This window comes from Schistocerca americana, chromosome 1 (assembly GCF_021461395.2).
Source record: "Schistocerca americana isolate TAMUIC-IGC-003095 chromosome 1, iqSchAmer2.1, whole genome shotgun sequence".
NCBI classification, from domain to species: domain Eukaryota; kingdom Metazoa; phylum Arthropoda; class Insecta; order Orthoptera; family Acrididae; genus Schistocerca; species Schistocerca americana.
This window is the reverse complement of record NC_060119.1, coordinates 419,000,164-419,144,342: the sequence shown is the minus strand read 5'-3', so window position 1 is coordinate 419,144,342 and position 144,179 is coordinate 419,000,164. Positions and strand designations below refer to the sequence as shown.

General features: G+C 42.4%; 1 protein-coding gene across 1 annotated transcript; it reads right to left on the bottom strand.

The window, feature by feature from the left end:
- Nucleotides 1-41,381: 41,381 nt before the first annotated feature.
- On the bottom strand, nt 41,382-132,617 carry LOC124623303 (CLIP domain-containing serine protease 2-like). The gene is made up of 6 exons (XM_047149027.1): nt 132,525-132,617; nt 111,258-111,380; nt 101,939-102,041; nt 84,677-84,882; nt 67,401-67,499; nt 41,382-41,907 (listed from the first exon to the last, which is right to left on the bottom strand). The coding sequence occupies exons 1-6, from the start codon at nt 132,598-132,600 to the stop codon at nt 41,594-41,596; spliced, it is 921 nt and encodes a 306-aa protein (XP_047004983.1). The 5' UTR covers nt 132,601-132,617; the 3' UTR covers nt 41,382-41,593.
- Between the last annotated feature and the right edge of the window lie 11,562 nt (nt 132,618-144,179).

Genomic DNA, 144,179 nt, shown 5'->3' with positions numbered 1-144,179 from the left:
CTGCGTGCCAGTGTTCCTGTCCCATGGACATTTGCAGAACGTTTACATTTCTTTTGGCGGTTTGCTCGCTAACAAGGCCTACAATGCGCTGTCGGCGACTTTTCGGCGCTAGGCCGTGTACCTGGACGTCTGGCGCCAAAGCTAATGTGTTTTGCACAATGCGACCACTGCATGCAGCCGTCTGGAAACGTCTCTTCATGTCTCCCTAAAAAAAAAGCACTTTGTCGCCCCACCAACGCCGTGCTCTTACTGCAGTCGTCTCAGTCAGCACCCTGTTCCTTTGAACGCAGGTAAAGCCTACCATATTTCTTTCCCTAGAGTACACAAACAAGACCATAAAATGCTGTCCACCATTTCATCACAATGTATGAAGTCAAATCACCATAGTCGTATTCCCTATACCAAATGAGAAGTGAGAGTGCCCTTAATCTCTCACCTCCACCTCAGGGTCAAGTACTCATTCAAATCAGCAACAAATATGCAAAGTTTGGAAACTGTTTTTTAGTCAGTGAAAGGACACATAAAGGATCTGTTTGGGAATTATGACCAATCAAACTTTGAACTCTACTTTAGATTTACAATAAAAAAACAAAATGCCCCATGTAATTACAGTCTGATCAAGGGCTTGCAAGTTTGAGGCACAGCAGAGTGTGTGAATGATCTGATATAAAAATGGATAACATCAGTCAACACTAAATTAAATTTATGAGAGCTTATACCTAACCACAATGAAATAACATTAAATTTAACGATGTGATGCCAACTCGAACACTGAGTTCGATTTTTGGATATTTTCACTTTTTATAGGTTTAGAGAAAATAGTTAATATTAACAAATTGCATATATTATAGGTATAAACTCCAAATAAAAGTATTGACTGTTTGGGGACCGAAGACAGAAATTAATAGGTTGAACCGTTTTTATGTTGTGCTGCACAGAGTTTTGAAAAATCGTTTCTCGAGAAAAACCCGTTTGAAGTTTAGGGAAAATTTTTATATGTATTATTACTTCAATATGCATAAAAACAATATGTTGATATATATTTTTGATGTCCTTAAACACAAATCTGGAATTAGATGTTCAAAATCCAAAATGGTTAATCGAATATAGCGGACCAAATATTATATTTTGACCAATTTTGACCAAAATTTGATTAAAAATGTTTTGTTACCCACGTTTACTCTGCAATTCCCGTACCATATATGGACCCTTCCTCTAACTCAAATTGTTATCTTTCAAAAATACAATAAAAATAGAATTTTCGACAATTTGAACGAGAACCTGCCCTTAAACCCCATCGAACATGTACTGGATGCGTCGAGGGGAAGTACCGCAGCACGTCCACGTGCACGAATGGCCATCCAGCAGCTGCCAGCCTCGCTGGTGGAGGAGTGGAACGCCCCACCACAACAACTCCTTACCAACCGGCACACGGCACAGTAATCATTGCTGTCTATGGCCATAACCCACCCTATTAAGAACCGTGTCACGCCCTTTGTAATGTCTAAGTGATCCTCATGAATCATGATGACTTTTAGTATAATTATTGTCTTGGAACAAAAGTGTCATTTCTGTATGTCTCATTGCGCATTCGTTTCAGGTATTTCAGTGTGATACTGTAGCAGTGGTTTCTATATATGATCCTAGTTTCATATTGCTATGTTACTTGGCAGTAGCACATAATGAGAAAGTTATTTTCCGTCCTTATGTTTGTGGACCAGTGTGTGTCGAAGAGAATCTTGGACATCAACGATGAAAGACAATAAAAGAATACATGCGGTCGAAATGGATATTTTAATGAAATTTAAATGATGTACCCTCAGAGATAAAATAGAAAACAGTGTTGTCAAGGATGAACTGAATATACATTGCGGAAATGAAAAACAAGCAGGGTCAGGATGCCTGAAATGGGAAAACATATCAACTTAATTGGAGAAGACAGATTTGTTAAACAAGTAATCGATTCAAAACCATTAGGTAAGGGACATGTAAGACGACGAAGAAACAGATGATTTAATTTGAGATGGAACACGTTGTAAGCCTATTTCATGAAGTGAACAAGAGGAAGAAGACTAATAAGAACTGATAAGAAATAAGACAAAAATGAGGAATCTGTAGAAAGCAAGGCGAATCGAATACTTATATTTGTTGGAAAGGCTCTAGAAAGTGCAGTGCATTTGTAAAGGAAATCACATACAAGAAGTTAGTCTAATGTTCTACGTTCCAAGTTTAGAGTCATTTTGAAGTAGGCATGGTAGCAGACAGAGCACGAATTTAGAGACATGGTGATAGGATCGTAACGAGTTGGTATAGGCCATACTAAAATGTAACAGACATTCTCAGGGAACTTAAATGGCAATTTTTGGAGGAAAGGCAAAACTGTTATAACGAATCTCTGTTGTCTTAATTTGGAGAACCGTAATTCCAGGATGGCCATGCTACATTCCTTCAGACACTATCGTAATTCTCGTGCAGGAATCCGATTAAGAGAGATTCAAAGCATACAGGGGGATGTAGACAGTCTCCTTGCACTCACTCACTACACCAATGGAACAGGACATGTAGTAGCGAATACTGTGTGTTGAGTACGTGAAGTAGATGGGATACGAGAGACTGAATAGGACGACCATTGGACAGTGATACCATTTCCGCCCTGTTCTTGTCCTGTTACGACGGCTGATGGTGGCTAGTACACAGTGACATTCAGTGCATGGCTGGAAGAAGGTTTGCGTAAGCCTCACTGGAAATATAACGACCACACCACTCAGACAGCTGTGTCCCGGACAACAGAACAGTATAAATTCAACACAGTAGTGAACTCTGTCTATAATAGAAAGCCCTATGTTTGGGCGATGAATATAGCGAGGTGGCACCTAAGTCTACAGCATTAGTGTCTTACACAGTCAGAATAGTCGATAAAGATATAGGGGATCCAGAATTAGAACTAGAATTTAAAATAGCTTTGGAAGACTTAAAGCCATTAAGGCAAAGGGGTAAATAGCATACCTTCGGAATTTCTAAAATAATGGGGAAGAGACAACAAAACGACTTTTCACCTTAGTATGTAGAATATATGAGGCTTTCTCACTTTCGGAAAACATCATCCACATAATTCCAAATATGCAAGCATGACAAGTGCGAGAATTTACGCACAATTAGATTATCAGCTCATGCGTTCAAGTTACTGAAAAGAATAATACACAGAAGAACGGAAAACAAATTAGGGAATATGTTACATGACAATAGGTATGATTTTAGGAAAAGTTAAGGCACCACAGAGGCAATTCTAAACATGCTCTTGATAACGGAAGGAAGACTAAAGAAAAATGAAGTTACGTTCATAGGATCTATCAACCTGTAAAAAGTGTTCGACAATGTCAGATAGTGGAAGAAGTATTGGGACAAGGGGGGCATCAGGTCACTCTACGTTGTTGCCACATGTATCCAAGATAGCGGCGATGACGTCATCCAAGATGGCGGCCGTGACGTCATTCAAGACGGCGCAAAATTTGAATTTTGGCAGGAAAGTGCCACGCCGCCCCCCTCCCTCAGAAAAATGACACCAAATTCAAATTCCAACAGGATAATTCACCACACCTAGTTATATGTACTAAGCAAAGAAAATCACTGGAAGATAGCGCACTTGGCCTACCTCCACTAACCTAAGTAACCCAACCTCCACTTCCTCCTATGAACTGGCACCCAGTTTGAATTTTTGCGGTAAACAAAGGTCACTTGAGGTTTCGCTATCAACCTGAGAAAACTGCATGAAGATAGGTCACTTGTACTAACCTAAGTCATCCAACTGCCACCTCCTTCTACAAACTGGCGCCAAGTTTGAATTCCAACAGGATAATGCATCACATTGCTGTTACCTCTACTGAGCAAAGAAAATCGCGGGAAAATAGCTCACTTGGCCTACCTTCACTAACCTAAGTTATCCGACCGCCACCTCTTCCTACGAACTGACACGAACTTTTAATTTTGATAGTAAATAAAATTCAGTTCCCATATATCCACTAAGCTAAGAAAATGGCGCGAAAGAAAAGGTACTAACCTCAGTTGCCAGACCGCCACCTCCACCTAAGGATCAGTGGGAAAAGAACTTGGACATAAGTCTTTATTTAAACAATTCCATGCAGATGTGTTCACCACAAGGTCAGGACTCCAACTCACTTAGTACACATCGCCCCACCAGAGGGCACTCTCGTCTGTGATGTATTCCAATATGGTGACACTCGGTGTATTCACCAAGACCTCCAGACTCCAACTGACTCAGTATACATCACCATCACCAGATGACACTCTCATCTGTGACATAATCCAAGATAGCGACACCCAGTGGATTCACCAAAAGCTCCAGACTCCAACTGACTTAGTACACATCGCCACCAACAGAGGGCGCTGTCGTGAAATCAGGTGATGACGCAAGTACCGTTATTCAAGATGGCTGCATACAATGTGTTCACCACTAGGCCTAGTATATATTGACACCACCAAAGTGCGCTACTGTGGACATGCAATGAATTTTCGCGAATCTCACGCCTACCTGGACTTGGAAGGCTGGCTCTGAGCACTATGGGACTCAACTTCTGAGGTCATCAGTCCCCTAGAACTTAGAACTAGTTAAACCTAACTAACCTAAGGACAGCACACACATTCATGCCCGAGGCAGGATTTGAACCTGCGACCGCAGCAGTCTCGCGGTTCCAGACTGCAGCGCCTAGAACCGCACGGCCACTTCGGCCGGTGGACTTGGAAGGAAATAGTTAAACTCTCTATCACGGTCCTCAACCGACCGCTATGTCCCCTTACCACCCCATGTTTGTGGTCTAATGTGTACTATTGTGTACTAACATGCACTAACCTGTACTAATGTGCACAACACTTGACATCATCCAAGATGGTGGGGTGAAATGGCAAAATATCTGCTCTGAACACAAGTCTTTATTTTGCAGGCAGTGTCTTCACCACGAGATTTAGTGTCCATCTGACCTAGTACACATTACTGCCACCAGAGGGTACTGTCATCCTTCTATGACCTAATCCCAGATGGTGGTCTGTAGGACCGAAAATGGTGCGAAAATGACTCAGGCTGCGCTGGGCTGCTGGGGAGAGTCAGGAAGGAGTGCACTCTATTTATTTTCGAACATTTTATTTACCTATTGAATATATTTATCACAGTGACACAAAACACATGCTTGGGGTCACGTCACACAGCCCACAGACCTGTAAACTACTCCTAAATAACACTCTCCAGACACAGAAACAACTCCTAATTTACCGAAATAAATTAAGCGCAGGCATTCAGACTCCTCCTAAATAATGCATCATAGTGATGTGTAGACACACTTAGTACCCATAAACTGTCAAAATAACGCATAGCACAGCCTACAGACCTGCTCACAAAATAATGCAACAGACACGTAACCAACATAAGCAGACACTGCCCCCTGTCCACTAGAGCGCATAGGAGGCTATCGACAGCTCCGCCAAGTAATACGGCCGAAAGCTGTCAAACCACACACAGCTGCCCACAGGCATGACACGGATACATCCCTTTTCCTACTTGACACTAGAGAAATTCCTATCAAAATACGTGTTCACCTAGACGCCAATGATGATGCGATCGGATGGGAGCAAACACTTACATACAGAGTGCAGACCCCTCAAGCTGTGCCACGCCCGCATGCGGTCGACGCGGCCGACACAGATGAAAATTGCGTCTATACAGTTTCCCTTTACCGAAGTCACAGAACTCCAAGGCGCAGTCCCCATACTCAAGACACCTTAAGGCCAGCATTGTCTTCACTCAACCTCTCGGGAATTGTATAGTTACCCAGAAATAGTTAACGCTCGCTTTCTAGACGTCTCATCTTGTATGCATGGGAATTCCTACTCTAACGGAACCTGTTTACGAAAACAACATCGAATGCACTCATCCCAGCGCTCCTAACGTCTTACCCTTCCAGATTTCAACATACGCAAACGTTCCCTCCGCTATGTAGAGACTCCTATATCCCAGCACAAACGATGTCAATGAACTGAGCATTCTAATTGGCTCTTATCGAATTTACACGCCGAATAACTTATGCCACCGGTATCGAAGCACCATCCACCTAGTCTTTCTGGGGCTTTCAGCGGTTATTTTACACAGATCGCTAAATTGCATTGACAGTTAAACCCGCAAAATTGTCTCCACATTATCAAATACATACAAGTTTCGCAAGAATATTGCATGCCAGGAAGATATTTACCACTGTAACTACAATGAAATATTACGATTGCTGCTAAAGTCTGACATGAATCAATGTACAGGTAATGTCTCCTCTTGGCGACTGTGCTTCAGTATCTATATTACATATAATTTTCCATGTAAAAACTCTTTCTCATACGCTCGTTGTTATCGATGTGCTGAATCTATGCATCCCTCACGATAAAACACACAGTCATCCTCTCTAGTCATGCCATAACATAAACCATAGTAACTTTACAATGCAATATATACACATTTTATATGATGTAAGCCACACTACTTTACAATACAAACTTGGCGTTAGTTTTTAGGAGGAGTTGGCAGTCGGATGACTTAGGTTAGTACAAGTGACCTAACTTCACGCATTTTTATTAGGTTGGTAGCGAAACCACAAGTGACCTTTGTTTACCGCAAAAATTCAAATTTGGCGCCAGTTCGTACGAGGAAGTGGCGGTCAGGTGACTTAGGTTAGTGGAGGTAGCTCCGAAAGCACATGGAAGTTAGCGAAGAGGAGGAAGAGTGAATACCATTGAGAAGAGTACTCAGGAAGCGCAAAGCAGTCAGACAAATGTTCTTACATTGTGAAGAAGAACGTGCGTATAACATTTCAATAACAAAACAGTTGTTTAACGACGCGGAGTAATACCAGCTCCCATTGCCTTATAAGCCAGACGTATTAGAAATTAATAAACTGCCCGAGGACAACATGACACCATTGGTAGGTGCCGGCGCTTACACCAAAGCTGAGGGATTCACTGTGAGGAGCGGATACACTGATTACTTCAACGGACCGAATTTTAATCGTCGGTCGCTATACTATTCACAATAACAGCAAATCCATCATAATTGTGGTTAAAGACTCCGTACAAATGTATTTGGTAATGTATTACATTAAATGTAATCGAAGACATTTCTTCTTACACGTTTCATTCAATTTTCTTCCAATTTCTGCCCAAAGTAATTCCTTTTGAATTTAGTTTTTCAACCATGTTCCACAAAATGTGCTGTTCAGATGCCATCTCGATGAGCTGCTCATCCTCTGAGGCAGACTTTTCTGGTGAATGTTTCAATAATTAGATCGGAAGAATTACCTGCTCTCTTGCTGTCCGTGCCCACAAAACAAATACCGTACTGCATCTGTCGCCCAGTATTCGCTGCTCCTCAGTTCGACTTCCCCCAAACAAGCAAATCGGTGCGACGTGCGGGACAGACTCCTCCCGATGCACGCAAGCGTTTTCCGCAGTTGGAGCCCACAGCGGCCCTGCGTTGCCCGCACCTTCGGAAAACGGTGTGGCGAGTGGTGAGCGCGGCCTTGCACGCGTTTTACGCAGCTCGTTGCGAGAAATTCCCGCAGCTAGAAAAAACGTAGCTTTAGCGTCAGAGAGGCAAAGAGCACAGGGGCTCTTCACCTGGTGACAGGCGACAGATATCTTGCTGCTTGCGAGGCAGCCTGTGTTACGAGATGATGAGTTCCGGTGGCGTCCATCTGCACCATCCGCTGTCTATGCGTCAACATAAACAATAATGGTGACAATAACGGGCGGCATCTGAGGCGTAGCGCCGTATAACGATCCTGCCTTGGAGGCGGGTAAGTGGGAGATGTGTCTCAGAGCTGGATAGTGACAGATGGTGACGCGAGACTGGACGCGCACGTAGTTTATGTATCAGCCGATAGAGGACAATATCGGATAGGGGGACTGTGATTTTAGTTTCGATTGTGCTCACTAGGGTGCACTAAAGTAATAGAATGTTTTTCATAAACTGTTCTATTTTCATAAAGTATTATTATGACTTTTTGTGTATGTAAAATGTCATAAATGTGTTTTAGCAGTATGAATGATGCGTGAGTGTGGTTTAAGGTTAATATGAAGATAATTGTTTATCGAGTTGTGTAGTAGGCAAAATTTCGAAGTATGGATATGGACAAAGGGGATTTTTGTAGAATAGATTTGTAAAGTAAGTTTATGGCAAAGGGAAAGTTAATTCGGGTATAAATAACAATAGTAAATAACTTTATGCATAAGCAAAACTTCAACAAATTACCAGAACGAGAATTTCACTCTGCAGCGGAATGTGCGCTGATATGAAACTTCCTGGCAGATTAAAACTGTGTGCCCGACCGAGACTCGAACTCGGGACCTTTGCCTTTCGCGGGCAAGTGCTCTACCACCTGAGCTACCGAAGCACGACACAGCTTTACTTCTGCCAGTACCTCGTCTCCTACCTTCCAAACTTTACGGAAGCTCTCCTGCGAACCTAGCAGAACTAGCACTCCTGAAAGAAAGGATACTGCGGAGACATGGCTTAGCCACAGCGTGGGGGATGTTTCCAGAATGAGATGTTTCACTCTGCAGCGGAGTGTGCGCTGATATGAAACTTCCTGGCAGATTAAAACTGTGTGCCCGACCGAGACTCGAACTCGGGACCTTTGCCTTACGCGGGCAAGTGGTCTACCAAATCTCATTCTGGAAACATCCCCCAGGCTGTGGCTAAGCCATGTCTCCGCAGTATCCTTTCTTTCAGGAGTGCTAGTTCTGCTAGGTTCGCAGGAGAGCTTCTGTAAAGTTTGGAAGGTAGGAGACGAGGTACTGGCAGAAGTAAAGCTGTGAGTACCGGGCGTGAGTCGTGCTTCGGTAGCTCAGATGATAGAGCACTTGCCCGCGAAAAGCAAAGGTCCCGAGTTCGAGTCTCGGTCGGGCACATAGTTTTAATCTGCCAGGAAGTTTCAACAAATTAGATAATTACGTCGGTAGAAAGTGCAGTCGTAAGGTTTACTTTTTTGCGATTGGTTAATGATGAAAAGCGCGGCCTGACGCGGGACAGTGTTGTTTTGCTATTGGCTGTTGAGTAAAGTGACCAATGGTAAAGCAGTATTCTTCGCGCGCCTTTCTCTGCTGGTAGAGAAGACTTAGAGTATTCTAGAGAGGAGTCGGAGCCTAGCCATGAAACAGTTCGGACGTGTGTAGTAGTAGTTCCGATGGAAATGATAAGTTGCCGGATCTAGCAGTGTTTCATACATCAAAAGTGTGGTAAAGTAACAGCATAATTATTCCGATGGGCGTGTAAAAATTTCGGAAATTTTAAGTGAATTTTGTGACGAAAGAAGACATATATGCCGCGTGGCGTATTGATCAGGTCGGTGGCTAAAAACTGTGACTGCATTTGGTACGGACAGACTTTAAATTGGCGAGCATTATCAATCAAAAATAATCAGTATTTTTGTAGCTATTACGTTTTCGGGAAATGCAACACCATAAACTTGCTAACGTGAGTGAAAGGGATTATGAGTGACTGTGTTAAGACTAGCACGGGCTTGGCAGTGATACTTGTTCACCTAAGTTTCAGAATATACTAAATGAGGGCAAAATCTCCAACCTTTCATTTGTGTGAAAACTTTCTCCCGAAACGTAGATTAGTGACTTAAATTGCAGCCTGGTTCACGTCGAAGTACAGTAGGTTTCACTCGGCTTTCCTACTGATGATCTGCTCAGACAATGTTCACAGGTAGGTGCAGGTCCGTCGTAAAGGGACGGAAAGAACCGCGCAGCCGCACATCAGCTGTTTAAGGCGAGACGAAGTTAGCGGTTTTCCAGTAGTGCGGTAAATTCATACAGACTCACCCATGACGAGGCGGACAGGCATAGCTGGCTCTTTAATTTCATTTCTCCTCCGATACAAGAACGGTTTATTGCGTTCCTTATATTTGAAATTTAACATCAAGTATGAGATGCATTCACGAAAAGAAAGACACACCACAAAAGTATTATGAATTGTCCGAATGGAACGGAAGTCGCTAAATGTCAAGATATACAAGAACAGACTGCAGAAAAATTGGATGATTTATTCTGGACATAGAGCTTCACAAACCGAGCAAGTCAACATCGCATTGGTTACCTATGGCCCTTACGCAAACAGTTATTCGGCTTGGCAGTGATTGATAGAGTTGTCGGTTGTCCTCCTGGGGGATATGCTGCCAAATTCTGTGCAACTGGCGAGTTAGATCGTCAAAATCCCAAGCTGGTTGGAGGGCCCTGCCCATAATGCTACAAGCTGTCTGAATTGTGAAGAAATCTAGCGACCTTGCCGACAGAGGTAGGGCTGGAAATTACTTAGACAAGCAGTAGAAACTCTTGCTTTGTTTGGGCGGGCATTATTTTGCTGAAATGTAAATCCTAGATGGCTTGCCCTGAAGGACAACAAAACGGATCGTAGAACATCATCGACGTACCGCTGTGCTCTAAGGCCGCTGTGGATGACAATCAAAAGGGTCCTGCAATGAAAAGGTATGGCAACCCAGATCATCACTCTTGTCGGGCCGTATGAAGAACAACAGTTACATTGGTATCCCATTGTTGTTCAGAGCGTCTCCAGACACGTCTTCCCTAGTTATCTGGACACAGTTCAGGACGGGACTCATCAATGAAGACAGTTCCACTCCATCAATGGGAATACAGGCCGAAGACGTTTCTGGAGGCGCCCCAATAGTGCTGAGATATCAGACTGACTTCCGTTCATCATACTGCCCGACAACCAAGAGTGACGGCCTAGGATGCTATTTCTCTTCTATAACAACACCCTTTTTGTTGTCATCGATGGCATCATTACAGCACAGCGGTACGTTAACGATATTCTACGGTTACGCTCCGTTTCGTTGCCCTTCATGACAAATCATCCTGGGCTTACATTTCAAACGTAATCGCTGCTCGTATGTGGCGTGAGTTTCTGCTGCTTGTCCTCGTTCTTGCCAAACCCTATGTCGGTGAGCAATGTCGCTGGATCTCTTGCCAATTGAGAACGTCTGAGCATTATGGCAAGGGCCCTCTAACCAGCTCGGGATTTTGACAACCTAGTTAAAATGAAATGATCGTATGGCATTGTTGGCCGGAAGGCCCCATTCGGGAGAGCTCGGGATCCGTATTGCAAGTCCTTTTTAGCTGACGCCACTCAGGCGACTTGCAAGTCAATGATGATGAAGGACACACAATACCCAGTCCCCTGCCGGGAATCGAACCCGTGGCCCCTGCGTGGTAGGCGGTAACGCTACCGCTACGCTACGGAGGCGGACGACAACCTAGTGTGGAAATTAGACAGAAGTTGTCGTGATATGCCTCAGCAGGACATCCAACAACTCTGGCACAATCAGTGCGAAGCTGAATAATTTCTTGCATAAGGGGCAGAAATGGACCAATGCGTTACTGACTTGCTCGATCTTTGAAGCTCTTTCTCCTGAATGCAAATTTTCTGTAACTGTAATCATTTGTTTGTCTGTACATGTAAATCATATCCGCCGATTTTCATCCCGTTTGGATAATTCCTTCACGTCGGTTGTTTTTTTGTATTAGATGTTTATGTGAGAAGTAGGGATATTGTGTAGTGAGGGTGTTAATTGTCATAATTTCGACCAAAATAGTTTTATTCACGTCAAATAATCTATTGTTAACTAGGAGCCAAACCAGATTAGGGAGAGAATTAGCAAGTAATAATAAGTCAAGAATCATGGAGGCAGATCACGGTAGGGACGGGATTATAGGGGAATGAGAGCAGGTGATGCTTCCCAAAGAGGAATCAGCTCATAGAGATAGAGAATTTGGAACAGCTCTAGCATATAATGTATAATTAGATGGCATGAGATGATATGTTAATGAAATAGAGAATATGTTAGCATCGAAACACGTAGACACGATCATGACGATTTGAAATTATGAATTAGAGGGTAAAGTTGGAATGAATACTACTCTTCTGAGAAGCGCTCAGTTGAATTCTCCCACACATATCTGAGTACACCAAAGGGTGCGAACATTGGTATTCTTGAATTTCTGAAAAGATTGGATGAGGAAGCAAAAGAGCAGCACCGACTAACGGGATAGAACACTATGAAAATTAGGTAAGAAATGAAAGAGACAATGGAGGAAACAGGACAGGCAAAAAATAAACATGTCAGGACATTTGAAATTAGTAATATGAGTAAATGAAATGTCAATAAAATTAGAACAGATACCGATATTGAAGCTCAACCTCAGCACAGTATAAGATCGCCAAGAGGAGCATGAGAAACGTATCAAAAGCACGTTGAAGTGCATTAACGTTATACAGAAGATTTTCTATTTGCCAGAAGAGATAGAAAATTATCTATTTGAAGCTATGAAACAATTAAAGGTTAGCGACTATGAAGAGCAGGAAGTAAGAAGGGTACACGTGGGATCAGATGTAACAAATCTGGTGTCAGTTGCAGAATCCAAGAGATACAGGCTGCGCTTCCTTTCAAAGATAAACATGAGAAATAAAATAACTGACCATGGAAGAAGAGTGAGCACTTGGGTAAAGATCAGGGAGGCTTCAGTGGAAAGATAGTGCAAGTGTTGGTTTGGCAAGAAGACCGAAATGATGCACACAGTAGTGTACTATTCAGTAGAAGTTACGATCGAAAGACTAGTGACAATAATTTACAAGATAGTTACAATTAACGATGTTTTCTTAACTTATAAGGCATCAAAAAAAAAAAAAAAAAAGAAGAGGCTCACCAGCAGAAGATACTTCAAGCATGTGAGAGGAAGAATCGTTTGATTTCACACATTTTCTCTCTGTCCACGTGTGTCAAGTGTTCAGGAATAATGTTAATAACTCACATCCCAGCATGTGGATTGCTCAGTTTGGCCATTCATTACTGCCTATGTGACTATTCAAGCATAAGCTCGAATTTCTATGTGCTTGTGTGGAAGGCGTAACCATGGCGAGAATGAGATCCACACCATTGAGATAGCAAACCATTGGTCAAAATCAGTGCAGGAGAGGACTGGAATGAACAAGTAAGGAGTAGACCACAAACGGAGATTATTGAAACAGAACCTTCCAATCTGAGGGATAATAACAATGTAGACAACTTGTCATCACAATGATCAGAAACATACATGGGAGTGGCTGTAGTAGGATCTGTGAATGATATTGGAACCACCTAAATAAATCTAATAAGGTATGGAGACATGTTGTTGTTGTTGTTGTGGTCTTCAGTCCTGAGACTGGTTTGATGCAGCTCTCCATGCTACTCTATCCTGTGCAAGCTTTTTCATCTCCCAGTACCTACTGCAACCTACATCCTTCTGAATCTGCTTAGTGTATTCATCTCTTGGTTTCCCTCTACGATTTTTACCCTCCACGCTGCCCTCCAATACTAAATTGGTGATCCCTTGATGCCTCAGAACATGTCCTACCAACCGATCCCTTCTTCTGGTCAAGTTGTGCCACAAACTTCTCTTCTCCCCAATCCTATTCAATACTTCCTCATTAGTTATGTGATCTACCCATCTAATCTTCAGCATTCTTCTGTAGCACCACATTTCGAAAGCTTCTATTCTCTTCTTGTGCAAACTATTTATCGTCCATGTTTCACTTCCATACATGGCTACACTCCATACGAATACTTTCAGAAATGACTTTCTGACACTTAAATCAATACTGGATGTTAACAAATTTCTCTTCTTCAGAAACGCTTTCCTTGCCATTGCCACCCTACGTTTTATATCCTCTCTACTTCGACCTTCATCAGTTATTTTGCTCCCCAAATAGCAAAACTCCTTTACTACTTTAAGTGTCTCATTTCCTAATCTAATTCCCTCAGCATCACCAGACTTTATTCAACTACATTCCATTATCCTTGTTTTGCTTTTGTTGATGTTCATCTTATATCCTCCTTTCAAGACACTGTCCATTCCATTCAACTGCTCTTCCAAGTCCTTTGCTGTCTCTGACAGAATTACGATGTCATCGGCGAACCTCAAAGTTTTTATTTCTTCTCCATGAATTTTAATACCTACTCCGAATTTTTCTTTTGTTTCCTTTACTGCTTGCTCAATATACAGATTGAACAACATCGGAGAGAGGCTACAAACCTGTCTTACTCCCTTCCCAACCACTGCTTCCCTTTCATGTCCCTCGACTCTTATAAGTGCCATCTGGTTTCTGTACAAATTGTGAATAGCCTTTCGCTCCCTGTATTTTACCCTTGCCACCTTTAGAATTTGAAAGAGAGTATTCCAGTCAACATTGTCAAAAGCTTTCTCTAAGTCTACAAATGCTAGAAACGGAGGTTTGCCTTTCCTTAATCTTTCTTCTAAGATAAGTCGTAAGGTCAGTATTGCCTCACGTGTTCCAGTGTTTCTACGGAATCCAAACTGATCTTCCCCGAGGTTGGCTTCTACTAGTTTTTCCATTCGTCTGTAAAGAATTCGTGTTAGTATTTTGCAGCTGTGACTTATTAAACTGATAGTTCGGTAATTTTCACATCTGTCAACACCTGCTTTCTTTGGGATTGGAATTATTATATTCTTCTTGAAGTCTGAGGGTATTTCGCCTGTTTCATACATCTTGCTCACCAGATGGTAGTGTTTAGTCAGGACTGGCTCTCCCACGGCCGTCAGTAGTTCCAATGGAATATTGTCTACTCCGGGGGCCTTGTTTCCACTCAGGTCTTTCAGTGCTCTGTCAAACTCTTCACGCAGTATCATATCTCCCATTTCATCTTCATCTACATCCTCTTCCATTTCCATAATATTGTCCTCAAGTACATCGCCCTTGTATGGACCCTCTATATACTCCTTCCACCTTTCTGCTTTCCCTTCTTTGCTTAGAACTGGGTTTCCATCTGAGCTCTTGATATTCATACAAGTCGTTCTCTTTTCTCCAAAGGTCTCTTTAATTTTCCTGTAGGCGGTATCTATCTTACCCCTAGTGAGATAGGCCTCTACATCCTTACATTTGTCCTTTAGCCATGCCTGCTTAGCCATTTTGCACTTCCTGTCGATCTCATTTTTGAGACGTTTGTATTCCTTTTTGCCTGCTTCACTTACTGCATTTTTATATTTTCTCCTTTCATCAATTAAATTCAATATTTCTTCTGTTACCCAAGGATTTCTACTAGCCCTCGTCTTTTTACCTACTTGATCCTCTGCTGCCTTCACTACTTCATCCCTCAAAGCAACCCATTCTTCTTCTACTGTATTTATTTCCCCCATTCCTGTCAATTGCTCCCTTATGCTCTCCCTGAGTCTCTGTACAACCTCTGGTTCTTTTAGTTTATCCAGGTCCCATCTCCTTAAATTCCTACCTTTTTGCAGTTTCTTCAGTTTTAATCTACAGGTCATAACCAATAGATTGTGGTCAGAGTCCACATCTGCCCCTGGAAATGTCTTACAATTTAAAACCTGGTTCCTAAATCTCTGTCTTAGCATTATATAATCTGTCTGATACCTTTTAGTATCTCCCGGGTTCTTCCATGTATACAACCTTCTTTCATGATTCTTAAACCAAGTGTTAGTTATGATTATGTTGTACTCTGTGCAAAATTCTACCAGGCGGCTTCCTCTTTCATTTCTTAGCCCCAATCCATATTCACCTACTATGTTTCCTTCTCTCCCTTTTCCTACACTCGAATTCCAGTCACCCATGACTGTCAAATTTTCGTCTCCCTTCACAATCTGAATAATTTCTTTTGTTTCATCATACATTTCTTCAATTTCTTCGTCATCTGCAGAGCTAGTTGGCATATAAACTTGTACTACTGTAGTAGGTGTGGGCTTCGTATCTATCTTGGCCACAATAATGCGTTCACTATGCTGTTTGTAGTAGCTTACCCGCATTCCTATTTTCCTATTCATTATGAAACCTACTCCTGCATTACCCCTATTTGATTTTGTGTTTATAACCCTGTAGTCAGTGACCAGAAGTCTTGTTCCTCCTGCCACCGAACTTCACTAATTCCCACTATATCTAACTTCAACCTATCCATTTCCCTTTTTAAATTTTCTAACCTACCTGCCCGATTAAGGGATCTGACATTCCACGCTCCGATCCGTAGAACGCCAGTTTTCTTTCTCCTGATAACGACATCCTCTTGAGTAGTCCCCGCCCGGAGATCCGAATGGGGGACTATTTTACCTCCGGAATATTTTACCCAAGAGGACGCCATCATCATGTAATCATACTGCTGCATGGAGACATAGCAGAAGTATTATCAGAAGAGTAATTCACAACGTAGGATCTGCACACCATAATAACAGTAATAGGAGGAGAGATACAGTTAAAAGGGATCGTGGACACCAGGGGTCGGTCGGTTTCTGGGATCTCAGTCATAACATTTGGGATTAGCATTGGCAACAGTCGTTGGTTATTATTACCCTTGAAAACGACGATAATTAAGGTATCCATAGTGAGAAAGAGCACTGAGATGAATCAGTAGGATTGGGTGGAATGCATATGTAAAGGACTATTACTAGAATTGCATTTTCTAGTCATACCAAAGGTCACTATCAATTTAATTATTGGTACAGACTTCCTAAATGGATGCCAGACAGTTCTTGACTGTGGACATGGCGAAGTTTTATAGAAAGAAACAAATGTGCACATTCAGTTCAAAGATCAGGCTGTTCATGTGCAGATACGAACAAGCTGCTTAGAAAATGATGGGTGACATAGACTGGGGGGAACTGCGTGTGGCAACCAAACAAGACAACCAATGACAGAACAGTTTTCAGTGAGATTTGAAACTGAACAAAATATTCAGGAGAAGGTGTACGCACTCAGCAAATCCTGCAAGAGAGAGGAATTGGCTGCGATACTGGAGGATAATGTGCAAGTATTTTTGTCAAAACCCACCATGATTAATAGTTTTCGGTATAAGTCTGAAGTAAATAAACATAGAAAATTTTTCGTGACATTTTATGTAATTCCTTGGTCACACAAATATAAGGTATTCTAGAAAATTACATAGATGCTTGATGATCAGGTGTGTCATACTATAACAGTCCCTTGCAAGTGGTGAAAAAGGATGATAACACAATTTGTTTAGTCTTCGATTCTTGACGATTCAATAGAATCATTTTATCAGAAATTGACAGGCCGCAAAAATTAGAAAATCTACTGCAGATTTTTTGATTGATTTGCGGTCGAGTTATGGCAAACTGAGTAAGAGCCATCAAGCTGACAGTATGCAACTTTCCTCGTCCTTGGTAGCGTTCATTCAAGAACCAGACAGCATTCACAACGAGTTATTACGACAACGTGTTATGAGCTATATCGATGATCTTCTTGTAGCAAAAATCTCTTGGGAGGAAAACAACAGAGTTCTTACAAAATCATGGCACCTCTATAAACATCAAGAAATGTTGTTTTGGGTTCACATAGGTAAAATTCTTAGGACACAATATCATGAGAGAGGGAATCTCACCCAACCCAGATGAGATCCAGGCAATAACTCAACACCTGAAACCCAAAACGAGGAAACAACGAGATTATGACCTGGGCTGGTAAACGTTTACAAGTGCTTCGTAAACGTGGAGACGTTGTTGAAGCCTCGTCTGTGTGAGTTAACAGGTAATAAGACATCATGAACATGGCATGCAGAAGTTGAGCGTGAATTTTGGGCATTAAAGAGAGCCCTAGCAATTGCCCCGATGTTACCATATCCCGATCTGTAGAAGGATTTTTGCATGGGAGCAGATAGTGCCAAGATTAGACCAAGATAAGGATATTTCAGGAATACAAGAAAGTTGGAAATTGGATAAAGACGACCATAGCATTTGTAAGTAGGGTTCTCCAGAAATGTAAAAATAATTGCTCTGTGACAGAGTTTGAAGCGTTCGAACTGGTATGAGGCTTCCTGAAATTTCGTTATTTCTTGTTTGGACGAAGAACCAAAATTTATATCAGTCATAAGGCCTTGCAATTTCTGTTAGCTACAAAATTAATGTGTGGACTACTTGATAGATAGGTTTCCTGATTACAACAGTTTAACTTCATGATTACTCAAGTGCCAGGGATGACCAAGATTATCGAGGATGTGCTGACACGTTGCAGTGTTTCTCCTCGTCTTGTCTTCTCGGTGACTCTGTGGCAGCTGGTAAAGTTCTGTCGCGGCTGCGGTGACGGCCAGACCCCAAGGACTCTGAGCGCTGGGAAGTGCACTAGACAAACAACGCAACGTATTGCTCCTTAGACATCCTCCCACACGTTTGTTGGCTGACATGGATAGTTTCTAGGTCCTGCTCACGCTATAAAGCCAATTAATGGTCGCCAGCCTCGCTTGCATCCGCGACACAGGGTTAAAACTGTAGATTTCGGTATACCACTAGTCAATGCCCTGACGCCGTCTGACTACCTTCAAAAGCTCCCCAGTCCGACCAATAGATTGGACAACAAACACCAGAACCACACCATTGTCAACCAGTTTCTCCCATCTCTTCTGTAAACAATGCAGGAACACAGTCTAAAGTCAACGAGGGTAAGGACGTAAACGAGAACTTCCCACTTAAAATTTCTATTGGAACACAATTCAATTTATTCTTTTTCTGATAAACCTCGCCAAGCCCGATTCATTCGTTACACAGCCCTTCCAGCTATCCAGCTGCTCCACACTCTGTTAAGCGACCTCTTACTTAATAGTCTTTGTATGCTCGCTAACATGAACACTCACATTGAAAATCAGCAACAGATTAAGACATCTCCCGTGCGCATGAAAGAGAATGCATTTCCGACCACTTTCTGAAGCTTCCATACACAAAAACCTTACTGGCCCCTGACCACAAACTTCCGAAATACGCCTCCACACCACCTCCACCCCGGAATGATCACACTTTTCTCTGACGCCCTACCAGCGCTACCGACCAACTCGATTTCGAAGCATTATTTACATCTATTACTTAATGACTCTGCATGTGGTATTCAAGAAGTCAGGTTCTTTTGTGATACAGCAGAAACATTGTATCTTTTCACATGCAGACGTTTTGGTAAATTAGCATCCAGAGCAGAGAGCAGACACTACAGTTGGTCATTTTCTTCTAATAGTCATCATAATACTGTAAAGTACTGCTGCCAGCTGACGCTTTCAGGTTTCCCAAAGGGTACCAGGAAATGCCAGAGATTCTGTGGGAAACACATTATCCTTTGAAGACCACTTAGTTGGGCCAGGCCTCCACTCATTAGCTGGATTACTGGAACCCAACCCTTTATCTTCTGACTGGAGAATACCCGCAGTTCCCTAGTCATTCGGAAACTGTCGCAGTCGCTCAAAGTAGCGCTCAGCACTCGCCGACAATAGCAGACCTTGAATGATTCATTCATTACCTAACACTCTATTTTTCGGTGACGGATGACATTACTACTAACTGAGATAACGAAAAACAACTGAAAAATTCACGTACCATGGAGGATAAACTGGCCAGCTGGATGTTGCTTACAAAGGCCACGTCTACGCTTCTCAGCTGTTGTTCGTGAACAGTTCTATGCTTACAAAGCAGAGTTTCTAGTAAATGATCTCATTCAAAAATGAAAGAAAGGCAAGAAATTTGAATGTATAAGAAATAAACAAAATACCAAATCAAACCTTACGTAGTTGACCTCTACCATCTCTTGCTTCGGTTATGCGGTCCTTACTCATAATCTCCTATCTATTCTATATACAACATTGGAACAAAGTTTAAAGTCAATGAGGGAAAGGACATACACAATAACGTTTCTGCTGGAGCACATCAATGTATTCTCCATGGACAAGTCCACTTCATTCATTACACAACGCTTCCAGCTAACCAGTTGCTTCACACTTTGTTAGGCAACCTCTTCCTTAACATGCAATTACAATTAATTCAATACCATTAGCTGCTGACGGGCGTTGGTACACATCAACAGGGACAGTTGAAAATGTGTGCCCCAACCGGGACTAGAACCCGGGATCTCCTGCTTACATGGCAGACGCTCTATTCATCTGAGCCACCGAGGGCACAGTGGATACTGCGACTGCAGGGATTTATCGCCGGCACTATCCCTGTGAGACCCACATTCTCAACTTCACACACTACATTCGTAGTGCCCCTGCCATTACACCCATTACTCGCGGCAGACAATCCACCGAGTCCCGTAAGAGTTCAGGCAAATCGTGTGCATCCGCACTGAAGGAGGTCATCAGCCGGTTAGACTTTAACGTTATGAAGGTGGCATCTGTTCTTCCGGACATGTCCGAAAGAACAGATGCCATCTTCATATCTTTCTTAACAGTCCGTGCATGTCACTAATATGGACAACCACTTCAAAAATCACCAATAGATTAAGGCATTTGTCATGAGCGAGAAAGGGAATGCACTTATGAACACTTCCTGAACCTTCCATACTCGAAAACAACCTACTGGCCCCTGACTCCACCTCCACCGCAGAGGGCCCAACTTTTCTCCCGTACACTACCTGGACCACTGATCGACTCCTCGATTTCGAAGCTGTTCATAGCTCCTCGACATTCTTTTCAGGTACAGATATTTCAGCTTTCAGAAGAGAGAGCAGGTACTGCGATTGGCCATTTCTTGCTAACGCTTATCATACTACTGTAAAGTGCTGCTGACTGCCAACACTTTCAGAAGTTTGTTCCTTAAAGGATACTAGGAAACACCAGCAGTTCTGTGGGAAACACACTCTCCTTAAAAGATCATCTTGTTGGGCTAGCTCACCGCACATTAGCCAGGTTAGTGGAACCCGCGTCTTTAACTTCCGGTTGGAGAATTGCCGCAGTTCCCTGGTTAAGCGGAAACCGGCGCCATTGCTCACGATAGCACCCAGCACTCACCGACAGTCTTAGCCTGTCAATGATCTGTTACAACGCTTGCTAGTTGATTTAGTGGAAGAATTGGATGGAGACTTAGAAAAGAACCATTTCAGCATGTTTTACTTCAGAAATGTGGCCTTTGAAAATAATTCACTACAATGATGAAGGAAATTGTCAAGGAACAAAAGGAGGATCCGGCGCTTATCAATATAAAGAACAGATGGAAGAACAAGAGCTAGATTGCTGTCAGGCAGTACTGACTGCTAAGAAACGGGATACTGTTTCGCTGTTGAAACTTGGACGATTGACTCTGGTTGCTAGTATACCTCAGGACCTCATAAACAACGTCATTTGCTACACTTGAGTTACACACATTTCGGTCCGAAGCAGTGTTGTTTGAAGTTGAAGACGATTTGACTGTGTATTTGCCATCCTGTTAACACCGACATCACAATAGAAAGGGGGAGCATTCTTCTTCCTGGACATTATCAGACTGGGTGCATAGGAGTGCTGTTAGTAGGCAATTCTCTAAATTTCAGCGTCTTTGTCGTCAACCCTTGATATCGGGAATTGATAGTTATCGACGGACTGTGATAAGTCTTACGAGTCATCTGGATGATGTCACGGTTACAGTATTGGAGAAAGGTTTAAACTTTGCACCCAAGTCTAGAAGTGTTCCCGTTATGGAATTCTTTTCTTCTGTTGAGCAAGCAGTGTCTCGTCTTCCGGAAGAGATCAGACAGGAGGTTTCTCACCTTTTGCGTCGGACTCGGCTTTCACAGAGTAACATTTCCTCGGCTGAACGGGCAACTATTCGGTCTATCAGAGAGGACCCCGAATTATTAATTTAATTAGCAGACAAAGGCAACGCTACCGTTTTAATCTTCAATGCTGATTATGTGAATAATATGTACGATTTACTTAAGGATCCGTCGTATCGTATATTACAGAAGGATCTCACGGATCGCATAAAACGAACAATGATTTCACTTCTGAGGACACTTGGTCCTGGTGCGGCCGTCCCACTGTCAAAGATCCATAAGGATGGCGTCTCATTATGCCGAGTCATTAGCTGTTTGGGTGCGCCAAATTGGCAAACTATTTAGCGTCGATTATCAGCCCTCATGTGGGTAAATGTGAACACCATATTTCCAATTCCATGCATTTTATTCAGCGTTCAAAGTCACGTCGTCTTACTCCCTCTGATTTACTTGTCAGCTTCAACGTGGTGTCTCTTTTTATTCGGTCCCTCTTGAAGAGTCATTGATTTCAATCAATGGAAAACCAGATATGAAAATGACGTCTACGTACGTTTTATTCAATGGCAAATATTCTGAACAGACTGGTGGAGTGGCTATGAGGAGTCCATTATTGCCCATAGTCGCTAATCTTTTTATGGAGAACTTTGGGGATGTGGCCCTAAAAACATCATTTTTGAAGCCTACATGTTTTTGATGTATGTTGACGATATCTTTCTTGTTTGGTCACATGGAATAGATTCTCTGCATCGGTTATTGGACCATTTTAATTGTCTTCATCCTAAAATCAACTTTATGATGGAAATTGAAAAGGGAGGAAATTACCCTTTTTAGATGTACTGGTTTATAAAAAAGATGACGGAACTCTTGGACGCAGAGTTTATAGGAAATCGACACACACTGATAGGTATTTACATGGTTCCAGCTGTTGTCCACCATTTCAATATACAGGAGCTGAAAATTTACTACGAGAGCTGCAACATCATAAGGACGTGTTTGACCATAACAGCTATACAAACAGACAAATTCGACGTGCTTTTGAGTTTCGACTAATACCTAAACCAGCCGAAGACACTTTTAGTTCTGTGGGCGGCCTTCCATATGCTAGGAATGTGTCTGCCAAGATAGGTAGGATTTTGAAGCAATGTGAAGTCAGATGTACCTGTATATTCCGGCTGCTAGCTAAGATTAGAACACTTCTTGGCTCTGTTAAGGACGCTTTAGGTTTGAGGAAGCCTGACGTTTACAAAATACCATGCGAGTGTAGTAAATGTACATTGGCCAGACTATTCATACTGTCACTGACAAATGTGTTGAACATCATCGCCATACACGGTTATTACAACCTGACAGATCTGCGGTGGCTGAGCACTGTCTTACAGAGGGACATAGGATGCTGTACAATCAGACACACATGGCTGCAAACGTCTTGCCTTACTGGGATTTCGTTTTAAAAGAATCTGTCGAAATCAGACGGACAGGTAATACAGTTATCCCTGATCATGAATACCCACTAAGCAAAATTTGGAATCCTATTTTATCCAATATGAAGAAACAACGGTATCTGAATCGCCCAGCTATGAGTAATAATCTTTAATTATATATCGTTATTTGAAAGTACTCACCACTGGAGGCACTGCAACTGATTTTGCGCCAGGGGTCACCAGCAACGATTCAGCACTTGAACATTTTACCTCAACACATGCGCTTTCGTATTTCCGTCGTTCACAGTTTGAATCAGTTACCAGAGAGAGCACCTTAGCTTTTCTCGCCTGATTATGGTGCCCAGGTGGACGACGGAAATGTTTTGTTCAGATGACAGTTTGATCCACCTGAAGACTCGACAAGCATTTGATCTTGAAGATTTGCCACTTTTGTAACACGGAGAGGAGAACATGCAATGTTTTGTTCATCTGTAAGCCATGTCAAAAAGTCGACTGCTCCATCAAAACAAACCAGGCACCATTGTACCCTACAGCACCAAAAAGATTACATCAAATCGCAGTAACAGATCTTCTAAGCCACTTTCCAGGACAAAAAGTTGTTTTTGCTAGTCATGGTCGAGTTCACATTCCAGTTTGTGATACTGAACCTGCTATGGTGCTCAATAGTGAAGACAGTAACTAAGGCACTAGGAAAGGATTTCCTGACGCAAGTTAGACATAGAGATAGCTTTATCTCTGATAATTCTGTTCAGATTGCATCAGTGTGTGCTGAAACTGAAGAGACACTAGATTAAGCCCATCTATATTTCAACTTACCATCCATCATCAAATCCTGTGGAGAGAAAAAATGAGGGAACTAGGTAGCTTTTGTAGACTATACTCTGCAAAACAAGATTCAGTGAGTGACATCTTTTTATAGGTTTTCAGAACATGATCAATGATCTCCCATATTGCTCCCACCGATTATGAACTGAGAAATCGACAGCAATGGGTAGGGCATTGGTAGATTTTCTGTTGTGGACAAGATGGCGACATGAAGAGGTGGCAAATCTGGCATTAAAGAATTTCCAGCTGACCACAAGGAATGTGCCAATAAGAAAGCCACAATATAAAGTTTTTGTGTTGGGCAGATGGTCCTTGTAAAGTCCCACAGGCTCTCAAACAAACAGAAGGTGTTGTATCACAAATTCTGTTTGGTTTATAATAGATCGCTGCAAATTGAGTGGGTTCACACTTGAATCTGGTTGAACTATAGACCAACAAGTCGAGAAAATTGTATGGTGTACATCATGTGAGAAATATAAAATCTTCCTCAAATAGGAATAGTGTAGCGATGGTGGGACAATGTACATAATTTCTTTCTGAACATGTAATACTAGTTTAATGTGTGGAGTGTTACCATCTCGCAAAAAGTTTTTGTGATTGTCTAGAGTAATTGTGTATGAATATCGATTTCAAGTTGTGTAATTGCAGTTCCAACAAGTGATCACTAGCAATGTTGTTTCCTGTAAATAGATGTCTTGTGTCATGGAGTATCAGGTCGTGTGAAGAGCATTCTCCATAGACATTTGTGTAAAGGGAATTAATAGAAGCAGTAGTGAAATAAATGAAGGAAGTGTGAGATAGTTGTGACGAATTGAGTGTCGAAGGGAAAAGATGATATAAGGGATTTCAGAGGAGAAGTAGTGACTAATTGCGGTGATGTGAGAGTTAAAGGGAAAGTAGGTTGCACAGCCATGATCAAGTTATGTGAAATGTTGGATTGCTCTTTCTGAGTTCGAGATAAAAGTAGTACAGGGTATCCAAATTTTCTAGATTGTTTAGCTGTCGTTAGCTGAAGGAAAGAGTTGTAGAGACGTAATACGTGTTTATGTCCTTCCCAAAGGAGGAACAGGACCACTATGTAAAGAGAGGGTTTAGACTTTATTAGGAAGAGAGAGAGTAGGAGTATTGAAGATATTAACCAATGTCAGAAGTAAGTATGGGCTCATGTCATGAGGTCCAGAGACGGTTTGGGATATATATGCTGCCTTATGTGGTTTTGATAGGAAACTAGGAATTGAGATTCTGTATTATGCACAATTAGACAGAAGACAAACAACAGTCAATGAAGAAATATTGTTAGTGATGAGAGACAGATTTGAGTAGAAGGTCATCTGAGAATAATTGTTTGAGAGTTTTCAAGCATATCGAGATATGTGCTTCCTGTAACAGTGTTCTCGGCAAAGAAAAATGGACCGTACGTCATTTACCGCGAAACTGCACAAAACACATTAAATTTTGGAGAGTCCCTCTCATGTTGTACAACTTTATGTGCTTGTTCTGTAACCCATATTCTCACATTATGACGGTTCACATTTCCATTTAAATGGAATCTTGCCTCGTCACTAAACATTAAACGTGGAAGAAGACTGTTATCCTCCATCTTGCGAAGAACGAAATTACAGAACTCCACACATTGCTGTTTGTCACCTTGACGAAGAGGTTGCAGTAGCTGAATTTTGTATGATTTCATGTGTAAACGTCGGCGCAACATACGCCAAACGGACATCGGGGGCATATTGAACTGTCGAGTGGCACGGCGAACGGATTACTGCGGATTTCTTGTGAAACTATGGCGGATGCGTTCGACTTCTGTGTCAGGCACTCGGGGACGGCCCGGTGATTTGCTTTACACAAACAACCTGATCTCAGAATTGTTCATGCCATCGTCTAATACTCTGTGCTATAGGAGGATCCACACCATACCTAGTTACGGAAGTCACGCTGAACAATTATTACTGACCCGCACTGCGCACAACGTAGAACACAAAACGCTATCTGTCGTCCCGACACCATTTTACCAGAACTGAAGTGGGCACACACTGCTGCTACCTAACGGGAACCATGTAAACTCGAGAGTTTGCTCTTTCCAACAGTACGTTGTTTACGCACATACCTCAAGTAACATAACAGTTACGATTTTGTAAAATCGGATGATTCATTTTGATACATCCTATATAATGGAAAGATAATGTAATATTAGCAGGAAAAGGAGTAAGTAACTCAGGAGTGGTATTAATGTACAATTACTTTTTCTATTAGCTCTTGGTCCATGTGTCTATGTAGAAAGAAAATGTGCAGTTGTAATTATTTGGAAAGCTATTGTTTACAGACTTGATATGCGTGATATGCAACATGTCAGTAAAAGTGAGAGGCCAATATTGATGACGATGATCGGTGATACCACGATACATGGAAGATGTATGTCCAGGAAGAGAGATAGGGAGAGATGTATAAAGGATGAAAGAATGGAAAGGCTGCCCAGTAGTTGAATGTCGTCACAGAATGGGTGATGGTTTCTCTTTCTTGGTGATACTGCTTAACAATTTTGTCATTGGCATAACAAATATGGTACCATCGTTATTGAGGGCATATATATAAACTAGTTGACTACATGAATGGAGAAGAAATAAAGCATGCTTTAACTGATCATTAAACAATCTCATAAACTGCTTAACAATGAATATTGTGACAGTCAAGCTCATTATTTGACTATGTTGTAATGAAATGGGGAGTAGTTTTTCAGTCAGTAAATACACTGACAGAATAAAAAGTCACAACAGAAAGATGGAGTCGTGCGTTATAGACGAAAGTTGGTAGACGTGTTTCCACTCCTTAAAGACGACGTCTACTCAGATTTCGCGTCTGTCGCGTGAGAGTGGTTCCAGTAGCGCCACTCTGAGAACGCACATCAGGTTTGCCCTAAATACACCCTGTAACGCTCGTGAGCGTTGGTTATCTTTGAGACTGAACGTGATGAGTTGATATTAGTGAAGAATGGCTTAAAGACGCTGTTATCAATACGTCAATGAGTTTGAACGAGGTCGAGTAATAGGGCTACAAGAAGCTGGATATTCCTTCCGTGATATTGCTGCAGCCACTGTACATAACTGCTGGCAGCAGTGGTCACGAGGATGTGTGGTTGCTAGAGGACCAGACTGCGGACGGCCATGTGCCGCCACAGAGAGGGCTCTGCTGCATCGTCCTGCATCTGCAGCAGCAATTTGAGCAGCGGTTAGCACCACAGCGACGCAACAAACTGTTACAAATCGTTTCCTCCAAGGACAGCTGTCAGCCAGATGGGCTCTAGAATGCCTGACCCGAAACCATCGCTATTTATAACTTCAGTGGTGTCAAGTGACAGCTTCTTGGAGATGTTGTGGAGGTCTGTTGTGTTTTATGGTGAAAACTGTTTCTACCTCAGTGACAGTGATGGCTGCGTCTTGATTAGCCAGTTGAGGGCCTGCATCCAACGTGCCTGCGTGCTAGACATGTTGTTGTTGTGGTCTTCAGTCCTGAGACTGGTTTGACGCAGCTCTCCATGCTACCCTATCCTGTGCAAGCTCCTTCATCTCCCAGTACTTGCTGCAACCCACATCCTTCTGAATCTGCTCTTGGTCTCCGTCTACGATTTTTACCCTTCACGCTGCCCTCCAATGCTAAATTTGTGATCCCTTGATGCCTCAGAACATGTCCTACTAACCGGTCCCTTCCTTTTGTCACGTTGTGCCACATACTCCTCTTCTCCCCAATTCTATTCAATACTTCATCATTAGTTATGTGATCTACCCATCTAATCTTCAGCATTCTTCTGTAGCACCACATTTCGAAAGCTTCTATTCTCTTCTTGTTCAAACTATTTATCGTCCATGTTTCACTTCCATACATGGCTACACTCCATACAAATACTTTCAGAAACGACTTCCTGACACTTAAATCTATACTCGATGTTAACAAATTTCTCTTCTTCAGAAACGCTTTCCTTGCCATTGCCAGTATACATTTTATATCTTCTCTACTTCGACCATTATCAGTTATTTTTCTCCCCAAATAGCAAAACTCCTTTACTACTTTAAGTGCCTCATTTCCTAATCTAATTCCCTCAGCATCACCCGACTTCATTCGACTACATTCCATTGTCCTCGTTTTGCTTTTGTTGATGTTCATTCCTCCTTTCAAGACACTGTCCATTCCGTTCAACTGCTCTCCCAAGTCCTTTGCTGTCTCTGATAGAATTACAATGTCATCGGCGAACCTCAAAGTTTTTATTTCATCTCCATGGATTTTAATACCTAATCCGAATTTTTCTTTTGTTTCCTTTTCTGCTTGCTCAATATACAGTTTGAATAACATCGGGAAGAGGCTACAATCCTGTCTCACTCCCTTCCCAGCCACTGGTTCCCTTTCATACCCCTCGACTCTTATAACTGCCATCTGGTTTCTGTACAAATTGTAAATAGCCTTTCGCTCCCTGTATTTTACCCCTGCCACCTTCAGAATTTGAAAGAGAGTATTCCAGTCAACATTGTCAAAAGCTTTCTCTAAATCTACAAATGCTAGAAACGTAGGTTTGCCTTTCCTTAATCTTTCTTCTAAGATAAGTCGTAAGGTCAGTATTGCCTCACGTGTTTCAATATTTCTACGGAATTCAAACTGATCTTCCCCGAGGTCGGCTTCTACTAATTTTTCCATTCGTCTGTAAAGAATTCGAGTTAGTATTTTGCAGCTTTGACTTATTAAACTGATAGTTCTATAATTTTCACATCTGTCAACACCTGCTTTCTTTGGGATTGGAATTATTATATTCTTCTTGAAGTCTGAGGGTATTTCGCCTGTTTCATACATCTTGCTCACCAGCTGGTAGACTTTTGTCAGGACTGGCTCTCCCAAGGCCATCAGTAGTTGTAATGGAATGTTGTCTACTCCCGGGGCCTTGTTTCGACTCAGGTCTTTCAGTGCTCTGTCAAACTCTTCACGCAGTATCATATCTCCCATTTCATCTTCATCTACATCCTCTTCCATTTCCATAATATTGTCCTCAAGTACATCGTCCTTGTATAGACCCTCTATATACTCCTTCCACCTTTCTGCTTTCCCTTCTTTGCTTAGAACTGGGTTTCCATCTGAGCTCTTGATATTCATACAAGTGGTTCTCTTTTCTCCAAAGGTCTCTCTAATTTTCCTGTAGGCAGTATCTATATTACCCCTAGTGAGATAAGCCTCTACATCCTTACATTTGTCCTCTAGCCATCCCTGCTTAGCCATTTTGCACTTCCTGTCGATCTCATTTTTGAGACGTCTGTATTCCTTTTTGCCTGCTTCATTTACTGCATTTTTATATTTTCTCCTTTCGTCAATTAAATTCAATATTTCTTCTGTTACCCAAGGAGTTCTACTAGCTCTCGTCTTTTTACCTACTTGATCCTCTGCTGCCTTCACTACTTCAACGCTCAGAGCTACCCATTCTTCTTCTACTGTATTTCTTTCTCCCATTCCTGCCAATTGTTCCCTTATGCTCTGAAACTCTGTACAACCTCTGGTTCTTTCAGTTTATCCACGTCCCATCTCTTTAAATTCCCACCTTTTAGCAGTTTCTTCAGTTTTAATCTACAGTTCATAACCAATAGATTGTGGTCAGAGTCCACATCTGCCCCTGGAAATGTCTTAGAATTTAAAACCTGGTTCCTAAATCTCTGTCTTACCATTATATAATCTATCTGATACCTTCTAGTATCTAGACATACTGGACCTGCATCTGGTGTTATGGACTTGGGTGCGATTTCGTATGACCGCAGGAGCACTCTCGTTGTTATTCCATGCACTCTCACTGCAAATTTGTACGTCCGTTTGGTGATTAGATCTGTTGTGCTGCCATTCACGAACAGCAATCCAGGGTTTATTTTCGAACAGGATAACGGTCCCCTATATACTGCTGGTGTAGCCCAAGATGTTGCAGAGCCGGGGGGCATGTTTCCATTATAAGATTTTCACTCTGCAGCTGAGTGTGCGCTGATATGACACGTGCTGGCAGATTAAAACTGTGTGCTGGACTGAGACTCGAACTCGGGGCCTTTGCCTTCGCGGGCAAGTGCTCTACCAACTAAGCTACCCAAGCACGAATCTGCCAGGAAGTTTCATATCAGCGCCCACTCCGCTGCAGAGTGAAAATCTCATTCTGGAAACATCCCCCAGGCTGTGGCTAAGCCATGTCTCCGCAATATCCTTTCTTTCTGGAGTGCTAGTTCTGCACGGTTCGCAGGAGAGCTTCTGTAAAGTCTGGAAGGTAGGAGACCAAGTACTGGCAGAAGTAAATCTGTGAGGAAGGGGCGTGATTCGTGTTTGGGTAGCTCAGTTGGTAGAGTACTTGCCCGCGAAAGGCAAAGGTCTCGAGTTCGAGTTTCGGTCCTGCACACAGTTTTAATCTGCCAGGAAGTTTCACATCAGCGCACACTCCGCTGCAGAGTGAAAATCTCATTGTAGAATGTTGACATATTGCCCTGGCCTGCTCAATCACCAGATATGTCTACAGTCGACCACATACTTAACATCAATGGACGACAACGGCAGTGTCAGTCACAAAACAGCATTAACTCTCCCTGTACTGACTGACCAAGTGCAACAGGCATAGCACTCCGTCTCACAAACTGACACCCGGCACCTGTACAACACAATGCATGCACATTTGATAGCTTGCATTCAACCCTCTAGTGGTTACACATGTTGTTGATATATCAGAAATTCACATTTGCAATGGCTTGTCTCGCACTTACATCAACCTGTTATCTTGCAAAGTTGATCACTTAAATGTTACCTGGACAAATGTATTCCCAAAATTCATTACTTCACATTAATTATTTTTTGGTGCTGCAATTTTTTTCCGTCAGTGTTTGTAAGTAAAATAGAGGAATTAAGTGATTTATATTTAATGATAGTCACTGTAAATTTTAATCATTCAGACTGATAGTTTGTGAACAACAGATAAGTTGAATATTATAATTAAATGAGCGATTAACAAGCCCTATAGATTCAGCTTCATTATGAGAGACCGATCAAGCAAATGACGGTGTAATAGTAAAATAAAATGAAAATTTTCATGTTATGTAAATACCGTATCAATCAAAAATTAAGATAAAATTGTAACTTGTGGAATCTGAGAATTATGCAGACAATCGCACATGAGCGCTGCGAACACTGGTCGAATGGCAGCTGATGAAAGAACACAGCCATGCGACGACGCAGCCTTCCAGTGAGGCCAGCTGTTAGCGGGGTGCAGCCAGGCCCAGAGGACGCAAGACGGGAGAGAAGAGAGACAGGAGAACGCCGGTCGCGCGGCTGCAACTTCTGCTGTCACGCCAAGGGTGGGAGAGCCGCCTCGGCGCCAGGTAGTCTGAAGTGACGACTGGATCTCCTCATAGCCCGCCAGGGTCGACCCATTCCTCAGCCACATTGGGTGTTTCAAGAGGAATAGGAGGCATAACACCTATGTTGTTGACACTTGTAAACACATGTTCCGAGACACAGTGATGAATGTCTTGCATTTGATATCCACAACAGTAGAGAAGAGAAAATTAAATACAGCTCTGTACACACTGATAGAGTGTGCAATCCAGAATTACAGATTTTACACATCCTTTCTTTCATTTTCTGGTGATAATGGTGTTGGGCAGACTGTCATGCTCAGTAGTACTGTCAGAAAGCAATTCTTCCATGTTCCTTATTTATCCCTATTCGAGAGAAATTCTTCATACTACCAGCCATGCACAAGCAGTGTCGACGTCACTCCTAATTCAATCGACACCCATTGTTACAGGGTGTATACGACCCGGGACAACCGGGATATCCGGGAAAACCCCGGGAATTTTTTCATCCGGGAGAAAACCGGGAAAACCCGGGATATTTGTAGAATTCCGGGAATTTTTCATTGTTTTAGTTTTCAGTTACATTTTTGTAATTTTGGCTGGTAAGAACCGATACTCTAACAAAGGATATTACTGTATCCCGCTACTGCAGAATAATACTTCAACAATAAAACATAAACGAGAAAAAAAAACAAGAATAACTTAAATTGCAAAGGAAATGCTCCATATACAATAACGACACAGTGTTCACGCAAGCGTCTGGTAATTGAAAATGTGTCAAAGGCTTTAGGAAGACTATGCAGTGCTTCATAACAACAAATTGCCTACAATGAGCTTGAAGTCGCAACTGTTTACATTCGGCTAGTTTTAGCAGTTATGCGCGGGCTCATGCGCATGCGCAGTTGAGTCGCGTTTGAATAGTAGATTCTCCCGCTTCTGGCTTCAGGAATGTGACTGTTGGCTGTGCAAGAAGTCGCAGCAAGCAGCTAGATGCTACCGGGAAAAGGGGGCACCAAATTCATATTATTGAGGAAAAAAACTAGTTTCTCAAAGCGCCTATCATCCAGCGCACGTTTGTCTATCGATTATTCATACGACTTTGAAACGCTCCCCTGTTGGTTTTTGAACATTTTTGAACACATTTTAAGTTGATTTCTGAATGAATCGTAAGTTGACTTTTGAATGCATGCATAGTGTACGTAATGTCTCTGTCAGGAGATTCCTCGTCGCATCTAGAAATAAACTTTCAGCAGACAAATGGGGACGGGGCTATACGAGCTGAGGGAGTGAAGCCGAACGTCTGATTATGTGGTTGATTGGGTTTGCGAATGATCAGCATTGCTATATTACTAGCGAAATCCAGAGATTCAGACTACCAGAATGGAAATAAACGACTGACAGGAATAAGAGGTGAGAAAGATCACGTATTATCTTCTCGGTGTAACCAAGAAAATGAAATTTTTACAGAAAATTTTTGGCCAGATCGCTACACCAGTAAGGACCAGCAGTACAATCCCCGGCTAGCAGCTGCGTAAGTTCTATTCTGGAAGTAACGCGGAAAACGTGTTGTTCGAACACGTAATGGGGTCTAACCGGAAATTTAACGCGGGATAACTAAACCTGTGATTCTGGCTGGGTTAGTGAAGTTAATCGGTGAACAAATTTTGACAGTGGCAGTAATAGCTACAGAATTGGTGATGACAATATTGTTTGTTAGAACGAAGAAGGAGAAGAAACGGGGACATCACACCAATTATGGAAGAATAAGACGTTTCCAAATTTATATCAAAATTTCGTAATAATACTTTTCGATCTCATGCTTGAGAAGCTGGTGCGTATGAATGAAATGTGAAACTATTTCCTAACGTAAAGCTTTTTGCTTGTAGTAAGCCTAATAGGCATTTGATATTGGTACTTCGTGGATTATATTCTGTCGTGTTGTAAAAATGGCCTTTGTGCCAAAACAGTCTCGTTTATTTGGTGTGTTACAAAATTGCTGCCATATTAGAAAGGCCTATTTTGTTTTGCCTAGCAGACAGTGAAAAAATAGACGTAATCAGATCGAGAAACCAAACCAGTCTTGGGTATAATTTGGATTAACAGCTTTTTCAGTATCAGATAACGACATTTCGATTTTTCATGTAGCAAACGTTTGACGAACTTTGATGAGGTAATAGATTCTTTCGCAGAAAGGAAAGCACGCCATGTGTAGCAAGATTAGAGAGAAAAAAAGTGCTACGAGCTGAGGTTTGAAGAAATGTGTAATTTCTTGCTTATCTCTTGTCAGTATTGGTTTTATATATCCTATATTTAATTTTATGTCACACAAAACAGCAAGTTATTAACTAATAGGCAATAAAGAGTTCAGATTTTCTGAAGAGTTCTTGTTCTCTCGATTACAAATAATCCCATCCGCTATTAATTGCGAGATTTTTTTTAAGAGGGAAAGGCTGTCAAACCGGCCAACTGGGAGCAGGAGAGGCGCCACAGGACATTTCAGTTTCCACTCTCCTGAATATAGTTTGGATGTGCGGTAGAAAAATTCTTTATGAAGAGGCGTGGCACTGCACTTTCGCACACTTAAGACCAAATTATATGTCTTACATTTCCTCGAATACATATGTTTTATGTTTCAGACTTTTCAGAAAGATGTGCGCTACAAGATGAACATATTTTGAAAATTCGATTTTTTTTTAATTATTGACCGAGTTCGCAAATGTCGTAATCCGGGGATGATGCGCAGAGCAATTAGAGTTATAGTGGGTAGTCTCCACGTTCGAATGGCTCTGAGCACTATGGGACTCAACTGCTGAGGTCATTAGTCCCCTAGAACTTAGAACTAGTGAAACCTAACTAACCTAAGGACATCACAAACATCCATGCCCGAGGCAGGATTCGAACCTGCGACCGTAGCGGTCTTGCGGTTCCAGACTGCAGCGCCTTTAACCGCACGGCCACTTCGGCCGGCAGTCTCCACATGACTCGTGTTTACATTTAGTGATTTTGCCGTTTCCCTTTCGTTTACCCTCACGTCAAATGAAAACAAAACGGATATCTGTGGCCGGGAGCTATCAAGTTAATTAAAACACATTCACATAATTACGGAAAGCTGAAATATGTTATTAGTTTCAGATTTTATTTTATTTCCACTTTTCTGACAGTCAAGCATTAATCGCCTTGTGGAATAATGAAGTTATTTTTGTCTGTTTTCGAAAGAAATTTGACTTTTGTTAACATTTTTCGCAGAGGCAGTCAATCTATTTGAAACGAAATGTTTAATTCCATAATACTGGCTAGTTTCAACTGTTCGCTACATTGCAAGTGCACGTTTTCATTTTCTACCACGTATGGCATTATGCCATAATAAAGAACCAAACATGATATAATACAGTACTGGTGCTCCCAAGAAAATTTAAATCCCGAAAACCACACTGAAAAGCTTAATATCAGGGCGAGGTCTACTTTAAATGTGCACATTTTAATATGGATCACGAAATTCCGATGCTCTTGTGGTATCCTCTGATGCCTTGTTTATTTTATGACATAATGTATGATCTTTCAATGTTTTACACGTACGTTCATACGGGCTTCCCACGTCATGATAGCGGTGTCGCCTGTTATCTGCGCTCTCTGGCAACTGCTGAAACGAACCTACTTCTAACAGGTCGCAGGAAAATATTGCGAATAGTGGTTCGAAAAGCGTTACTTACAAAGTAAATATCCTTTTACGTAAGTTGTACTATGTGCAAGAATGTACCATGAATTTATTAAATCACAGATCGTTTGACTCTCATTTAAAAATCAACTCTTCGATGACGAGCCATTTAGAAGAATTTTGAACCCTGAAGATCAGACATTTATGTCATTATTAAAAATTTTACTGGCACATTTGTGTGATATATCTTATAGTGTAACACACGCCAAAAAGATCAACAGTATATGCGAAAGCTTAGCTTCTCTTGCAGCTTGAGACCAATATTATATGTGAAAGCTTTGCTTTTCTTGTAGCAACACTATGTATATTAATTTAAACTATTAACTTTCCCTGTTTGTGTGTTCATGCTACTTAACTGTGATGTTGCTGTTCGCTGACTACATCACGTGTCCTATGCTCTGAATACCCGCTGTCATCGGCTGGCGAGATCACGTGACATGAGCTACGAACGGCTTACAAAAGCGCCTCGAAATCTCGATTTCAGTGATTCGGAAAGTAACATGCGGTGTTTGGTGGAATTCCCATGTATACTTTCGTAATACGAAGATACGCAGCGTACATACTGCTGCACATCAAAGATATTTCCAAAACGTGTCTTTTCCCCTGAGTTTCGTTTTCTAAAGTGCCGGGAAATTGTACGCCCGTGTATAAAACCATAACCATTCAAAGGATTGGTAAGGGAAAATATACTGTCACACGGGAGAAAGTGTATTTTTAAGCGGGAAATCCGGGAATTTTTTTTTCCCTGTCCACGTATACACCCTGTGTCATCAATACTATGTCTGGTAACACTACTCTATTAACAGTTCTTTATTGTTGTATCCTGTTGAGCAGCCTTTGCCTCTCCTGTTGTCAAGGCAATCAAGGAATATAACTTGATGTGCCAACTTCTGTATCAGCAGTGTTACACCATGTAGAGCGAATACAGATGAACATTGTCTCTGTTCCTGAGTAACAAAGAAATCCATAGGGTATACAGACAGGTTGGAAGAAGAAGCTTGAATCTTGTCATTGCCCTGACACTTGCCAACATATCCCATTGAAATACGCCAATGACAACGTTGTCTGGCCAACTCTTTTATGAGGAGGGTCGTTCAATGAAAGAACGTACTAATGAGCTAATGTAATGCTTATGCACGCAAATGCCACCAATCAATGAACACAGGCATCTTCCCTTGAACTGAATTACGTTTTTCCAGATACTCATGTGACACTGTCTATGTACTTCCCTAGTGTGCCAAACTTGAACATGACAAAAGTTCTCGAATGTGATTAGGTTTATTTCCTTTTCCCTTCTTTTCCTAATAGACACTGTCGTGTCAGATACTTTTCTGGATCTCTGGCTATGCTACACAGGAAACTGACATATTGTCTTCAATTATTGTTGTTAAATCTTTGTATGTATCTATGTAATTGTACCATTTTAGAATCACCCTCAAGTAAGCTGCAGTCCTCCAGTAACAATAATTTTTACCTTTTTCCGGCGTAGCATGTAATACGATTTATGTATCTGTATGCTCTTGTTTTTTCTTTAAACAACTGATAGTACATCAGAGACACTCTTACATGCGTACACTAACAATTTTATGTATAGAAATAGGTTTCCTTACATAATGCTAGCTAACTCCCATGATACTGCATTTTGTTATTATATGTAGTTTTCATGATTATTTAATAATGAAATTGACCTTCAATTACGTCTTGAGGAGTCACCTCATTATCCGTTGGCTGACTCGTTTTCTTTCCCTTTTGTAAAGTACCAACATTTGCTTTTCTTTTATTGTTTGAGTATAGAGTATTGTTTTTGCATAATTCACTATAGTTGCTAAAAGTAAAATGTCCTTGTATTTTATATTAGGGTTCAATATATGTACTTAATCAAGGGACTATACATATGCATGTCTTCTGAACATCATATATATTGAGTAGGAGGGAATTTTATATTTGTTATTGACAAATGGAATGAATTACTAAATCAAGGGGGCCGACAACAACGTGAGTGGATGAGATAGCTTAACTGATATTGCAAAACTTTTGAGTTCAGAATGAACTAGTTTTTGCAAGCTGGGCATATTCAAAGAAGAAGTGCTTTACCATTATCATAGCAACATTTTAATAAAAGCCTTAAGCGACATTATCGGCGAAAAGAATGAATCAAATTGTGTGGCAATCATATGTGTGCTGCTATAGTTTGCCAAAGTAACCCTGTTTCCATATCTTAACTGGTCATATTTCAACTTATGGTCAGGTACCCTATCCGCCAAACAAAATAAAAAATGGATGAAAGAGAGAGCAAAATTTGACTGTTTGCATCACGCCTTACTCATTAGTGTAATACTACCCACCCTCTTCTCTATGTTCTAACTGGTTCTTTGTACAAGTAATGGTAGATTTTTCGCCTGTGTCAGCAGAGGTTTTAGGAAGCCAGTAGTTCGGTAGAGCAAGGATCTCGAGCTGAGTTCAAGGCCAAGCGCCATTATGATGCCTACAGCCAACTTTTTCCGCGTGGTCTAAGAAACAGGAGACAATATGAGAGTCCAGCAGACTACTAAGAAATGATGACTCACGAAGACTTATGCTAGTAAAAAAATAGGTGCTTTTATCACCTGTGGACTTCCGTCGAAGTGCTTTTTTGCACTACTGGGTGAAAATGTCACAAGAAACAGCCACCAAGGCCTGGTGCGATACAAGACTTTTTCTCCGCCTGCAGGAAAGAAAGAAACGTAATAGTTGATTTGAAAGAAAATAAGGTGAAAAGCCGGAAAATTGAAGAATGACTTTTGTGCAATTTTTGGTGGGAGAAAAAACAGCAATATAATACTCACGCCATTGGTGGGAGATTTTTTTAGATGCGAACTCAGTGCAAGGCAGACATGGGAGAAAGGTTAGTGAACTTACATTTTCTTCCTCATCTTCAGACTGGACGCTTAGCAACAGAAAGCGCAAACACCCTTGACTTGGCAGAAAATGGTACTTGCACGTATACTTCTCGTTCCTTGTGAGGCAGCTTGACTCAGCGGATGAGTTCTGGTAGTATGAATCTGCGCTATCCGCTGACTACTCGTCGTCACACAACAATTGTGGCGAGAATGTCTGGCGGCTTTAGCTGGTTTGGACGGAACAAAGCAAGTGGCTTTCTGGTACGTCAGTAAATCCATACAGGCTATCCATGACCGGGTGGACAGGCATAACGGCAGTCTTTTCAGTTTCGCAGGATCACTGTTATACACCTGCAGCTGCGTGTGCTAAATTAATATATTAGGAAACTAATTACTACAGACCTCATACCTTGTCCGATAACTTTGTCAAACCTATCAGTGTTTATTGAAACTTACTTTCATTTTTCAGTTAGGTGTTCTTTTTCATGTGTTTGACTAATTTCGAGTCAAATGGCTCTGAAAACTATGGGACTTAACATCTGAGGTCATCAGTCCCCTAGACTTAAAACTACTTAAACCTAACTAACCTAAGGACATCACACACATCCATGCCGGAGGCAGGATTCGAACCTAGACCGAAGCGGTCGCGCTGTTCCGGACTGTGGCGCCTAGAACCGCTCGGCCACTCCGTAAGTTCTGACGTTGGTCATCTTTGGTTGTGTCGTCGCTAAAGTTGTTTACAGTGTGAAATCAGTCTTTCTGCAGATGCAATTCTGTGGTTCTTGTTCACAAACCGATGCTTTAAATTTCCTTGCACAGCACTCTCTCGCTGCATTTTCGCCTCAAAAACGACGGTGTGTGCACCTGTCGAAATTTCGGCTGTTGTTGAGGACGTGACCCGGCTGTATTCTCCTAAGTTATTCGACCATTTAATACGCCAATAGGAACCCAAGAGAATAAGTGTCTGCGAGCAAATCCAATCTAACCGCTCAGTTTCTAGGGTCCACGGAAGCCAAACGCATATCTTGTCTTCCGCCTTCCAGACGCTATGTGATTCCCTCGTGTCCTCTGAAGTTAAAACTTGCACGTGTAGAAAATTTCGTTTGCAGTCGAAATTGTGGACGCCAACAACAGTGAGTTTACAGTATTTGATGAACATGAGGAAAAAAACAGTTTTCAGAACTGGTTCAGAAAAGTGGATTACACTGAGGTGACAAAAGTCATGGGATAGCGAGATGCACATGTACCTGGCGGTAGTATCGCGTACATAAAATATAAAAGGGTAGTGAATTGGCGGAGCTGTCATTTGTACTCAGGTGACACATGTGAAAAGGTTTCTGACGTGATTATAGCCGCGTGACGGCAATTAACACACTTTGAAAGCGGAATGGTAGTTGGAGCTACACGCATTTCCGGAAATCGTTAGCGAATTCAACATTACGAGATCTGCAGTGTCAAGAGTGTGCCGAGAATACGAAATATCAGGCATTACCTGCCACCACGGCAACGCAGTGGCAGACAGCCTTCACTTAATGACCGAGAGCAGCAGCGTTGTCGCAGGTTTGTCAGTGCAAATAGACAAGCAACGGTGAGTGAAATAACCGCAGAAATCAATGTGGGACGTAAGACGAACGTATCCTTTAGGACAGTGCGGCAAAATGTGGTACGGAAGGGCTATGGGAGCAGCTGATCGTGGCGAGTGCCTTTGCTAACAGCACGACATAGCCTGCGGCGCCTCCGTTGAGCCAACACCGACTCAAAGGAAGGCCTCGGCGCTTGTTGGTGACGTCACGTCAGCTAGGCACGGCGAACGCCAGGTCTGTTGCAGGCATACTCATAATGGTGGTGTCTCCCTCTCTGACACAGGAAAATGTGAGGCTATTGGCGGTAGTTGACCAACACAGAGTGTTCTGAGAGGTTTCTGCAATCAATTAATTGTGCAATTCATTACACTTCTTAACAAATAGTATACTCCTGAACTTAAATTTCCACCTGTTTTAAGGACTGACATACAAAAACAACTTCATGGTCCAGCAGCAACAGAATTCGTGCTTCTTTACCTTATTTGTAAATCTGAGGAAGTTACGTTTGTACTGGGTTGTTTTTACAAAAACTGTGAACATATTGGTGCTCTTCTTTAGGTATCTTGGTTGACTATGGGGTGAGGAGCACTGAATGTTAATGAAATATCTCGCGATTGTACACGTTGGGGGAGGGGGTGGGGGACAGAAGAAGTGGCAAAAGAGAGATACTTGTTTTATAAAATAAATTTTTTTTATCTTATTAAGTTCCTCCTTTCAGTGTCAAGAGGGGACTATTTATCTTTTCTAATGTGCATGTTTAAAAAAGTTTAAGCTCAGCAGTATTTTTGATGTAAGAAGCTATTTTGCTTCCTGTTTAGAATTCCTTTCGTTGGAAACGACTGTAATCTAATGACTGGCAACAGTTGGACATTTACACATGTAAATTAGTTCACATTTACAGTGACGATGTCAAACGAAAATAAATAAATAAATAAATAAAAGAAACGAGTTCATTGTAAGGGGGTTGGGGTAAGTTTCGATAGCGAAATGGATCAAGTAAATATAGTTTCTTGAAAGTAAAATTTCCGAAGCTTGCAATGGGGCAAAGCATTTTCTCATATTGATCTACGTTTGTTTCGACAGGATTCAGTAATACAGAACTATGATCTTCATTTGTAGCTTTACGATAGTAAGAAAATCTTTCATCTAAATAAAACTGCAGAGTCCAAAACAATACCAAACAGTTTGTCCAAAAATAAGAGATTTATAGTGATAAGCACGCCAGGGCGTTTCTGCCTGCAACAGACCTGGCGTTCGCCGTGCCTAGCTGACGTGACGTCACCAACAAGCGCCGAGGCCTTCCTTTGAGTGGGTGTCGGTTGAGCTCGTGACCATTTAGTTTGGACCCTAGACGAATGGAAAACAGCGGCCTAATCAGATTAGTCTCGGTTTCAGTTGGTAAGAGCTGATGGTAGGGTTCGACTGAGACACAGACCCCACGAAGCAATGGACCCAAGTAGTCAACATGGTAGTTTGCAAGCTGGTGGTTGTTTCTTAACGGTCTGGGCTGTTTTTACATTGAATGGACTGGGTATCCTGGTCCAGCTGAACCGAACGTTGGCTGGAAGTGATTATGTTCGCTACTGGTACACCATTTGTAGCCTTTCATGAACTTCATGTTCCCAAACGACAATGGAATTTTTATGAATGACATTGCGCTATGTCACCGGTCCACAATTGTTCGTCACTGACTTGAAGAACATTCTGGACAGTTCGAGCGAATAATCTGGGCACTCACTGAACGTTTATGGGAGATAATAGAGAGGTCAGTTTGAGCACAAAATGCTGCACAAGCAACAGTTTCGTAATTATGGACGAGTATAGAGACAGCAGGGCTCACGTTTCCTGCAAGGGACTTCGAACGACTTGTTGAGCTGCTGCTCTAGACCGGGAAAATGGTGGTCGGGCACGATATTTGGAGGCATCCCATATGTTTTGTCACCTTAGTGTAAGTTTTGTGGAGGTACTTTGAGAAAATACAACGATAAAAGTGTCTTATTTTATATAATTTTTCAAATCTTAAAATGTACGTCGTGATCCTCACACGTAATGTAAGATGAGGTAGTCGAGAAGATAGCATTGCACAGCTGGCAAGGTTCCGCCAGATGAGTCGGAGTGCTACGTAACAAAAGGAAGAGACTTTTTCGCAAAAAGTAGGTGTGCGAATGTGGGCAGGTGGTGGCAGTGGGAACATCGGCTTCAGAGTCGCATGTTGCGGAGTAGCCAGGAGCGGTAGGCGTCGACGCGCGTGTAGACGCCGGGCCAGCCCGGCTTGCCGCAGGGGTCGGGCCCGTAGCTGGCGACGGCGACGGCCACGGTGACGGCGTCGGCCGGCCGAGTGCCCATCAGCGGGCCGCCCGAGTCGCCGCGGCACGAGTCGCGCTGCTCGCCGCCCGCGCACACCTGCAGCCGCGGGTCCACGCGCAGCGACGCCTCGCCGCCGAACTTGGCCGCGCACGCGCCGCCCTCCACCACCGGCACCATCGCCTGCAGCACCACCGGGCTCCAGTTCTCTGAGGCAGACGACGCACCCACACTCACACTGATGCTACTCGTAACATCGAAACGTAAAAAAAAATTGTTTATTCTTTGTCCAAATTCACACCATTCATCTTATCTCTCTCTCTGTCACTCTCTCTTTCAAAAGCTGCGACATTGTAGCGAATAAAACAGTGACCCGTTGAAAGGTGGCTACACTGAGCCACAGCGCCAGAGATTGCGCCAAAGAGTTTTATTCCGCCGCCTCCACTGGCAGTTCTTGTCGAGAAGTCGTGGTGGAGAGTGCTTGTCGAGATGTAGCAGTAGTCAGTGCTTGTTGAGAATTAGTAGTGAGTCGGTGTTGAGATGTTGTAGTAGGGAGTGCTTGTTCCATGTTTTATGCAGTTGTTTGATGGGCTAGACAGCAGATATTGTTCGAATGGAGATATTGTAATGATCAGAGTGCTTTTCGTCAATATATATGAAGGTAAAAAAATTCCCTTTTCTTTTTATTATTTCAATGTCTTAAATAATGCGTCATTACAGGTTCAGTCAACAAAGCATCTGGCTTGTGTTCTTGTATTAGAGTGTAATTCTGGTTTTCTTGCGCAATTATAGTATTTCTATTTTTTTAATTACTTCAGTATAAATGGTATTTAAAATTTCTTGTCTTATTGAAGAAGAACCATGCCAGATGTGTACGTTGAATCACACTTCCACACACAGAACAGCTACACTTGTGTTTTGTTGTTTCCTAGGTTTTATAGTTGCTGGGGACTTAATTAATTAATTGTGTTAACGGAAATTTTCTTTCATTCTTTGTTGTTATTCTATGCAGTTAGATTGCGTACTAAAACTAGTCAGGGCCAACCGTTTACGACGCAGCGTAACCGAACAGACAGCTACGAAAACTAAAAATTATTTTCATTTATTTAATTAAGCCCCCATGCACGTGGCGACCCTGCCAGGATCGTCCCTTGGAATTATTCTGATTGTAAAAATAGCAGACAGTAGTATTGTTGTAGTAATTTGTAGTTTAGTAATTGTAGTCTATATTGCATGTGTAGATTTGGTAATTGTCATTCTTCTAATGCTATTTTTTTTGCAGAATTTAATTTTTGTTGTCTTGTCTACGGGTTTGACAAATTAGTGCAATTATTTCAATTGTTCGTTAATCGTGTTTGAGGGAAACATTTCGTGTGAATGGTATTGTTGGAGATAAAGAGTCATTGTGTGTAATTTTCGTACAGTGACGAGTTTTGTATGTTTTGTAAATGATTACGCGATCGATGAAAAAGGCAAAAATGATGAATAGTCAGAATAACGAAATTGTTGACATGGCGAACTCGCCAACACAGGAGAACAGGATGATGATTAATGAAGTGGAAAACAATTTAATAAGTCGGGAAAATAGTCCAGAAACAGTTCAAAATTTTTCACAATCGAAAAATTTTCAGAATACGAGATTAACGACAGAAGATATGGAGCAGTTGATGGGTGCTATATTAAATTTGGGATCTGAATTAAAAACACGGTTAGACTCACAAATAGGAACAATGGAAACACAGTTAGAGACACTGGGATCACAGTTACGATCTGAAATTAAAATTGATATGGAAGCAATGTCAACACGATTAAGCTCACGAACAGGGACATGTTTCAAAAACATGAAAGATGAATCAAAGAAAGAAATTAGAGAAGAAGTACAACCGATTTTGAATGCTCACAATAATAGATTAATTTCAATAGAAATCAGACAAAAGGAACAGGATAGAGAACAGGAAGAAAGAGATCGCGTGATAGTACAAAAATTTTCAGAGTTAAATTTACAACGTGCACACGATAAGGAAGAAATATTTGAGAGAATCGAGGAATCCGTACCAAATGACAGAATAAATAACCTAACACAACAATATGAACAGTTAATTACTAAATGTGTTAATACTGAAACCCGAGTCGCTAACTTACGGAAGACGTAAATAAACAGAAAGAAAAAATAGGTGACTTATCGGAAAGAGTTGAGGAGATTTCAGATAAATTGACAAGTCTTAGTTTAAATGGGGACAGAGATTCAGATGATACAGCACCACTGACATTTGCAGAAACCGAAGAGTACCAGAACATAAATAAGCATGTTGAAAATCAGGGAAAATTTAATGAACGCGTCAAAAGGGAATTTGAGGCATTACGAAAGCAAGTCAAACAAATTGAAGGCGAAATCGTAGGAAAAGACAGCAGAAGAAATTTAGAATCACAGATAGCAGAGGGCTTTGAAGAAAATAATTTGTTTCATTTACGGGATGCAATAAGAGAGCGCCAGGCGCGTGAACTTGACAATAATCGACATTCAGACTGGAACGGTCGCGGTAGGTCTTTGTCGCCACGAGGAGAAAACTTTGACTATAAACACTTCTTAACTGTTCGGAAATTTAAGATCTTTCGCAATTCTAAGAACGACATACATCCATGTTCATGGTTAGATCAATTTATGTACGCACTTCCACGAAACTGGCCACTAAGTCACAAACTGGAAATTATGTGCAGCTATTAAAGTCCTCAGGGGATTCACTACACTAAGTGAATATGTGCTGTAGCGTGCATAGGGCCCAGAGCTGTAGTGGTGCTATTTCCCTTTTAGTTTTCTGCACCGCTGCCTACTCTTTTACTATTCTTTGCATCTGTCAAAACAACTCTTCGACTATCAATCTATCTAGAGAGTCGGTAAAAAGTAACCGGATATGACGATTTTACCCAAAAGAGATTTCGGACATTACCGTTTGGACTTACTGTACCTTCAGCAGCATTCATTCGTAGTTTAAACGAAATTTTACCTGTTTATCTTCGTGACAATATTACTTCATATGTTGACGATATTCTTATTGCGAAACGTTCTTGGAGTGAGAACAATAAAATTTTGGATTCATTATTACGTATCTTTGCAAGAGTTGGCCTTACTGTGAACTTGGAAAAATCTGAATTTGGTCGTCTTAGGTGAAATTTCTTGGTCACATTATTTCTACAGAAGGTATTCTTCCTGATCCGGAGAAACTAGACGCTATTCGTAATTATGCTGTTCCTACTACAAAACGTGATGTTCGTAGTTTCCTTGGTGTCTGTAATTTTCTTAGACGCCGTGTTAGATTGGACAATTTGGCCACACCTCGTTTTTGCGAACTATCTGGAAAGTTCTTTTTAAACGAAAATCGGTTGACAACTCTTTTTGGTTAGTTTGTATTCCTGATGAGTGGATCAACAAATTGATGTGGTACACACATTTCAGTTATGCACACTTTGGTCCCAGAAAATGCTTTCACAAATTACGAGAAAATTGTTACTTCAGTAATATGGAAAAACGTATTCGATCTGTTCTTGCGAAATGCAAATTATGTCAAAAGGCTAAGCCGCCAACTATTTCTCACAGAGCACCGTTGTTTCCTATCATTCCAGCGAAATTAAAGGAGATGGCTGCAGTCGATTTGTTCAGTCCAGTGGTTCGTTCTACTAATGGTTTTGCATACATTTTCGTAGCAGTGGAATTGACATCAAAATATGTGTGTTTTACACCTTTACGCAAAGCAACAGCTCGTTCAGTATCTAATGCTTTCATCAAACATTTTCTTAAAGAAGTGGGTCATGTTGATAACGTTATATCAGATAATGGATCACAGTTTCGCTCTAGAATTTGGCTTCGTACTCTAGGGCGTCGTAAGATTAAACCAATTTTCATTTCACTTTTTCACCCTCAATCTAACGCTTCAGAGAGATGGATGAAGGAAATCAATAAATTGTGTCGACTTTATTGCCATCAGAATCACAGAACTTGGGATCAGTATCTTCATATTTTTCAAAACATTCTGAATGAACTTCCTAATGACTCAACTTCTTTACCGCCTATACTGATATTAAAAAACAAAGCACCGACAAATCGCATTTCTGAAATCGTTCCTTTTCCGCCTACAAGGATACTGCGGCATTCTGAAGTTGTGAACCTGGCTCTGCAAAATATTGCATCTGCGGCTGCTAGAAGAGAGAAATCAGCTAAGCGTCCTGGTCGTTTAAAAACTTTTTCAGTTGGCCAAAAGGTGTTAATTAAGTCTCATCGTTTGTCTCACAAAGGAAAGGGCTTACGTCGCAAATTTTTTCTGCTTTATAACGGTCCATATAGAATTCGCAAAATTATTCATGATAACACTGTCGAAGTAGAAACTCTTAAACTCGGCGCTCTAAGGGCATACATCACATATCGAACGTCAAAATTTTTGTGGAATGACATACTTTAGAGAAACTAACAGCTACACGTAAACATGCAGAGAATACAAGGATACCGCGCTGTGTTTTGGCGGCGGCACATAACTCAAAGCAACAGTCAAGTCTGCGCGGCGCACAAGGCAGTCGTTGATCGCAAACAATTACTTCCTACGTCACGCGTACCTACAGCTGATCGAGCGCTCAGTGCGAATGCACTGACAGCCGTAAACAAATACACAGTTTAATTTCTCTGATTAAATTCAGTATAAAGCTATAGTGACTTGATAAATTATGTTATTAACGTTCAGTATTTTCCAGGATACGGTTGTATAAAATATTTAAGAACTTCAGGTAAATTCTGTGTGTGTCCGACGATAAGAGGACTTTATCGAGAAAATTTCAGGTAGAATGCCATTTCGAAGAAAAAAGTAATAAACCAAAAAGGTAACCATTAATTGAGTTTATTTTTCAGGTAACATATTTCCACTTAGGTACGTACTTTAGACGTAATTTGCTGCTTGCGATTACGTGATTCATACTTTGTGCTAAATTTCATGTTCTATGAATTTACTTGTGAAGCGACGTGCTTGCGTACATTTGGTGAATTTGACAATGTTTTATTAATGAACAGGGTTGTTACTTGTGTATATTATGCATCGCTTGGCTGCACTGCTTTTTCACTGACGTCATATTTTTTTTTTTATTATGTGTCTGCTGTGCTTATTTACTTTAAATTATAATTGTCACATGATTAATTGTGCTGATATGGTTATGTATGTAGGTTACACTTTGTGATTTATCTGCTTGCGCCTTCATGTTTACTTATTAAGATTACATACGAACATTTATTTGCTTATGCTGATATGATGCTAATGACCTGTTTATTATGTAAGATATGTATTTGCTGCTTAGCGTATGGATTGCATATTTACACATTTCCGTTTTGTTGTCATAACTACTCTTTAATTTGGTGTATAGAAATGCTGATATACTGTGTACGAACATAGAGTTTAGGTCACACTATGGTATTAATTATAGATTGCTTGCTTGGCAGAGCCTCGTTGTAGGAACTGTGCTGCATCCACTTGTTGACATTCTGTTCTCTACTGGTATATTTATTCGCTATTGCATGTTTTGCTTACGCTCAGTGCCTTATATTTTTAAGATAAGAAAATGAACTGCTATAATTCGACGAACGACATTAGTACAAGAAACTTCATAGAAGTCCCATGAGCTGGAGGTTTTATGGGAGCTGTATAAATTTATGCTAATAGGAAGGAAGCTAACGACATGACATACCAACACTAGGGTTTAGACCATTGACAGTTATTACACTGCATTCTTCGTGAGCAATTGAAATAGTAAGTGACACTTGACACAAAAAATACTCCACATGTTTGCTTCTGCCATGATTCTTGAAGTGGTGTACACACTGTGAAATATTACGATCATTCACACTCCATAAACGTACTTCCTTACTGAAAGTTATTCAAACTAAAGTCTGTTAGAGGTCATGTATGCATTTCTCTTATTTAATGATGGACAAGGTAACCAAAATGTATTTTATAATTCATAATGAGTAGAAGATTGGGTCAGATGGATTACACAGAGGTTGTGTGTGGACATTGTGTCTACGGATTGTATGGGATGATGAAGTTTGCACTAGGATTTTATCTGTACTTGTTCGAGGAGACTGACTAGAAGAAAGAGTTGTTATGGAAGTGAAATGATATTGGCGATAAGGTTTATATGTGTCGACGTATTGAAGAGGTATTATTGAGGTATTGAGATTATGTGAAGTTGATGATTATTGCAGTTTTGGTGGACAAGAGGTAAGGTAAATGCTATTGATGATAAGGTTTGTATGTATCGACGTAAGAGGTATTATTGAAGTATTGAGATTATCTGATGCTGATGATTATTGGAGTTTTGGTGGATAAGAGGTAAAGTAAGTGAGGAGCATATATTTTTTTGTTGGTTTATATGGAACAAGGAGGATGAAGATGGCAGACTAGAACACTGAAGTAGAAGGAAGATAGTCTACACACACACACTTTGTTAAATCACAAAGCAGTATACACTTTTTTTTGGAGAGAGGAAGTATTTGCATATCTAGGCACACTGACAGTTGTTCAGCAACTGTACATTTGATTTGGCTTGGCAAACATTGCTCTTGACATGATGACTATGACGTTGACTAACTATTATTAACTGTTATACACTGTGCCACTACTACTTGATACACAAGTTGAACATCAAATTTTGACAGAATTGCATTTACACAGTTAAGACTATTCAACTACACAGTAGCACTTAATGTGGATGAAAGATGAGTGAGTGTGTTTTGTGTGTTTACCTTTCCTAATCCCAAATAATTGGTACCGACCTATCTCCTAAATATTATTTTACTTGTTTGTTGTGGCTTGCGCTGACACCCATAAATATTATAGGTTTACTGATATTTGTGCATTTGTAATAGTTAATATGACAATTATGTGATATCATTTGTGTGTTTATTATAATTTGTATGTTTAGTGTAAGAACATTGATAATAATTTTGTAAAAGCAATTGTGTGTGCATTCAAACTATTGTTCATGCCTGAACTGTCTGATTATTGATGGTGAATATTATGGACTGTTACCTGCACTTGTTCAACATAATGCGTGCCACTTAGAAATGTTTAATTTCTGCTGATGAACTGTGTGATTAGTGATAGTGAATATTATGGACTGTTACTTGCACTTTTTCTACATGATTGGTGCCACTAGGATATTTTTAATTTATGCTGATAAACTCTGATGAACAGTGTGATTAGTGATAGTCAATATTATGGGCTGCTGTCTGCACCTGTTCAACATTGCTGGGTGCCACTGATGAAACTGTTTCTACTGACATAATGTCACTTGTTGCTGCCTGCACCTGCTCAACATTGCTGGGTGCCACTATTGGAACTGCTTCTACTGAAATGATGTTACTTCTTGCTGTCTGCACCTGTTCAACATTACTGGGTGCCACAGATGGAACTGCTTCTACTGAAATGAAGTCACTTATTGGTGTCTGCACCTACTCAACGTTGCTGGGTGCCACTAATGGAACTGTTTCTGCTGAATGATGTCACTTGTTGCTGTGTGCACATGTTCAACATTGCTGGGTGCCACTAATGGAACTGCTTATACTGAAAATGTCACTTGTTGGTGTCTGCACCTGTTCAACATTGCTGGGTGCCACTAATGGAACTGCTTCTGCTGAATGATGTCACTTGTTGCTGTCTGCACCTGTTCAACATTACTAGGTGTCACTAATGGAACTGCTTCTACTGAAATAATGTCACTTGTTGCTGTCTGCACCTGCTCAACATTACTGGGTGCCACTGATGGACTCCTTCTACTGATATAATGTCACTTGTTGGTGTCTGCACCTATTCAACATTGCTGGGTGCAACTGATGGAACTGCTTCTATTGAAATGATGTCACTTGTCGGTGTCTGCACCTACTCAACATTGCTGGGTGCCACTGTTGGAACTGTTTCTACTGAAATGATGTTACGTCTTGCTGTTTGCACCTGTTGACCATTGCTGGGTGCTACTGCTGGAACTATCAACTACTTGTTTTTTGAATCATTGAAAGCATTTTATGTGAACATTTGTATAAACCGATTTTTTGTGTATTGTGTAAACTATTATGTAAAGTCACATGTATGAAAGAATTTGTATTGCTTACTGTATTTTATATAATAGGTTATTGAAAAGTCAGTGCAAAGCCAAAAATTTATCTAATTATGTGATATTTACGTATTAATGTTATTTTTTATTTTTGTCTGTATTTTTGTGGACGAATTTGGTGATATTTTCAGCACCAATGCTGGCAAAAATACCATCAAATTCTGGCCCGTGGAGGAAGGGCATATGAAAGGTGGCTACACTGAGCCACACCGCCAGAGATTGCGCCAAAGAGTTTTATTCCGCCTCCTCCACTGGCAGTTCTTGTCGAGAAGTCGTGGTGGAGAGTGCTTGTCGAGATGTAGCAGTAGTCAGTGCTTGTTGAGAATTAGTAGTGAGTCGGTGTTGAGATGTTGTAGTAGGGAGTGCTTGTTCCATGTTTTATGCAGTTGTTTGATGGGCTAGACAGCAGATATTGTTCGAATGGAGATATTGTAATGATCAGAGTGCTTTTCGTCAATATATATGAAGGCAAAAAAATTCCCTTTTCTTTTTATTATTTCAGTGTCTTAAATAATGCGTCATTACAGGTTCAGTCAACAAAGCATCTGGCTTGTGTTCTTGTATTAGAGTGTAATTCTGGTTTTCTTGCGCAATTATAGTATTTCTATTTTTTTTAATTACTTCAGTATAAATGGTATTTAAAATTTCTTGTCTTATTGAAGAAGAACCGTGCCAGATGTGTACGTTGAATCACACTTCCACACACAGAACAGCTACACTGGTGTTTTGTTGTTTCCTAGGTTTTATAGTTGCTGGGGACTTAATTAATTAATTGTGTTAACGGAAATTTTCTTTCATTCTTTGTTGTTATTCTATGCAGTCAGATTGCGTACTAAAACTAGTCAGGGCCAACCGTTTACGACACAGCGTAACCGAACAGACAGCTACGAAAACTAAAAATTATTTTCATTTATTTAATTAAGCCTCCATGCACCGTATACAGGGTGTTACAAAAAGGTACGGCCAAACTTTCAGGAAACATTCCTCACACACAAAGAAAGAAAATATATTATGTGGACATGTGTCCGGAAATGCTTACCTTCCATGTTAGAGCTCATTTTATTACTTCTCTTCAAATCACATTAATCATGGAATGGAAACACACAGCAACAGAAAGTACCAGCGTGACTTCAAACACTTTGTTACAGGAAATGTTCAAAATGTCCTCCGTTAGCGAGGATACATGCATCCACCCTCCGTCGCATGGAATCCCTGATGCGCTGATGCAGCCCTGGAGAATGGCGTATTGTATAACAGCCGTCCACAATACGAGCACGAAGAGTCTCTACATTTGGTACGGGAATTGCGTAGACAAGAGCTTTCAAATGCCCCCATAAATGAAAGTCAAGGTGGTTGGGTTCAGGAGAGCGTGGAGGCCATGGAATTGGTCCGCCTCTACCAATCAATCCATCGGTCACCGAATCTGTTGTTGAGAAGCATACGAACACTTCGACTGAAATGTGCAGGAGCTCCATCGTGCATGAACCACATTTTGTGTCGTACTTATAAAGGTACATTTTCTAGCAGCACAGGTAGAGTATCCCGTATGAAATCATGATAACGTGCTCCATTGAGCGTAGGTGGAAGAACATGGGGCCCAATCAAGACATCACCAACAATGCCTGCCCAAACGTTCACAGAAAATCTGTGTTGATGACGTGATTGCACAATTGAGTGCGGATTCTCGTTAGCCCACACATGTTGATTGTGAAAATTTACAATTTGATCACGTTGGAATGAAGCCTCATCCGTAAAGAGAACATTTGCACTGAAATGAGGATTGACACATTGTTGGATGAACCATTCACAGAAGTGTACCCATGGAGGCCAATCAGCTGCACACGCTGTACATGGTACGGAAACAACTGTTTCTCCGGTAGCACTCTCCATACAGTGACGTGGTCAACGTTACCTTGTACAGCAGCAACTTCTCTGACGCTGACATTAGAGTTATCGTCAACTGCACGAAGAATTGCCTCGTCCATTGCAGGTGTCCTCGTCGTTCTAGGTCTTCCCCAGTCGCGAGTCATAGGCTGGAATGTTCCGTGCTCCCTAAGACGCCGATCAATTGCTTCGAACGTCTTCCTGTCGGGACACCTTCGTTGTGGAAATCTGTCTCGATACAAACGTACCGCGCCACGGCTATTGCCCCATGCTAATCCATACATCAAATGGGTGTCTGCCAACTCCACATTTGTAAACATTGCACTGACTGCAAAACCACGTTCGTGATGAACACTAACCTGTTGATGCTACGTACTGAGGTGCTTGATGCTAGTACTGTAGAGCAATGAGTCGCATGTCAACACAAGCACCGAAGTCAACATTACCTTCCTCCAATTGGGCCAACTGGCGGTGAATCGAGGAAGTACAGTACATACTGACGAAACTAAAATAAGCTCTAACATGGAAATTAAGCGTTTCCGGACACATGTCCACATAACATCTTTTCTTTATTTGTGTGTGAGGAATGTTTCCTGAAAGTTTGGCCGTACCTTTTTGTAACACCCTGTATAGAATAAATTTCCTTTAATTTACATCTATGGTGACAAACTTTTTGTTCACAGTTTCGATCTATAATAACCATCTTCAGATCTGTGTTTTATATAAACACTTTCCTAATGTAGTGCAGCCATAGTGGCATCGTCAAATGTTAAATGCAGATTCAGCACCAGCATCAAACAGAGATATATAAAAAACTGCATATGCACGAATTATGTTGTCAGTAACACTCACTCATAAAACAAAGATCTCAAGATGGTCACTATACACCGAAACCGGTAATCTGTGAACAAACAGTTTGTGACCATAGACGTAAATTAAAGGAAATTTATTCTCTGTCTCTGTCTCTCTCTCTCTCTCTCTCTCTCTCTCTCTCTCTCTCTCTCTCTCTCTCACACACACACACACACACATACACACACACACACACTTACTCACACTCACACACACACACACGCACACATACACACACAAAAGCTAAGAATCTCAGATGTCAATAAGACTTCGAAATCGCGGGCAACAATACAAACAAACACGAAAAGTCGCAAATGAGCACTACGTAGCTACGTCAATGTTTAAAGTTGTGGCTGAAACCTTGTGTTTGCTAATAAAGTCTACCATATCCGTCTGTAACATCTAAAAACGTCAATAACAAAAGAAATACGTTATTTAACACGTCATAGACAAAGAAAGCAAGAGCATAGCACAAAAAGAAGCAGCCGGGCGGAGTGGCCGAGCGGTTAGAGGCGCTACAGTCTGGAACCGCACGACCGCTACGGTCGCAGGTTCGAATCCTGCCTCGGGCATGGATGCGAGTGATGTCCTTAGCTTAGTTAGGTTTAAGTAGTTCTAAGTTCTAGGGGACTTATGACCACAGCAGTTGAGTCCCATAGTGCTCAGAGCCATTTTTTTGAACAAAAAGAAGCGCGTAAGAAACACTCTAAAAAGCAAGATATAATACAGTGGTTTTCAGTCCAGAATAAATAAAGAATGGAAAACGTTTTGTTCTTTGCAGACGACAAGTTTTAGGATTTCATAGTAGATATAAAATACCAACATGCATAATTGAAAGCGTCATGTAAAATACGTGAAGTGACGTACAATCATCTTATATCCAAACTAGTATCTTAGTCCTACATTTTTTAACACTGTGTAAGTCTACAACAAATAATGACTCAACTCAGTGTTGTGACTATAAATTTACGCTAACATAAAATTTAACATCTAATAACCGCTCCTTTGTTCGTGTTAATAACTTTAAGCCAAAAATTCACCTCCACAATATGACAACATCTAATAATAATTATCAGAAAAAATAAATAAATAAATAAAAACATAGCACCAAGTGCTGCAACATGTTTGCGTAAAACAAAACTAATCAAACAATGTCTTGAATAGGGCGGAATTTCCCCTCCCACGTTTTACGTTGCACTCCCGGCAGCTATGAAAATGTATTTTTAGTATTTTATGCCGTTGTCAAGGTTTTTTTAGTTCTTTGTTTTTCTGATAACGTGACACACGAGAAAGATGTACATTCAGATCTACCTGTGTTTCGTTGTTTAATCAACAAAAAGCTAGTGCGTGTCAGCAGAGTCCTAAATCCACGCTTCCTGCGGATATGCACAGTCTGTCCAATTCCGTTAGTACTGCTTTTGTGAAATTACAAACTGCAAAGTTATCTCCTCGCAAGTTGTGTCGTTACGATCACCGAAGTTTCAACAGCCGTGTAGAAGGTCAAAGCGCTAGCATTGCTGCAGTAGGCACCTTGGTTACGAATGTAGCAGTACGTGTCTAACACTCGCCGGAAGATGGTGGTCGTGCAGAAAAGCAACAGTAAGTTTTGTGTTTGAGGGCGAGAATTCGTTGAATTGAACCCAAATACCGAGAGGCAGGTTCGTGGTCGCCCTTCACGACATCACCCGAACTCACAGAGTGAAAATGGTGCACGGGTTTTTGGTCAGCGAACAGATCACAGTACGGGATTACCCACCGTATTCGTCGCATGTGGCCCCAGCCTGTTCCCGTAATTAAAGTTGTAGTGAAAGGACACCGTTACGACGTAATTAAGAACATCCAAGAAAACTATACCGCAATACTAAATGCAGTTCCAGTACAGGATTCCTGAGACTGTTTCAAAACACTTTTAAAACGATTTCAGCTGCGATTTGATTCAGGGAAACATTATTTTGAATAAATACATTGGTTTTATGAACCTAATTCATGACTTATATTTTTCATGGCCACAGCATTAACGGAACTGGGACACACTGTGTACTTATTTTACAGTCGTTGGCTGCCCAGGATCCATTTTATGTTTGAGGTGATCTTAGCTATTAAATAATAAATTAAAAAATCGAATAATGTTTCTTTAAAGTTGTTCGGTGCAAATACATAGACATCTAGCGCCTGTCCTAGTGTTGCCAACATATTATTTAATAAGATAGAGACATCGGAATCGCTGGGCTCAGCAACTCGACGCTCCAAAACTGTCCACACGCCTGCCACTACCGTCCACTTTCAGTCTAGACTGCAGCTTTTACTCTGGTGCGTTGCGGTAACGTTGACTTGGAGTCAAACAACTTTTACGTCAGGATTACGACTTGTCTTATGAAACAAGCCAAGTTTCATGTAACTGTAACTGATGACTAATTACTACGTACATAGATAATTCAGTGATTCAAAATGAGATTCGAAACCTCTCACAAACTACCGGGCTTGATCAAATGTAAACTGTGTTTATGAAATAGTAATTGCACCAGGTAGAACGGGAGAGAGGGTGTGGAAGATTAAAAAAACGCAAAATCAAAAATCACTAGAAGAACGCAAAATAAAAATCAAACAAAATCCTATCGTGATTATGAACTGAAATTGGATTTTGTTTGGACCACGTATAACGAGTGTTGTCGACGTACCTTTACCGATATTTCAATTCATTGATATTCATTAAAACGTAATCTTCAGTTCAACTAGTTATCAGAAGTGAGTCATTGTGACGTCTTGCTCCGACTGAAATACTTTAATTGTTTCAAAAAAATCTTCTCTAAAACAGTGTAGAAATAAAAATGAGTAGGACTCTCAAATCAAACTTTACAGGATCAGATGACGGAAGCCATGCCCCACAAATCCTGTTATGTCACTGTGAATATGAGGCACTCTTGACACATGTTACTAAAGCTGGGCATAATTTTTAAAAGAGAAATCAAATACTGAATCTTGAGTTACACGAAGAAAGCTCATAAAAGTAAATACAAGTAAGAAGATCGATGTGAAAGGTACGTACAATTTCAAGCAATTTTTTATACTGGCCGAAAGTGTTGGAACCATCTTTTATTAGAGAGAATTAAAGAAATAGCTTACAAATTAATTTTAATCTGAAGCAATCGTTTTGGAATAGATCGATTGGTCGCAATCTATACCGGATTACTGAAAAGAGCAGCAATTTGAACACAGTGTCACACCATTAACTACACTCCTGGAAATGGAAAAAAGAACACATTGACACCGGTGTGTCAGACCCACCATACTTGCTCCGGACACTGCGAGAGGGCTGTACAAGCAATGATCACACGCACGGCACAGCGGACACACCAGGAACCGCGGTGTTGGCCGTCGAATGGCGCTAGCTGCGCAGCATTTGTGCACCGCCGCCGTCAGTGTCAGCCAGTTTGCCGTGGCATACGGAGCTCCATCGCAGTCTTTAACACTGGTAGCATGCCGCGACAGCGTGGACGTGAACCGTATGTGCAGTTGACGGACTTTGAGCGAGGGCGTATAGTGGGCATGCGGGAGGCCGGGTGGACGTACCGCCGAATTGCTCAACACGTGGGGCGTGACGTCTCCACAGTACATCGATGTTGTCGCCAGTGGTCGGCGGAAGGTGCGCGTGCCCGTCCACCTGGGACCGGACCGCAGCGATTCACGGATGCACGCCAAGACCGTAGGATCCTACGCAGTGCCGTAGGGGACCGCACCGCCACTTCCCAGCAAATTAGGGACACTGTTGCTCCTGGGGTATCGGCGAGGACCATTCGCAACCGTCTCCATGAAGCTGGGCTACGGTCCCGCACACCGTTAGGCCGTCTTCCGCTCACGCCCCAACATCGTGCAGCCCGCCTCCAGTGGTGTCGCGACAGGCGTGAATGGAGGGACGAATGGAGACGTGTCGTCTTCAGCGATGAGAGTCGCTTCTGCCTTGGTGCCAATGATGGTCGTATGCGTGTTTGGCGCCGTGCGGGTGAGCGCCACAATCAGGACTGCATACGACCGAGGCACACAGGGCCAACACCCGGCATCATGGTGTGGGGAGCGATCTCCTACACTGGCCGTACACCACTGGTGATCGTCGAGGGGACACTGAATAGTGCACGGTACATCCAAACCGTCATCGAACCCATCGTTCTACCATTCCTAGACCGGCAAGGGGACTTGCTGTTCCAACAGGACAATGCACGTCCGCATGTATCCCGTGCCACCCAACGTGCTCTAGAAGGTGTAAGTCAACTACCCTGGCCAGCAAGATCTCCGGATCTGTCCCCCATTGAACATGTTTGGGACTGGATGAAGCGTCGTCTCACGCGGTCCGCACGTCCAGAACGAACGCTGGTCCAACTGAGGCGCCAGGTGGAAATGGCATGGCAAGCCGTTCCACAGGACTACATCCAGCATCTCTACGATCGTCTCCATGGGAGAGTAGCAGCCTGCATTGCTGCGAAAGGTGGATATACACTGTATTAGTGCCGACATTGTGCATGCTCTGTTGCCTGTGTCTATGTGCCTGTGGTTCTGTCAGTGTGATCATGTGATGTATCGGACCCCAGGAATGTGTCAATAAAGTTTCCCCTTCCTGGGACAATGAATTCACGGTGTTCTTATTTCAATTTCCAGGAGTGTATTATAATTTAGGATGTTCCTTTTTTCCACCAGCTAACTCGTAGCCGTGCAATCACGTGGAATTTTTCACATGTCGGGCATAATATTTAAAGATTTATTGAGACGGAGCCGTGCGCCGTCTCCTATCGATGCCTCACGGCAGTGGTCAAACACAGTGTTGTTGCTCGCCGGGGTGTGCACTTGCCGCCTGGTGTGGCAGAGAGCAGACGCACCACGCTCTGCGGTGGACGGATCGTACCCACTGTTGATCGGAGCGTGATGCACCGTGAGGAACCGTGTTACCTATCAGCGTCGTCCGACATCGTGTTGCGTAGCTTGCGTTGAAGATTTCTGCGTTCCTAGGTTCAAACTTGGCTGCTGGTTGCTGAGACATATTCACTGGTGACTTACGGGCATCTCATCTGCGCACCAAGATTGTGTTGTCTTCATTCCTTAATCTGAACCAGTGTGTCTTGCTCTGTGGGAGATCCGGTATGACTGTTCTCTCCGTGGCCGTGCTTTGGCCATATTAGAAGTATTTCTGCCGAACATTGTTTTAAGTGGCTTTTCTTGTCGCGAAATTAGTTTAGATTCTGGCTACTTTCCAGAAGCCTATTAATGTAAAGTAAGAGTTAACTAGGCATTGATGTTGCATGAACTTATTATGATTTTTATGCCTTCGGGTGTACTGTCAAGCTCAGTTTAACTAGTGATTATTTTTGGCACGTTTTCATGTTTAATGTCCATTGGGTGCTTATATTTCTTACGTAATTACGTGTATGGCATGTATGTAATTTTCCTTTCTTTATACTGAGTTAGGTGGTCGACTGGAGCTAGTGGTATTCGTAACTGTACGGCACACACACCACCTCTAGGGGGCCGAGTTTATTTCGGTGTGATGGTTGGGATCCATTGCTACAGATCTGTTGATTATGAATTATTTCTCCGTGTATCAGTCTTGTTAGTAAGCAAGTATTTAAAGCTGTGACCGAAGTGTGTTACTTTATTCCTTTTAAAGTGCTTTGACATTTGTTTACGCTGTAACCTGATCAAGATCCTTACAATATTTTTTATTAACATCAATTAATGGCTTACGAAGAGCGCTTTGTTTAAACTGTATTTAATCAAATGGAATATATCTATTACAAGATTGTGCCAAATTACTTTTGTTGAGGCCTGTGGATACAAAAAAATTATTGCATTAAAATCTTACTTTATTGGAGCTCAGGACCTACCGTTCCCCCGCTCCCTGCTGTTGCACCACGGTAAGTATCCCTCACCACATGAAAGAAGTAGATTATATGAGGTCAAGTGAGCCAACTGCAGTGGACGAGATTCCCATTAAACATACCAGAGGAAATGCTAATCACGCCCTAGAAGATATCACGCAAGTACCATGTACCACCGCCTTGATAATGGCGTCATGTCGATAAGGAAGAGAGTGTACAAGTTCTGTCAGTTACTAGAGATATGTCATATATTCAAAACATATTTACAATATTTGCAAGCTGCAGAGCATCACTTGTTCAAGACTCTTCAGGTATGCCATTTCCAGTTGACGCCATGCAGAGATGCGTGGCTGCTGACTGCTATGTTTCACTCGCTGCTCCGAATAGCCCACACTTTTTTCGTGTGTAGCCAGGATCAGATGGTTTAGCGGGCCGGACGAGGTGTGATACGGTGGCTGACTGGTGGTCAAACCAGGATCGTACATTTACCTCCCAGTGAACACGGCTGTTATCCTGCAAGAAGGGAGTGCCCGTAGCTTATCCATCATGAAGATGAAGCAGGAAGGACAAAACTTGATTACCGAGATTTCTGAAATAAACATTCTGGTTCATTTTCATCAAAACCTAAATCAGTGAGCCTATGTCGTGGTACGAAAAACAGCCCAAAGCATCAGACAACCATCTCCATCCTGAGTTCAACACTCTACACACTGCTGATTGAGCCGCCGGTAAATTCGATGCCTTGAAAAGAGGCAGAATCGCGACTCTTCGGACAACATTATACGCCTCCGGTCAGCTACTGACCGGTTCTGCATTGTTTTGCCCCTTGGGGACGTTCAGCGTTATGTGCCACTGAGAGCAATGTCCTTTTGCGAGGTATCCGACTCCGAACGTCCTCTGCACGCCGGTGCCTTCCCAATCTTCTCTCAGTAACTGGATGAGATGGATTCGCATCCACTAACAGAAGCAATTCCTGTCGAGTTAGAAACCGACAGTTTTTTACACTCGTCTCCAGTCCCCGCCGATTAGGATTTTTTCACGATCAGTATTTTTTACAGCCTGTTCCTATTACAGGGCTGCAAGTGGTAACATTCCTTCTGGACACGTTGGTACACCAACAAATCCGGCAGCTTCACTCACGGTGAAATTATGGGCACGTCCAAGCATGGCAGCACTTTGAGCCTTTTCTCATGTCTCCACGGCGACCCATGTAACTGTACTGCGTCCAAGCAAGCTATTGGCACATTCACAACACCGCCGTGCCTCACGCCCACGCCCACGCCGCACGGTTGCGTGAATTCCCGCTACCAGTTCCACGCCATTTGTAATGCTCCAAAGAGATCAGTATGCTTCTTTAAGGGGGAGACTAATATTTTTTCCGGTGCGCTGACATTATTTTTGTTGTTGTCACCAGCCCTAAGACTGATTAGAGGCAGCAGTTTAACACGTGAGGTTTTTTTCACATCAGCGCAGCCACTGTACCCTATCCAGTTAAACCCGCTTCCTGCAGTCAAGCTTTTGTCTCCTTGTACAATTTTACTCTGACTGACGGTTTCTTGTCGCGTCAGGAAGTTCTTATCAACGTATTTGTACCATAAAGCTCTTTTCTCGCCAGTTAGATTCAATAACTCGTTAACAATTACTCGCCTACCCATCTAACCCTTAGGCTTTTTCTGAAGCACCACACTTCAAAAGCTTCTGTTCTCTGCGTGCCTGTCCTGTTTGTCGTCCATGTTTTCTTCCATTTAACACCAGACGTCACAAAAATACTTTCGGAAAAAACCTCTTAACGTGTAAATTTATATTATGTTAAAATATATAGCTTTTGTACAAAGCATTACCAGACGGAGTTTTGTATACTCAGTACTTCCGCCGTCGTCAGTTGCTTCTCCGCCCAAACGGCAAAGCCCATCTACTATTGTGAGCGTTTCGTTTCCCCGGTCTGTCGCAGCTGATTATCCTAACCTACGAAGGTAATTCCAAAAGTAAGGTCTCCTATTTTTTTACAAGTACATAGACCTGTTTATTTCTACAATGGTTTACATCAGTTTACAGCTTGAACATTTAACTATTTTTCGACATAATCACCATTTCTGTCGATGCATTTTTGTAGACGCTGTGGTAGTTTTTGTATGCTCATGTCTACCAGCTCGCTGCCATGATGTTCAGAAAGTTATGAACCTCTTCTTTCACTGGAACCATAATTAACGCTGACAGGTACTGTGAGACTCTGAAAAACTCAAACGGGCAATTCAGAACCGGAGAAGAGGAATGTTGAGCAAGGGCGTACACATTCTCCATGACAACGCTCGCCCACACATCGCTCGGCAAACCGTTGCTCTGCTGCAACAGTTTCAGTGGAACAATCACCCACCCACCCTATAGTTCTGACTTGGTGCCCAGTGACTATCACCCGTTCCCCAGGTTAAAAGAACATTTGGCCAGAAAGCGATTCAGCTCCGACGACGAGGTGAACTTTCTGAACAGCATGGAGGCGAGCTGGAGCAGTAATCGTCACTTGCAATAAGGCATCCCACGTTTAATGACAAACTACAACTCAAACGCCTGGAGTGCGACCCCCTGTTGGTCCTAGGATTTTTCTGTCACTTATTTCTGGTAATGGTTTATAATGTCTAAAATGACAAGTGTCATCGTGGTTTGCAGTTGATGTTAACAGCAGTTCCCCACATAACTAGCTGGGTATGTCAGTTCAAAGGCCGGAGTAAGGCAATCCTCGCCCGCCCGGCTTGTCCCGCGGTCTAACACGCTGCTTCCCGAGCGGGAAGGCATGCCGGTCCCCGGCACGAATCCGCCCGGCGGATTAGTGTCGAGGTCCGGTGTGCCGGCGAGCATGTGGATGGTTTTGAAAGCGGTTTTCCATCTACCTCGGCGAATGCGGGGTGGTTCGCCTCATTCAGCCTAAAGTTACACTATGCGCAAACACTGTCTCAATGTGCGAGTACACCATAAACTTTTTGGGTTACACTCGTCTGGTATGACACGTTCCCAGGGGGGGGGGGGGGGGGGGTCCACTGTGGCCGTGTGGCCGAACGGCACAATAGCCCTAACCCTAGGTTCGGCATGGGGCGGCGGTGAGGTGGGTGGACTGCTGTGTGGCCTGTTATGGGGTTGTGAACCACTGAGGGCTAAGACGGGATCAAGCCTCTGCGTCGTTTCTAGGTCCCCGGTTTAACAGTTTAATACACAATATACAAGGCAATCCTCCAACAGGATCATACTTACGAGGGGACTTCAAAAAGTAAATTACATGTTATTATGGCAGGCTTGGTAACTCTGCCGGCCGGAGTGGCCGTGCGGTTTCTAGGCGCTTCAGTCTGGAGCCGAGCGACCGCTACGGTCGCAGGTCCCAATCCTGCCTCGGGCATGGATGTGTGTGATGTCCTTAGGTTGGTTAGGTTTAATTAGTTCTAAGTTCTAGGCGACTAATGACCTCAGAAGTTAAGTCGCATAGTGCTCAGAGCCAAGCCTGGTAACTCTACACTTTAAAGTGATACAGATATGTAATCGCAAAGTTTCTGTAGACAACGGTCGCAGCGTATTGCACATCGTTCAATTTCTCTACGTTAGAAGTCCGCTTCTTCGTAACGCAGCCGTTCGGGAATCGCTGTGTGAACGTCATGATCGTCGGAAAATTACGACTGCTGCAAAACAGTTCCTCGATTGCCTGAATGTTGTCGTCTGTGGTTGGCGTAGATGGCCTTCATTCCTTCCTGGTCAATGTCACTGACATCTGTGCGTCCTGGGACAAACTGTTGGCACTATTTCATTACGGCTGGATACGAAATTATATTTGGTCCGTGTATCACGAGAATTTCATGGAGGCGTTCCGCCCATAAGAATCGTACTCTTCCGCATAAATGAAATTTGAAGTATGTTTACAGTTATCACTCAATTTCATTCGCACAGGCGTCTGTTATACCTACCAAAGCAGAACTGTGTCTGCAAGAACCCCAGAACAAGTACTCCTGACAACGCACCACTCCTGTTGCGCATTTATCTTGGCGTGGGACGACATGTGGAACTTACTTTCTGAGACCCCCTCGTAGAAAGGCACTGAGATGTTCAAACCAACCTTCAGACTCAGGTCTACCGAAAGTCTTCGTTCCCACATTCCATCCGCGGATTGAATAGGAAAGACAGAAATTATACAGGTTCAATACATTATGTATTCTCTGCCACACACCGTGCCGTGGCTTGCGGAATACAAATGTAGCACGTACGCGCTGTTCACAGCATACTGAGTTATCAAACTGAGAGATTATGGACAGTTCAACAATGCTACTGATATACGTAATATGTGAAATAAAGTTCGTTTTAGGGAAATGTATTCTGCTCGGTGTTGAAGCTGTCGTATATATGTATACACTGATGAGCCAAAATATTATGACTACTGCTCACTCCTGGTGGAGTTGAGGGCAGTGAGGCAATAAGGAAAGAATATAAGCGCAAGAGATCGCGAATAGACAGACATTATAACGAAGATACGGGCCGCAAATGCAGAAATTCACCGATATAAGAGGTTTCGACAAAGGGCGACTGGAAACAAGAATCTCTGAAAAGGCGAAGCTGGCCCCCTGTTGGCGTACTACTGTCGTGAGTACCTACGGAAAGTGGTTGAAGGATGGTGAAATAACAAGGAGGCCGTATCGTACTGGACGACCACGCCTCATTACGTAACGTAGAAGTTGGAGGATTCCTCAGCGGGTAATCCAGGGTAGGCAGTGATCTGTGGTAGATCTGAAGACAACGTACAATACTGGCGTAGGCACAAGTCTTTCAGAGCAGATCGTTCAAAGGCCATTGTTAAACATGGAGCTTCACTTTATGCGTCCCCTATGTGTTCCTGTGTTGACCCAACGACATCATCAGTTGTGATTACAGTGAGCACAGCATCACTGAGTTTTCACTGTGGATCAATAGAAATGTGTCGCCTGTAGAATGAATCACATTTCTTGTTACTCGATATCGATGGTTGGGTCCTTACACGCCGTCATCTAGGCGAATGGCTGCACGAAACATGCATCAGGCAACAGATGCTAGGCCGGTGAGTGTAGAACTATGCTAAGGGAAAAAATTGAGTAGGGCTTCGGTGGGATCTGTGGTGGTCATCGAAGGAATCATGACAGCAGTGGACCACATGAACATTACTGCGCATCACCTGCATCGCTTCGTGCTTGAACTCTCCCCCTAAGGCTGTAACATCTTGCAGCAGGATAACCGCCCGTGTTGCATGGTCAGAATCTTACGACAATGGTTTGAGGGTCATTATAGTGAACTCACACTGAAGTCTTGGCCAGCAAATGTGTTTGATCTGTACCCACTGGTAAACATATTGGATGCCAGGTGTTAGGCTGTAAATAACCATCTAGAAACTTGCGGGAATTGCTTGACCTGTGAGTAGACCTCTGGTGCCACATACTTCTGGAATTCTGTCAAAGACTTATAGAATCCACGTCACGCAGAATATCTGTTCTACTGTGTTCGAAAAGAGAAACAACACGCTATTAAACTGTTGGTCATATTGTTTTGGTTCATGGGTGTGTATGTGCAGGGTGGTCCACTTAAACGTTTCAGTGCAAATATCTCTGCAACAACAACAACAGATATTGGTAAACGACTTTAAGAAGTATGAATGTAAGGCAGGGGCTCATGAAAGTAAATACTATGAGACATTCTAAATCGCAAGCAAATATTATTTTCAACACAAACGTATGGTTTTTTTGTAATGGGCAGCCCGAATTATTTTTTACGCAATCAGTGACACGAAAAAGCACAGAAAGAATGGCTTTAGTTGTATCGCAAAACGTCATTCACATCCCGAAAAATTGCAAGGCGAAAGTGATGCTTATAAACAGAACACGCAGCTATTGAACATACTGAGATGCAAGTGTAATCCCCCACACTGCTCGTAATTGCGATGTGATTGATGTACTATGATGCAACAAACGCTGTACTTTTTGTCATTTACATTGTTATTAAATTGACTGGAAACAATGCAGGTATCCAGTCATACAACTACCTACAACACAGAAATGTACAACTATTATTTACCTCTTTGTTAGATACTTGGTCAGCCGTTAATTATGCTCACCGTGGCCGGAGATATTTGGATTTTCGTTGCCGTCTTGTCCATTCTAGTACCATACAGTAGTAAAGTTCAATAAAACACGAATGAGCAAACCCTTCCCTTACTCTTCTTTGTGTATGACCAGACATCTGTATTGTTTCCAGTCCACTTAACGGTGTATCAATAAGTACACCGTTTGTTGAATGGCTCTGAGCTCTATGGGACTCAACTGCTGAGGTCATTAGTCCCCTAGAACTTAGAACTAGTTAAACCTAACTAACCTAAGGACATCACAAACATCCATGCCCGAGGCAGGATTCGAACCTGCGACCGTAGCGGTCTTGCGGTTCCAGACTGCAGCGCCTTTAACCGCACGGCCACTTCGGCCGGCGTTTGTTGAATCGTAGTACGTCAAGTACATCGCGATTACGAGAAATGTGGGGTTCAAGCTTGCATATCAGATTTGCAGTAGCGGCGCGTTTTGTTTATTTCAAGTATCGACGTCGCATTGCGGTTTCTTGGGATGTAATTGATGTATTGCGATTTAACCACTGCCATTCTTTTCGTGATTTTTGATGTTATTGATAGCGTAAGAAATAATACGGAGTGCCTAATAACAAATATACATAAAAACATTAAAAACACACACACATACACAAACATTTATTAATATATAGTGTCCCAAGAGAACCCTGACAAACTTCAGTAACAGTTTCCTTACGTTTAGAGATACCGCATGTTACATCTTCATAGCGTTTACTTCCATCTTTTTCCTTGGTTTCTCTACACTACATCATTTGAGTGCACAGCACAGAGCTGCCTTTGGTAGCCTGGTGTCCTCCATTTTATGGATATGGAAAGCCCATTGGCGTCTGTATTTTTGCATTCCGGTGTTGACTATTTCTACGTTCATTTCTTTCTTGTTGTTGTTGTTGTTGTTGTGGTCTTCAGTCCTGAGACTGGTTTGATGGAGCTCTCAATGCTACTCTATCCTGTGCAAGCTTCTTCATCTCCCAGTACCTACTGCAACCTACATCCTTCTGAATTTGCTTAATGTATTGATCTCTTGGTCTCCCTCTACGATTTTTACCCTCCACGCTGCCCTCCAATGCTAAATTTGTGATCCCTTGATGCCTCAAAACATGTCCTACCAACCGATCCCTTCTTCTAGTCAAGTTGTGCCACAAACTTCTCTTCTCCGCAATCCTATTCAATACCTCCTCATTAGTTACGTGATCTACCCACCTTATCTTCAGCATTCTTCTGTAGCACCACATTTCGAAAGCTTCTATTCTCTTCTTGTTCAAACTGGTTATCGTCCATGTTTCACTTCGATACATGGCTACACTCCATACAAATACTTTCAGAAACGACTTCCTGACACTTAAATCTATACTCGATATTAACAAATTTCTCTTCTTCAGAAACGATTTCCTCGCCATTGCCAGTCTACATTTTATATCCTCTCTACTTCGACCATCATCAGTTATTTTACTCCCTAAATAGCAAAACTCCTTTACTACTTTAAGTGTCTCATTTCCTAATCTAATCCCCTCAGCATCACCCGATTTAATTTGACTACATTCAATTATCCTCGTTTTGCTTTTGTTGATGTTCATCTTATATCATCCTTTCAAGACACTGTCCATTCCGTTCAACTGCTCTTCCAAGTCCTTTGCTGTCTCTGACAGAATTACAATGTCATCGGCGAACCTCAAAGTTTTTATTTCTTCTCCATGGATTTTAATACCTACTCCGAATTTTTCTTTTGTTTCCTATACTGCTTGCTCAATACACAGATTGAATAACATCGGGGAGAGGCTACAACCCCGTCTCACTCCTTTCCCAACCACTGCTTCCCTTTCATGCCCCTCGACTCTTATAACTGCCATCTGGTTTCTGTACAAATTGTAAATAGCCTTTCGCTCCCTGTATTTTACCCCTGCCACCTTCAGAATTTGAAAGAGAGTATTCCAGTTAACGTTGTCAAAAGCTTTCTCTAAGTCTACAAATGCTAGAAACGTAGGTTTGCCTTTTCTTAATCTTTTTTCTAAGATAAGTCGTAAGGTTAGTATTGCCTCAAGTGTTCCAACATTTCTACGGAATCGAAACTGATCTTCCCCGAGGTCCGCTTCTACCAGTTTTTCCATTCGTCTGTAAAGAATTCGCGTTAGTATTTTGCAGCTGTGACTTATTAAACTGATAGTTCGGTAATTTTCATATCTGTCAACACCTGCTTTCTTTGGGATTGGAATTATTATATTCTTCTTGAAGTCTGTGGGTATTTCGCCTGTCTCATACATCTTGCTCACCAGCTCTTATTAGCATTATTAAAGTTGTCTTCTATAGTTCCGCTTACGAATTTCATTTCACAGTTCTGCACTCAAAACGTAGCTTTCTGTGTTGGTGGCCAACTCTCACAACCACAGGGCAATGTAGGAGCTTCTGTGGAACTGTTTTATTCTTTAAATTGTTAGTATGGTTCAACATACTGCTTGGAACTTTTTCTAGGAGTCCATCTTTTAACCTTACCAATTCCACATCCTGAAAAAGTGGGGGAGGGCCATCCATATTTTTGACCTTAACGACTATTTTGCCTCTTATTGACTCTCTTCTCAATACTCCATTTCCTTCATTTTACCAGTGGATATTTTGGGCCACTTCTTCATTGACCTGATTGACACTTGTGTAATGGATTAACCGTCTAAGGTAGGTAAAAGGCTGACTACTATTTCATTACACAGACCAAAACTTCTATAGTACGGTGTACATCGTGTTAAGTCTTAATTTATGGTCAGAAGTTTGCGATATTGGGAAATGTCACAATTTCGCGAGAACCACTTTTTCCTCTAATACATGGGCTGCTTACTCGTTTCAGTGCGACCCCAGCCTGCGATAGTCGGCTGCCAGTTTTTGTAGGTCTCGTTGACATCCTGTGGAGACGGAAGGCAGATCGGCCGGATGTTATCTGGAATACCAAAGTGCTTGTCTTAGTGTAACAATGCAACTGAGAAGAGAGAAATAGTTGTTAGCTCTATGTATGAAGAAAGCAAGAGCACATTACTTCGTAAACAGTGAGCATAAAAGTAACGTTGTCTTATTTACCACTGTGGGTTCGATAGAGAGCGGAAAAGGGAGAAGTAGCAAGTGCCCAACATCTAATATTATGATTCCTACAGTAAAAAACAGTTATCTACTTCAGAGAGTTTATACAGGTTCACTAAAGCTTTTCGCCACAATCCCATGATTCAGAAATTGTTATCAATGTCGATTATTATTTGCCTGCAATGAAACTTAGCTCCGAAGTACGTTACTTCTCTAGACTGAAAATACATGTTAAAGGCCGTGACCATATGTGCGTGTGTAAGTAGGCTGTTTAGGTTTTTTTATTGGTAACGCCACCTCTGTATGAAAATCTCTGGCTGTGCTGTGTGCAGTCTGTGGCTGCTTTGCATTGTTGTAATACTCGCCATTGTAGTATTAGGCAGCTGGATGTGAACAGCGCGTAGCGTTGCGCAGTTGGAGGTGAGCCGCCAGCAGTGGTGGATGTGGGGAGAGAGATGGCGGAGTTTTGAAATTTGTCATGAACTGCTATATTTATATATGATGATATCAAGGTAAATACATTGTTTGTTCTCTATTAATATCTTTCATTTGCTAACTATCCCTATCAGTAGTTAGTGCCTTCCATAGTTTGAATCTTTTATTTAGCTGGCAGTAGTGGCGCTCGCTGTATTGCAGTAGCTTGAGCAGCGAAGATTTTTGTGAGGTAAGTGATTTGTGAAAGGTATAGTTTAATGTTAGTCAGGGCCATTCTTTTGTAGGGAATTTTGAAAGTCAGATTGCGTTGCGCTAACAAAATATTGTGTGTCAGTTTAAGCACAGTCTTGTATAAATTGTTCTAAGGGGACTTTTCATATGTCGACCCTTAGCCGAGGATACCTCACTGGAATCTTCTGATTTTTTTCTTGCAGTTTGTGTAATTAGCGTAGCTTTTGTTTATTGCTGGCGCATAATTGTAGAGAGAATCTCCTTTGTAGTTGCAGTCTTTCACTGTTGTACAGTAAAACAGGTGTGGCATGCACGTAGATTTGCACCAAGTATTTCGCAGCTGCGCTTGCAATTAAGTAGACATTATATCCATTGCTATGTTATTTTATTTTGCTCTTCAAATTGTGCTTTTCTGTGTTATCGTGTGAAATATTGTGACAATTATGGCGTGTGAAAAACGTAATACTAGGCTCCAAAGTAAACTGAGAAATGACAGTGAAAATGAAAGCAGTGTGTTAGCGCCACCGAGTAATGAATTAACTGATATTCAAAGTAGTAATTTGGTAATTGTGCATAGGGAAATGGAGCGGGCTGCAAAAAACGGTGTAGACAGTGAAACAGGTAGTGAACAGGGAAGCATTATCGATCGATCAGTCGGCAACAGCTCGCCTCAGGAATCCGAAATGACAGGACACTATTTCGCAAATACTGTAGATTCAGGTTTTGGGTCATCACCGTTTTCTCAAATAAGTCAAGACACATTTTCTGCTTGTCAAAATGTGAATGTTGCCGGTGCAAATGCACTGCCGAAAAGCGTAGAGAAACAGATTCCAGACACTAATACATTATTATTGCAATTAATGCAACAAATGGAACAAAATCAGAGACAAATGGGACAAAAGCTTAAAAAGTTAGACACAATGGAACAAAATCTTCAAAAGTTAGACACCACACTTGAACAAACACGTGAAGATTTAACTACTGAGTTACATAACATTGAATCGAAATGTCAAAAAGTCTGTAGTGACGTAAAAACACAAATTTGTGAGCATTTTCAACCTATTTTTTCGCGGCATGAAAATGCATTACAGAATCACGAAGCAGCCATAAAAGAACTGCAAACTATTGTTCATGAAAATCATGAGACCTTGTGGGCTAAAATTGACTCAGTTGCATCTACCGATTCGGTTAAGCAACTTGCAAAAACTCAGGAAAACTTAAAGGACACAGTAGATTCGATTTCAACACAAATGGACACTCTGAAACTTGGTTCAGAAAAACACACTGAGGAAATGTGTTCACTATCGGAGAAAGTAGCCGAACTTTCAGATCAGGTCACTAACTTATCTACAAAGGTAGATGATGATCTGAATGACACAAGACCTGTAGCCATCACTGACACAGAAGAGTATGAACAAATTAAGAAATTCAAACAAAATCAGAATCAAATTAATACCCAATACAAAAGAGAAATCCGGGAAGTACAAGATCAGTTGGCACAAGTAATACAAAGATTTCATATTTCAGAGGACACTCGCGCTCCAACATGGGAAGAGGGACTTAGAAATACGGAAAAGCCGCAAAATAATAAAACAGGGCATTTCGGAAGTTATGAAAGAAATTGGCAAGGTGCACCGAATTTTGAAATGGAACCGCCGAAACGACGTAACAATGACCGATATGCGACTCACCGACATGATGACTTTGACTATAAGCTGTTCATTACTACACGTAAATTCAAAACATTTAAGAATTCTGGCAACGACATTCATCCACAAGCATGGCTCCATCAATTCTCTCATTGTTTTCCTCCCAACTGGTCGTTAGAACACAGATTAGAATTTATGTGTGGCTACTTGGAGAATGAACCAGCTGTAAGAATGCGATCGGTAATTCACGATTGCCACAGTGAAGGAGAGTTTTACCATGCCTTCCTCTCAGCATATTGGTCTCAAGCCACACAAGACCGAGTAAAACATAGCATCATAATGAGGAAACGTTTCGAACAATCTGAATTTTCCAGTCTTATGAAATATTTTGAAGACATGTTGCATAAGAATCAGTATCTTTCAAACCCATACAGCCCCTCAGAACTCATCCGCATTTGCTTAATCAAATTGCCTGAACATTTACGACATATTATTTTAGCAGGACGTTGCAAAGATGACATTGAAGCTTTTCAGGGTCTGTTACAAGAATTAGAAATTGACACAGACAGTTGCGGGATGTGAAAACAGGAAAACAATCACTACAGGTCACATCCGTCACAATTCCGTGATTACAGAAGCAATAACTGGACACGACAAGCCTATTCTTACAACGTAAATCGTGACCAAAACAGACACCACCCGTATGACAACCACTGGCAGAGTAATAATTACAGAGAAAGATCGCATTTCCGTAGTAATGAATATGACAGAGACAATCATAGAAACAGACAATTTGGCAACCAGAACTATTATTATCACGGGAGACAGAATAACTTCAGACGCAACGGTCCACCGTGCAGTGATAATTCAGGGAGAAATTCTCCACCACTTAACCGACAAGAAAGAAACTACACGAACTACCGACATGACGACAGACGATATAATCACAACGACAGACCTGAATTTCATCAGAACTGGCGGGATTTAAACAGGGCTGGGCCCTCTGGGCAAGGTGAATTTGTAGAAATTAGACCTCCAAATCCCAATAACGGCGGGCGCCAACATAGAGACAGACAATGACTCGCACAGCAGGCAGCCGCGTGCGCCCGCTGGCTCCGAGAAAAATAACATAGACGCTAACCTTGAGAAAAATTCCAGTTTTCTTTACCGACGTATACCGCATGACAATTGCATTCAAGTTCAAACTCTGAGTACTATGAAGAGTAAAGGTTTACACCAGATTTCACATGTAAAACCGTTTATTGAAAGATAATCTGCTTTTTAACTTTGTCTTTGCCATAAAACTTTTCACTTCACATTTCTAGTAGGCTTTGTCAGACTTAAGAAACTGTTAACATGCAACAATGTTTGAAGTTAAATATCCAGTCAAGAACCAAGAGAACTTATTTAAACAGGAATTACGAATGCATTGTTATAGTGAACAGACGACACAGTGTTGTATTTGTACATTCTTGCTTGTTAGTTGCACGATTATGGAACGACTATAAGGCTTACATACTTAGAACATTTACCAGTACTGCTAATAAGATTTTAATGCAACATTTTGGTTTACTTGAAAATATATTCTGGATTTAAAGTACTTTCAGTGAGATACCAGATGGCACAGTGGTTAGTTTATGTGACAGCTACACGATTTTATCACGACGCTACTAATGAGTGACAATTTACAATGTTGCTTTTGCGGTGTATCTGTTTTATATCTGCACAGTTTTTCTGAATTCTGTTTTATTCTGGAAAGTAAAACAGGTTTTAGTAGTAACTTTTGTGGTATAGCTACAATGAGACTGCCTTTTCCGTAGCACAACAATACGTTACAGCACAGTACTTTCCTCATGACGGCAATAAGCGTAATAACTAAGACATTTATACGCAAAGCATTTCACTTTTGTGTATTATGAGGTAAGTACATTGACTTCTGCAGAACTTAGCTTTCGGAGGACGATAACTACGACACTTCCACACAGATTATGTTGCAACAAGACGCACATTTAGCGCTACAGGACACGTATTTGAGTGATTAATTTTGTACTTAAAACATTTATTTTTAAAGATTTTTGAATTACAAAGAAAGTTTTCCGTGATACATTTCATTCCATTGCTGTAATCTGTAACACCTGAGGGTATAATTACATTAATCCTCAGGGGGGTACACGCTTACTTTGTGTACCATGTGTGTGGCAACCACAAGGAACCCTAGCTAATATGGTATTTACTTATACAACTTTACACATCGGTACCATATTTCTCTAACACACAAATTACACAGCTATCTGATCATGTAACTGAGAGATAAACTTTTTTTATTACATCAGTGACAGATGTTTACGCAATTACACAGTTGGATAACTTCACACTTATGAAATTGTATTTTGTCTGTACTTTGTGAAATGCTCATATCTTTTCGGAACCATTGTGATACTATGAGAGCTTTGAATGATATATTTGCTAAGGGAGCATGATTTTAAAGTACGTTTGAGGTAGATGACACTATTGAAATGAGCAGAGAATCTTTTTTAGGTTTTGAAATTAATACAGAAAGCTACAACGTTTTTGAGATTTGACTGAGGTGTTATGATGTTATTATTACGATGACGATGTGTACTATGCTGTTGAGATATGTTTATGATCAATAAGATGATGCTACCGTATATGAGGAATAAGAAGTATGTTGGAAACCAAGAATCGTACTTTAAGAGTTATGAAATGTGCGTTAATGCGTGACTGTATCACAATGCTGACGAACATTTTATTTGGACACTTATATTTATAGGATTTTCTTTCTACAGATTTGCAACGCTAATTCTTGACCTGTGAAATATTTTTATGTGAGACTGTCACTGTAGCGGAAACTGCTGTCGTAAATATTTCCGTAAGAAAGTTAAGTGACCACCTGCACGTAATGCGTCGCGGGCACCCACCTGGGCGACAGCCGCCAGAAAAAAAGCCATTAGCCTTTCAGCGGCACAGGTAGAAAAAAAAAAGGGAGGCAATTATCCTCGCTATTGACGTTCCTTTGTAGAACTTAATTTATGATATTTACTGAAATGCCTAATGAAATGACGAGAAATATTTTTACATCTGCACACCTGATTACGACAAGCGTCTTTCTACGAGAGTTAAGAGAATTTCTACTAACTTATGAAATGTCACATGACTATTGATTGATATTTTTATGCTTTGGTTTGCGTAATTGCTTATTTCATTTGACATCTGTTTTCCATCTGTGTTGCGGCATTGGTTTCATAAAATAAAATTAAATGCATTTGCTAATGTGAACACTTTCTGTCAACAGATCTATTAAATAATAATTTTGTGATCCACATTCTTCAAAAAAGGAGCACTTGGAAAGGAAAGAACAATAAGAAGGGACTAGTAACAGTAACTGCATACATAATATTCTTTTCAAGTACATGGTAATATTTCTTTTACAATAAGTTGTTGTGGTGCACCACTTTAATTACTTAGACATTAAGATGTGATTATACATTTCCCTTATCTGCATTGTTATCTTTAGTGTACTATTTTTTCTGCTTGAGCTATGTCATGTTTAGATATAAGCTGCTGTTTGCCAGGCATAGTGCTACTGAACTTTAATTTGTGTTACTCTGCTAAGCCAGATTTATTTTTTTGTTTGCTGCGCATTGCCTCATATTAGTTGTAATGTTGAATTGCTTGGTAATTTAGATTTACTGTAGCTTGCTTTGCGATTTTCCATTTTTTTATTGCTGTTTATATTAATTGTTTTATGTGATGCTGCATTGCCTCGTCCCTTAGTTTAGCATCTGAGCTCAGTAGATTTAAGTTAGCTTAAGAGGGGGTAGACTATATAAGAACCTAACTATGGAGAATAGGGAAAGAATGCTTTGAAAGTTATATGAAAACGATTTGGGCCTAAATGAGTATTGTACAATGAACCATATTTCTTTTGAAAGAAATATGGTTAGAATACAGAAAAAAGGTACAGATAGGACTTTTTGGGAATAATGATGAACGAAGGGAGATCTCCAAGAACAAAAAAGGTTTTGTTCGCAAAATACTGCAGTACCAAAAGTTACACTGAAAACGAACCCTGTCCTTTCCATTGTGTTATCCCCCTATGTGTTTGTGTACCCTTGTGTATTTGTTTTCTTCCTGTCTCTGTGTACTGTTTCATAGAACTTTTTTCTCTTCTAATACTAAGTTACATTCACTATGATGAGGAATACTGTTATCCTCAAATACAATTGGCATTAATAATGTGTTATTTACTTTGTAAAGATGTTTAGACATTATTTATTCTGTTTTGTGTTAATGCTCATGTGTGAAGTTGATGTTTCGAAAGTTATTCTGATCTTTTATGTATGTAATCATGTCATAATTCCTGTAACACTGACGTATATGTCTATTTCTATTCTTTTGTAAAGCCTGTACTACAAATGTTCTCTGTATTGTTATGTTCTTTAATGATGTACTTTGTACCTTTGTTATTGTATTTTTATGTTATCTAATTGTAATTGACACCAGTTCATCATATTATTAACATGCAAGTTCCATTTCACTGCACACGTTTCTGTTGGTCATAGTATATGGACAATATGTGAGAAGTAGGGACTGATAGTGTTTGCACGTGTGTTAATGATTCAGCAAGGGACTGGATAACAGCATTGCTGGTTCTAAGGACAATTCCAAAAACTTTGTGAGTGCACAAGTGGTGGTTTATGGACTTGCTACATTATCCGCAAGACTCTTCAGTGGTGATTGTGCACCTGCACAGTCACAACAGATGGCTGCTGGCCCTCTCTTCAAGGACTACAGTGGGTCTACATCTTTGATGATCCATCAATACCATTATTTCTACAAGGACTGCAGTGGGTCTGCACCTCTGGTGGCCCACCAATACCGTAATCTCTACCAGGACTACAGTGGGTCTGCTCTGTGATGACCTACCTACCAATAGTCTTCAAAATTTCGACTGACTCTGCTGTGGGTTTGCTCTGTTGTGGCCCGTTACCTGTGTGCATGTCAAGAGTCAGCACTGTCTTTCCGTTGGAAGGACAACACTACTTCTTCAAGACTGCATGGAAATCCACTACTTCTGTGTGCATTTTCTTTTACTGCTCAGACTTTGAGAAAAACACTGCAATTTTACTGTGACGAATGATGAGGACTGTCTTTATGGACTGTGAGAAAATTTTAGCTTTTGACCAACATTGTATCAATAAGTGTGTGCCTTTGATATCTTTGTAATTGTAATTATGAAAAATTTTTTCAAATCTGTATTGGCCACTGCCCAATCCAATTTGTAAAATTTTTTGTGGGGAGCATGGGGGCTATGTAAGTAGGCTGTTTAGGTTTTTTTATTGGTAACGCCACCTCTGTATGAAAATCACTGGCTGTGCTGTGTGCAGTCTGTGGCTGCTTTGCATTGTTGTAATACTCGCCATTGTAGTGTTAGGCAGCTGGATGTGAACAGCGCATAGCGTTGCGCAGTTGGAGGTGAGCCGCCAGCAGTGGTGGATGTGGGGAGAGAGATGGCGGAGTTTTGAAATTTGTCATGAACTGCTATATTTATATATGATGATATCAAGGTAAATACATTGTTTGTTCTCTATTAATATCTTTCATTTGCTAACTATCCCTATCAGTAGTTAGTGTCTTCCATAGTTTGAATCTTTTATTTAGCTGGCAGTAGTGGCGCTCGCTGTATTGCAGTAGCTTGAGCAGCGAAGATTTTTGTGAGGTAAGTGATTTGTGAAAGGTATAGTTTAATATTAGTCAGGGCCATTCTTTTGTAGGGAATTTTGAAAGTCAGATTGCGTTGCGCTAACAAAATATTGTGTGTCAGTTTAAGCACAGTCTTGTATAGTTGTTCTAAGGGGACGTTTCATACGTGAAGTTCGTAAATGCTGCAATGAGTCGTATGGTAAATGTCGCACTGGCCAGTCGTGGTATGGTTGTACGCTCCTTCCCCGCGCATGCGCGGGTGAACAGGTCAATCGATTTCCGTTTAAGATAGATGAGAATTTTAGACAGAGCAGAATTATAAGAGTAAAGAGAACTTAACGCTCTGTACACAGCCTAGCATCTCTTTGACGGAGAAAATTGTTCAGAGGCACAGTTATACCGTAATTGAGCAGTCAATGGTGAAAAACTTGAAGTAATCGTAATAGCACCTGCTTCCAGTGAATTTGAGGAGTTGCCTACCTATTGAACAGTAAGAACAAGCTTATTCCAGGAAAGATATTTCTTCTCAAAATTTATATAGATTCTAACGAAAATGTACATCACAAATTGGAGGACACACGTAGGCGATGAAATTATGTTGTATGAACAAGGGTCTGGAACGGCTCTGTTTCCATGTTACAAGTCATTTTCTCTAACTCATTAATCACGGGAAATACATACGAACAGAACGCACCAGCAAACCTCATACAACTCTTTCTCACAGGAGTTGTTCAATATGCCCTCCGTGGGCACTGACACATGCGCTAAACGGCCGTCATACTGAATCTCTGATGCACTGATGTATCCCTCGAGTATTACGTATGGTTTCGCAGCCCTCCATAATACGGGCACAGAGTCTCTGAACAACTTGTACTGGGTTCCACATATACCAGATGCGTAAATATGATACCGGAATTCCCCTACAGATGGTGCTAGCGGTCAGTGCAGATCTCGTGATACCTAAGGCTCTCTAGTGATACCGCGTCTGCAGTGCCATCTGCTTCCTGTAACGGCTTACGACGAATGTCAACACATAGTAACGCGAGTTCCATACATCTGTATCTGTTTCAAACCCGTAAACACGTCGAGTTTTGTGCCTACGAACTACGATTTTAGGGCGTCAATGGTTTTCTGTTATCATTTGAAGAAAACTGCTACAGAATCGCAGCGAATGCTTGTCGAAGCTTTCGGCGAACATGCTCTTGAGAAAACAGTTTTTCGAGTGTTCAAAAAATTCAAAAGTGGTGATTTTGACGTGAGAAACGACGAGCGCGGGAAACCAACGAAAAAGCTCGAAGACAACGAATTGCAGGCCTTATTGGATGAAGACGATACTCAAACTCAACAGGAACAGGCGGAACAATTGAATTGCTACAGAAAGCCGTTTTTCTTCGGTTGAAAGCTATGGGAAAGTTGCAGAAAGTGGGAAAATAGGTTCCGCATGAACTGAGTGAAAGACCACTTGTGAAATGTTGCTCGCCAGATACGAAAGAAAGTCGTTTCTCCATCGAATGTGATGAAAAATGGATCCTAAGCATCGTAGATCATGACTGAATCCAGGTAAACCATCGACATCCACTGCAAGACCAAATCGCTTTGGGCAGAAGACAATGTTCTGTGTTTGGTGGGATCAGAAGGGTGTCATCTACTATACCGTTAACACCGATCGCTACCAACAGTAAATGATTTAAAACGAGCATTACGTGGAAAACGATCGGATTATGGAAAAATGCAACACAAAGTCATATTGCTTCGTGGTAACGCATCACACACAGAAAAACGGGTCAGGGAAACGATCGAGGCGTTCATTTGGGAAATACTAGGGCATGCGGATTATCCTCCCGATTACTATCTACTTGCATCACTGGGACACGCTCTCGCTGAATAAAGCTTCAATTCGTATGGCAATGTAAGAAAACGGCTAGCTGACTGGTTCGCTTCAAAAGAAGAACTGTTTTTTTTTTGGCGTGGCATTCATAGCCTGCCGGAGAGTTGGGAGAAATGTATAAATAGCAACGGAGATTACTTTGAATAAAATATTGTTTATTAGTTTCAAACAACAGACGTGTAATTACTGCAACCAAATTCCGGTTTCATACTTCTACATCTCGTAAGTGCATTCAAATGCCCCCAAAAATAAAAGTCCAGTGTGTTTAGGTCCGGAGAGCATGGAGGCCAGTCAATTGTGCCGTCGCTATCTATCCATTGTAACCGGATCTGTACCATAGTTGAGCGCGATGGCCATTGCCGTCAGATAATCTGTACAGTAAATGGGCATCTGCCAATTCTGCATTTGTGTACACTGCCACTGCAAGAGTCAAATATGTCATTAACTCTACGTAGTAACCCGTGTGCTTGCAACTGTTATACTGATCGCTGAAACAAGCTAAGGTGTACGTCGCATGGCAACAGGGACCTGAGAAACAAAACACTGGTGGTGCACAACGTAACCAGACGTCACCAAGAGAGCGTGTTCCCCGTGATTCTAACATTCTGTTCTTGTATGTTTCACATGATTAATGAGTTGGAGAAAACGAATTGTAACATGGAAACAAAGCGTTTCCAGGTCAATGTTCATACAACATAACTTCTTCGTCTACTTATGAGGAATGTGTCCAGCAATTTGTGCCGTACATTTTTGTTACACCCAATATATACATCCTGTGGACAATTTAAAACACACGGGAAATAGGGCAGGTTTTTTAAGTCCATCGGATTGTGAAGGCTACATAGATACTTGGACTGTGAGAGATTGTATTTCAGTGTCGCATATGCTGTGACACGTACTAAGAAGGAAGGAAGATTAAGAGTTTAACGTTGCGTCGACAGCGATGTCGTTGGAGACAGAGCACAAGATCGAATTACGAAAGATGGGAAAGAAAATTGGCAGTGACTTTTTTCAAAGCACTCATTCTGATATTAGCTTGGAATGATTTAGGGAAGTCGCAGGCCGGCCGCTGTGGCCGAGCGGTTCTAGGCGCTTCAGTCCGGAACCGCGCTGTTGCTACGGTTGCAAGTTCGAATCGTACCTCGGGCATGGATGTGTGTGGTGTCCTTATGTTTGTTAGGTTTAAGGAGGTCTAGGTCTAGGGGACTGATGACCTCAGATGTTAAGTCCCATAGTACTTAGAGCCATTTGAAGCATTTGGAAGTCGCAGAAAATGTAAATCTGGATCTCCGGATGGAGATTTGAACAGTTGCACTCCGGAATACTAGTCCAATGTGTTGGCCTCTGCGTCAGTTCACTCGGTGTGGCAAGTGCTGAACTGAAGTTCGACATTTCCAACTGAATGAGTGCCAGACTTAACTCACACATGCAATGCCCTGATTGAAACAACGCCTGAGCTGGTGAATGGACATCATCATCCACAGTTACAGGATTCGAAAAGCATGAAGGGAAAGCAGCAGTTGAGAAGCGAATGAAACAGGATTGTAGCCTATCTCCGATATTGTTCAATCTGTACAAAGCGCAAGCAGTTACGGAAATTAAGGAAATTTTTTGACAGAGATTAAAGCTCAGTCAGAAGAAATTAAAAACTTTGAGGTTTCTCGATGACATGGTAATTATCTCAGACGCGGCTAAAGACTTGGAAGAGCAGTTGCACGGAATGGGTAATGTCTTGAAAAGATGTTATAAGATGAATATCAACAAAAGAAAAACAAGGATAATGGAATGTAGTCGAATTAAATCAGGCGATGGCGACGGAAGTACATTCTAAGACAAAGAAACGGCGCACCATGAAGGAATTATCCGAATGGGACGGAAATGCTCCAAACGGGCCAAATTGGGGAGAGGCCAAAGTTGAGTTTGACAATCACGAAGACAAGCAGTAGAAACTCTTGCCGGGGGGAGGTTGGGGGGGGGGGGCATTATCTTGCTGCAATGTAAGCCCAGCATGGCTCGCCATGAAGGGCAACAAAACGGGGTGTGGAGTATCGTCGACGTACCGCTGCGCTGTAAGGGTGCTGCGGATGACAACCAAAGGAGTTCTGCTATGAACTGAAATGGCGCTCCAGACCTTCACTCCTGGTTGTCGGACCGTATGGCGGGTGATAATCAGGTCGTTATCCCACTGCTGTCTCGGGCGTCCTCAGACACGTCTTCGACCTGGAATCTCAGTGATAGGAGTGGAATTGTCTTCAGTGATGAGTCCCGTTTCGAAATGAGCTCTGACGGCCAGCGAAGACGTGTCTGGAGACTCCCCAGACGGCGGGGAGATACCAGCCTGTCACCCGCCATAATGGTCGACAATCAGGAGCCGTGGTCTGGGGTGCCATTTCATTTCATGGCAAGTCCCATTCGGTTGTCATCCTCGGCACCGTTACAGCACAGCGTTACGTCGACGATATTTTACGCCCCATGTTGTTACCCTCATGGCAAGTCATCCTAGGATTACTTTTCAGCGAGATAACACCCACCCGCACGTGGTGAGATTTTCTACTGCTAGGTAGACGGATGTATCTCCAATTGAAAACGTTTGAAACATTATAGGCAGGGACCTCCGACCAGTTCGGGATTTTGACGATCCAACGCGCCAAGAAGGCAGAATTTGGCACGATATCCCTCAGGAGGACATAACAATAACGCTATCAATCAATGCCAAGGCGAATAACTGCTTCCATAAGGGTCAGAGGTGGATCAACGCGTTATTGACATGCTCAGATTGCGAAGCTCTTGCTCTTGTATAAAGTATTCCATTTTTCTGAAATAGTAATCATTTGTTTGTCTGTACAAGTACGTCACATCTACCGTTATCCCTCCCATTCGGATAACTCTTTCGTGCTGCGTCTTTTGTCTTGGAGTGTACATTAGGAGTTCATAGACTAAAAGAAGTCGATGAATGGTTCAAATGGCTCTGAGCACTATGGGACTCAACTGCTGTGGTCATTAGTCCCCTAGAACTTAGAACTAGTTAAACCTAACTAACCTAAGGACATCACAAACCTCCATGCCCGAGGCAGGATTCGAACCTGCGACCGTAGCGGTCTTGCGGTTCCAGACTGCAGCGCCTTTAACCGCACGGCCACTTCGACCGGCTGAAGTCGATGAGTTTTACTATTCGTAAAGCAAAATACTTGACGTTAGCTGATGTGTAGGGCGTATAAAAAGGAAACTGGCAGTACCAAGCAAAGCGTTTCTGAAGAGGAATTTATTAACCCGAATATGAATTTAAGTGCTAGGAAGCTTTCTCTGAACGTACGAAAATGAAACGAGGACGATAAACAGTTCAGACCAGGAGAGAATAGAATCATTTGAAACGTGGCGCAGCAGAAGAATTTTGAAAGTTATATGGGCGGATCGAAAAACTACAGGATCAAATTGTGGAAAAAACAAATCTGTGGCATAATTTGTCTAACAGAAGGGTTCGGCTGATAAGACACATTCTGAGGCATCAAGGAATCATCAGTTTGGAAATGGAGGGAGTGTGAGTGTGTATGTGTGTGTTGGGGGGAGTGGGGTTGAGGGGGGTGATTGTAGAGGGAGACCAAGGTTTGAATACAGTAAGCAGTTTCAAATGGCTGTACGTTGCAGAGATGAAGAAGCCTGCTCAGGATAGATTAATATGTTGAGCTACATCGAACTAGCATTCGGACGGAAGACCACATAGATAACAGTCGCCTAATACGTTTTGGTACGCCCTGCGTGAAACTTTTCCCTTCTGCAATTGACCCTTAACGTAGACAAATGTAATGTATTGCGAATACATAGAAAGAAGGATCCTTTATTGTATGATTATATGATAGCGGAACAAACACTGGTAGCAGTTACTTCTGTAAAATATCTGGGAGTATGCGTGCGGAACGATTTGAAGTGGAATGATCACATAAAGTTAATTGTTGTTAAGGCGGGTACCAGGTTGAGATTCATTGGGAGAGTCCTTAGAAAATGTAGTCCATCAACAAAGGAGGTGGCTTAGAAAACACTCGTTTGACCTATACTTGAGTATTGCTCATCAGTGTGGGATCCGTACCAGATCGGGTTGACGGAGGAGATAGAGAAGATCCCAAGGAGGGCAACGCGTTTCGTCACAGGGTTATTTGGTAACCGCGATAGCGTTACGGAGATGTTTAGCAAACTCAAGTGGCAGACTCTGCAAGAGAGGCGCTCTGCATCGCGGTGTAGCTTGCTCGCCAGGTTTCGAGAGGGTGCGTTTCTGGATAAGGTATCGAACATATTGCTTCCCCCTACGTATACCTCCTGAGGAGATCACGAATGTAAAATTAGAGAGATTCGAGCGCGCACGGAGGCTTTCAGACAGTCGTTCTTCCCGCGAACCATACGCGACTGGAACAGAAAAGGGAGGTAATGACAGTGGCACGTAAAGTGCCCTCCGCCACACACCGTTGGGTGGCTTGCGGAGTATAAATGTAGATGTAGACTGCATTATCAACTTGTGATGTCGATATGACCTCCTAAATAACTGCGACTCTCCGCCATGGTTCACCGAAAGGGGTAAACAGTCTGAATTGTGCGTTTCTATGATAAGGTGCGTGCGTAAATACTTTTTCAGTTAGGAAATGAAGAGCCTTGCGTCTGGCGCGGCGCCACTCGGAGCATGACGCGTGGAGCGCAGGGTATGAGAGACGAATGCTTCGTTCATGTCAGCTGTCCACTGAAAAATGAAGCCCAATAAACCCATACCATATAAGTACGGTCTACGTATTTTAGGATTATAAGAAGCAGTGTTAAAAAACAGCTTTTCCTTTAAATTTTCGTAGTGCAGGCTTATTTGCTAGCAGTTTAGATAGCCCGGCGTAAAAACGAATTTGAGTGGCGACAGTAATGACAACATTTTTGCTTTAAGACAACTAATGGCAAAGAGACTGCAAAGGAATTCTAGCAGCCATTTAGTTTTCAAAGGTCTGGAGAAGCCATATGACGCAGTGCCGCTGAAGAAACTGTTTGAAGCCCTGAGGTTCAAATGGTTCAAATGGCTCTGAGCACTATGTGACTCAACTTCTGAGGTCATCAGTCGCCTAGAACTTAGAACTAATTAAACCTAACTAACCTAAGGACATCACACACATCCATGCCCGAGGCAGGATTCGAACCTACGACCGTAGCGGTCGCTCGGCTCCAGACTGTAGCGCCTAGAACCGCACGGCCACTCTGACCGGCTGAAGCCCCGAGGGGATTGGGCTTTGAAAGACATGTTAGAAGTATATGAAAACTACAGAAGTTTGCAGAGCGTGTAATCTAAGTGGGGAAACCAATTTCGGCAATGCTTTTCAAAATCAGAAAGGGACTGAAGCAGGGTGCTGCTTTTCTCTTACATTGTTTAAATAGTGGGGACTGAAACTAAATTTTCAAAAGATTGAATACCGATGCAGTGGAGAAAATGTACGAATTAAAACAGTAAATGGCCAACACGTTAAGGCACGTAAAACGTTTAAATATTTGGCTAGCAACAAATCGGAAGACGAACAAATAATTTTGTAATACAGTAACGAGTAGTGAATGGAAAAACAGCAATCTAGAAGGTAAACCGTCTGCTGTGGTCTTCTAAGATAAGTTTTAGAGTAAAGAAGATGCTCTAAATAAATACTGTAGAACCTATAACAACTTACGGGAAGTGGTGGGAGCGTATCGGAAAAAATAAAAACAAACTAAGAGTTGTAGAAATGGACTATGTCAGAAGATCGTGTACAATATCCGGGCGTGACCACATAACAAATGCAACGACTAGGCAAACGACTAAGAATAAAAATAACATTGCAGATAGGACAGAAGAACGGCAGCTCGCCAGGTATGAACATGCAATGCAAATGACAGATGTCGGATGACCAAATAAGACCTCGATGTACCCTCCTCAGGTAAGAAAGAGAAGAGGAAGACCGAAACTTGCCTGGTTATACGAGGTAAAGGAAGCCATGGAAAAAAGAGAGGCCACAGAGGAGGAAGAAATCACCATCAGCCATGATCTGAAATCATACCCGAAGGTTCCCCACACCGTAACGCCAAGAATAACGCCGTTGCGGCTCTCCGAATAACCTGAAGGATGAGACCTCTTCCCAGATCGCCGCCTCACACGCCAACAATGGTCACCGCGGGTAGTACAGAACCACGATTAATCGCTGAACTCAATGCAGCGTCATTCATCAGTACTCCAAGCTTCCCGTTCACAACACCACTCCAAACGCAGATGTTTGCGTTGTGGTGTTAGCGACAGCCTGTGCGTGGGACGGCGATTCCTTAATCCGGCTGCTGCTAGTCTCAGGATGACAAAGGAAGTTGCGGGGGTTTCTTCAGTTGTTGTCGGATGGCAGGCGCCGATGTAAAGGGTTTACGATATGCCTGGTGCACTTTACGATGATCCTCCCTTATGGTGGTCGGGCGTGCTCGACTGGAACCATGATGACCAGTATACTTGCTCTCGTTTCTCATGCAGCCCAACATCGGGCCACTGTTACACCCAAATAACCCGCAAATATGGTTACTGTACGGTTCGGTCAGCCGTCAAACGAAAACCTACAATGAGCTGCTGATAAAGATGTCTCACATGTGTACGGGGCTTCTCCGTGTCCCTCACAGTAATAACTGATTATCTGACGCTGTTCACGTCCCTTATATACCCTACCAGGTTTGGTAACAGTACTACACACGAAGGACACTAATGCGCTCTGGTGGCTGTTCTACCAGTCACGGAGAATTTTAAGTCTTAGTCATTTACATACCCGACGATGGTGTGCTCGTGTATTAAATTACATTGGCACCCGACCATGACTTCTGGGTGGTTTGCTTTTTTATCAGGCAGTGTATTTTGGACAATTGGCGACAGGAAGGGCATCCGGCCACCCCTTAAATTAAGCCTGCCAAATCCGACCATAACCATGCCGACCCTGCGAAAACATTCAACAAAGGCACAAGGGAAAGAAGAAGAAGAAGAAGAGTGTATTTTGTCCAACTAATGACCAACTAATGTACCCTGCTCCAGCTCCATGTGTGGTGTTGCCTGAACGGCCGAGTGCGGCGGTGCCGCTGTTGCAGGGGCATACTTACTTGTGTACATGACCTCCTGGTTGAGCCGGATGAGCCCGATGTCGTTCTGGTAGCTGTTGTCCTGGCCGCGGTAGCCGGGGTGCGGCAGGAGGCGCTCCGGCTCCACGTCGAGCGGCGGGTCGGCGCACACCCGCGTCCCGTTCACGTCCGGCTCGAAGCAGTCGAACTCAGAGTCCACGTCGAACTCGCCCAGCCGCACGCTTACCCTGCGCACAGTGTTCCAAACTGGCAGCACTCTGTAGTCAACTGCCCACGAGGATTCGAAGGCTGTCTGGGAAGTATCCTCTGTTGTCTTATAAATACACTGCTGGCTATTAAAATTGCTACACCACGAAGATGACGTGCTACAGACACGAAATTTAACCGACAGGAAGAAGATGCTGTGATATGCAAATGATTAGCTTTTCAGAACATTTACACAAGGTTGCTGCAGATGGCGACACCGACAACGTGCTGACATGAGGAAATTATCCAACCGATTTCTCATACACAAACAGCAGTTGACCGGCGTTGCCTGGTGAAACGTTGTTGTGATGCGTCGTGTAAGGAGGAGAAATGCGTACCATCACGTTTCCGACTTTGATAAAGGTCGGATTGTAGGCTATCGCGATTGCGGTTTATCGTATCGCGACATTGCTGCTCGCGTTGGCCGAGATCCAGTGACTGTTAGCAGAATATGGAATCGGTGGGTTCAGGAGGGTAATACGGAACGCCGTGCTGGATCCCAACGGCCTCGTATCACTAGCAGTCGAGATGACAAGCACCTTATCCGCATGGCTGTAACGGATCGTGCAGCCACGTCTCGATCCCTGAGTCAACAGATGGGGACGTTTGCAAGACAACAACCACCTGCACGAACAGTTCAACGACGTTTGCAGCAGCATGGACTATCAGCTCGGAGACCATGGCTGCTGTTACCCTTGACGCTGCATCACAGACAGGAATGCCTGCGATGGTGTACTCAACGACGAACCTGGGTGCACGAATGGCAAAACTTCATTTTTTCGGATGAATCCAGGCTCTGTTTACAGCACCATAATGGTCGCATCCGTGTTTGGCGACATCGCGGTGAACGCACTTTGGACGCTTGTATTCGTCATCGCCATACTGGCGTATCACCCGGCGTGATGGTATAGGGTGCCATTGGTTGCACATCTCGGTCACCTCTTGTTCGCATTGACGGCACTTTGAACAGTGGACGCTACATTTCGGATGTGTTACGACCCGTGGCTCCAACCTTCATTCGATCCCTGCGAAACCCTACATTTCAGCAGGATAATGCACGACCGCATGTTGCAGGTCCTGTACGGGCCTTTCTGGATACAGAAAATCTTCGATTGCTGCCATGGCCAGCATATTCTCCACATCTCTCACCAATTGTAAACGTCTGGTCAATGGTGGCCGAGCAACTGGCTCGTCACAATACGCCAGTCACTACGCTTGATGAACTGTGGTATTGTGTTGAAGTTCCATGGGCAGCTGTACCTGTACACGCCATCCAAGCTCTGTTTGACTCAATGCCCAGGCGTATCAGGGCCGTTACTACGGCCAGAGGTGGTTGTTCTGGGTACTGATTTCTCAGGATCTATGCACCCAAATTTCGTGAAAATGTAATCACATGTCAGTTCTAGTATAATATATTTGTCCAATGAATACCCGTTTACCATCTGCATTTCTTCTTCGTGTAGCAATTTTAATTGCCAGTAGTATAACGTAATGGAATAGTTAAAAGAAATTTAAGTAATGAAACGCCGCTTCAGATAATTGTGATTTAACTTTTGCTTGCCAGAGGACGTAACTTTACACTCCACTTGGATGGACTGTCCACCGCAATTATTTGAAATTCTTGGTAAATCTAAAAAAAATACTTTTAGCCTTTTATTGTTAAAGCACAGAACTTGGAATTCTGGAACACGTCAGAAAATAACTCTTCTTAAACCATGCATTGCTGCCTCTGGATCCATAGGGTCCCGGGTTCGATTCCCTGCCGGGTTGGTGATTTCCTCATCCCAGGGACTGGGTGGTTGTGTTATCCTCATCATTTCATCATCATCATCATCATCATTCGTGACAGTGAATAGGCTGGACTGAGTACAAAATAGGACTGTGGAACAACTGGGACTTTGTACGGGCGCTGATGACCGCACAGTTGAGCGCCCCACAAACGAAACATCATCATCATCTTCTTAAATCATGATAATCCTTTTAATGTGTCGACCTGTACATTTTTTCCTCAGTCGATTAACATTAATGCGGTCACCTGTCAAAAGCCTGAATAACTTTCTTTTTCGGAGCAGACCACTGCGAGACGTGCAGGAGCAGAGTCAGTGAGGTCCAGGAAGGTACCGACAGCTGTGGCCAGCTGCGCTATGTCTTTCGGTTGAGGATCCACGACGCGAACAACCCGAAAGAGGTGGTCCCACAGATTCTTGATTGGGTTTCAACCCGGCCGGGGTGTTCGGTGGCCAGGACAGTACGGTAAACTCATCTTGGCGCTCTTCGAACCACACAGGTACAGTGCGAGCTGTGCCACATGTCGCACTGTCCTGTTTGCAGATGCCATCGTGCTGAGGAAAAATAGACTGCAGGCAGGAGTCGACGTGGTCGCTAAGGATAGATGCGTACGTGTGCTGATCTATTGTACCCTCTAGATTGACGAAAACATTCAGGGGACGTCACCAAGACATTCCCCAGACCATAACGCTCCCTCCTCCAGCATGAACCCTACCGACGATTGTTGCACGGTGTTTGCTTTCAGTCCGTTGGAGTATAAAGCGTAAGTCATCTGAAAAGGTCACCTGCTGCTCCCAGTGGACTTACATAGAGGTACTGGCGTGCAAATTCCAGCCGTCGCAGCTGATGAACAGCAGTCAGCATGGTTTGCATGAAGTTGGTACCTGCAGCGGACGCCCATACGCAGCCACGTTCTCTCAACGGTCGTTGAGAAGGCACTGTTAGTGGCCCCTTGGTTCACAGGGGCCGTCAGTAGTTTGATAGTTGCACGTCTGTTCGCCCGTGCACACCTCCGGAGCCGCCGGTCACCCCTGTCACCTATGTATGGCCTGTGGTCCCCGTTTTGCGCCTTTTTGCCATGCACAGTATACTTTAACCGCGGTGGCACGCAAAACAATCAACAACAAAAAATGGTTCAAATGGCTCTGAGCACTATGGGACTTAACTTCTAAGGTCATCAGTCCCCTAGAACTTAGAACTACTTAAACTTAACTAACCTAAGGACATCAGACGCATCCATGCCCGAGGCAAGATTCGAACCTGCGACCGTAGCGGTCGCGCGGTTCCAGACTGTAGCGTCTAGAACCGCTCGGCCACCCCGGCCGGCCGTAATCAACAAATTCTGAAACGCTTTCATCCTTGGCCTAAAATCCAATGATTATGCCCTTTTGGACGTCGGATAAATCGCTCCCTTTCTGCAATACGAAAACGACTGCACCGTTTTCCACGTTCCTACGACACGCTTTGTATTACCCGCACAGCTACTGCTGACACCTGCAGTCTGAGTAGTTACTGCACGCTGACGTCGGACATAGGCGGTGGTCATATTATTGTGACTGGATCGAGTCTAATCACGCACGCCTATTGTTCTCACGATGCCAAGGGCATGTAACTTCTTAAAACCACCTGACTCCTAACTTTGTTTTTTGTCGTGTGCCGTTGGTTCTCTACAGCACAATGCAAGTTAAAAATTCTTCCTGTGCTTAAAATGTAGATATGGAAGCCTTGTTTTTCATCTCCTGTTATGTGGAATATTTGTATATCATTTTATACATCTACAGCGGCAGTTGCAGGCCTCTTAAGAATGACCTAATGTAAGGGCCGAATAGAGTCGAGGCCTTAATAATGTTCTTATTAGCAATTGGAGCGGCATATCATTAATTGAAGATATAGTTGCGTAATCAGCACCCTCGCAACACGGAGAAACTAGTAAACCAAATTTATGAGAAAACTATTGTAACCTACACATTTGCCTTGCTTCTCCACTTAATCAGCGTTCAGATGTAAGCTTTTATATCTGTTGAGTTCAAAATTGATTCTGCATACAGCTCTACGCCTGAGACAGCAGCCGTTCCGGTAGAGCATCTTATCAGAGTCAAAGCGCTGCGAGGCAATGTAAGAAGGTCAAACCGGGTTCCCGGCTGTGTTGCTTGGAACCAGCTCCCTGTCACGATCTATCCTAAAGCGTCGAATTCATCTCCTACTACAGGCGTTATTCGGTGTTGTCTTCATGGTCACAGTACAGTACACGAAGCGTGATGATAGGTTGAGGACGGAATTGAATAGCACAAACTCTACTTAAATAAGAGTGACTACAGACTCAGATATGATGTATTTTGATAAAAATTCCACAAAAACATTAATAACACGATGAAACCGAATAGAAAGGCACTGAAATAGATGAAAAGCGATCACATATGACGTAATTATTACTGAAGATAACGCTTGTCCGATCACGAAAAAAACGTAGTAGGAGCACACATACAAAATGAAGAAATAACACATGTAATTGGGAGTGACCAAAAGAGATACCGTCTAATAATGACACACGGCAGCAGAACGCGGCGACAGCGAGGCTTCGGTGGCCCGGATACTATCGTAATAACTACGAGTTGGCGGTTGATCTGACTGGCGTAGCTTGCAAGCAACGTGATCATTAACTTTTTTTCCGAGTGTAGAAGGTAGTTAATGGCAGTGCCGTGTGGTGTGCAGACTGACTGTACCAGCCACGGAAACATGTCTCGACGGCAGAGGAACACTGACCCCAATGATGCAGAGTCCTGCTGTGGACGGTCGAAAGCGCGGAAGGCTCTAATTTTCAAATCCAAACTAACTGTCCTCATCTGCCCAGCCCTCGGTGGCTCAGTTAGATTAGGTTGCCAACATTTGCTTCTTTTAACGACCACAATCGCTGCTCTGGGGCCTCACTTGTGTATTCATGCTCGAAAGAGATTTCAGACTTTCCACGAAGGGCCCTCTAACAACGGAAAAGGTCACCGTGGCAAAAATGTCTAATTTTTGAATTAATTACAGTTAAAACCAGTAAAAATTATAATTACCTCTATACTGTCTATTCCATACTGCTCGTCCGCATTCGAAACACACACAAAATCAAATTACAGTCAAAATTAAATACTTCATATATATATATATATATATATATATATATATATATATATATATATATATATATATGTGTGTGTGCGGCTGTATGTCTCCACTATAGTGATGCTGGTTTGTCTGTCTCCGCGTTTGCACAGGAAACCCATGTCTTGTCTCGAATAACGATTCTGTTCAGTGGGCAGTCTCCTTCCGCACCTTAACGAAAAAGAGTCCAGAGATGAAGTCATCCTTTCAGTACTGTGGTTCTCCTAAAGAAATTTTGGAAACCAACAAGTACGCAACTTCTGGTACCCTAATTACGTAGTCTCGATCTCACGCAAAACTCTCCGAGGAACCTGTGGAATGTCCTTCGACAGTTGCCGTATCGTGGAACTCTGGTTTCGATGCCCAGATTTTTCCCTCGATCCAGAATTGAATTATCATCAAATGGAATTAATAATTACAATATTTTAGAGATACATTTGTTGAGACGCAATGTGGTATAAAAAATTCTTGGATTTCTTGCTCCGTCAGTTCAGGGTGCAGCCTCGAGCTTTCGATGATTACCTCCATTGTCCTCGTCAGGAGCCAATGACTGTGTAAACTGCTACCGTTGTGGCCTTATATAGCCCATAGACGACTTCTGATTCGTCGGTGATTACGTAATGCTGTCGCAGATGGTGTAAACGTCTGCGCTGGTGGCACCAGCGAATGTAGCTGCCTCTTCTCTGCATCGAGAACTCGCTAAGACTGTATCCGCTGTCGCGCTTGAAGTTCTTCTCGCACATTCGTATTTCTAGAGCCTCTTTTATTACAGAACCTCGGTATGTAGGAAACGGGTACAAAACTATTGTTTCGTCAAACAGAATTTTGTGCTTGTTTGTGAGGCTGTGCTTAGCAACTGAGGATTTCTCCAGTTCTCTATTTTTAATATGCTGTTAATGTCCTACACAGCAGTAGAAAACAGTGTGAATGGACTGATCGATGCAATTTCTTCCACACTCGCAACGGACGTCATAAATGCCAGTGATCTAGAGGCCGAGACTGTCCTTTAACAGGGCGTAGTATCACCTATATCTTCTTAGGAGGGCGGAAAATAGATTTAATATCTTGTCTTCTCTGGACTCTACCTCCTTTGTTGGGCGTAGTGCCGCAGAAAAGAAGGAATACAACCGGTGGCTCATCACGAGAATTTTCAACCTTCGGGACACGTACTTCAGATGGTTAACTTCGGAATCCAAGTGGTCCCCGTCAGGAACAGTGTTTGCTCTGTGTACCAGTGTATTTAAAATCGCTCTCTTCTGGACTGGAGGACGAAAATATATGCGATATAAATCAGTGTGCGTCAGTATGCAGTGCGCTGAATTGTCGAGTCACCCACCCGACTTACGTCGTACCAAAACATCTGAAAATGGCAACATTTCTTCTTTCTCTGTCTCGATATTGAACCAGATGCTTGGGTAAATACTGTTCATATGTTCAAGGAAGTACTTAGCGTTCGGCCGAGTGGCTATGTGGCCAGACTATACATGTCATCAACATAAGGATAAAATGAAGATGGACGAAAGGAAGTTAAATTCAATGCACGTCCGTCAACATGTACCATTAAAAAGTTACCCAACTCTGGAGACAACGGAGAACCCATAGCCATTGCGTCAGTCATTTCGTAAAATTTTCCATCATACAAGAAGTACGTGGCTCTCATTAATATATTGGAACAACTTTATTGCTTCAGGAGGAAAATGCTCTGCCAACAGATTCAATGTGTCCTCCACAGGACCTTTTGTATATAGTTAGACTACATCCACGCAGACTAAAATATCGTTTAGGCTAACTCTAATCTAATTTCTCAATGAACATCTGAGAGTTTCTGATGTGATGTTCACAGTGGACAGGTATCAGAGTCATCAATTTAGTTAAATATTTGACCAGCCTGTAGGTAGGAGGACCAAGAGCGCCACCGATTGGCCTCAACGAAATACTTGCCTTGTGGACTTCAGACAATCCTTAGAGCCTGCGAGGTCTAGGAGTTCGCGCTCTAAGATTTTTGATGACGTCCTCCGGTCGACCAGACTACTTCAAGAGGCTAAAATGCGACTGATGGTAAGTCTTACATCCTTTGCGTCGTCATATGAGAGATGCAGCACCACTTGTTTCCGTTTCTGACGAGAACCACTTGGCTTCCGAAATTAACTACCTGAAGCACGTGCTCCGAAAGAATGGCTATGGTTCACGTGATACGACATCAATGTTCGCCAAAGAAAGGAAACGTGAAAATGCTGAAAATTTACCTGATGAGCCACCGAATGTATTTCACCTTTCTGCGGCGCTATGTCCAACAAAATAGGGAAAGGTGCAGAAAGTGTGAAAATAGGTTCCGCATGAATTGAGTGAAAGACAGCAAGCAAATCGAAAGACCACTTGCGAAATGCTTCTCGACAGATACAAAAGAAGGTAGTTTCTCCATCGAATAGTGACAGGTGATGAAAAATGGATATATTTTGAAAATACTAAGCGCCGTAAATCATGGGTGAATCCAGGCAAACCATCGGCATCCACTGCAAGACCAAATCGCATTGGAGAGAAGATAGTGCTCTGTGTTTGGTGGGATCAGAAGGGTGTCATCTAGTATGAGGTGCTAAAACCTGGTGAAAACGTTAACACCGATCGTTACCAATAGCAAATGATCGATTTAAATCGATCATTACGTGAAAAACGACCGGAATATGGTTCTTCAGATTTGGCTCCGTCCAATTATCGTCTATTTGCATCACTGGGACAAGCTCTCGCTAAAAATTGCTTCAATTCGTATGAAAATGTACGAAAATGGCTCGCTGACTGGTCCGCTTCAAAAGGAGAACCGTTTTTATTGCGTGACATTCATAGCCTTCCGGAGAGTCGGGAGAAATGTATAAGTAGCAATGGAGATTATTCTGAATAAAATATTGTTTATTAATTTCAAACAACAGACTTGTAATTATTGCAACCAAATTCCGGTTTCATATTTCTACGTCTGGTATTCGTCGCTATGTTGACGCTACGATGGGAGCGGTGGCCAGCACAGACGTTGACACCGTCTGCGATAGCACTGCGTACTTACCGACCAATCAGAAGTCATCTGTGGGCTACATAAGGCCACAACACCAGCAGTTTAGACAGTCGTGCGTCGAAAGCTCGAGGTCTTACCCAGAACTGACGCAAAAAGAAGTCCAAGAATTCTGTATACAGATTCGTTTATTACTGAAGTTACATCTTCGCTTAAAATTAAGAGTTGTGTCGTCAAATGAATGTGAATTTATGATCTTCCAAAATATTTTCTGAAGCTACCACAAACCCGTTTAGAAACCAGTTAATGACAAAGTAAAAACATTGAGACACAAGGAAATCTTGTATGAAGTTGTACTCTTCTGTAAATCTGAGTTTCAGAACTGAATGTTTTCAGCTGTGGCGCAGCTGTGCTAGCGACAATCTGTCGCTGCAGATAGCCCGACTATCTCGCAAAACGTGAGAAAGTCAGTACTGGTAAGAGGAGATAGGTGCCTGCAGGCAGCGGGTGAGCTTACTTCTACTTAGCCGTGTCCACGGGAGAGTGTCCTCATGGAACTACAAGAAGAGATATTTCCTTTTACTCAGCAGACTGTTGTTGTTAGTGGATTTATTTTTTGCAATAAATTAGACGGAAAGGTAAAAGACAGACATGATATGCTTGTCCACTAAAACGCAAATGGAGGAAAGCCTGTCAGTATCATCGGATTGAGACCATGTGATCGCTAGTGAACAGGATTATTCAGAAACTAACTGCTTTTATTACAGCATATTAGATCCAATTGGACCACGTGGGGCATGAGAACACAAGAAACCCTGTGCAATCTGATGCTGCCACACAGAGGAAACAGTGATGACTTTACCAGTTCATTTACAAACAGACCAATTTGGAGTTTCTTGACATCTTTGCAATCGATGGATGAAGACACATCAATGACGGGGACTATCAACATCACAGGTTTATCGGCCCGGTCACAAGCGGGGTAAGTGCGCCACGTGACCACCGGTCACTTAAGTCGGCTACATGGGAAACTAACGATAGAAGGCCACGACGTTGAGATCACGAATTTACTTCAGACTCTGTACACTTTTAGCGGATCATTACAACAACATAATGTGCAAGTAGTAAGGTGCATTACTCTGGCAATTCTGAGGAAACGGCAACAGAAGTTTTACGCGTCTATTATGTCACAGATGTACACTCCTGGAAATTGAAATAAGAACACCGTGAATTCATTGTCTCAGGAAGGGGAAACTTTATTGACACATTCCTGGGGTCAGATACATCACATAATCACACTGACAGAACCACAGGCACATAGACACAGGCAACAGAGCATGCACAATGTCGGCACTAGTACAGTGTATATCCACCTTTCGCAGCAATGCAGGCTGCTATTCTCCCATGGAGACGATCGTAGAGATGCTGGATGTAGTCCTGTGGAACGGCTTGCCATGCCATTTCCACCTGGCGCCTCAGTTGGACCAGCGTTCGTGCTGGACGTGCAGACCGCGTAAGACGACGCTTCATCCAGTCCCAAACATGCTCAATGGGGGACAGATCCGAAGATCTTGCTGGCCAGGGTAGTTGACTTACACCTTCTAGAGCACGTTGGGTGGCACGGGATACATGCGGACGTGCATTGTCCTGTTGGAACAGCACGTTCCCTTGCCGGTCTAGGAATGGTAGAACGATGGGTTCGATGACGGTTTGGATGTACCGTGCACTATTCAGTGTCCCCTCGACGATCACCAGTGGTGTACGGCCAGTGTAGGAGATCGCTACCCACACCATGATGCCGGGTGTTGGCCCTGTGTGCCTCGGTCGTATGCAGTCCTGATTGTGGCGCTCACCTGCACGGCGCCAAACACGCATACGACCATCATTGGCACCAAGGCAGAAGCGACTCTCATCGCTGAAGACGACACGTCTCCATTCGTCCCTCCATTCACGCCTGTCGCGACACCACTGGAGGCGGGCTGCACGATGTTGGGGCGTGAGCGGAAGACGGCCTAACGGTGTGCGGGACCGTAGCCCAGCTTCATGGAGACGGTTGCGAATGGTCCTCGCCGATACCCCAGGAGCAACAGTGTCCCTAATTTGCTGGGAAGTGGCGGTGCGGTCCCCTACGGCACTGCGTAGGATCCTACGGTCTTGGCGTGCATCCGTGCGTCGCTGCGGTCCGGTCCCAGGTCGACGGGCACGTGCACCTTCCGCCGACCACTGGCGACAACATCGATGTACTGTGGAGACCTCACGCCCCACGTGTTGAGCAATTCGGCGGTACGTCCACCCGGCCTCCCGCATGCCCACTATACGCTCTCGCTGAAAGTCCGTGAACTGCACATACGGTTCACGTCCACCCTGTCGCGGCATGCTACCAGTGTTAAAGACTGCGATGGAGCTCCGTATGCCACGGCAAACTGGCTGACACTGACGGCGGCGGTGCACAAATGCTGCGCAGCTAGCGCCATTCGACGGCCAACACTGCGGTTCCTGGTGTGTCCGCTGTGCCGTGCGTGTGATCATTGCTTGTACAGCCCTCTCGCAGTGTCCGGAGCAAGTATGGTGGGTCTGACACACCGGTGTCAATGTGTTCTTTTTTCCATTTCCAGGAGTGTATTTGTGCGAAGATGTCAATAGACACAAGTCACTGTGGTCAAGCGGGCAGCTTTCCCGCGTGGCAAGAAGGTCGTGGAGGAGGCGACGGTTCGAATTCTGCTTCCGTTTGCTTTTTAATCTATATTTCTTTCATCACTGGTCACATTATTTCATTTATATGACATCTGATATGTAATACAACAAAAAAAGCGCACGTGCATTATGACGAACTTGTAGTGAATTTCGTGAGTTATTTGACTATTGCTATTTGTAATTCAATTTACAAGGACAAGCCGCACTGGACTGGCCGAGCGGTCCAAGGCGCTGCAGACTGTGCGGTTGGTCCCGGTGGAGGTTCGAGTCCTCCCTCGGGCATGGTTGTATGTGTTTGTCCTTAGGATAATTTAGTTTAAGTAGTGTGTAAGCTTAGGGACTAATAACCTTAGCAGTTAAGTCCCATAAGATTTCACACACATTTGAACGTTTTTACAAGGACATGGGACAGCCGGCCGGAGTGGCCGAGCGGTTCTAGGCGCTACAGTTTGGAACCGCGCGACCGCTACGGTCGCAGGTTCGAATCCTGCCTCGGGCATGGATGTGTGTGATGTCCTTAGCTTAGTTAGGTTTAAGTAGTTTTAAGTTCTAGGGGACTGATGACCTCAGAAGTTAAGTCCCATAGTGCTCAGAGCCATTTGAACCATTATTTGAACAAGGGATAGGTTTGGAAAGCCCAAGTCAAACCTCGATAAATAATTATGCGAATGACGTCATTTACAATCAGAAGTATAGTAATGTGTCAGACTACAAGAGTAATGTACAGTTACTCGTCGGATGTGCTCTCGACATCACACGTCGCAGGATGGTATTTGTCGTAGACATGGAAAACATAAATTGAAACTTCATGCAAATACTTTATGCAAATACATACATTTTTACATTAAATTATCGCTCAAATGACACAGAAATTAAATAATATGGCCAGTGATGAAAGAAATAGATTAATAATTAAGTGTAAACGGGAGACGAATCGTCGCCTCATACACATCCGTCTTCCGAAGGTCGAACTCTGGTCACTTGACCACCAATGGACTCCACCTACGCACAGATACATAAGGCACATGACAGGCGCATAAAACTTCTTATGAGATTTTCTCGGATTGGTGCACCTCACTACTTGCACACTATGTTGTTTTAATGGCCTACCAAAGTCGTACAAAGTTTGAAGTAAATACGTGATTCCACCGTCGCGTCCTCCCCTTGTAAGAAGGTGACTTTATAAACGGCCACCGAGCCGGCCGCACCTGAGTCAGCTGATCGTCGTCCGGCGGCGGCCTCATCGGGCGCTCCAGGTATGACGAAACGGCAACCGTCAGTAAACTAAGAGAGGTTTCCGATTAGGATGTAGCTATTGACAAGGACTCTATGGAGGCGGAGCGTCTTCCCATCGACTCCAAGAGGAAAAGAGAAGTGGCCACAATGAGTGTTGCGCTGCTAGTCTCTGGCGACAGCGAGGGATTCATGGTACTCCCAAGAAGAAAGAAATCAGCTTGACGAATGCTGAGACAGCGCCTGCACCGCCGGTGTTAGAAACTGCGAATTTGTCCTCTGCACTCCGAGAAGACGACGCAATTGCAAAGGCCCGACAGCAATACTGAAACAGCAGCAACAAGGGAAGAAGATACCTCCCACTGTGCTGCAATACAACGCGAATCATAGCACGGTTAAAACCCGACTAAGAAGAACCTTACTGCGCCTTTCACTGCCAAGCAGGCAGGTGGAGACAAGTTGAAACTTTCACTTCGTACTTCCGCTGATTACGTCAAAGTCATTGACAAAGTTGGTGCCGAAAGCATCCCGTGCTATACGCTCCCGATAGTGAAGCCGAGTGAGTGAAAACCGTCATCAAAGGCATCCGCAGAACCGTCCCTGACGACGGCATTAACGAGGAACTTCCAGAAGAAGCATATGCCGCTCACGATTCCAGGCACTGGGAAGACCTCCCCAAGGCGAGCAGTCATTCTTCCAGGCACAGACTCGCCAAATTTTCTATATAGAGCGATTTTACCATCTTGTCGTCAAAGTTGAGAATCTGTACTCTAGCTGAGATCCTCTTCAGTGCTATAATTTCCAGGAATGCCATCACGTTACGCGCCACTTAGTTATGACGCAGCCACGTTGCGCCAGGTGTGGTCAGGGTCATGAAGGAGGTCCCTGCCCGCTATAACATGAGAAACCTGCAATCTGCTGTCTTTGCCAGGGCTGCCACCCATTTAGCTACAGGGACTGACTCAAGCACAAAATGCTCGCCGACGGCAAGTTGGTCTCCCGCCACTCCGTCCCCAGGACACCACCCAGAAGACATTGGCTGCTACGGCCCAACTACCGAAACTTTTATATGCTCCGCCGCGCCATCACCATGGCCATCAGCAGCCACAATCCACGCTTATGGAGCACCACTTGGTTTGAATTTGACTAGAATAACTAGTCTCCAAGATAGGAGGAGCATCTACTACACTGAATGCATCACAGCTAGGCATGTGGAAATAAGGACCAGGACAACAGCCATGTGTTGTACCCCGATCCATGGGGAAACAAACAGACGTCACTGCACTGGTACTTGCGTTTTGTCAGGCTGTCGCTGACCTCAAGGGTGCCACTGCTACTATGACTGTGCAAGAAGCTGTTAGAAGCTTGTTTGTTCGCGCCATTGGAACTACTCAGAATGGACGTACCCAGGCGTATGCATTTTGACGACATTATCTTTGTGACTTGGAAGGACAATGACTTATATCATCATATAAACGGATTCGAGCTCTCCCTGCAGCACATAAGACCTACATCAAGCCAGTGGTGCAGGCCACCATAGTGAACACGCTATAACGCTGACAGCCCTGCAGCCAGAGGTGGAACAGCTGCTTTCGTTAGCAGCTCTCTCTGCCATTATGCAGCACCGTCGCCAATGTTCCGCATCATGGAATCCATTTCTGTCACAGTGCAAATCAGGCATGGCGGTATTACTTTCACCGCCATTTACAGACCGCCTAAATGCCACCCGACTGAAGAGGATGCCTTCCGTCTCTTCCATACTAGAATAAAGTGCGTCATTGCCAGGGACTTTAACGCAAAGCATGTGGTGTGACACTCCAGGACAATCAACCGCAGTGGCAAAGCTTTGTGTCGAGCAGCAGTTCATTCCAGGCTCTCGTATGTGCTCCCAATGGGCCTACCAGCTACCCTGCCAATGACACTTATCCAGATGTCGTTGATGCACACATCGCCAAAGGAATCCCAAGATTCATTGCAATGAAGCAGTTTGGGAGCTTCCCTTTAACCGTCTTCCAGTAGTGTACTCCATGGATGGACGACTTACCCCCACCTCAGGTCGCCTTCACACTGCCAGAACTGACTGGAGAGAGTACTACCGACACCTACACTGTTACATCGTCGAACATACGCTTGCTTCTGGCACCAATGTCGATGAGGCCCTCATTTGCATAACTACAGCCGTCACAGTCTTCTGGTTATCTCTAGGCCGATCCTGGGGACAACGCCCAGGAATTAGAGGCCATCAGCGAACAGAACGTCCGGCGAAACTTTCAAATCCCCACAGTAAAGCGCCTGGATCTGACCTCATCAGTGCACTGATGCCTAAGGTAATGCCCTAGTTGTTGTCACTTTCATACTTGCACATTTAATAGGACACGGACATAGAAGATGTTTCCCGGGTCCTGGAAGACGGCCATCGTCGTTGAAGTGTCCAAACTGGGGAAGAATCGTGCTGATCTTGCCAGCTTACAGCCCATTAACCTACTTTCTAATCCCAACAAGGTCTCCGAACGGGAATTTTGCTGCCGCGGCTCTCTGTACATCTGTCCAGCAAAGCTGTGTTGACTGCTGAGCAAGCTTGGATTTAGGGCAAGTCACTCTACACCTCTCCTGTTGTTTTGGGTTATTGAAAACGTTATCCAAGCCTTCGACAACAGAGAGAGCTGAGGCATGATGTCTCTCGCGCTTTTGATAGCGTTTGGCATCGGAGTGTGATCTATAAACTTTTTACACAAGGCCTGCCGACCTCATTGGTCCACCTCCTTGCCAACTATTTTGAGGAACTCTCCTCCGCATGAGGATCGATGACGCCACATCAACGAGCGACCTGTTCTCGCCGCAGTCCCGCAGGGTTCGGTGTACCCTGCTTACACTGCAGACCTCCATTCGCCGCCTCGTGTAAGCCAATACATATACGCCGACGAAACTGCCTTGTTATGCTGGCACCAGCAACGAGAAGCGACTCAACGCTGTCCTCAAGATGCTTGCTGGACTTTCGAATCTGGGGCGTCAACGTGACTGATCAAATTTAATGCCGCCAAAAGCCAGGCGCCACTCCTCACAAAGAGATGCCGTGTCACAGTCGATGTTACTTTCTTCGCTACACCCATCCTCTGGATGTCAACAGCAAAGTACTTGGAGGTCACCCTCGACCACCAACTCATGTGGAAACATCGATGACACTTATAGAAAACCTTCTGTCTTTCTGAGTGATATCTATCCTCTGATTAACGAGAGGTCGACCGTCTCAGTGGACTGTGGACTGAGGATCTTCCGAGCGACTGTGCGATACTTCATCGAACTGAGTACGACGTCACCCAGCTAAGCTGACTCTGCCGAATTCATCGTCTCGCTCTGTTGTATTTGCTACACGTGTGTTCGACTACAGGGATAGACTCGAAAAATTTACTGTGCTAGTCTGGCCTATGTCGTGCGAAACATCAACTTGCTGATATTACTATCGAGTGTACTGATTGCATCCTGTGATGGGTTCTCAAATTCTGAAATTCAAGTGTCAGTTCCATTTACTTTGTTTGTTTTCTTGTGCATTAATGTCAGATGGCGATTAACCGCGGTCGGCAACGCCTATATAAGACAAGTGTCTGGTGCAGTTGTTAGATCGGTTACTGCTGCTACAATGGCGGGTTATCAAGATTTAAGTAAGTTTGAACGTGATGTTATAGTCGGCGCACGAGCGATGGGACACAGCATGTCCGATGAAGCGATGAAGTGGGGCTTTTCCCGTGCGACCATTTCACGAGTGTACCGTGAATAGCAGGAATCGGATAAAACATCAGGTCTCCGATATTTCTGCTGCCGGAAAAAGAACCTGCAAGATCGGGACCAACGACGACTGAAGAAAATCGTTCAACGTGAAAGGAGTACAATCCTTTAGAAAATTACTGCAGATTTCAATGCAGGGCCATCAATAAGTGTCAGCGTGCGAATCATTCAGCGAACCATTATCGGTATGAGCTTCTGGATCCGAAGGCCCATTCGTGTACTCTTGATGACCACATGACACAAAGCTTTACGCTTCGCTTGGGCCCGTCAACACCGACATTGGACTGTTGATGACTGGAAACATGTTGCCCTGTTTCAAATTTTTTCGAGCGGATGGACGTGAACGAGTATGAACACAACCTCATCAATCCATGGCCCCTGCATGTCAACAGGGGACTGTTGAAGCTAATGGAGGCTCTGTAGTGGTTTGGGGCATATGCAGTTGGAGGGACCCCTAATATTTCTAGATACGACTGTGACAGGTGACACGTACGTAAGCATCCTGTCTGATCACCTGCATCCACTCATGTCCATTGTGCATTCCGACGGACTTGGGCAATTCCAGCAGGACAATGCGACACCCCACAAGTCCCGAATCACTACAGATTGGCTCCAGGAACCCTCTTCCGAATTGAAACACCTCCGCTGGCTATGAAACTCCCCAGACATGAACATTAATGAACATATCTGAGATGCCTTGCAAGGTGGTATTCAGAAGAGATCCCCACCCCCTCGTACTGTTACGGATTTATGGACAGCCCTGTAGGATTCATGGCGTCAGTTCCCTGCAACACTACTCCAGATATTAGTCAAGTCAATGCCACGTAGTGTTGCGGCATTTCTGCGTACTCGTGGGGACACTGCACGATATTAGGCAGGTGTATCAGTTTCTTTGTCTCTTCAGTGTATTTATGTATTGCACTTATGTTATAACTGCGTGACCCCTATTTGTTGAGTTTGGAAACCCTTGCTGGCGCCAGACAGCGACGCGCAGGGGTCAGTGTTGGGTGGATGACTATCACTGCGGTATATCTTTAGGCAGATTTTGAGTGCCGTGACAGTACGCTGTTTGCAGTGCACCTTATCAGTTTTTTCAGAATGTGTATTTTGGTACCAGTTGCACTACGAGCTACGGCAGATAGATACGAACTTGGTTGTTCAACAATGAAGCCGGTTATCTAACTGTTTCTTTGCAACGTGATCATGATAAGTAAATTTACAGTGAACTATTACGAATCTGGTGTCTCCCTATGTCGGGGTCTACGTTTAGCATGAACGTCACGATGCCAGTAGTCATTTAACTAGAGAAGTTGTTAAAACGTATTTCATTGCAATTGGAGATACGGCTGCGGGTAGAGAGATGTGGTGCGGTGATGTGAGGTGGTACTTACAGGGTGCCGCCGGAGGGCTTCCTCTGGAGGCAGTGGGCGGCGGTGAGCACGTAGCGCGGGCTGACCAGCGCGCCGCCGCACAGGAACGCCAGCTCCCCTTCAGCTGGCAACACAACACAACATACACAGTGAGGCCACTGTCACTGCTGCCCGCAGTAAACAATACCGTTACCGGCAATGAAACGATTTGTAGTTGTCAATCGTGTAAATGTGTAACAGTTAATAGAGGCTACTTGCGCGTGCGTGTTACAAATGGAAATATTAATTTCTTATGAACCTAAGGAAATAATATTCACAGTATAACTGATCAGAAGTATCCAGACACTTATTAGTGGACATTAGTAAGGAGTGTTTTCACTCTTCGCTTTTATGACGGCTTGACTCTGCTCGGGACTCGTTTAGTGAGTTGTGTGAATGTCTGTGAAGGAATGGCAGCCGATTCTTCCACAAGAGCTGAAACAGGAGAAGGTGTTGGACGCTGGGGTCTTGAGCAAAGTCGACACGCTTACTCATTCCAAAGGTGTTTCGCTGTGTTCAAATTGGGACTCGAGGCATGCCTGTCCATTTCAGAACGTTGCTTACACAAACCACTGCCTCGCAGATACTGCTTCATGCGAGGGTACACCGTCATGCAAGTACAAACAGTCATCGTCTCCGAACTGTTCCTGCACCGTACACAGAACACAGTACCGTAACATGATTTCTTACCCTTCCGCATTTAGCGCTTTGTTAAGCACAACAAGGGGACCATAACCTAACCAAGAAAAAAAAAAATAATAACACCTCATCCGCACTGCACAGCTGGCGCTACAAATGGAGGCAGGTAACGTTCTCGAGGCATCTGCCAAGCTCAAACCCTTCCATCTGAGTGCCACAGGTACAGCGTGATTTAGCACCGCAAATTACTCGTTTCCAGTTCAGTCCACTGTCCAGTGGCCTTGCTATTTACACCACCTCAAGTGTCGCTTAGCACTGACCACCGAAATGTCTGGCTTACGAGGAGCAGCTCGACCATTTCACCTCATTCTTTTTACCTCCCTATGCACAGTTGTTGTGTTAACTGGACTGTTGGTAGCATTTTGGAACTCACGAGTGATTCCTTCCACTGAATTCATCCAACTATCTACAGCCACGCTCCACACTGTCGACGATTCGGGCCCATAACACGTGGGCCTCTCTGGTGTTGCTTTACCTGTATTTGTTCCTTCGTGTTTTCATTTCACAGTCACATCACCAACAATCGACTTGGGCCGATTTAAAAAGGTTGAAGTACCCCTGATGGATTTCTTACTCAGGTGACATCTAATGAGTAGCCCACATTAGAAGTCACTCAGCTTTTCCGACTGATCCATTCTGTTGTTATTGCTTCTTTAGCGACAACACAAAACTCGTCGCCTCGTTTTATGTTGACGGGTCCGCCTCTCGTGACATCTAGCGGTCAGTTCCGCGCTACATTCTGGTGGCCGGATACTTTTGGTCAAATAGAGTAAATATAAATAAAATGACACATAATGAATGTAAATAATTTACAAGAAAACAATAATAGCAGGCTGAAATACATTCGAAAAGATTTCTTAAGAACTGATAAATATAGGCGATAAAAATCTTCCTGGGTGTCCAGCCACTTCAAGTGGTTAAAACCTTCGGTCGACTGTATTCCAGTCGATTCGTACAAACGACATTTTCAGTTTATTAAAAGTCAGCATACACAGTACACAGCTACACAGTACGGAATTCCAACCCAGAATACGCGGCTAACATGCAAATTATATCAGGGAATCTGACTACTATGAACAACTATTAAGGCAGACAAAGCTTACAATAAATTTTGTTTCTTTCGAATATAGTATTATTTTAATACTCCTAAACATACACATGCAATTAATGAAAAAAATCACTGAAATAAGCGAGTTATTAAGAATATCTGCTTCCGACATTGTGAGAGTGTTCCCAATCTGGGCTAATTACTCCATGAGGGGTAAAATGTAATTTTCTGGTGGGTAGAAACAAAAGGGTTCAATTGCGTTTCGGTTACGCAATTAAATTATTTTTAAAAAATTATAGGTTCTTGTAAATAATCTTCTATTAGTCACGATCGCGCAAATTATTTATACTCATTAGTACAATGCATTGGCGAAGCTGGCATTTGTACCCAGGAGATTCATGTGAAAAGGTTTCTGACGTGATCATGGCCGCACGGTGGAAATTAACAGACTATGAATGTGGAGTGGTAGTTGGAGGTAGATGCGTAGGACATACCATTTTAGTAAAACTAAAATGATCATATGGCATTTATTGGCCGGTATACCCCCTTCGGGGTTTGGCAGCCGTATTGCAAGTCTTTTTAGTTGACGCCACTTTGGCGACTTGGATGTCAATGATGATGAAAATTATTATGCAGGACACACAACACACAGTCCCTTGTCGGGAATCGAAACCAGGCCCCATTGCGTGGGAGGCGGTAGCGCTACCACTGCGCTACGGAGGTGGACACGAGTTTTGAAATCGTTAGGGAATACAATATTCCGAGATCCACAGCGCCAAGAGAGTGCCTACAATACCACATTTCAGGCATTACCTCTTATCACGGTCAATGCAGTAACCGACAGCCTTCACTTAGCGACCGAGAACAGCGGCGTATGTTTAGAGTTGCCAGTGCTAACAGACAATCAACACTACGTAAAATAACCGCAGAAACCAATGTGTGACGTACAACGAACGTAACTGTTAGGACAGAGAGACGAAGTTTGGCGTTAACGGGATATGGCAGAAGACGACTGGCTCGGGTATCTTTGCTAATAGCACGACATCGCTTGCAGCGCCTGTCCTGGGCTCGTCGCCATGTCGGTTGGACCCTAGACGACTCGAGAACTGTAGCCTGGTCAGATGAGTCCTGATTTCAGGCGGTAAGAGCTGATGGAGGGGGTACATGTGTGCCACAGACCCCACGAAGCTATGGGTTCAACTTTTCAACAAAGTGGCTCCATAATGGCATAATGGTGTGGGCTGTGTTTACAAGGAACGGATTGGGTCCTCTGGATGTTCGGCTACTTGGAGGCTATTTTCCGCCCTTCATGGACGATATGTTCTCAGACAACGAAGGAAGTTTTATGTTTTGTGGGTGACAATATGCAACGTAATGGGGGCACAATTTTTCGTGTTTGGTTTGAAGAACATTTTAGACAACTCGAGCGAAAGGTTTGGCCACCCAGATTGCCCGACATGAATCCCACTGAACATTTATGGGAAAAATCAAGAGGTCAGTTATTGCACAAAAACCTGCTTCAGCAGTTCTTTCGCACTTATGGACAGCTATAAACGCTTATGGATTGCTATAAAGGCAGCATCGCTCAATACTTCTGCAGGGGACTTTCAACGGCTTCGTGAGTACATGTCACGAAAAAAACATTCCAAATTGAAACACATGCAAATTCTCCAAGATAGTTGATCTTTTACAGAAGCTCGAACTTCAATGCGAGATGCTTATAATGGCTTTCACAACGAAACTTTGTCTCGAAACCTGGCAGAAATCCACAGAGATTCTGGTCGTATGTGAAGTATACCAGTGGTAAGAAACTTCAATGAATTCTCTGCGCGATAGCAATGCAGATACTACAGAAGACAGTGCTACCAAAGCAGAGTTACTAAACACAGCCTTCCGAAATGCCTTCACAAAAGAAGATGAAGTAAATACTCCAGAATTCGAATCAAGAACAGTTGCCAACGTGAGTAAAACAGAAGTAGATATCCTCGGAGTAGTGAAGCAATTTAAATCACTTAACAAAAGCAAGACTTCTGGTCCACACTGTATACTAATTAGGTTGCTTTCAGAATATGCTGATGCAATAGCTCCACACTTAACAATCATATATAACCGTTCGCTTGACGGAAGATGCGTACCCAAAGACTGGAAAGTTTCACAGGTCACGTTAATATTGAAGAAAGGTATTCGGAGTAATCCACTAAATTACAGGCCCACAACATTAACGTCGATATGCTGCGGGATTTTGGAACATATATTGTGTTCGAACATTATGAATTACTTTGAAGGAAACGGCCTATTGACAAACAGTCAACACGGATTTAGAAAACATCGTTCTTGTGAAACACAACTAGTTCTTTACACACATGAAATGTTGAGTGCTACTGACAAGGGATTTCAAATGGATTTCATATTTATATATTTCCAGAAGACTTTTGACATTGTACAACAGAAGCGACTTATAGTCAAATTGCGTACTTATGGAGTATCGTCTCAGTTATGTGACTGGATTCGTGATTTCCTGTCAGGAAGGTCACAGTTCGTAGTAACTAATGGAAAGTCATCGGTTAACACAGAAGTGATTTCTGGCGTTACCCAAGGTAGTGTTATAGGCCCTTTGCTATTCCTTATCTATATAAACGATTTGGGAGACAATCTGAGCAGCCATTTTAGGTTGTTTGCAGATGACGCTGTCATTTATCCACTAGTAAAGTCATCACAAGATCAAAACAAAATGCAAAACGATTTAGAAAAGATATAGGTATGGTGTGAAAATTGTAAATTGACCCTAAATAACGAAAAGTGTGAGGTCATCCACATGAGTGTTAAAAGGAATAAACTTCGGTTATTCGATAAATCAGTCAAATCTCAAGGCTGTAAATTCAACTGAATACCTAGGAATTACAATTACGAATAATTTAAATTGCCAGGAAGATAATGGAAATGTTGTGGGGAAGGCTAATCAAAGGCAGCGTTTTATTGGCAAGACACTTAGAAAATGTAACAGATCTACTAAAGAGACAGCTTACTCTATGCTTGTCCTTCCTCTTTTAGAATACTGCTTACCAGATAGGATTAACAGAGCACATCGAAAAAGTTGAAAGAAGGACAGCACATTTTGCAATATCGCGAAATAGGGGAGAGAATGTCACTGAAATGATATAGGATTTGGGGTGGACATAAATAAAACAAATGCGTTTTTCGTTATGGCGGAATCTTCTCACGAAATTGCTGAATGCGAAAATATTTTGTTGACAGCAATTTACGTAGGGCGAAATGATCACCATGAGGAAAGAATGGAAATCAGAGCTCACACAGCAAGATACAGGTGTTCGTCTTCACACGCGCTATATGAGATTGGAACAATGTAGAATTGTGAAGGTGGTTCAACAAACCCTATGCTGGAACTTAAATGTGATTTGCAGGGTATTCATGTAGATGTAGATAGTGGAACATGCTGGGCAAATGTAGGTCCAACACAATATTAGGAAATATTTCATGACTTTTGCCACCTCTCTGTAATTTTTAAAATGTGTAGATGGTTTATTTTCAACTGACTACCGAGCAAAGTGGCGTACTAGTAGCATATTTATGAGAGAGCTGGGCCAAAGAGAACATTTTTAGAAAATGTCTCGATATGAACCAAGATTTTAGTTTTGTTGTTTCCTGCACTTAAAAGTGTTTCTATATCCATGAACCAAATTTTTTATTTAATAAATAAAAATCTAATAATTTTGTCTTTATAAATAGGTTCTCCAAGACTATCTATGAAATTTCCATTTATTCAAAAAATAAAAATCTAATACATTTTTTCTTTATAAATAGGCTCTTCAAGATCATGTTTATCTGCATCCACAAACCAAATTTTCATTTATACAAAAATGAATACATTTTTCTCCATATAAATAAACTCTCCCAAACCTCAGCTACCTATATCATCGATTGAAATTTTAATTAAAAATTCAAAGGTACATTTCACCAATAAACATTTCAACTTCATAAGAAGTTAAATTTTTTCTATAAAATAAAATCAAGACAAAATATATTCCAAAGTTCAGCTATTCAAAACTTATAAAATTATTGTAAAGAAAAATATAGTTATGCTGGTTTAGAAAAAAAGTTGTAAGTGGAAGTTTATTCAAATGTAACTAGACAAGATCAAAGGGAATTTATTGGTTATTTTAGTATGAAACAAATGAAGAAGAGATAACTAAGATATAAGAACATAAAAGAACTTCGAACAATTTTTAAAATGAGAACATTAATAAATTATTCTAAGCTTAATAAAGCCTGTATTAATAAATATCAAAAACATATTACATTTTTCATTTAATTTCTATGTTAAATATTCTAATGATGACTATAAAGAACAGCAAAAAAAGTCATTGAAATGTTAAAACAAGAACCTAGAGAACTTCCTGAATTATATGATAGAAATATTCCAATGATAATGACACAAGAAGATAAAATAAATTTATAAATCCTGTTCACAATATTAATAATAATGATAACAAATTGAATAAATTATCTTTAAACAAACATCATGGAATCTCAAAAACAAAAAAAAACTTAAAAAATACTGGAAAACTTAATGAAAAACAATTAATAGCTTGTATTGGAAGATATGAGGGCAATTCTTACAATGAAAAGATTTGAATAAAAAATCTTTGAAAGAAATTCATCAAAACTGTATAACAAAAAATTTAAAAATTTATTCTAAGGTTAAAAAACAACAATTAATTGATCTTATCAGTAGACCTCAGGGTAATATTAATAATAATGATAATGAGAATTATTATAACAACTTCTTATAGATAAATATCAAGAAATCTAATGAAAAAAACTATCAGAATTTTATAGATGAATATTTTTTAAATCACCTAAATGAATGAATTGAAAAGATTCTGCCTTTAAATCTAGCATAACAGCTCACCAAATTAGTACTGTCAATAATCTTGTTGAACTGTAAGAATTTTTTAATCAAATTAAACAAGAGGTAACCACTAAATTTAAGAATATTTTAATACAATGAACAATTGTCGTTAGAATAATTGTTATTTTAAAAGACAAGACAAAATATAAGAATTTAATTTTAAAACCAGTTACGAAGTTTTAAAAAGAACAACTTATTTAGAAGATCATTTTCAAAGATCAGTGATTTTACTATTAACTGAAATTGAAGAAATGCAAATAAAAAAACTGGTTGGTCTTTATTTTATATAAATTATTTAGAATTAAGTGTTCATAGACACAATCAAATTTTAGGTTCATCATATATCGATTTATGAAAAAAATTAAAGATAAAGAAGCTGTAATTAATGTGAAAAAGTGCAGATCAGAAATATTTTCTTTCTTTTAAAATCAGCTTCATTTCCAGAAGATGATCTTGTTGAAAAAGTTAAAAATTATAAAAATATTGGATTAGAATTGGATGAAATTTTTGAAAAAGAGAAAATTCACTTCACAGTTCAGTTATCAAATGTTCCAAAACTTAAAAAGAAGTCAGGATATTTCAATTAATGTTTATGCAAATGATGAAAAATTTATTCTACATTCTCTTAACCATACAAAAAATAAACAAGAAAAACATATTAATCTTCTTTTAATTCGAGATAAAAATAATTCACATTCATTGGGGTAAAAAATTTACCTAGATTAATTAGTTCACAAACAAATGAACACATTGGAAAAATTTATCCTTGTGATAGACAATCATGACAACAACTGTAAATAACATAAAGAAGTAAAAATAGATATGGCTGCAGAAGGTGAAAAAATTGAATTTGGAAATTATAATAATTCATTACAACTAACTGTTATAATTTATTCACATTTCGAACATCTTTTAAAGCATGTTAACACTTGTAAAGCAAATGCTGGGAAAGCTTGTGCTAATAAATATCAAAAACATATTCCATTTTTCATTTAATTACTATGTTAAATATTCTAATGATGACTACAAAGAGCCTGTAACATATACTGGTAAAGGTACAGCAAAAAAAGTCATTGAAATGTTGAAACAACAACCTAGAGAAGTTCCAGAATTATATGATAGAAATATTCCAATGATAATGACAAAAAAAGATAAAATAAATTTATAAATTCAAAAAATTGTTTTATTTGTGAAGAACAATTTACGAAAGAGGAAAAAAGTAGGAGGTAATTATTATTTAAAAGGACAATATCAAGAAACTGCATATGTAGATTTTAATTGTTATTATCAAAATCGTAATTTTATTGCAGTTTATATTGATAATGCAGCAAATTATGATGTTCATTTGTTTATCAACAAATTAACTATAGATAATCAAGACATTAATGCTATTCCAAATAATGAACAATAATATATTTCATTCAGTAAAGATGTTGAAGATGGATTAACATTAAGATGTTTAGATAAATTTAAATTTGTGACCTTGAGCATTGATAAATTATCTGAAAATCTTGCAACAACACAATTTAGAGAAGCATCAAAATATTTTAAGGATGAACAACTAGTTTTAATTATTAAAAAAAGATGTTATGAATATACGAATTGTACAGAAAAATTAAAAGAATATTTTTGTTCTAGACTTGACTAAAAAACATTTCTGGTGAAGATTAAATCATGCAAAACTTGTTTGGGAAAAATTCAATATTTAAAATTTAGACAAATGTACAAAATTATACAATAAATCTATTGTTTTAATACTAGCAGATATTTCTGAAAATTTTAGAGATACTTGTATAAAATCTAGTAAACTCCATCCATCTTTTTATTTTACAGCACATAGTTTGTCTTGTGATACTGTTAAAAATGACAAAAGATTAATTAGATTTATTAAATGATTATAATATCCACAGTCGGACGAGTCTCATTTCAAATTGTATCGAACAGATGGACATGTATGGGTATGGAGACAACCTCATGAATCCATGGACCCTGTGTGTCAGCAGGGGACTGTTGAAGCTGGTGGAGGCTCTGTAAAGGTGTGGAGTATGTGCTGTTGGAGTGAAATGGGGCCCCTGATACGTCTAGATAAGACTGACAGGTGACACGTAAGCATCCTATCTAATCACCTGCATCCATACATGCCCATTGTGCATCCCGACAGACTTGAGCAATTCCAGCAGGAGAATGCGACACCTGAGAGGTCAAGAATTGCTACAGAGTGGCTCCAGGAACACTCTTTTGAGTTTAAACATTTGCGCTGGCCACCAAACTCGCCAGACACAAACATTATTGAGCATATCTGGGATGCCCTGCAACGTGCTGTTCAGAAGAGATCTCCACCCCCTCGCACTCTACGAATTTATGGACAGCCCGGCAGGATTCATGATGTCTGTTCCCTCGAGCACCAATTCAGACATTAATCAAGTCGTGCTGCGGCACTTCTGCGTGCTCGTGGGGCCCTGCACGATATTAGTCTGGTGTACCAGTTTCTTTGGTTCTTCAGCGTAAAATGCTTCAACAACGTAATAACGATGCCCAAGTGAACCATAAATATCGGCATGTATTTCAAGAAGCGATTGCAGTGAAGTCAGCGAGGTAGCAGATTATAGTGTGCTGGTACTCACGTGAACGGTACTGCAGCAGGGCGAGCCACGGATACTGACCGATGGTGGCCCTGTCGCCGCCGTAGATGCGGTCCGCAAGGACGGTCATCTCACACTCCTGACGCTGCGCGCGGCGGGAAGATTCTGCGGAGCAACAGGAGCAGTCAGCACTAAACACCCAGGTTGACATCTGTACACAGTTACAAGCTACAATTTCGGAAGAGCAGCAAACAGAATTAGCAGAACAGCATAAAAAGATAAGGCACTATAGCTAAGTTGCTTTTCCTTTATGTTGGTTCTGTTTAGTGCGCACACAGGCAACTCCTGTTGTGTTCAGACTTAATTTTGAACAAATGCGCAGTATAGACCACATTATTACACTAACAGAAAAAATCGCAACACCAAAAAATATTGCACAATAATGAATTTTCTCGAATACATTTGTCTGCAATTAATGTGAAATGCTGGTGCATTAATAACCGCTGTAACTACCAGATTATTGAATGCAAGCATCAAAACGTGCCTGCATTGTGTTGTACAGGCGCCAGATGGCAGTTTGTGGGCTGCAGTACCGTGGCTGTTACATTTGGTCGGCCAATACCGGGACTTAATGCTGCTTGTTGATGACGTTGGTGTCGTCCGATGATGACTCATACGTGTTCGATTGGAGACAGGTCTTGTGATTGAGGAGGCAAGGCAACACGTCAACACTCTGCAGAACATGTTGTGTTACAACAGCAGTATGTGGGCGAACGTATCATGTTGAACAGCACCCCCTACACTGCTGTTCATGAATGGCAGTACAGGAGGTCGAGTCACCAGATTGACATACAAATTTGCAATCAGTGTGCGTGGGATCACCAAGGAAGAACTCCCTCTATCATATGAAATAGCACACCAGACCATAACCCCAAGTGGTGGTCCATTGTGTCTAGCATGCAGACTGGTTGCTTGCAGGTCCTCAACTAGTCTCCTTCTGACTAACATACGACTATCACTGGTACTGAAGCAGAACCAGCTTTCATCAGAAAACAAACAGTCCTCTCCACCCTGCCCTCTAATGAGGGCTGGATTGACACCACTGAAGTTGCAGATGGCGGTGATTTGGGGTCAGTGGAATGTACACTATAGAGCTTCTGGCTCGGAGCTGTCGTTGAGTAACCGATTTATAACAGTTCTTTGTCACTGTGGTACCGATTGCTGTTCAAACTGCTACTGCAGATGCAGTACGATGGGTCAGAACCATACACCGAACACGATGGTCTACAACTCTACACCGTCGGTAGTGCCATGTGGCCATCCGGAGCCTGATCTTGCGATCGTACATTCTCGTGACCACCGCTGCCAGTAGTCATGTTCAGTGGCTATATTTCCTGCCAAGTCTACCTGGAATATCGCAGAAGGAACATCCAGGTTCCCGCAGCCCTATTACACAGCCTCATTCAAATTCTGTGAGGTTTTGATAATGGCGTCTTTGTCACGTTAAAGACATCTCTCCACGTGCAGTCTCAAAGGTAATCACCACTCGCCGCGCGAGATTAGCCGAGCGGTCTTGGGCGCTGCAGTCATGAACTGTGCGGCTAGTCCCCGCGGATGTTCGAGTTCTCCCTCGGGCATGGGTGTGTGTGTTTGTCCTTAGGATAATTTAAGTTAAGTAGTGTGTAAGCTTAGGGACTGATGACCTTAGCAGTTAAGTCCCATAAGATTTCACACACACATTTTTAATCACCACTCGAAACCGTTACAGCGTGTTTCTAAAGCAAACCTGATTTGCATCCTCATAGTGGCGCTGCTAGCGCCAGTCTTATGCGACTGGCGCGAAATTTGCTTAGACATCATCTTTCAGATGTGGAAACAAATCGTCCAACACCTCCTTGGTGTTGTGATTTCCTTTCCGTCAGTGTATATTATGAGAATCGGCCGAGGTCTCCCTGAAGTACGCTAGCGAGCTATGGTAGAAGAAACAGAGGATGCCTGTACAGAAGTAAAGTTACCTCATTCGATTCTCGTGCTCCTTATTTTTACACGTTGGCATTAGTTGCCGGAAGATTCACTTACGACATACTGCGATATCTAGAATAGTGCGAAAAGCACATGTGTCAGCGCACTGCGTCAGGCGGCGCAGTTGTCACTGTGACTGATGATTTTCTTGCATTTAGGATAGCTGAAGACAATGACGGCACGCATAGAAATAAACAGAAGAGGCTTTTCATAAAATAAATCGGACTTTCAAAAGCATGTTCATATCTGTGTGGAATGGGAAGCTTGTAATGTTTGTTTATCGACAGTTTATGGCAGGAGACTTGGTCGTTTAATAACAAAATCGTTGAAACACTGGAAGTTACTCAGCGAATAATGAAAAGTGCATGTTGTGAATTACCAGGAGAGGTAGGAAAACAAACAAACAAACAGACAAGGGAACAGAGTGGAGTGGATGACGTGGGACATATCGGATGAATGCGTGGTTGGTGGGCCAAGGACGTTCTGCGCTGCTTACCAAGAGGTATGAAAAGACTGCGACGTAGTATTTGACCATGCCTCAAGGTCTGACCCCAAATTCCACCGTCACTGACGTTCCTGTCTGCGATTTCCGAACACTACCACTAGAGGTCCGTCGATGGGGTGTATGGGGTTAACGGATGGTGGAGGACAGCGGCATACTCTGTCACAAAGAATGTCTGGATATTCGTTTCAGTTCAGCGCATTTAATTCGGTTCATATACAGTGTAAACCTCCTGGCAGAGTAAGTCACTATTATTCAAATCCGTTTCCACAGTAGCACCAATTCCACACGTCCCGTGGGAGAAATTTTGGTGTTGTGTCTAGTGACGACCAAAATTTGAGCTGACCGTAATTAGGCTGAGGAAACCGGCCTCCTGACGCGCAGACACAGACAGGAAAACAGAAACAAAAGGAAAATCAAAAAGAAAGCGAAAAGTGGAAAAATAGAAAACACGAAATGCATCGATATTCGTTTGCTAAGGCCCGTATTATGTTGGTGGTCAACAGCTTCGTTTGGTTAAGAAGATCAAAAACGAAAAAAAAGCATAAAGGAAACTGTCGTTGGAAGGAAATCGATAACTCAGCTACAGTGGCCACATTTTGAAGTAACGAAACAGCAAGATTATCTTTTTTAAGACACAGGTTTCGGTAGCCATGAGCTGATTAGTGTAGTTTGCATACAGAGATTACTACAAATGCCAATAATTTTAATAGGGAAGAGAAAGACACAGGTTTCGACAGCCACGAGCTGATTAGTGTAGTTTGCATACAGAGATTACTACACATGCCAATAATTTTATCAGGAAAGAGGAAGACGTAAAGCTTTAGTGATACCAGACTCTTGATTATGAAGAGGAGGTGCACCAGCGTCAGTCGTCGAATGATGGATTATGTCCCATAAACCTTAGTAAAAAGCAATCTTCCCCGGGACAACCAGCAATATCACGTGCTTAAACAAGGATAACTTTCTGTTTACCATTCAACTACTTAACAGTTATCATTCAGCACTGAATGGATTGTATCAGAAACCACATGTCTCTGTAAAGTAGCTCAGTCTCGTAACCCAGAATTAAATTACTTCTTGGTGGTTAGGAGAAGTCACACGAGAATTAATTCAAGACATTTAAAGCACACAGTTGTTTTCTATCACATCTTATATTACTCAAGCATATGTAAAACCAGCCAATTAATGGGCGTCAATCTTTACTACTTTAAAATAATCAAAGATGACAATAGAAATCCTTTAGTCAGATCAAAGAGTATTACACATTATGATAGAAACATCAAATAATTGGATGTACAGAACGAAAGGAACTAAATCTGATCAAATTTCAACGCCAAGTTATGGCAGAGCTTCCATTATGAGTGGCATATATTATGGTGAAAAATAAAAGAAATTAGTGCGTCCTATCGCTTTTGCTCATTGTGCGATTCACAAATTCAATATAATCCGTAAAGACGCTGTAGAGGCTAACCAAGAAATAGCATCGTTTTCGGAACAGTTAAGAACATCTACTAATTTTTTAGTAACAATGTGCTTTAAAGTCGGGATTTAAAAATTGTTCCGCGGGGTACTGCCGAGATAAAGCTAAAGCAGCTGAACGAGATACGTTGAGCGAGATGGTGCGGCGCATCCATGCTCTTACAGATTCGTTGACTTTCTTAAGGCTTTGACAAGTATAATTCTTTCAAGTAAGATATTTAAATTTAAGTTGTGGTAAGATCTTATGGGACCAAACTGCTGAGGTCATCGGTCTCTAAGCCTACACACTACTTAATCTAACTTAAAGTAACTTACACTACGGACATCACACACAACCACGCCCGAGGGAGAACTCGAACCTCCGACGTGGGGAGCCGCACGGACAGTGACACAAGGGGCCTCAGGCCACGTGGCTGCCCCGCGCGGCAAGAAATTTAATTACGGAAATGTAGACATAGGTCTTAAAAAGAAAACGTAATACTACAGCTGTCTTATCTTCCTAGCCTAAAGTTCCAGATAAAAAACAGTATAGCATCTAAAGCAATATTCTAAGACTATGGACGGCGCAGCTGCATAGGCCTATAACCTCTTAGGAATGGAGCTGACACAAATCAAAGGATCATTAGACAGACTGCTTGATGAAGTTAAAGTATGTGAAATATGGAACGCATGAGCAAATGCTCGAACGAAGAAATAAAAAGCAGTGAAGAAGCACTTCGTCGAGCTTTACGAGGACGAGACTGGCAGAGCCGGCAACTATTTGGAGTGTCACTTTCCTGCCCAGTGAGGACATCAGCTTCTTGTAACAGAATACGATATTTTAAGGAATGAAAGAAGTTATACGCACGTATAGAACGATACCACCATTGTTCGTATCTACCGCCTGTGAGGAAGATCTTAAAAATATAACATTTGTGTTTATAATGGCATCTGTTGACGACATTTCTCCCCTGTTTTCAGCACATCTTATACTGATAAGAACTTCATTTAAAATACAAGTATCGAAACCGTCTGGTGTACAAAAGTTAGCAGAGGTGTTGTAGGTAAAACATAGGTCACTGGTATCGAGTAACATGACGTAAATAAAGCCATCCTGATGCATCTAACGGTATCCATTGCAAAGGCAAAGCTTTATTTTTCCAAGTTAATAGGCAAATAAAACTGCTCTTTTCTGTAATGCTACAGGATCGTTTACCTGGTCGTGTTTATTGCTTCGGTTAACTTTTTGCTTATGTTTTGTCTTATAATGCTGTATTACTTGCCTTTTTTGTGATATTATTGAGTGTTATAATTGATTAGTTTTTAATATTTTTATTTTGAATCTAAGAAAGGTGTCCTACAAGGTTAAAAAAATTCTATAAAAAAACTACCTTTATCTTATATCAAAATGTTCCTCAGGCGGAGGGCAGTATTTGTTACGTGCAAAGATATCGGAAAGTTTAGCTGTTTCATGTGCTGATATATCAGAGAAAATATTGATATTATATTCCACACTATTAAACTATTAAAGGTCAAATGATATTTTTTGAAAGCGTTTTTTTGTTAATAGGAGATAGTAGGACAGTGATGGGTTGATGAGTAAATGTGTTTTTGGGGGGGGGGGGGGGGGATCGGTAGTGGTTGGGGGAGCTGAGTGTGAGAGCTTAAGTATGGGCAGTCTTTTGCTTAGCTAGGAACGTGAACGTGGGAGGGTTAGGCTCAAGGTGGGGAACACTTTTGGTTTGTACACCGGGGCCTCCATGACTGCGTGCTTAGATAGTGTAACAGTTAACGTGAATTTAGAGACAAGCTGAAAATCTTGATTCGAGCCCAAGTCTGGTACAAATTTTGATATGACACCATATATTCAACGTAATAAGATGGAGATGACTATGGGTAAGATGGTAAATGTGGTTGGTTGGGCATGTGATGTTTAAGGGGTCAAACTACGAAGTAATCAGTCCCTCAATCAAGAAACAAACCCATGGAGAACGGCACTGCAAACCAAAAGTAAATCCCAACTAAGGGGCTGCGATGTCCGGCGCAAAATAGGAGAGAGGCGTCCTGAACGTTGACATTACTAAGAATTAAAAGCAATTTTAGAAGATGTAAAAAGAGGTCCTTCCAGGCTCATCTGCGGAGAGTCGCACGCTCAGCACCCAGCCACCATGCCCGACCTCCAACCAACACTAGACGTTTATAGAACAATGGTACAGTATCATCCCCCTTGTAAACAGACAAAGGAGACGTCAGTACAAATAAAAGCGACTTGACAGCTAATAGTTGAGCGAATATCTGAAAAAATACCTGGAAGACAATAAAAACGAGAAAAACTGGAAAGATCATTCAGGTAAAGTGGGGCAGTCTAACATCCCCCTCATTTCCCCAGGGCTGATCATGCGATCTCGCTCCCGACCTGAGAATGGTCGAATCCTGAAGGCTGTCCTCTCACCAGCAGCCAGTACTAAGAGTTAGAGTTCAGGGCAAAAGGTACCTTGGAAATGATGAAAATATGTAATTTTGTTATTTGTTATTATGATGGTTTGTAGTATACTTTATGCGAGTATAAAAGTATTTTAGACCAAATCCATAGTTAAAGGTCGTGAATGTCGGTTTAAATGGCAGTTTCCAGAAGGAGGCGCACCCACTTTTGCTCTGTGACCTCTCTTGCTATGATCTTTGAGTTCATTATCCTTGCGGATTTTTTTCCATTGCTTTGAGCATCCAGCAATTGGCTATATGTTTTCCTGTCTTGCATTCAGTTGTTTCCTACAGTGTGTTTTTTGATTTTGATTCTGACCTCCAAAGTTTTCAAGAAAAAGTTTGGAGGTTATGGAAAAAAGAAAATAATGAATATAAACATTATAAATACACTAGAAGTTGATAATCATTTACCTAGTAATAGTGTAAGTTACGTCATGCTACTACCTCAGCGAGTACAGAATCATATGGAAGTGCTTCTACTCACAACTCTTCTATGAGGAATCTGCTTTACTGCCCTTCTACATATAGAGATGACGCAGAACACTCTGAAACCCGTAGCAGAAATGTTATATGGGATAACAATGTGTTTTCAGAAGCTGTAAGTTCATTTTTAAAATGTGAACAAAGCAGGAACGTACTGAAGGCACTGTAACTGCAAAAATATTTTAAACTTAGCGTAATTTTTGTTCTATTTTCCTTAATGTGCCTTTTCTCTGAAATCATTCATCCCAGAGCAATGAAATTCTAATAGTCAATTGTCTGAATACAAGTGCCCGAAATACGTTTTTTAGCTTTCTAACTAAATAATTATGGACCCCATCATCTTTTTTATTTTATACATTTACCCAAAAAAGGGACATTATCAAAACATTTTTCAACATTTCAGATTTAATATATTATTCTTAAAAATGGTAGCTTGTTAGGAAATAGTGTAAATATATGTGAAAAAAATTCCGGTGTGCCACCGAGCGAGGTGGCGTAGTGGTTAGCGCACTGGACTCGCATTCGGGAGGACGACGGTTCAAACCCGCGTCCGGTCATCATGATTAAGGTTTTCCGTGATTTCCTAAATCGCCTCAGGCAAATGCCAGGATGGTTCCTTTGAAATGACACGGCCGACTTCCTTCACCATCCTTTCCTAATCCTATGGCACCGATGATCTCGCTGTTTGGTCCCTTCCCTCAGATCAACCAACCAATCAATCCAGTGTTCTACTGTCAACACTTCCTCAGAAAAGGTACATTGAAAACGGTGAATTTAACATGGCGGAGGTAGAAGGTACCTTCTCCCCTTCAGATCCAGTATGGTGAGGGGGCATTCCACCACGATTTGATCCACCTTTTGCGTAGCACCGCAGTCCCACTGTGGAGAGTCTCGTTACACAGGGTAAAATCATTAGACAGGTATACCAATATGAAACTGGCATAAGACAGTCGACTCATTCCTCGACGACGAAAGAACGAATGCCAGACAGCTACGGTCTCTTTCATGGCCCGCAGTCTGTTGGAAGGAGCAATAGCCTAACATCCCTGCTCCAGTTCTGATGGGCTGCAAGTTCATCTGTGCTCGCGAATCCGCGTCCGTTGTCTCCATTACCAACGTCGGTCGTGTTACAGCTTCCCTGTCTAGGGTATCAGCTGGTTCTTTCCCTGAGACTCCCATATAACTCGTTATCCAGACGAAAGCGGCAGAGCATGCAGGACGGCTAAGTCCATAAATAGTGGAGTTGGTACTGAAGACGATGATGATAAATTCCTTGCCTAATAGTATATTTTAATTATGCCATGTAACGTGTTTCCTGCTTTGGCTTTGTTTCATCGGACTTGACGCACACTTGCGGCCCCGAGCGAGCGTGCAGAACGCAATCGCGAGCAAATACCCATCTGGCCATTCAGACGTAGATTTCCCGTTCTTTTCCTAAACAGCTGAAGTTAAATACCAGGATAGCTCCTGTAAAAATATACGGCTCATGTCCTTCCCTAATCCGATCTGACTCCATCTCTACTAGCTTCGTACGTGAAGATACGTTCGAAACTGATCGTCTTTCTTATCTTCCTTCCATAATTTGAACTAGCGTGCTTTTGAAAATTTTTGGTACCCAGTGAATATTTGTGCTGTTAGCACTATTACCGTCGTATTCCACATAATGATAGCTGCCGCGTACTACCACTGATTATTTTTGCTATGATTATTGTACTAAAACAACAGAGCTGAGCGCGACTGCTACGGTCGCAGGTTCGAATCCTGCCTCGGGCATGGATGTGTGTGATGTCCTTAGGTTAGTTAGGTTTAAGTAGTTCTAAGTTCTAGGGGACTGATGACCACAGAAGTTAAGTCCCATAGTGCTCAGAGCCATTTTTGAACAGAGCTGAGATTGAAAGAAATATTTGTTTTTGACGTCATAGCCACCTTTTGGGTACTAATTGATTGCCGTTTTCCGGTGAAATTATAATCGTTACAAGTGTTATAACACGTAACTAACTGTAGGAGGTAGCCAGTTGTCGGTTACTTACTATGTAGTGACGTGTCCATATCAGGGAATACGAGCACTCCATCTATCATAATGTGTGGATGCTAAATACAGCAAATGACCTATTACACTTCTTATAACGGTTATGGACCGAAGACGGGCTCTGCCCGAAAGTGGTGACCAGTTTGTGAGTAAAAAGTGATTGTGACGTCACAAAATTACTTTTTTTGTTTTATACTAACACTGAACCAATGATTATCCTTTATCTACGTTCTTCTTGCGTGGCCACAGTTACTATCCTTTCGTTTCAGTGCGTCTTAAAACGTGGTAACACGCAGAAACGGTATTCCGGATAACGTTTTCCTGATTTAGTTTGATTTTTTGTTGTCTTTTTGGGTAAGAATTTGCATAATTGTGGATACAATTTACATTTTATGATAAATATGTAAAGTGTCTAAATTATCTTGCTAGCTCCGTAAGTGTTTCATTAAAGTTAATGTTCCGCAGTTCGTCCAAAGCTTCGTAAATTGATTCGTCTGACTTTAGGACGAATTATCTGTATTTATAGTAACACGTTTCGTAACTTTGCACGAGGGAGCAAAATTGATTTTGATCAATATGCGACGCTTATGTCTGTTCAGGTCAAGAAGTACCAAAAAATCGCTGAACGTGTCAGGTTCTGCGTAAAAACTGCAGTAATAATCTCCTGGTAGCATTCTCATCATATTAAGAGAGAGTTTCAATATTCATTTCTTTTTTATTTTCCTCCAGTCCCAGCCAATTGGAAGTGAGACCAGAAGATTTTACATCTGACCATATGAACGCAGTTATAACCTAGTAACATCTGTTGCTGATGTATTGTGCAGATTATGGCATAATTATACGAGTGCGAGGTGTCTGTTCTTTTGGAAATGTCCGAAAATTTCCGAAAGAACAGACACCACGTGGAATGAATTAGCAGCTGTGATACGTATTATGTGGAGGGGGGGAGAGGAAAGGAAAGGTACTGATGATACCAGCAGCGCGGGACTTTACGGTGAATAACTGGCGACGAATGTAAATGTGTTCCAGACCGGGACTTGAACTGGGATCTTCTGCTTACTAGGCAGTTGCGTTAACCACTGCGCCACCCGGACACAGTGTTTACCGCAAGTGCTCCAACTATCTCGCCACGCTCCTCGGCCGATCCACATTCCCACATAATGCCACCGCTTACCTGTAGTACCAGTCCATGTCTTCCGTGCTCGCTAATCTTAGATTCCCTGTGGCGGTTGAACGTAAATGTGCATCTGCATTGATGGTTATGGATTTATACTCCATTGGGATGTATCAATTATATGAATGCGTGGTGTCTGTTCTTTTGAACATATGACTCTAGGTGGGAATGTGGCTTGGCCGAGGAGCGTGCAGAGACAGTCCGCGCATTTGCTATAAACACTGGCCCGGTGGCGCAGCTACAACGCGACTGCCTAGTAGTAAGCAGCAGATCCTGGGTTCAGTCCCAGGTCGGCACACATTTTCACTCGTCGCTGCTGATTCCACATGCAGCTGATATCATCAGTACCTTCCCTTCCCTTTTCTTTCTGTCTCCTTCACATTAAATTTATATATTATGACATTGTGTTGTCAACAGCGCCTGAAGTACAGTGCAGAAAAGGAAACTTGTTCCCAAACTGGCAGATGTCTCTTCAACATATAGTGCATGAAATATCGACCCGTCTGTTGAACGAACTTGGCGACTTTTACTTTTTTTGTAAAAAAACGTGAAAATGACTATAAGTTCAGTTAGAGTTGAAAGTAGGTTTAAAACTATCTTTGGGCAAAAGTTTTGGTGTTTCCTCATCGTTTTTGTCTCAAGAATAAACTGGCACTATTTGTCGGTGCGGGTGTCAGTATATCTCTCACTGCTTATTTTTAATGTGCAACAGATTCACCATTGGTTATTCAAATGTGAGTAGTATCAGATGCCAAAGGAATTGTGCTGGTTGAATTTTCAGCGGTTACTCGAGAGGCGCCGTTCCATGGCAGAACCTGCGCTGCGCAACGCGTCCAGACGGGGAATTCTACAGCGCAGTGAGGTAGCAGTCTGATTGCTTGCGAAACGTTTGTTTCTTAATCTGCTGCTTCTGCTGCTGCACTGCGCTTACGAATGCTACAGCGGTAACTTTAGCTCCTGTGTTTTTCTGTATTTGCAGCATATGTTTCCATAACGACTGAAATAATTGAACATGTGAGACGTCATTCCGAACATCGGACACTGCCCCCCCCCCCCCCTATTGCCCAATTTGATACATACTACCTTCTATAGAGCAGCACGGTGGAGCCTCTTAACTATAAGTGACATTATGGGCATTGGCTGTGGATCTTGGATTCAGTATAAGTCAGTAAACACAAAACAGATCTAAAAATAGAAAAAAAAAATAAACTTTCACTTCAAGAGCTGTTATACAATTACTCAGTGACAATATATTATAAACGTACATTAACAAAGTCACCATTCCTCAGTTCTCGGTTCAGTCACACATTCACCATGTTGGCACTTAAGAGAAAGGTGGCGAAATGTTGAATGACGCCAAAAAAAATCTTTTTTATCTCATCACAATACGATTATTTTACATTCTGAGCTATAGGCGGAAACTGATTCAGTGTAATAGTTAATACATCGTGACTCGACAATGAGTGCCCCCTTCTAAGAAAGTGAAAAAATGAACATACTGTCTGGTGAAAAGCATGTAATCCAGAATTGACCTCTAGATGTCCCAAGTGGCGGACTTTTCCTTATAAAAGGAGGCGGAGAGTATTTTGTTGTCAGGAGAGAAGTAGTAACAACAGAAAGGTTCCGAAGAGCTATTAGCAGTCCATCTTGCACAATGATTGTGTGTAGGTAATTACAAACAGTGGAGTACAGTGGTGGAGCAGCTCCTCATAAGACACACACTTCTGGAGGGCACGCTAACACGGAGCTTGAGGTGCTGTAAACGGCGACTCCACTGGACAGTGGATGACTGGAAACTAGTGATTTGACCTGATGAAACGTACTACAACGTGCGGTAATCTGACTCAAGGGTTCGGATTTGGCGAATGCTGGAAGAACGTTACCTGCCATTAAGGGTAGTGCCAATACCGAAGCACGGAGATACGGAGGTATGGTTGTGGGTGTCTGTAGCGGCTAGGGAGTAGTCGCCTCTGGACTAAAGAAGACGCTTCAGGCGGAAGGATACCAACACGTTTCATAACTTTGTGTGCTGCATACAGCAGAGGAACAGTTCGGAGACGATGACAGGCTGTAGGCCTATCACTATGACAATACACCCTGTCATAAAGCAGCATATGTGAGGCAGTGGTTTGTAGACGGTGACACTCCTAAAATTGAACAACACTGGGTATCTTTTCTAAACCTTTGGGATGAGTTAGAACGTGGATTCGCTACAGATCCCAGCGTTCAACATCACATCTTCTCTGGTTTCGGTTCTTGAGAAAGAATCAGCTGTCATTCGTCCACAGACATTCAGATACCTCACGGAAAGTGCCGCACCAGAATTCAGGCTGTCACACATGCGAAGGCTGGACACATCCCATACCAATGTACACTGACAGGCGTCGGGATTCGTTTGATCACACTTCATCGAACTTCCCTATTTTTCTACTTTTGTCAGCACTCACAAAATGCTTAGGATCGTCAATATAATAGTTTTCTGGTAACCTCTAATTACGAATAACAAAATGTCAGAGTCACTGGATTTGTAAAGGGTTTTGATATTGAGTAGGCTCATTACATGTAGATTGAGAAAGCACTTGCTTCATTAGACAATAAGTGATACGTGACCAGAATTTTATCTGTCAGTAACATTTTGTAACATATTGGCTGCCGTGTCGGCAGGCTGAGTCGTCGGCAGTTGTGAATGCCCCAGATGGTATCCGGCATCCGGTAGAAGGAGACTTTGTCCAGCTTCGAGATGCTGAGCCGGCCTTCCCGTAATACTTCTAAATGGGTTGTGACTGGCGCCTACTATATTGTTTTAAGATAGAGTGATTTTTCTATAATGGCAAGTGTTTTACACAGCGAATGAAATTGCCTGCATGTTAGTTAATCCTGAGTCTGACTGACAGGAAAGCCTGGATGTAAGACAATTTCGTGGAGCTTCCTAAATCGAGAGTCTGTCCACATTTCTCGCGAGGACGGGCGGTGAGTCGTGGGCTATGCGGGGCGTAGCTGATTGATTAAAGTGTCTCGATTGTATCACGTGTGATCAATATAGTTGATTTGTCAGTACGTTAAGCTTTAAAAGAGCCTACAAGTGCGTTCATGTGTGCAGATGTGGTATTCTTATTAAGGTGCCTGCGTTGCAGTTTAGTTGGCGGACACGTCTTCGGCAGGCAAAGCTGTCTCGAGTGACGCCCGGCGCTGATTCCGACCGTGACCACTGAACTTCCGTGGGCGAGCCGGAAGGATCGCTTCAGTTTCACAACATGCCTTTAAATAAATTAGGTCCTGGTACCGCAGAAAATTCTCCTAAATGGTTCACACCGTTTCTAGCATGGGACACAAAATGTCAATAACGAAGAGTTCTGATATACGGTGTGGATCTTCATAGGAATGCGAACCAATTACATGTAGTGTCCCACAAGCTTCCATCTTGGGGCCCTTACGTTTTTGCATTAATGACTTTTCAACGAAAACATTACCAGAGGCTATGTCTGTTTGCATTTTAGATGATACAAAGAGAAATAAGTAGTACACCAAGACTAGTTTCAGAAAGAAGGGTTTATGAAATTATGTTGATCAGTAACTCGCGGTTTCTAACTAACTTAATGGCATTAAACTGTTTTTCAAAAGAAAAAGCTTTCTATATGAAGCTCAGAACCTGCAAGAAATTTCCGTCCAACATATACACTACTGGCCGTTAAAATTGCTACACCAAGAAGAAATGCAGATGATAAACGAGTATTCATTGGACAAATATATTATACTAGAACTGACATGTGATTACATTTTCACGCAATTTGGGTGCATAGATCCAGAGAAATCAGTACCCAGTGCAACCACCTCTGGCCGTAATAACGGCCTTGATACGCCTGGGCATTGAGTCAAACAGAGCTTGGATGGCGTGTACAGGTACAGCTGCCCATGCTTCAACACGATACCACAGTTCATCAAGAGTAGTGACTGGCGTATTGTGACGAGCCAGTTGCTAGGCCACCATTGACCAGATGTTTTCAATTGGTGAGAGAGCTGGAGAATGTGCTGGCCAGGGCAGCAGTCGAACATTTTCTGTATCCCGAAAGGCCCATACAGGACCTGCAACATGCGGTCGTGCATTATCCTGCTGAAATGTAGGGTTTCGCAGGGATCGAATGAAGGGTGGAGCCACGGGTCGTAACACATCTGAAATGTAAAGTCCACTGTTCAAAGTGCCGTCAATGCGAACAAGAGGTGACCGAGACGTGTAACCAATGGCACCCCATACCATCACGCCGGATGATACGCCAGTATGGCGTTGACGAATACAAGCTTCCAATGTGCGTTCACCGCGATGTCGCCAAACACGGATGCGACCATTATGATGCTGTAAACAGAACCTGGATTCATCCGAAAAAATGATGTTTTGCCATTCGTGCACCCGGGTTCGTCATTGAGTACACCATCGCAGGCGCTCCTGTCTGTGATGCAGCGTCAAGGGTAACCGCAGCCATGGTCTCCGAGCTGATAGTCCATGCTGCTGGAAACCTCGTCGAATTGTTCGTGCAGATGGTTGTTGTATTGTATACATCCCAATCTGTTGACTCAGGGATCGAGACGTGGCTGCACGATCCGTTACAGCCATGCGGACAAGGTGCCTATCATCTCTACTGCTAGTGATACGAGGCCGCTGGGATCCAGCACGGCGTTGCGTATTACCCTCCTGAAACCACCGATTCCATATTCTGCCAACAGTTATTGGATCTCGACAAACGCGAGCAGCAATGTCGCGATACGATAAACCGCAATCGCGATAGGTTACAATGCGACCTTTACCAAAGTCGGAAACGTGATGGTGCGCATTTCTCCTCCTTACACGACGCATCACAACAACGTTTCACCAGGCAACGCCGGTCAACTGGTATTTGTGTATGAGAAATCGGTTGGAAACTTTCCTCATGTCAGCACGTTGTAGGTGTCGCCACCGGCGCCAACCTTGTGTGAATACTCTGAAAAGCTAATCATTTGCATATCACAGTATCTTCTACCTGTTGGCTAAATTTCACGTCTGTAGCACGTCATCTTCGTGGTGTAGCAATTTTAATGGCCAGTAGTGTACATAAATTATGAGGATACAAGAGTGTGCCAGAGTTGATATCTTGAAATTATCACTTGATAATGAATTAAAATAACCATTTGATAATAAATTCAGTTGAGAGAAGCATAATGTATAACTGGAGAAACGCCTAAAAGTCTTATTTGTGTCTCAAATATTGACAAACATATAAGCATTAAAGAACTGACTTACTTTCTAAGTTCTAGGGGACTGATGACCTCAGAAGTTAAGTCCCATAGTGCTCAGAGCCATTTGAACCATACTTAGCTTGCTTTCACTCCATGACATTATACAAGTTAGACAAGCTTAAGCTTTTTGTGCCCTCTCTGGGGTAATGCGAGTAATTTATGGTATGTATTCAAGAACTTCTTTTAGAACACTCTTGAAAGACGTGGCCTACTGACTAGTGCTTCTTCGTACATTTACTGCTCAATGAAAACTGTCATAAATGATGTATATCTCTCGCAAAATGGAGTCAGTGGAAGGAATAAGAACGATCTTAATGAAGAGTTTTTAAAGTCAGGAGTCCAGAAAATTGTCCATTTTTCAGGAACACATGTTCTATAATTTTCCAAAAAGCTTAAAAAGTTTAGCTACTTGTATAATATGAGAGGAACCTAAAGCATATATTTGTGGCCAGATCACGAATTTCGAAGCAGAGCAGACAAATGAATAATTAATTATAGGCCTAATAGTTAAAATAAATGTTATGTAATACCTGATTCCCACCCAGATTGAGTGCAGTAATGTTATCTGTATGTCTTATATATTTTTGACAATGCTTGGCTGCAATAATCTAGAAGTTATCTTCTGCTTTTACATGCATATACACTGAAATGTGTGTGCTGACTTTTTAACGTGTAAATGAAAAAAAAAATCGTTAAATGTGAGACTGTTTCAACGTCCCTGAGGACCACTTGTTAGCATTTCTGGAAGTAGCGTTAGCATGTCGGTTCCCTTATAAATAAGCATTCTGTATTTTTATTTTTCTGACATCCTCCACATCCTCGAGGGTCTCCTCACTGTGTCTACAGAAACAACAGTGTATCTGATTTAATCTACGATTAAACGTTTACACCATATCAATAACCCGAGTGTTTAGTGAGTAAGACGACGATCTTGTTTTGATTCAAATCTCCTCCCAGCCATTATAATGTAGGTTTACTGTGATTTCCCTAATAAACTCCTGACGAATGTGAGTTTGTGTTCTGTCTCCAATGACCTACATGGCAAACTCTAATCTTTCGCGTCTTCCTTGTTAGACCACAGCAAATTTCATATAACAATACTAGTGAAAAGATTAGGTATCTGATGATGTCATCGTCTTTCTTTATAAGTAGCAACTTCAACAACATGAAAGCAACTAATATTGGTGATATGCAGATAACTGAGGCCTTTTATAATTATAACAGAATAGCATTTAGAAAATTAAAATCTAACACTTTATTGTGAACACTGAACACCTTTGTTTTATTTTGCTGGTAGCCATAACTGACTTCGGCACATTTCTGATATTTTCAGTAGTTCCCTGATTCCAATATCGTAAGCAAATAACATTTGACCTACGGGAAGCAATCATGCTGTCTGTGTTGTTTTAATAAGGTGACTCAGCGGCAATGAAACACAATACGTGCTGTTTCTGTCACATACTTCTGTTTGCACAGAGATGCAATTCTCTTACATTGATGATACCAGTAGTGAAACAAAAGTGACCGGGTCTCTGAAACTGTGGGTAGATGGTAAAACAATATTCACGATCTCCCACACAGACTGACTGTGGCTACACTTACGATTAGAATATTGTCCACAGTCATCCCGTAGTAGTACACTGAAAACTTTATACTCCTCTGTCACACAGAGTAATGTCTCGGAGCAACTCATCTTAGGCAGGAAGAATATTTTTAGCCACAAAGCCAGCCACCCGCCATAGTTGGTCTATTCGTCCTCTGAGCTTTAGTAGATGTCAAATAGGGTGAAAATTTCTACACTGACGACGAAGCACAGCTTAATAGACAGAAGGTTAAAAACATAAATCCGTTGTCTTAAAAATAACAGTATCCATTCCGTGAACACAAAACGGAGGAACAATAGTTGTATTACGAGTACGACCTTAAGCACCATCCGAAGCAGTGTGCAGTACTCTGAGGAGTAAATTTTCAGTTGACTTCCAGAAGAGCTGAATGCTGTGACAAGCCGTAGATCTTCACATCCAGTGTCAAGGGCTTTTTTCCGGCAAACTATCCCCTTCAAGAACACTTCAGGTCCACTTTACTGTGTAACTGCAACCGTAGCTTACTAAATTATTTTGAAAAGTAAGAAATAATTGCTTATGTAAATAAGGTTCAGGACTGTTCAGCTGACTGCGTCTACTGATTTGGATTTTTGCGTGGTTTCGCCATCCTGTTCCAGGCCAACAAATGGACTCGTTTCGGCTTTTCATAGTCTAACGCAGGGATACTCAACTTATTTTAAGTACCCTCAATTCTGTATCTGTGTTAGTAGTAAAAGTTCCTTACCGCCCACCAGTTCCATAGTAATGGTGATTTATGAAGTATGAAAGTAACTTTACTTTATAAAATTTATAAAGCTGAGGTGCAGCAAATTAAAGCATATCACAATTACGTCAAAATTTTATGAAAACCAAATGAAAATATCTTTAATCCCAAACTGCCTGCCACCCACCATAAAAACTGGAACGTGTACTACTGGGCGGTGGGTACCAGGTTTGCTACCACTGGTTTAACGTTTTGCAATTTCTGACTTTTCTTTCAAAGAGTTCAAGATTTATAATGACGAGCCCTATGCTCTTGTCTCATTAAAACGTTGCACAGTGAAATAAAATAGAATAACTAAAACTGACAGTTTTTTAAAAGTTACATTCTGTTGCATTTGTTTAGTTGCTAAGCGTAGTAGCCCTACGGTACTAAATCAACGATACATATATAACCTACGTATCGCATATATGGAAAGGAAATCATTTCCTAGGCATTTCAGAAGGTCGCTGAGTGTGGTCGTCCAATTGTACGTGCACGTTGAACGCTGTTATTCCTCGCTTTCGATAACTTCGTATCTTCTGGGAATTAGAGTCACAACACATTAGCGCCTGGTTGATACATCATTTGTGGGAGGCGTAGCACTGTATGAACACAGCTGAAAGAATCTTCACACACATTGTAAAATGCCCACCTCAGACAATAGTGACATATCTGGTGATGGTAAGGCGAACAATGTCGTCAAGTTTACGTCAGTTAACCGAGCTCTGAATTTTCCCTCTAACCATTGCTCTCCAAAAATTACCGAGAATTATGCATCACTTCCGAGAAAAAGAGACCAGTTACAAATACAGCAGCTTGTCTGTAAATTCTCTAGTCTCTTTCTCTGTGGTGACAAGACTGAGGCGGGCACCCGAATAGTACTTACAAAACTGGTCGTTCAAAAACGTTGTAGACAATGTTTCGGTAATACGCTATCCTATTCCAGTCAACAGAGCTTTCTAGTATGGTAGAATATAAAATTGACTTAATTATGACGAAACCGATCACCAGTTTTATGTTTCTGTTTTTTTTTTCTTTTGTATTATCTACTGTGGATTTGTTTTTCCCGACTATTATGTATTTATTTACAGTTATCAAGATCGGAAACAACTCTACGTTATCTAATGGCTCGTCTGTGTGCGAACACCGGAGATGCCCGTTTACTTTCCAGGTTCGTTTTTGATGATTCTGGTTCCCTTGTAAAACACTGGATTATCTACGATGTTACACTATTTCGGCAGAATATGAGCTCCACAAGTGAACTGTTTTAATTAAAAGGTTTTTTATTCATTATACCACCATTGTGATAACACTGGATTAATAATAACGCGAAAACGTGAGTCATGCTGGAGTCAGTTCTGCCTGATTGCAAGGTGTTTAGAAAAATGGCTCTGAGCACTATGGGGCGTAACATCTGAGGTCATCAGTCCCCTAGAACTTAGAACCACATAAACCTAACTAACCTCAGAACACCACAACCATCCATGCCCGAGGCAGGATTCGAACCTGCGACCGTAGCGGCCGCGCGGTTCCAGATCGAAGCGCGTAGAACCGCTCGGCCAAACTGGCCGGCGATTGTAAGGTGTATAATGAACAAAAATGACACAGCTGAAACTAAAACTTTGTAGAAAATCACTGCTTGGAGGAGCTATAACGGGTGTAGAGGAGGGAGGAAGGAGGTCTGGGGGCCTGAGTGGTAAGGAGTTCCACGATTCCAGATACTGGCACAGCGTATTTTTCTTTCTGGCTGCCACAGTGCGGCCTGCATGGGTGATAGTGTGGTAGTGTTAACGAACTATATACATATGTGTAGGCTGGTTGATTTTATTATGAAGATTCAGTTTCAGTGAAATATATAATTTAATGTACTTCTCACACCCGACGATGAATTGAACTCACACAAGGCGCTTCGAATTCTAATGTATCGTAGCCAGTCTTTTTATAGTTAAAAATGGCAGGTGGTGTAGTAAATATCCAGTCAGTCTACAGTGAATTCTGCTTCCTGGTGGAGCACTGGACTTGTGTTCAGAAGGGAAAGGGTTCAAACCACTATCTGGCTACTGTGGGTTAGGTTTTCCGTAGTCTTTCCTAGCTCATACAATACCTACATCTACATCTACATACATACTCCGCAATCCACCATACGGTGCGTGGCGGAGGGTACCTCGTACCACAACTAGCATCTTCTCTCCCTGTTCCACTCCCAAACAGAACGAGGGAAAAACGACTGCCTATATGCCTCTGTACGAGCCCTAACCTCTCTTATCTTATCTTTGTGGTCTTTCCGCGAAATATAAGTTGGCGGCAGTAAAATTGTACTGCAGTGAGCCTCAAATGCTGGTTCTCTAAATTTCCTCAGTAGCGATTCACGAAAAGAACGCCTCCTTTCCTCTAAAAACTCCCACCCGAGTTCCTGAAGCATTTCCGTAACACTCGCATGATGATCAAACCAACCAGTAACAAATCCAGCAGCCCGCCTCTGAATTGCTTCTACGTCCTCCCTCAATCCGACCTGATAGGGATGCCAAACGCTCGAGCAGTACTCAAGAATAGGGCGTATTAGTGTCTCCTTTACGGATGAACCACATCTTCCGAAAATTCTACCAATGAACCGAAGACGACTATCCGCCTTCCCTACAACTGCCATTACATGCTTGTCCCACTTCATATCGCTCTGCAATGTTACGCCCAAATATTTAATCGACTTGACTGTGTCGTGCGGAAGCGTTGTCGCTCCCCGCGCCCGGGTTCCCGGGTTCGATTTCCGGCGGGATCAGGGATTTTCTCTGCCTCGTGATGACTGGTTGTTGCGTGATGTCCTTAGGTTAGTTAGGTTTAAGTAGTTCTAAGTTCTAGGGGACTGATGACCATAGATATTAAGTCCCATAGTGTTCAGAGTCATTTGAACCATTTGTGCCGTGACTGTGTCAAGCGCTACACTACTATAGAGTATTCAAACATTACGGGATTCTTTTTCCTATTCATCTGCATTAATTTACATTTATCTATATTTAGAGTTAGCTGCCATTCTTTACACCAATCACAAATCCTGTCCAAGTCATCTTGTATCCTCCTACAGTCACTCAACGACGACACCTTCCCGTACACCACAGCATCATCAGCAAACAGCCGCACATTGCTATCCACCCTATCCAAAAGATCATTTATGTAGATAGAAAACAACAGCGGACCTACCACACTTCCCTGGGGCACTCCAGATGATACCCTCACCTCCGATGAACACTCACCATCGAGGACAACGTACTGGGTTCTATTACTTAAGAAGTCTTCGAGCCACTCACATATTTGGGAACCAATCCCGTATGCTCGTACCTTAGTTAGGAGTCTGCAGTGGGGCAGCGAGTCAAACGCTTTCCGGAAGTCAAGGAATATGGCATCCGTCTGATACCCTTCATCCTAATACAAGGACGATTCCTGTATCGCCTTCCTTATCGAATTATAATTCCAGTTTCTCGACGAGTTGTTGGACTGTGACGTTCCTAGCGCGTACGCAGAGCGCCGGCGGGTAGCTGTACTTACGCGCTAGCGAGCCCGGCACGAGCAGCAGCCAGACGCAGGCGCAGACGCACAGTAGCCGCGACGCGCCGGCCGCCATGCTGCCGCACACTGGACCGGCGGCGCGGCTGCGGCCGCCGGCGCGCCCGCCCTGCCCTCTGCCGGTGAGTCCCCCGGCTGACAGCTGACAGCCGCCAGTTGGCAGTGTGGTTCCGTAGCAGCAGCCGCTGGCCGAGACGGGAGCGGTGCGGGGAATTACGGTAACCTCAACCCGTGCTAAACTCTCACCGCAGCAAGAGTGAACTCCCGTACACCGCTGCTGTTGCGTCTTCGGTCCGAAGACTGTTTCGACGTGGTTTTCCACGTCCTGTTCAAGCCTCTTCAAGTCTTCATAAATCCTGCCACCCACACCAACTTGTACCGAGTAGTTACAATTAAAGTGCAGCTATCCACAGAGGTCCAGTGTTGGCTGCAGGTATCGTATGGGAGCGAAACTTGCTAGATATTCGAATGCGTTAATGCGGGACGGATTTCCGCTGTAAAAAGTAGTTCCCATTTTGGTCACAGGTGCAAGCAAATCTTTTCCCACTTGTCCTATTGCGAATTCGTTACATATGGAAACATTCTTTACGTCTTTCTTGCATTCACAGCGTAGATTTGCACCTGTTGACCCACACTGGAACAAATTTTTAGTAGCAGAAATCGGTTCCACATCAACACATCAGAATATGTACCAGGTTTCACTGCCATGCGATAGTTCTAGTTCACACTGGGCTCCCATGCATAGCTGCAATTTAATTACAACCACAAAGTACTTGCTCACTTTGGTCAAGCGATCTTCCTTTACAATTTCTATTCTTCCTCCTTCCCCCACCCCCAACACACACACTTCCCAACACTATCAAATTAAGTATTCGTTAAATCCTCAGGATGTGTGCTGACTTCGAGGAGGAAGCCCTTTCGTCATCCGAATGGAAACCTAGTTGCTTTTTCCGTTACGTGGACGACACGTTCGTCATCTGGCCACATGGTATGGATAAGCTCCTTGACTTCCTTACACATCTAAACTCCATACACCCCAACATCAAATTCACTATGGAGACTGAAACGGAGGGTAAATTACCTTTCCTTGACGTCTTGGTCAAGAGAGGGGCTGACGGCACCCTAGGTCTTGGGGTGTATCGGAAGACAACGCACACTGATCTGTATTTGCACGCAGACAGCTGCCACCACCCTTCACAGAGGAATGGGGTACTTAAAACTCTAATACATAGGGCGCACACTATCTCTGACGCAGAGAGTCTAGCCCAGGAATTGGAACATCTGAGAACTGTATTTCGAAAAAATGGGTACTCAGAGTGGCAGATTCAACGTGCTCTCCACCCAGCCACTACAGCACAACCTGTGGAGATGGATGAAATCACGAGGGAGGAGGTAGGCACTGCGTTTATTCCATATACAGGCGCACTCTCGGGGAAAATCGCCCGCTTTTTGCAGAAACACCGGGTCGGAACTGTGTTTTGTCCTCCGAATAAAACTCGTGCACTGGTGGGGAGCACCAAAGATGACCTCGGTTTGAGTAAGGCCGGCGTGTACCAGATTCCGTGTCAATGTGGCAAGTCATATATTGGCCAGACGATGCGTACCGTCGAGGATCGATGCCGTGAACACCAGAGGCACACTCGACTGATGTATCCGAGCAAGGCGGCGGTCGCTGAACATTGTTTGTCGGAAAATCACTCCATGGAGTATGAACGCACGAAGATTCTGGTACAGACGTCGAGATACTGGGACAGCGTTGTTAGAGAGGTCATCGAAATTCGCGCCAATGACTACCTCATAAACCGTGACTGTGGTCATAATCTTAGCAAGGCTTGGGAACCAGCGATTGGGTTAATCAGGAGTAAATCGAGCCAACGTATAGTTGTGACGACCACGGCGGACAGAGCCATCACACCGACGTCATCTCAGATGTCGTCGCAATCTGTTCCACCGCGCGACCGTGGCGCGTGGGCGCGGACAGCGGAGGGAGCGCACCGCGGGCGGGGGGTATTTAAATCGGATGCCGCCGCGACCGAACCCAGTTCCCTCTGAGCAGCCATAGCGTACGGATCTCCGTGCCGGCACATTCACAGGAGCTCAGTCCGTCAGTTCACCTGATGATCGCGACATGTATGATCACCGAAATATTGTGCCCGTTGGGCACTGTAGACCGGCAGCACACCCGTGGATATTTTGATTATCAAATACGCCGGAAGAAACTCAAGAATCACATCTCATTTCTTAATTATCCAGATCCATTCGCATCGTACAATTTAATTCGACTTCACTCTAAATCTTGTATCGGTTCTGTTGATGTTCATCTTATAATCTCTTTCCGAAACGCTATCTACTTCATTCAACTGACCTTCCAAGTGCTCTGCTGTCTCTGACAGAATTACAATGTCACAGACAAAATTCAAAGCTTTATTTCTTCTTTGTGACTTCTAATTCTCTTTCCGGGTTTTCTTTGGTTTTGTCTGCTGCTTGCTCAAAGTAAAGTTTGAATAACTAGGGGAAAAGGTTGCAATCGTGTCTCACTCCCTTCTTTACTACTGGCTCCCCTTCGTGCCCTCCGACTCTTATGACTGTAGTCAGATTTCTGTACATGTCGTAGATAACCTATCGCGTCCTCTGTTTATACCATTTTATATCACATACCATAACATTACAAAGAACACTAGCATACCTGTTTTATTCATAGTCCACCGTAGGGACGACGACATACTGTTATGCTGGTAATCAGTAAAATTTCTATACCACATTTTGCAGTCCTCTGTGAGATAGATACTAGTAGATTCGATCTTACATATTTCTGCCCCTGTAAATTTGTTTTACCTGACAATCAATATTAGGATCTAATGAAGGAAAACATCTTAATTTTATTCATTACAATGAGGCTTTAAAAGGCACGCATTTGTGTCATTAATCATTTAAATGTAAGACACTCTATCAGATACATTTTTTCATGCATAGCATGACGTGTTTCAGCGACTGTGCTGCACATAAAAGAACGTTACTGTGCAGTGTGCTGCATTTCAATAACTGCAGAAAACATAGTCTGGATCCTTACAATCTCTTTAATCACCCATATTAATGCGGAATTGGCTTGTAGATATCATGAGAGGCCAGTATAAAAGGAGGCAAAGAGTAGTGCGTTGTCAGTAGAGAAGCAATAGTAGAAGAAAGGATCGGTCAGGAGAGCTTACTGACTTCGAATGTGGACTAGTCACTGGATGTCACCTGAGTAACAGATCCAGCAGGTACATTACAACCTTCCTACAACTGCCAAGGAGACCTCCGTGATGTGACTGTGAAGAGGAAACGTGAAGGAAGAATTATAACCAAAGCAAGACCAGCCAGACCTCACGTACTAACGCACAGGGACCATTGAGCACTGCGGAGGGTGATCATAAAACCAGCGTGGAATCAATGGAAGGAATTATTCGTGAGTTCCAAAGTGCTACCAGCAGCCCAGCTAGCACAATGATTGTGCTTAGGGAGTTAACATGAATGTGGTAGAGTGGTCGGGCAGCTCCTCAAAGGCCACACATTTTTGTAGTCAGCGGTAAGCGACGCTTGAGGTGATGTAGAGAGCGACGCCACTGGACAGTGGATGACTCGAAACGAGTGATTTAGAGCGATGAATCACGCAAACGCCTGTGGCAACCCGATGGATGGGTTTGGTGTCTGGCATCATGTGAACTATGTAGAAGGTGGTGTTATGGTGTGGGGGTGTTTTTTGTAGTTAGGGTGTGGTCCCCTTATTTTGGAGTAAGAAAAACCCAAATGTGGAAGGATGTGAACAAATTTTACAGCATTGTGTGCTGCGTGCAGTAGGGAAACAGCTCGGACATGATGATTGTTCAGATCAGCATGTCAGTGAACCCTACGATAAAGCAGAATGTTGGAGGCAGTGCTTTCTTGACATTCGAGAAATGGACTGGCCTGCCCGAGTCCTGACCTGAACCCAGTGGAACGCGTTTGGGATGAGTTAGAACGCAAACTTTGCCCCAGGCCCCAGCGTCTGACATCACTTCCTTCTCTACACTCTTTGGCTCTTGAGGAAGAGTGGGCTGCCATTCCTCCACAGACATTCAGACACGTTATTAAAGTCCCCCAGCAGAGTTCAAGTCGTCATAAAGGCGAGAGGTGGACGAATCTCATATTAATGCCCACGAATATGTATCCGGATACTTTTGATCAAATAGTGTATTTATTACTTTGATTACAGATTTCGACGTGACGAATGCGTCTTGTTCAGTTCGAAATCTGGGAATAAAGGAAAAAGATTAAAACTGTGTGCCCGACCGAGACTCGAACTCGGGACCTTTGCCTTTCGCGGGCAAGTGCTCTACCATCTGAGCTACCGAAGCACGACTCACGCCCGGTACTCACAGCTTTACTTCTGCCAGTATCTCGTCTCCTACCTTCCAAACTTTACAGAAGGTGAAACTATTCACAGAAAACCAGTCAACGACATTTTTAAGAACATTGTTCACTATATCCTCTGTTTCTGTGTGTTTGCTTGTATTAATCACAGTACTATTGTCATCTGCAAAAATAACTAATTCTACTTGTTGGATATTAGACGGAAGGATCGTTTACATAAATGAGGAACAACAGTGGACCAAAGATTGAGCCTTACAGAACCCCAAACCTGATATTTCTCCAATCAGGGTAATGTCTCCATTCTACATTGGTTGAATTTCTAATTGCAACTTTTTGCATTATTTTGGTCATATATGACATTAGCCACTGATTGGCTATACCATCAGTCCCATAAACTTCAATGTATCTAGGAGAGTATTGTGATTCACACAGTCATATACCTTAGATAGGCCGCAGAAAACACCAACTGGCGCTATTTCATTATTTAACGCTTGAAAATTTGGAGAGTGAACATTCAAACGGCATATTTCAGTAGAACAACTCTTCTGAAATCCAAAGTGTGGTTTACTGAGGATATTATTGTGAGGTACTATTTTAGAACACATCACCTTCTCAAAAATTATGGAGAATAATGTCAGCAATGAAACAGATCAGTAGTTATTGACGTCCTCCTTATGGATGGATTTGACAATGGCACATTTCAACATATCTGGAAAAACGCCTTGTGTTAGCGATGGATTACACATTTCAGAGGCCTTATTATGTGACAACAAATCGTTAGTACTCTATTGGAAACACTACCAAAACCAGACAAACACTAATTTTTGAGAGAATGTATAATTTTCTTAATTTATAAAGGAGAAGTTTTTGATATATTCATTTGACTGAATTCAACGAGAATTGCTTTTTCAACAAACTGCTCTGATTTTTCTCTTGAAATGTTTCTCCCTATACTTTCTACTATATTAAACAAATGATTATTAAATGTATTTGCTACAGGTGATTCATCATTTAGTACAATAGAGATGTTATCCTTTTTTGTGGCTGGTTGTCCCGTCTCGTTTCACTACATTACACTCAGCCGTAAGTCCGTTGTCAGAATTGCTGGTTCCTTGCATAATATGCATGTTCCTTGACTTTTTAATAACTTTTATTAGTAATTTAGAGCAGTTTCTGTAGTGTGCAACTAGTGCAGTATCTCTATTTCTTACAGTAAATAGAGTTCTCTTTTCCTTTCACAAGATACTTTAATCAGTCTAGGAGTCCATTGTATTTACAAGGCTGTTTAATCTCCTTTCTGATTAGATTTTGTGGAAAGCTGTTTTCAAATAATAATATGAGTTTGTCGTGGAATAGGTCAAATTTCATGTTGTATGGCCAATTTCAGTGTGATACTGGTCGACATGTATGAACCGACTACACCATCTTCGCTCCCGAAACCATGATTGACTGTGATAAACCTAACAGTTACTTACGCAGAAACTTGTGAAAAGAACTAAGACTGAAAACCACAGTGAGTATGAGATCAGCGTAACGAATTTACTTTATAAGGGAGTCTAGCAGCATCAGACGAGGGATGGAAATGGGAGAGAAGAGACTGTACCAGTCCCTTACATGTCTTGAGGTTGTAAGGAAACAGCACACAGTCAGGAACACTTTTCTACTTGTCGTGACCAACATGTCAAGCGATATACCCAGGAACATCACCCATGCCAGGCTCTCAGCTTTTTTATGCCATACTGCAATCTTATTTGAAAATTGAAAACAAAAACAATTAATATCATTAAACAAAATATATATCCCGGCAGCCAAGTTAATGGGGATTGATATAGTTCGACGTTGTTTTCAGTTTATGTGAGAGGGCAGCAAAATGGCAACTCAAAACTGACGAATACTTAACAGCTAATTTCATTCAAGACTTGGCATAAAATGTTTATTAATGTGGGTTCAATACCCACAAAAATTTGAATAATGTTCTACCCCGGCCTGACGGCAACTCAGGCTCCGACGCAGACATCATTATCGATGCAGCACAATTACTGACATAAGCGCCAGCAAGCCGGCCGAAGTGACCGAGCGGTTCTAGGCGCTTCAGTCTGGAACCGCGCGACCGCTACGGTCACAGGTTCGAATCCTGCCTCGGGTATGGATGTGTGTGATGTCCTTAGGTTAGTTAGTTTTAAGTGGTTCTAAGTTCTAGGGGACTAATGACCTCAGATGTTAAGTCCAATAGTGCTCAGAGCCATTTGAATTATAAGCGCCAGCAGATGCTAGCAACCCATCGCGGCCCTAGTTACAAGTATCGCCTGTGGAAAAACACTTCAGACCATAAATCAGCTAGTGACATCGCCTGGGTTGATCGAGGAAACCTGAACTTGGACACGTGCCGCATTACTACCTTAGAGGCCATTGCTATTGCGTACGACGATTTGGCTTTGGAACCTTGGACATTCTGTTGAAACTATCTTGCTTGTTTAGGGTTCTAATGGATGTTAACTAGGTATGGACAGGCTGTGAACTATTTCACGTGTGTTGTGAATGTCTGAATAAATTCGTCTCTTTCTCTAGTTCATTGTCAAATACTTCACTTAATTCATACTTCTATAGACCACGATAGTCTGTGGAATGTAATATAACACAACGAGAACTATCGTTTTCGCTTAGAGTTCCATGTTGTCGAGGTATTCATTCTGAAGATGGGTTTGTCGCAGCTCTTGCACGCTAGCCTGTCCCGTGCCAGTTCCTTCATTTCTGTTTAATTTTTGCAACCTGCAAGCACTTTAATAGGGCACTCTGTGGTCGAGCTTTCTATCCCTCTACAATTATTACCCATTATCCCTCGTCTCCTCCCCCCATGAACCATAGACCTTGCCATTGGTGGGGAGGCGTACGTGCCTCAGCGATACAGATAGCCGTACTGTAGGTGCAACCACAACGAAGGGGTATCTGTTGACAGGCCAGACAAATGCGTGGTTCCTGAAGATGGGCAGCAGCCTTTTCAGAAGTTGCAGGGGCAACTGTCTGGATGACTGACTGATCCGACCTTGTAGCATCACCAAAACGGACTTGCCGTGCTGGTACTGTGATCGGCTGAAAGCAAGGGGAAACTACAGCCGTATTGTTCCCGAGGACATGCAGCTCTACTGTATGGTTAGATGATGATGACATCCTCTTGGGTAAAATGCTCGAGACTTAAAATAGTCTCCATTCGGATCTCCGGAAGGGGACTGCTGAGGAAAATCGTTATCAGGAGAAACAAAACTGGTGTTCTACGGATCGGAGTGTAGAATGTCAGATCCCTTAATCGGCCAGGTAGGTTAGAAAAAAGGGAAATGCATAGGTTAAAGTTAGATACAGTGAAGTTCAGTGGCAGGAGGAACAGGACTTCTGGTCATGTGAATGCAGGGCTATAAACACAAAATCAAATGGGAGTAATGCAGGAGTAAGTTTAATAACGAATTAAAAAATAGGGACGCGGATAAGCTATTACGAATAGCATAGTGAACGCATTATTGTAGCCATTGTAGCCCACACCCACCACAGCAGTACATGCTTATAAGCCAGCTAGCTTCACAGATGAGGAGGAGATAGGGAAATGTATGACGAGATAAAAGAAATTATTCAGATAGTTAAGGGAGATGGAAATTTAATAGTCATGGGGGACTGGAATTTTATAGTAGGAACAGGAAGAGAAGGAAAAATTGTAGGTAAATATGCACTGGGAGAAGGGAATATTCCATAAAAGTCCATTGCACATCAAAACTTGATGTAGTCAGTATCTTGGTGGGATGGGTGAAGCATTCTCAACACAATGAATTTCTTATGAACAACTGGTCCTGTGACGGTGCACAAGAAGACCAGCAGAAGAAGAAGAAGTATGGGACACTCCTACCTGATAATATAGGGTGATAACTGTGGGTTCATCCAGCTGTGGCAAGACATGTTCCTGTGCCACAGCTAACACATTAAGAGAATGTGTGTATATTTTCAAAAACGCTGTTTCAGCCCAAGTACCAGCTGCTGCGAAAGAGACTGCAAAATGTAGATGGCGTAACATACACGACGTTGAGTCAAAACAGTGAAATCTCCTTTTCCAGAAAAAGTAAAGCCAAACACTGAGTTCATATTTGATGATGTCGCTGTGAAAAACAAGGATCAATTCTACGATATCTCTGTTTTGGTCGTCATGTGGGTGTTGACATATTTTATTTGAGTAAAACATATTCCAGAATCCTGAAACAGTTTGTGAGGGATAATGGAAACCTCATTATAGCCATCAAACAAGATAGTTTGAATTTAAAGCTCATTTACCAAGCTCACGTGGAACTGACATTGTCATTCCATGAATTTGTAAAGATATGTGTAGATTGCTGGACTAATACTCTGTACTGGTTTCTTGTTATTGATAAAATAAGAAAACTAAATGATGGTAGGAATAGATGCAACTTCCAGGTGTTTGTATTTATACATCTACAAAAGAGATGAGTACCAATTTGTATGTATCCAAGGCACTCCAACGAAGACAATGGGTATACGTGGACAGACAATTCGTCTATACATAGAAGGAAAATTTCAGTCTCTCTAACCTGAAGTTAGGTATCTAGAGATGTGTACTGATCAGGCAGAACATTATGACCACCGACCTACTAACAATATAATCTCGCCCAGGCGATAGCAGCATCAAATGGCGAGGAGTGACTGCTATTCAGTCACATGCATACCGCATGTAGTATCAGTGAGCGTGCTGTCGGTGTGTGTGCAGAATGGAGAAGGCACGTGATCTATCTCAGTTTGACCGAGTGCAAATTATGATGGCTCAGAGGCTTAGCATGTGTTCTTCGGAAACTGCACAAGTTTTCGGTCGTTCGAGGAGTGTTGTGGTGAGTCTCTTCAACAAACAGTGAAACCAAGATGAAACCATGTCTAGATGCCATGGAGTTGGGCGGCCACCACTCATTACAGATGTCAGATGACATAGGGTGGGAAGACTGGTAAAACATGACAGATGGCGAAATGTGGCAGAACTAACATTAGACATTAATACTTGGCAGACTACAAGTGTGCCTGAACATATAGTCCACCGAAGACTCCTAACGATGGGCTACCGCAGATCATGACCCATGCATGTGCCAATGTTAACACCGTGACATCGGTAATTATGACTGAAATTGGTACATGACCATTGGAGCTGGACACTGACAGAGTGGCAGAGCGTTGCGTGGTCTGACGAATCCCGATACCTTCTTCATCATGAGGATGGGATATCGCGAATCCGTCGTCTTCCAAGGAAACAGCTCCTTGATATCCATTATGTTCTGGGCAACATTCAGGTGGGCATCCATGAGGCCAATGGAGCTCTTGCAAGGCACCATCCCAACCAAGGTGTATCATATGCTGGTTGCGGACCACGTGCGCCCCTTCATAATGTTCGTGTCTCCAGACAACAGTGACATTTTTCAGCATGACAATGCGCCATGTCACAAGACCAGGAGTGTAATTGAGTGGTTTGAGGAACACAGTGGCGAGTGTTGACGCCCCATCTCGCCAGATCTGAACCCAATCAAGCACATATGGCTAAATATGGCGTCAGCGTTCATTGCCCCCCCCCCCCCCTCCCCGGAATCTAGGGGAATTAGGCGACTTGTGTGTGCAGATGCGGTGCCAGTTCCCTCCAGCGACTTATCAAGGCCTCATTGCTTCCATGCCATGATGTGTCATTGCTGTTATCTGTGCCAAAGATGGACATATTGGCAGTTAGTAGGTGGTCATAATGTTCTGGCTGATCAATGTGTTTTGACACCTTTCTGAGACAGATCAACGAATTAGCTGCTAGGGTTAATCCTCTTGAAAAGAATGCAAGAGACTTAACTGTAAAGGTTGATAGGAATGACGGAATGTGTATAAGGTGCATCCCTTGAAGGAGTCCATTCAGTATATAACAAGCTGTCGACTAAGTATAAGGTCATTGCAGCATGGACGGCTGATGAAGAGAAGTAATGGCTGCTATGGTTAGGACATTTGGACCGAGAGCAGACGCTCAGAGAAACCTTTAAATCAGCTACTGACTGTCTTGATGAGCTCTCAACGAAATTACGAAACCATAATGTCTTTGCTGATTTCATTCACCATCATAGCAATGCTCAGATAGGCAAAACAGTGGTGAAAACCCATACATGTCGTGCTTGCAGCTTATAATTTTAAAAGAAAAAACAGTAAAGATAGGTTACAGGGAATTTCAAAAAACAACTGGTCTAATGAATATGATTTTCCTAAATCCCAGATAAACAATGAATTATTCACCCAAGGATCTGGACATGTATGTTGAAACACTGCATTTGACTAATTACATAGGAAGGCAGGAAATTGGTGCAGTACAAAATACAGAACCATTATAAAACGTGTATTAGATTCTCGATATAGCATTGGTGATGGTATCGACATTCAGCATAAAATAGTCAGCAACCGACCCACGAAATATATATAATACGACCATCCCAGTGACTTAATAGATCGATTATGACTACTCATGGGACCAGCTGCTGCTGATAATACTGCTCATTCAAATGAGGCTGTTTCAGTTGTCTCCGAACTTAGAGAAAGACATATAATCGAATAAGGATAGAGAGTATAGTTCAGGAACTGCACAAACCATCAAGCAAAACATACCCTCGTAAGCATGTTATGATTAAAGGTTTAGATGACTTCTGGAGGGTGATCTTATAGATATACAGAAATATTCACAGGCGAATAATTGATTCAAATATATTTTGATGGTCACTGATACATGCTATAAATTTGTCTGTGCATAACCCCCTCGAAACAAAAGTGGGGAGAGATATCGCAGATGTGTTCGAGTGTTTGCTGTGGCCAGGGATGAATCTATGGCCAAAAAAACTCAAAACCGATCATAGTGGAGAGTTTTACTATAGCTATTTCAAGACTGTGATGCAGCGGTATGGAATACATCAGCATCATCCAACCTTCACCCACCTGAATATGAGTATCATGGAATGTCTGAACAGGACAATAAAAGCTCAAATGTGGATCGATTTTAATCTTCACAGGAATAACTCCACAATATAATCGTATCAATCATAGGACAATAAAAATGAGAGCAATCAATGTTCGTGATAATGGACTCTTGGATATGGTATACTGTTGCATTGAAATGTTGGACTCACATAAACAGAAATTTATGTGGGTCATTTGATACATATCTCAAAACACAAGATAGCATTCGAGAAGCCA

Bases quoted from the DNA above. Each gene is read 5' to 3' on its own strand.
- LOC124623303 (XM_047149027.1), bottom strand. From the start codon at position 132,600: ATGGCGGCCGGCGCGTCGCGGCTACTGTGCGTCTGCGCCTGCGTCTGG. The intron at 102,042-111,257 runs GTGAGTACCAGC...TTGTGTTGCCAG, and splicing joins CCTGCTGCAGTACCGTTCAC to CTGAAGGGGAGCTGGCGTTC. The intron at 41,908-67,400 runs GTAAGCAGCCCA...CGTCTGCCTCAG, and splicing joins CTGGGGTCGCACTGAAACGA to AGAACTGGAGCCCGGTGGTG.